At 45.5% G+C, this 135,159-nt stretch overlaps 3 protein-coding genes across 13 annotated transcripts in view; 2 read left to right on the top strand and 1 right to left on the bottom strand.

The window, feature by feature from the left end:
• Nucleotides 1–20,097: 20,097 nt before the first annotated feature.
• On the top strand, nucleotides 20,098–79,549 carry LOC123989582 (interleukin-11 receptor subunit alpha-like). 3 transcript variants are annotated; one of them, XR_006830575.1, is made up of 13 exons: nucleotides 20,098–20,235; nucleotides 43,430–43,535; nucleotides 46,373–46,439; nucleotides 48,377–48,546; nucleotides 50,689–50,803; nucleotides 63,642–63,808; nucleotides 64,652–64,818; nucleotides 65,492–65,636; nucleotides 65,868–65,957; nucleotides 68,966–69,065; nucleotides 69,168–69,246; nucleotides 77,583–78,114; nucleotides 78,176–79,549. XR_006830575.1 is itself a non-coding variant. In XM_046290705.1 (12 exons), the coding sequence occupies exons 2-12, from the start codon at nucleotides 43,430–43,432 to the stop codon at nucleotides 77,850–77,852; spliced, it is 1,476 nt and encodes a 491-aa protein (XP_046146661.1). In that variant the 5' UTR covers nucleotides 20,098–20,235; the 3' UTR covers nucleotides 77,853–79,549. The 3 variants fall into 3 exon arrangements, 1 of the variants encoding a protein (XP_046146661.1); XR_006830574.1 differs by having other exon boundaries at nucleotides 77,583–78,125; XM_046290705.1 differs by having other exon boundaries at nucleotides 77,583–79,549.
• A 22,865-nt stretch (nucleotides 79,550–102,414) lies between these two features.
• On the top strand, nucleotides 102,415–113,235 carry si:busm1-57f23.1 (uncharacterized protein LOC368621 homolog). Of its 2 annotated transcripts, XM_046290703.1 has the most exons (6): nucleotides 102,417–102,594; nucleotides 107,682–107,714; nucleotides 107,979–108,098; nucleotides 111,191–111,342; nucleotides 112,294–112,398; nucleotides 112,921–113,235. In XM_046290703.1, exons 3-6 carry the CDS (start codon nucleotides 107,993–107,995, stop codon nucleotides 113,005–113,007), a joined length of 450 nt encoding a protein of 149 aa, XP_046146659.1. In that variant the 5' UTR covers nucleotides 102,417–102,594; nucleotides 107,682–107,714; nucleotides 107,979–107,992; the 3' UTR covers nucleotides 113,008–113,235. The 2 variants fall into 2 exon arrangements, with proteins under 2 accessions (XP_046146660.1, XP_046146659.1); XM_046290704.1 differs by lacking the exon at nucleotides 107,682–107,714 and having other exon boundaries at nucleotides 102,415–102,594.
• A 6,568-nt stretch (nucleotides 113,236–119,803) lies between these two features.
• Nucleotides 119,804–135,159, bottom strand: part of rassf6 (Ras association domain family member 6) — a 50,601-nt gene continuing 35,245 nt past the window's right edge. For 2 of the 8 annotated variants that reach the window (XM_046290695.1, XM_046290694.1), the window contains 7 exons: nucleotides 127,075–127,176; nucleotides 126,904–126,955; nucleotides 126,605–126,723; nucleotides 126,398–126,495; nucleotides 123,977–124,980; nucleotides 123,457–123,897; nucleotides 119,804–123,301 (listed from right to left, as the gene is read on the bottom strand). In XM_046290695.1, coding sequence (XP_046146651.1) covers nucleotides 124,908–124,980; nucleotides 126,398–126,495; nucleotides 126,605–126,723; nucleotides 126,904–126,955; nucleotides 127,075–127,176 — 444 coding nt within the window. In that variant the 3' untranslated portion in view covers nucleotides 119,804–123,301; nucleotides 123,457–123,897; nucleotides 123,977–124,907. Of the gene's footprint in view, nucleotides 123,400–123,456; nucleotides 123,898–123,976; nucleotides 124,981–126,397; nucleotides 126,513–126,604; nucleotides 126,724–126,903; nucleotides 126,956–127,074; nucleotides 127,177–135,159 lie in introns of all 8 variants that reach the window. The other 6 variants (XM_046290696.1, XM_046290702.1, XM_046290701.1 and 3 more) reach the window with 6 other exon arrangements.

Raw genomic sequence — 135,159 nt, 5'->3', positions numbered from 1 at the left:
TGAGGGGGAAAAGGTGTTGTCGTGCCCTCTTCACGACTGTCTTGGTGTGTTTGGAACATGTTAGTGTGTTGGTGATGTGGACACCAAGGAACTTGAAACTCTCAACCCGCTCCATTACAGCCCCATTGATGAGAATGGGGGCCGGTTCAGTCCTCCTTTTCCTGTAATCCATGATCCGCTCATTTGTCTTGCTCACATTGAGGGAGAGGGTGTTGTCCTGGCACCACACTCTCAGGTCTCTGACCTCCTCCCTAAAGGCTCATCATCATTGTCGGTGATCAGGCCTACCGCTGTTATGTTGTCGGCAAACTTAATGATGGTGTTGGAGTCGTGCTTGACCATGCAGTCATGGGTGAACAGGAAGTACATGAGGGGACTAAGCACGCACCCCTGAGGGACCCCTGTGTTGAGGATCAGAGTGGCGAATGTGTTGTTACCTACCTTTACCACCTTGGGGCGGCCAGTCAGGAAGTCAAGGATACAGTTGCAGAGGGAGATGTTTAGTCCAAAGAGTCCTGAGGTGTTCCTTTTGTCCAGGTGGGAAAGGGAAGTGTGGAGTGCGATGTTGATGTGATTCATGACCAGCCTTTCAAAGCACTTCATGGCTACTGACGTACTACAGGGCGGTAATCATTTAGGCAGGTTACCTTAATGTTTAGGCAGGTTTCCTTCGCTTTCTTGGGCACAGGGAATATGGTATTCTGTTTGAAATGTAGGTATTACAGACTTGGTCAGGGAGAGGTTGAAAATGTCAGTGAAGAAACTTGCCAGTTGGTCCAAGTATACGTCCTGGTCCGCTCATGCTTTGAATACACGTCCTGGTAATCCATTTGGCCCCGCGGCTTTGTGAATGTTGACCCGCTTAAAGGTCTTACTCACATTGGCTACAGAGAGAGTGATCACATAGTCATTAGGAACAGCTGGTGCTCTCATGCATGCTTCAGTGTTGCTTGCCTGAGCATGAAAGGCATTTAGCTCATCTGGTAGGCTCGTGTCTCTGGGCAGCTTGCGGCTGGGTTTCCCTTTGTAGCCCGTAATAGTTTTCAAGCCCTGCCACATCCGATGAGCGTCAGATCCGGTGTAGTAGGATTCAAGACTTGGTACTTTTTAGTCCAGGAGTGAGGAAAGGAGTCTGTAAAAGATCAGTGGAATAGAACACTCAGTTATACTCTGGTCTCTTTCTCAATCAATCACATCAGAGTATTGGACACCCAGACTGACCCTGTCCAGTCACAGACAGGCAGAGATAAAAGACAGAGACGCAGGAAAGAGAGAGAGACGGAGAGGAAAGAGGGAGAGTAAAGAGATACAGGCTGGAAAGAGAGAGGGAGAAGGAGTGGAAAGAGAGAGAAGCCCAAACCACACCACTAACAACATTTCACACTTTATGGAACACAAAGCCTTCACTATCTCATCCTGGAATATCCAAGCCTTAGGGCATCTGCTTTTGGCCTAAAGAGCAGGAACCTGGACTTCAGCAAAGAAATCAGAAAAACAGAAATTGTCATCCTACAAGCAACATAGTATAGAGGTGATGGACCCACTGTTTGCCCTCTAGGTCGTATAGAGCTGGTAGTCCCATCCACCAAACTACCAGGTGTGAAACAGGGAAGGGACTCAGGGGTATGCTAATTTGATATGGATTAGACCTAACTCACTCAATTAACCTCTTGCTCCTAGGCGTCCCATCTAGACATCTGGAAATGCAAATGCGCTACGCTAAATGCTAATAGTACTAGTTAAAACTCAAACGTTCATTAAAATACACATGCAGGGTATTGAATTAAAGCTACACTCGTTGTGAATCCAGGCAACAAGTCAGATGTTTAAAATGCTTTTCGGCGAAAGCATGAGAAGCTATTATCTGATAGCATGTAACACCCCAAAAGACCCGCAGGGGACGTAAACAAAATAATTAGCATAGTCATCGCTACACAAACCGCACAAATAAAATATAAAACATTCATTACCTTTGACCATCTTCTTTTTTGGCACTCCTAGATGTCCCATAATCACTATTGGGTCTTTTTTTCGATTAAATCGGTCCATATATAGCCTAGATATCGATCTATGAAGACTGTGTGATAAACGGAAAAAAATAGCGTCTTATAACGTAACGTCATTTTTTTAAATTAAAAAAGTTGACGATAAACTTTCACAAAACACTTCGAAATACTTTTGTAATGCAACTTTAGGTATTAGTAAACGTTAATAAGCGATCAAATTGATCACGAGGCGAAGTATATTCTTTAGCTGTCCGTCCGGGTAAATCTCAACCAAAATATTCGGTTGGAGGCTTGAACAAATGGCTTGTCTCTTCTTCGTTTGACCAAGAAACAAAGCCTAGGCAAATGACAAGACTGTTGACATCGTGTGGAAGCTGGTATTGCAACCTCAGCCCCATTTATTGTGGTTCACCTTTATCATTGGTTGAAGTGGCGGATGGATATTAATTTCCATTTTCAGTGATCAGATTTTCCTGCGCTTTTCGATGAAACACACGTTCTGTTATAGTCACAGCCGTGATTTAACCAGTTTTATAAATGTCTGAGTGTTTTCTATCCACACATACTAATCATATGCATATACTATATTCCTGGCATGAGCAGCAGGGCGCTGAAATGTTGCGCGATTTTTAACAGAATGTTCGAAAAAGTAGGGGGGTAGGAGTAACAGGTTAATAACTTCTTGATGCTACCCATCCCTGTCGCGGGATCATTTTCGTCAGCAACCACTGAATAGCATAGCACAACAGTCAAATAATATTACAAAAAATATTCATATTCATGAAATCACAAGTGCAATATTGCAAAACACAGTTTAGCCTTTTGTTAATCCACCTGTCGTCTCAGATTTTGAAATTATGCTTTACAGCGAAAGCAATCCAAACGTTTGTGTAAGTTTATCGATAGCCTAGCATAGCATTAGGTACACTTAGCATCAGGAAGCTTGGTCACGAAAATCAGAAAAGCAATCAAATTAATCGTTTACCTTTGATGATCTTCAGATGTTTTCACTCAGGAGACTCCGAGTTACACAACAAATGTTCCATTTGTTCTATAAAGATTATTTTTTTACCCAAAATACCTCCGTTTGTTTGACGCATTATGTTCAGAAATCCACAGGAAAGAGCGGTCACAACAACGCAGACGGAAATTCTAAATAGTCTCCATAATGTCCACAGAAACATGTCAAACATGTTATATAATCATTCCTCAGGTAGTTTAAAAAATATATATATTCGATAATATATCAACCGAGTGTGTAGGTTTTTCAATAACAGCAGGAGGAACAATGGCCACTTTACTCTGTAGCGCAAAAACTCACACTGAGAGCCCCCACCTATCCACTTACGCAATGTGATCTTTCACGCTTATTTTTCAAAATAAAAGCCTGAAACTATGTCTAAAGACTTGACACCTTAGGGAAGCCATAGAATAAGGAATCTGGTTGAAATCCCTTTAAATGGAGGATAGGCATGCTTAGGAACAGAAGGGTTTCAAAATAAGAGGCACTTCCTGATTGGATTCTCCTCAGGGTTTCGACAGCAATATCAGTTCTGTTATACTCACAGACAATATATTGACCGTTTTTGAAACTTTCAAGTGTTTTATATCCTAATCTGTCAATTATATGCATATTCTAGCATCTGGTCCTGAGAAATAGGCTGTTTACTTTGGGAACGTTATTTTTCCAAACATAAAAATAGTGCCTCCTAGCTTCATGAGGTTTTAAACGAATCTAAACAGGAACATTTCACATTTGGCTTGAAATTCAAAAGTAAATTAGTGAAACATGTCCTACCCAGCTTCTCCATCCTTGGGGGGAATCAATCATTTCCAGACCCAGGGACATGTACTAATCTGTGGTGACTGTTGTGTATTTCATTTTTAATTTAAACTTTATTTAACTAGGCAAGTCAGTTAAGAAAATATTCTTATTTACAACGACAGCCTAACCCGGCCATACCCGGACAACGCTGGGCCAATTGTGGGACTCCCAATCAAGGCTGGTTGGGATACCGCCTGGATTTGAACCAGGGACTGCAGTGACACCTCTTGCACTGAAAGGCAGTTGCTTAGACCACTGCGCCACTCAGGAGTATTATTGACACCAAGTAGTTCAATTCCAGCAAGGCACTAGGAGTCACATGAGGAACAGAGGGAGGCTTTGCTTGGGGAACCAATAATAAAGTACAAGTAAATGATTCACCTGAGTCTGAGTGAAGTCGATACAATACAACTGCCGACGAGGATGGGACACCATCAGACCGAACTGAAACCTGAGTCTCGTTTCCCGACCACATCATACACCAAGTCCTGAGATGACTGCAGGAGAGGGGGCTCATCCTCAACAGTGACAAATGGAATTTCTGACTGACGGAGATGGAGTTCATGGGCCATGTTCTCTTGAAGAGCAGGAGCAGCACAGTTAAAGGTGGAAGCGGGGGAGAACACACACAGTCCTTAAAATGCTCAATACTCACGATGCTCAATACTCAAGATAACCAATACTCAATACTCACGATGCTCAATACTCAAGATAACCAATACTCAATACTCACGATGCTCAATACTCAAGATAACCAATACTCAATACTCACGATGCTCAATACTCAAGATACTCAATACTCAAGATACTCAATACTCAAGATAACCAATACTCAATACTCAAGATAACCAATGCTCAATACTCACGATGCTCAATACTCAAGATACTCAATACTCAAGATACTCATACTCAATATACTCAATACTCGGGACACTCAAGATGCTCAATACTCAAGATACTCAAACCTCGAGATACTCAAGATACTCAATATTCAAGATACTATATTTTCAAGATACTCAATTCTCAATATACTCATACTCAAGGTACTCATATGTAAAGAGATATGTTGAAAATAACTGCAATTATCAGTACTCAATTACAGTACTCACTATATGCATATGATATACATGTGAAATCTGGTAAATACTATATATTATATATTGTACCTAATGCAGTTAAATCAGACAGGTGAAGGTACTGCGTCATAGAGGGGAGATGAATGTACTGGGTCATAGAGGGGAGATGAATGTACTGGGTCATAGAGGGGATATGAATGTACTGGGTCATAGAGGGATGGGAATGTACTGGGTCATAGAGGGGATATGAATGTACTGGGTCATAGAGGGATATGAATGTACTGGGTCTTAGAGGGGATATGAATGTACTGGGTCATAGAGGGGATATGAATGTACTGGGTCATAGAGGGATGGGAATGTAATGGGTCATAGAGTGGTTGTAAATGTAGTGGGTCATAGAGGGATGGGAATGTACTGGGTCATAGAGGGATGGGAATGTACTGGGCCATAGAGTGGTTGTAAATGTACTGGGTCATAGAGGGATATGAATGTACTGGGTCATAGAGGGATATGAATGTACTGGGGCATAAAGGGGATATGAATGTACTGGGTCATAGAGGGGATATGAATGTACTGGGTCATAGAGGGGATATTAATGTACTGGGTCATAGAGGGATGGGAATGTACTGGGTCATAGAGTGGTTGTAAATGTACTGGGTCATAGAAGGATATGAATTTACTGGGTCATAGAGGGGATATTAATGTACTGGGTCATAGAGGGATGGAAATGTACTGGGTCATAGAGTGGTTGTAAATGTACTGGGTCATAGAGGGATATGAATGTACTGGGTCATAGAGGGATATGCATGTACTGGGGCATAAAGGGGATATGAATGTACTGGGTCATAGAGGGGATATGAATGTACTGGGTCATAGAGGGATATGAATGTACTGGGTCATAGAGGGGATATGAATGTACTGGGTCATAGAGGGGATATGAATGTACTGGGTCATAGAGGGGATATTAATGTACTGGGTCATAGAGGGATGGGAATGTACTGGGTCATAGAGTGGTTGTAAATGTACTGGGTCATAGAGGGATATGAATGTACTGGGTCATAGAGGGATATGAATGTACTGGGGCATAAAGGGGATATGAATGTACTGGGTCATAGAGGGGATGTGAATGTACTGGGTCATAGAGGGATATGAATGTACTGGGTCATAGGGAGATATGAATGTACTGGGTCATAGAGGGGATATGAATGTACTGGGTCATAGAGGGATTGGAATATACTGGGTCATAGAAGGTATATGAATGTACTGGGTCATCGAGGGGATATGAATGTACTGGGTCATAGAGGGGATGTTAATGTACTGGGTCATAGAGGGATTTGAATGTACTGGGTCATAGAGAAATGGGAATGTAATGGGTCATAGAGTGATGGGAATGTACTGGGTCATAGAGTGATGGGAATGTACTGGGTCATAGAGGGGATGTTAATGTACTGGGTCATAGAGGGGATATGAATGTACTGGGTCATAGAGTGATTTGAATGTACTGGGTCATAGAGAAATGGGAATGTACTGGGTCATAGAGTGATGGGAATGTACTGGGTCAAAGAGAAATGGGAATGTACTGGGTCATAGAGTGATGGGAATGTCCTGGGTCATATAGGGATGGGGATGTACTGGGTCATAGAGAGGTTGTAAATGTACTGTGTCATAGAGGGATGGAGATGTACTGGGTCATAGAGGGATGGGAATGTACTGGGCCATGTAGGGGATATGAATGTATTGGGTCTTAGAAGGATATGAATGTACTGGGTCATAGAGGGGGTATGAATGTACTGGATCATAGAGGGGATATGAATGTACTGGGTCATAGAGGGGATATTAATGTACTGGGTCATAGAGGGATGGGAATGTACTGGGTCATAGAGGGGGTATGAATGTACTGGGTCATAGAGGGGATATGAATGTACTGGGTCATAGAGGGATATGAATGTACTGGGTCATAGAGGGATATGAATGTACTGGGTCATAGAGGGACATTAATGTACTGGGTCATAGAGGGATTGGAATGTACTGGGTCATAGAGGGCATATGAATGTACTGGGTCATAGAGGGGATATGAATGTACTGGGTCATAGAGGGGATGTTAATGTACTGGGTCATAGAGGGGATATGAATGCACTGGGTCACAGAGGGATTTGAATGTACTGGGTCATAGAGAAATGGGAATGTACTGGGTCATAGAGTGATGGGAATGTACTGGGTCATAGAATGATGGGAATGTACTGGGTCATAGAGAGGTTGTAAATGTACTGGGTCATAGAGGGATGGGGATGTGCTGGGTCATAGAGAGGTTGTAAATGTACTGTGTCATAGAGGGATGGAGATGTACTGGGTCATAGAGGGATGGGAATGTACTGGGCCATGTAGGGGATATGAATGTATTGGGTCTTAGAAGGATATGAATGTACTGGGTCATAGAGGGGGTATGAATGTACTGGGTCATAGAGGGGATATGAATGTACTGGGTCATAGAGGGGATATTAATGTACTGGGTCATAGAGGGATGGGAATGTACTGGGTCATAGAGGGGGTATGAATGTACTGGGTCATAGAGGGGATATGAATGTACTGGGTCATAGAGGGATATGAATGTACTGGGTCATAGAGGGATATGAATGTACTGGGTCATAGAGGGACATTAATGTACTGGGTCATAGAGGGATTGGAATGTACTGGGTCATAGAGGGCATATGAATGTACTGGGTCATAGAGGGGATATGAATGTACTGGGTCATAGAGGGGATGTTAATGTACTGGGTCATAGAGGGGATATGAATGTACTGGGTCACAGAGGGATTTGAATGTACTGGGTCATAGAGAAATGGGAATGTACTGGGTCATAGAGTGATGGGAATGTACTTGGTCATAGAGTGATGGGAATGTACTGGGTCATAGAGAGGTTGTAAATGTACTGGGTCATAGAGGGATGGGGATGTGCTGGGTCATAGAGGGGATATGAATGTACTGGGTCATAGAGGGGATATGAATGTACTGGGTCAGAGAGGGATGGGAATGTATTAACTAATAGTGTAGATTCCTGTAATACCCTCTGTCTCTGTAACATTCATCCACACTGCAGAGTAATGTGATTTGGGAGCTCTGAGTTGCAAACAAAATAATCTGCTGTCATTTTGACTTTATATTTGCAGAGTGAGGGAGGTTCAAGTGGAGACAGTGGACTCACAATAATCAATACTGCATTGCTATGGGTGTCTGACCCAGACATCTTCCACATAGTTTCAGCGTTTGCTCTAGTCTGCCTGGAGTCTCAGATCGGTGGAGCTTCTAGTCATAGTGACTATTGTATAGGTACTATTATGCTAAACAAGCTTAATCAAACCCAGGTAAAGTATTTTAAATTATTTAAAATAGTATTTAAACGCTGGTCTGATTGCTAATGCTGTCTCCCTCATGCCCTCAGCCCTGTCTAATAACATCCTTAACCTTTCTGAACAGCTAACTGTGTAGCTGACAGCTCATCAATACGGGGAGTCTCTCTCTCTCTCTCTCTCTCTCTCTCTCTCTCTCTCTCTCTCTCTCTCTCTCTCTCTCTCTCTCTCTCTCTCTCTCTCTCTCTCTCTCTCTCTCTCTCTCTCTCTCTCTCTCTCTCTCTCTCTCTCTCTCTCTCTCTCTCTCTCTCTCTCTCTCTCTCTCTCTCTCTCTCTCTCTCTCTCTCTCTCTCTCTCTCTCTCTCTCTCTCTCTCTCTCTCTCTCTCTCTCTCTCTCTCTCTCTCTCTCTCTCTCTCTCTCTCTCTCTCTCTCAATTCAATTCAATTCAATTCAAGGGCTTTATTGGCATGGGAAACATGTATTAACATTGCCAAAGCAAGTGAGGTAGACAACATTCAAAGTGAATATATAAAGTGAAAAACAACAAAAATTAACAGTAAACATTACACATACAGAAGTTTAAAAACAGTAAAGACATTACAAATGTCATATTATATATATATATACAGTGTTTTAACAATGTACAAATAGTTAAAGGACACAAGTTAAATAAATAAGCATAAATATGGGTTGTATTTACAATGGTGTTTGTTCTTCACTGGTTGCCCTTTTCTCGTGGCAACAGGTCACAAATCTTGCTGCTGTGATGGCACACTGTGGAATTTCACCCAAAAGATATGGGAGTTTTTCAAAATTGGATTTGTTTTCAAATTCTTTGTGGATCTGTGTAATCTGGGGGAAATATGTCTCTCTAATATGGTCATACATTGGGCAGGAGGTTAGGAAGTGCAGCTCAGTTTCCACCTCATTTTGTGGGCAGTGAGCACATAGCCTGTCTTCTCTTGAGAGCCAGGTCTGCCTACGGCGGCCTTTCTCAATATCAAGGCTATGCTCACTGAGTCTGTACATAGTCAAAGCTTTCCTTAATTTTGGGTCAGTCACAGTGGTCAGGTATTCTGCCGCTGTGTACTCTCTGTGTAGGGCCAAATAGCATTCTAGTTTGCTCTGTTGTTTTGTTAATTCTTTCCAATGTGTTAAGTAATTATCTTTTTGTTTTCTCATGATTTGGTTGGGTCTAATTGTGCTGTTGTCCTGGGGCTCTGTAGGGTGTATTTGTGTTTGTGAACAGAGCCCCAGGACCAGCTTGCTTAGGGGACTCTTCTCCAGGTTCATCTCTCTGTAGGTGATGGCTTTGTTATGGAAGGTTTGTGAATTGCTTCCTTTTAGGTGGTTGTAGAATTTAACGGCTCTTTTCTGGATTTTGATAATTAGTGGGTATCGGCCTAATTCTGCTCTGCATGCATTATTTGGTGTTTTACGTCGTACACGGAGGATATTTTTGCAGAATTCTGCGTGCAGAGTCTCAATTTGGTGTATGTCCCATTTTGTGAAGTCTTGGTTGGTGAGCGGACCCCAGACCTCACAACCATAAAGGGCAATGGGCTCTATGACTGATTCAAGTATTTTTAGCCAAATCCTAATTGGTATGTTGAAATTTATGTTTCTTTTGATGGCATAGAATGCCCTTCTTGCCTTGTCTCTCAGATCGTTCACAGCTTTGTGGAAGTTACCTGTGGCGCTGATGTTTAGGCCAAGGTATGTATAGTTTTTTGTGTGCTCTAGGGCAACAGTGTCTAGATGGAATTTGTATTTGTGGTCCTGGTGACTGGACCTTTTTTGGAACACCATTATTTTGGTCTTACTGAGATTTACTGTCAGGGCCCAGGTCTGACAGAATCTGTGCATAAGATCTAGGTGCTGCTGTAGGCCCTCCTTGGTTGGTGACAGAAGCACCAAATCATCAGCAAACAGCAGACATTTGACTTCGGATTCTAGCAGGGGGAGGCCGGGTGCTGCAGACTTTTCTAGTGCCTGCGCCAATTCGTTGATATATATGTTGAAGAGGGTGGGGCTTAAGCTGCATCCCTGTCTAACCCCACAACCCTGTGTGAAGAAATGTGTGTGTTTTTTGCCAATTTTAACCGCACACTTGTTGTTTGTGTACATGGATTTTATAATGTCGTATGTTTTACCCCCAACACCACTTTCCATCAGTTTGTATAGCAGACCCTCATGCCAGATTGAGTCGAAGGCTTTTTTGAAATCAACAAAGCATGAGAAGACTTTGCCTTTGTTTTAGTTTGTTTGGTTGTCAATTAGGGTGTGCAGGGTGAATACATGGTCTGTTGTACGGTAATTTGGTAAAAAGCCAATTTGACATTTGCTCAGTACATTGTTTTCATTGAGGAAATGTACGAGTCTGCTGTTAATAATAATGCAGAGGATTTTCCCAAGGTTACTGTTGACACATATTCCACGGTAGTTATTGGGGTCAAATTTGTCTCCACTTTTGTGGATTGGGGTGATCAGTCCTTGGTTCCAAATATTGGGGAAGATGCCAGAGCTAAGTATGATGTTAAAGAGTTTTAGTATAGCCAATTGGAATTTGTTGTCTGTATATTTGATCATTTCATTGAGGATAACATCGACACCACAGGCCTTTTTGGGTTGAAGGGTTTTTTGTCCTGTAACTCATTCAATGTAATTGGAGAATCCAGTGGGTTCTGGTAGTCTTTAATAGTTGATTCTAAGATCTGTATTTGATCATGTGTATGTTTTTGCTCTTTGTTCTTTGTTATAGAACCAAAAGATTGGAGAAGTGGTTTACCCATACATCTCCATTTTGGATAGATAATTAGTCTTAGTTGATTTGATTGTTTGTTTATGTGCTCTTTGTTCTTTTTCCAAAAAGATTGGAGAAGTGGTTTTTCCCAGAAGTGGTTTGTTTAGTGTTTTCTTTTGGATGGTCTTCTATGGATTCTTCAATTGCATTGAGCTGATTTCTGACATGCCCAAATAGAACCATATTCTCTGTCTGGAGCAGTCAGAGTGGTACATCCCAAATAGAACCATATTCTCTGTCTGGAGCAGTCAGAGTGGTACATCCCAAATAGAACCATATTCTCTGTCTGGAGCAGTCAGAGTGGTACATCCCAAATAGAACCATATTCTCTGTCTGGAGCAGTCAGAGTGGTACATCCCAAATAGAACCATATTCTCTGTCTGGAGCAGTCAGAGTGGTACATCCCAAATATAACCATATTCTCTGTCTGGAGCAGTCAGAGTGGTACATCCCAAATAGAACCATGCTCCCTGGTCAAAAGTAGTGCACTACATAGGGAGTGTGGTGCCATTAAGAACACAGCCAATGTCTCTACAACCCAGAGACCCAGAGGAGAGGAATATCATCCTGAATGTTATTCCAGTCAGTTCTCACAGGAAGCAGAATAAATTAGACAGCGAGACTTCTCTCCCCTAAACAAAGCTGTTACCCAGGAAGCATAATACATTAGACAGCGAGACTTCTCTCTCCTAAAAAACAGAACTCCACAAGAGAGTCCACCGGGATCAACAAGAGTTCTCAGAGTACTAGGGCTGGGTGCTAACATACAAACACAGAGCAAAGAACTGAGGAAAACAAAGGGTTTAAATACAATCAGGGGAAACGAGGCACAGGTGCAAATAATAATGGGGATCAAGGGAAAACAAAAGGTCAAAAGGCACAATGGGGCCATCTAGTGACAAAAACCGGAACAACCCTGGCCAAATCCTGACAATTCTCTCCCCTAAACAAAGCTGTTACCCAGGAAGCAGAGTACATTAGACAGCGAGACTTCTCTCCCCTAAACAAAGCTGTTACCCAGGAAGCAGAGTACATTAGACAGCGAGACTTCTCTCCCCTAAACAAAGCTGTTACCCAGGAAGCAGAGTACATTAGACAGCGAGACTTCTCTCCCCTAAACAAAGCTGTTACCCAGGAAGCAGAGTACATTAGACAGCGAGACTTCTCTCCCCTAAACAAAGCTGTCACCCAGGAAGTATACATAAGTCAGTGTAATTGCTAAAATATAATTACAGTGCATTCGGAAAGTACTCAGACCACATCCTCTTTTCCACATTATGTTACATCACAGACTTATTAGAAAATGTATTAAATAAATGTTTTCCTCTCATCAATCTACAAACAATACCCTATAATTTCAAAGCAAAACAGGTGTTAAGAAATGTTTGCAAATTTACTAAACATAAAAACTGAAAGATCACATTTACATAAGTATTCAGACCCTTTGCTATGAGACTTGAAATTGAGCTCAGGTGCATCCTGTTTCCATTGATAATTCTTGATGTTTCTGCAACTTGATTGGAGTCCACCTGTGGTCAATTCAATTGATTGGACATGATTTGGAAAGGAACACACCTGTCTATATAAGGTCCCACAGTTGACAGTGCATGTCAGAGAAAAAACCAAGCCATGAGATCAAAGGAATTGTCCATAGAGCTCTGAGACAGGATTGTGTTGAGGCACAGATCTGGGGAAGGGTCCCAACACATTTCTGCAGCATTGAAGGTCCCCAAGAACACAGTGGCCTCCATCATTCTGCAGCATTGAAGGTCCCCAAGAACACAGTGGCCTCCATCATTCTGCAGCATTGAAGGTCCCCAAGAACACAGTGGCCTCCATCATTCTGCAGCATTGAAGGTCTCCAAGAACACAGAGGACTGCATCATTCTGCAGCATTGAAGGTCCCCAAGAACACAGTGGCCTCCATCATTCTGCAGCATTGAAGGTCCCCAAGAACACATTGGCCTCCATCATTCATTCTTAAATGGAAGAAGTTTGGAACCACCAAAACTCTTCCTAGAGCTGACCGCCTGGTGAAACTGAACAATCCGGGGAGAAGGGCCTTGGTCAGGGTGGTGACCAAGATTCCGATGGCCACTCTGACAGAGCTCCAAAGTTCCTCTGTGGAGATGGGAGAAACCTCCAGAAGGACAACCATCTCTGCAGCACTGCACCAACCAGGCCTTTATGGTAGAGTGGCCAGCAGAAGCACATGACAGCCTTCTTGGAGTCTGGAGCCAAAAGGCACTTAAAGGACCACCAGGAACAATTATCTGGTCTGGTGAAATCAAGATTGAACTCTTTGCCCTGAATGCCAAGCATCACGTCTGGAGGTGTTTTCAGTGGAAAAAGACCCAAACCACACAGCCAAGACAACGCATGAGTGGCTTTGGGGAAAGTCTCTGAATGTCCATGAGTGGCCCAGCCAGAGCACTGACTTAAACCCAATCTAACATCTCTGGAGAGAACTGAAGAGAGCTGTACGCTCCCCATCCAATCTGACAGAACTTGAGAGGATCTGCAGTTAAGAATGGGAGAAACTCCCCAAATACAGGTGTGCTAAATTTGTAGCGTCATACCCAAGAAGACTCGAGGTTGTAATTGCTACCAAAGGTGCTTCAGCAAAGTACAGAGTAAAGGGTCTGAATACTGATGTAAATGTAAATTCAGTTTTTATTTTTATTTTTAATACATTTGCAAAAAGGGTCTGAATAATTCCCAAATGCACAGTAAATATCAAAACTAAAAGTATGAATAATAAAAAAATCCTTATATTAACCCAGACATTAGCATTTTCTTGATTTTTAGGTATTTATGGATAGCCAGGGGCCAGGGGCCAGGGGCACACTCCAACACTCCGACATCATTTACAAACAAAACATGTGTGTTTAATGATTCTGCCAGATCAGAGGCATTAGGGATGACCACGTGTTCTCTTGATAAGTGGGTGAATTGGACTATTTTCCTGTCCTGCTAAGCATTCAAATGTAACGAGTACTTTTGGGTGTCATGAAAAATGTATGGAGTAAAAAGTACATTATTTTCTTTAGGAATGTAGTGAAGTAAATGTAAAAGTTGTGGACAATATAAATTGTAAAGTAAAATACAGATGCTTATATAGTACATACGTATGTGTGTGATGGTGAGAATATCTGCCGCAGGTCACCCTCAATGTCATCAGTCTTCAGTCTACTGTCACCCTCAATGTCTTCAGTCTGCTGTCAACATCAATGTCTTCACTCTTCAGTCTACTGTCACCCTCAATGTCTTCAGTCTACTGTCACCCTCAATGTCTTCAGTCTGCTGTCACCCTCAATGTCTTCAGTCTGCTGTCACCCTCAATGTCTTCAGTCTACTGTCAACCTCAATGTCTTCAGTCTACTGTCAACCTCAATGTCTTCAGTCTACTGTCAACCTCAATGTCTTCAGTCTACTGTCACCCTCAATGTCATCAGTCTACTGTCACCCTCAATGTCTTCAGTCTGCTGTCACCCTCAATGTCTTCAGTCTACTGTCACCCTTAATGTCTTCAGTCTACTGTCAACCTCAATGTCTTCAGTCTACTGTCACCCTCAATGTCTTCAGTCTACTGTCACCCTCAATGTCTTCAGTCTACTGTCACCCTCAATGTCTTCAGACTGCTGTCACCCTCAATGTCTTCAGTCTGCTGTCACCCTCAATTTGAGTCAGCTTCCACCCTCTATGGATGTGAGAGGGAAGGGAGAGGGGAGAGGGAGAGGAGAAAGAGTGACTTTGGCGTTGGGTGATCTTGGTGGCAATAGCAAATATTCAAACGAGAACTTTGAAGGTGAAATTGGAGAAGGGTTCGATGTGAACAGCAGTCGAACATTGGTCAGTCGGTCCTAAGAGATGGGCGAACGCTGTTCGGAAGGGAGCCCCGGGGAGAGTTCTCTTTTCTATGTGTAGGTAAGGGAAGTCGGCAAGTCAGATCCGTAACTTCAGGATAAGTATTGTCTCCACCTATCAGCCCAAGATGATAGTAAAACAGGCAATAAGATACACGACAAGAAAGGTTATTGCCCAGTTCCCCACTTTTTCATGTCGCCTGGGTTGTGCCCAACTGTTAGGCACGGCCGTATGGCGCACCTGTGGGCAGGTGCTTCGGCCACGTCCGAAGGGAATCGGGGGTTGACAGTGAACCGGATCTTCCCACCTCGGTCTCCAACATCAAGCGCTTGGGTCTTGCCAAAGACTCTTACGCGGCTCCAGGTACAGTGGTTCCTCATTTAAAAGTTGTGAGCTTACTCCGAGGGACTTAGAGGTACCCAGCGTCACGGCTTCATTGCTCCAGACCACCACAAGGGGTAGTTAGAGCACTCATTATGCATTTGGGTCCCAAGGTTTTTATATGACCAATCATATCGAGTGGTTCCAATGACGAATTTGAAATGAGCCACCTCTCCCTGACTTTCTTCAGCAAAGATGTCTGACAAAACATTACGGTGGAATCAAATGTAAGTAATTATAACGTCATAACGAGTCAAGCAAAACAATTACAATTGAGAGCAATATGTTAGTTACGGTAGAGACAAACGATTGTGCATATTTTTTGTCATGGAGTTAATTTATGAAATTCGCTATTTAGCAAGTTAGCTGACTAGCTAACAGAAAATCTCACAAGAAACAGACTTCATTATACTCAAATTAGACAGCACTGAATATGATGTTCTCTGTCCTCATTCCTAAGGACTGGAACTACACAAAGTACCTGCTCTATCCAGAATCACTTTGACAGCTGGGGCTGCTATTCTTTCATCCTCCTCCATGGCTGTTAGCTAGCTACATACACATCATATTTTACAGTGTTAAATATATCAAGATAGCTAGCTAAAATGAAGTTAGGTAGCTGGAAAAAATATAATTAACTTAGCTAGCTATCTGAAATAGATAGCAACATTAGCAGCTCATTTGAGTTAAAATGCTCTGTAGCTAGTTATTGTAGCTAATAATACATTGTTTTGTTTTACATTTTCGAAATGTATTTACCTACTTAAATAGGTTCTCCCAGCCATGTGGATGATTGAAAACAGGGCAGCAAAGTTTGTTTGCCACCAGAGCGGTTTAGAGCATATTACTATTTGAATAACCAGACCTTCATACAATCTTGCTATACTGAATACTTGATCCACTACTGAAAGTGCTGCCATATCCTTCCAGCACCCCCACAAGCGAGCCACTCAGGCGGAGAATGCGCGTGGAAGAGGGTGAGGAACAATATGGGAGTAACAATCCAGGATATTTAAGTGGAAGGGAAAAAGTATTATTGTTATTACTATTAACCCCGCATTATAATTATATAAAAGCCCCTTAGATATTCTGCGTCAACAGCTGGAGGAATTTTGTTTTTCACAAGCATACTGTAGCAGGCTGTGAATTCTGCAACGTGTCTAGGATGGGCTATCAGCTGAACAACTATTCAACCTTTACTAAAGAATTGTCTAATAGCAGAGCTAGGTGTGAAGAAAAAAAACTCCACAACTCTGTTTTGACCTTTCTAAGGCACTGCATCTCAGTGCAAGAGGCATTACTACAGTCCCTGGTTCGAATGCAGGCTGTATCACATCCGACCGTGATTGGGAGAGCCATATGGTGGCGTACAATTGGCCCAGCGTGGTAGGTCTTCATTGTAAATAAGAATTTGTTCTTACCTGACTTGCCTAGTTACATAAAGGTTCAATTTAAAAACAACTGTCTAATGAAAAGTTGTCTAATGAAGGCAAACAAATGGTTGCTTACTGGAAAATACTCTTACAAACACACATGGTCACGTTGTACAGCGTCATCATGGCTATTAGCCGGGCTATATTTTAGCCATTATACATATTATTTTGGCCTTTATTCAGATTATATTCGCTCACTGTCATTAAACAAATAAATAATAATAATCTCCAAAACATCGTTATATTTACAGCCTTCCTGCTGTGGACGTCTATTTCAGCACCGTTTCGCGCTGCTCTGAGACAAGCATGGAGAACACTCAACGTCAACAAAACTAAGGAGATGATTGTGGACTTCAGGAAACAGCAGAGGGAACACCCCCCTATCCACATCGATGGAACAGTAGTGGAGAGGGTAGCTAGTTTTAAGTTCCTCGGCATACACATCACAGACAAACTGAATTGGTCCACTCACACTGACAGCGTCGTGAAGAAGGCGCAGCAGCGCCTATTCAACCTCAGGAGGCTGAAGAAATTCGGCTTGTCACCAAAAGCACTCACAAACTTCTACAGCTGCACAATCGAGAGCATCCTGGCGGGCTGTATCACCGCCTGGTACGGCAACTGCTCCGCCCTCAACCGTAAGGCTCTCCAGAGGGTAGTGAGGACTGCACAACGCATCACCGGGGGCAAACTACCTGCCCTCCAGGACACCTACACCACCCGTTGTTACAGGAAGGCCATAAAGATCACCAAGGACATCAACCACCCGAACCACTGCCTGTTCACCCCGCTATCATCCAGAAGGCGAGGTATGTACAGGTGCATCAAAGCTGGGACCGAGAGACTGAAAAACAGCTTCTATCTCAAGGCCATCAGACTGTTAAACAGCCACCACTAACACTGAGTGGCTGCTGCCAACACACTGTCATTGACACTGACCCAACTCCAGCCATTTTAATAATGGGAATTGATGGGAAATGATGTAAATATATCACTAGCCACTTTAAACAATGCTACCTTATATAATGTTACTTACCCTACATTATTCATCTCATATGCATATGTATATACTGTACTCTACATCATCGACTGCATCCTTATGTAACACATGTATCACTAGCCACTTTAACTATGCCACTTTGTTTACTTTGTCTACACACTCATCTCATATGTATATACTGTACTCGATACCATCTACTGTATGCTGCTCTGTACCATCACTCATTCATATATCCTTATGTACATGTTCCTTATCCCCTTACACTGTGTATAAGACAGTAGTTTTGGAATTGTTAGTTAGATTACTTGTTGGTTATCACTGCATTGTCGGAACTAGAAGCACAAGCATTTCGCTACACTCGCATTAACATCTGCTAACCATGTGTATGTGACAAATAAAATTTGATTTGATTTGATTTGAGAAACAAAGATGTTCTATTATGTTCCATGATTATATATGTTATATATATATATCTTATATGTGTTGACTGAACATGAACATGTGATGTCGGCTAAATAATCAGGTTTCTCCGGAAATAAATAATTCTAAATAACAAACTGGCTTTATTTACAAATTAGTGAGAATGTCTCACCACATGTTCAAATATTGCCTTTTTCTCGCTCACTAATTTGAAAACAAAATCTCCAAAATATTGTTACTTTTTAAACAAAGTGGTTATTATTATTATTTATTAATTTCGAGCACTGCGGACTGTGTAGCCTATGCAGTAACTTAGACTGCCACGCCATTTTGGAGGCCTTATTATAATGTATTCTGTTATACTATATTCTATTATACTCTATTTTACGCTATTCTATTGTACTCTATTTTTTAATACTCTATTCTATTGTACTCTATTCTATTATACTCTATTATATTATAATCTATTATATTATACTCTATTATATTATACTCTATTCTATTATACTCTATTATATTCTATTATACTCTATTATATTATACTATATTATATTATACTCTATTATATTCTATTATACTATTCTACTCTTCTATTATACTCTATTCTATTGTACTATATTCTGTTATACTATATTCTATTCTATTCTACTATATTATATTATACTCTATTCTATTATACTCTATTCTATTATACTATATTCTATGATACTCTATTCTATTATACTATATTATATTATACTATATTCTATTCTAAACTATTCTATTATACTATACTCTGTTTTACTCCATTCTATTCAACTATATTCTATTCTACTATATTATATTATACTCTATTCTATTATACTCTATTCTATTATACTATATTCTATGATACCCTATTCTATTATACTATATTATATTATACTATATTATATTATACTCTATTCTATTATACTCTATTCTATTATACTATATTCTATGATACTCTATTCTATTATACTATATTATATTATACTATATTCTATTCTAAACTATTCTATTATACTATATTCTGTTTTACTCCATTCTATTAAACTATATTCTATTCTACTATATCATATAATACTCTATTCTATTATACTCTATTATATTATACTATAATATATTATACTCTATTCTATTATACTATATTATATTATACTCTATTCTATTATACTATATTCTATGATACTCTATTCTATTATACTATATTATATTATACTATATTCTATTCTAAACTATTCTATTATACTATACTCTGTTTTACTCCATTCTATTAAACTATATTCTATTCTACTATATTATATTATACTCTATTCTATTATACTCTATTCTATTATACTATAATATATTATACTCTATTCTATTATACTATATTATATTATACTATATTCTATTCTAAACTATTCTATTATACTATATTCTGTTTTACTCCATTCTATTAAACTATATTCTATTCTACTATATCATATAATACTCTATTCTATTATACTCTATTATATTATACTATAATATATTATACTCTACTCTACACTATTATATTATAATCTCTTGTAATATATTATTTTTAATTATACACTATTATAATATATTGTAATATACTCTATTCTATTATACTATATTCTCTTATTCTCTATTCTAATATAATGTATTATATTTTACTATATTGCATTGTAATCTATTGTAAACTACTCTAGAGGTCTACCTCTTTACAGCTGATAGACTGGGCCTATTACTACCCATGGCTGCTGAGCTAATTATAAAACAGGTGACCCGTGTCTTTCTCAACCACATTAAAGAGTTAAATCTGTTCCAGGTTCTGCCCACCCTGATCTCTTTATAAACACACACACACCGGGGTCCTGCCCCCCTTTACACAGGAAGTACCGTCTCGGCCTCTTCCTTATTGACGCCCCGTTCCTCCAATGGGATCCGCTCTGGAGCGCAGATGGCACGGTGTCACAGCTCCGTTTATCCTGGAGAAGACTATCTACGGTTGGGAAGGTAAAACTCGACAAAGTTGAAGCCATGGATCACGACCACTCAAAAATGCCCTTTTAACTTTAGAATATATTGAAGGTAAGGTTTATCCTATTCGAATGCATGTCTACGTATGGTGCGAAAGTTAGAAGTATAGACACAGATGATGAATTTGGACGGCTGAGTTTGAGTGTAGTGATTAAAAACTTTTCGGACTGTGTAGCCTATGTAGAACGCAAGACATCTCGATATTTACACTGGGCTGTATCCATTTCCACAGAAGGAAATTCATTTCACAACCTTGTCTGTTTGGATACGTGTTGTGGATTTTAATGTATTAATTGTTAAATAATGAATGTTCCAAATCTCCAGGCGATCTGCTTATCATGATGTTTTAATCATGACACTATGTATTCAATAAATATCCAGCCACAGTATTGCTCCCTACAATGTTGTGTTTTTGTATGGTTTAAACCCAACTAAAATTGTAAAGAAAATGAAAACATTTTATTTTTCAAATGCATCGTTGTTGTTATTGTTTATAGAACACGGTATAATAACGTTTAGCAAGTCGAAATGTTATAAATCACATTGTATATAATGAATCATCAGATATACAGCGTGGTCTGAAATTATTAACATCATTGATATCGATTAGCAGAAATGGCTGTATAAAATAAATCATTGAAATATTGAGCTATATTGTACGCTCCAAAAACATTTGGAAATATTATTATTTTATACAATTGCTCAGAGAAAGAGATTTAATTATCTCAAACGGGTAGGGTGAAAACATTATTGACACCCTTGTTTTTAATACCTCACTTTTTGAGGTTAATTGCCTTTTTTGTCAAATGTTTTATGAATGTGGAGAACGCATTGGGAGGGATTTTTTATTTTTGAAAAAAAAAGACCATGGTGGCAAAATAAATACAATATAGCAAGTAAAACACTGGAATGGTAGCAAGTAAAACACTGGAATGGTACATTTGCAGTTGAAGAATGTGCAAAGTAGAAATTAAAATAATGGGGTACAAAGGAGCAAAATAAATAAATAAATAAACACAGTAGGGAAAGAGGTAGTTGTTTGGGCTAAATTATAGGTGGGCTATGTACAGGTGCAGTAATCTGTGAGCTGCTCTGACAGTTGGTACTTAAAGCTAGTGAGGGAGATAAGTGATTCCAGTTTCAGAGATTTTTGTAGTTCGTTCCAGTCATTGGCAGCAGAGAACTGGAAGGAGAGGCAGCCAAAGAAATAATTGGGTTTGGGGGTGACCAGACAGGTATACCTGCTGGAGCGCGTGCTACAGGTGGGTGATGCTATGGTGACCAGCGAGCTGAGATAAGGGGGGACCTTACCTAGCAGGGTCTTGTAGATGACATGGAGCCAGTGGGTTTGGCGATGAGTATGAAGCGAGGGCCAGCCAACGAGAGCGTACAGGTCGCAATGGTGGGTAGTATATGGGGCTTTGGTGACAAAACGGATTGCACTGTGATAGACTGCATCCAATTTGTTGAGTAGGGTAGGGTAGGATCGTAAACCATTCCTCCATTTGATAACAGAATCTTTCCAGATCCTTGACATCCTTCACCTGTGCTTATGGACTTCCTTCTTCAATTCAAAACACAGGTTTTCAATAGGGGTTCAAGTCTTGGAGACAACTGGTTTTATGGCTAAAAAAAATATCCTGGTACTGGGAAAAGTTAATGATGCCGTTGACCTTAACAAGGACCCCTGGAAGTAGAATAGCCCCATAACATCAAAGGTCCACCAGCATATTTTACAGGAGGGATGGGGCTATTTTCTGCTCATGCAAACCCACCACTGCTGTGCGTTGACAAGGAGCTCTATTTTCATCCAACTCATGTAAATGCCTGGAGTTTGATAAACTCACTGGCACTTCGATTGGAACTGAGTGCTTTGATCAGATGACATGATTCCAAATGAGAACGCATGAGGAGAAAATAACCCCACGGATTCTGTATGGAGGAATGGTGAACGGATTCTGTATGGAGGAATGGTGAATGGATTCTGAATGGAGGAATGGTGAATGGATTCTGTATGGAGGAATGGTGAATGGATTCTGTTTGGAGGAATGGTGAATGGATTCTGAATGGAGGAATGGTGAATGGATTCTGTATGGAGGAATGGTGAATGGATTCTGTATGGAGGAATGGTGAATGGTGTCATGCAGGTGAAAGAGGACCCAAAAGCGACTTGGCGAAAACAGAGTCTTTAATGGAGGACAAATGACTCGATCTTGAACAGCAGGTGAACAGCAGGTTCTCGGGAAGGCACTTGAACCAGACAGACTCAGACACCTGCTCACCACGCAGCATCTGAGGAAAACACGACACGAATACACAAACACAGCACGGTGAATTCTAGACAAGGAACCGACAGGACAGGAATGGAACACAAAGGAAGAAATGGATTCTAATCAGGGGAAAGGATCGGGAACAGGTGTGGGAAGACTAAATGATTGATTAGGGGAATCTGGGAGCAGGAGGAACGATGAGAGAGTGAAGAGGGAGGGGGAGAGAGAGGGATAGGAAGAGGGAAAGAACCTAATAAGACCAGCAGAGGGAAACGAATAGAATGGGAAGCACAGGGACAAGACAAGATAATAAATGACAAAACATGACAAATGGATTCTGAATGGAGGAATGGTGAATGGATTCTGTATGGAGGAATGGTGAATGGATTCTGAATGGAGGAATGGTGAATGGATTCTGTATGGAGGAATGGTGAATGGATTCTGTATGGAGGAATGGTGAATGGATTCTGAATGGAGGAATGGTGAATGGATTCTGTATGGAGGAATGGTGAATGGAGGAATGGTGAATGGATTCTGTATGGAGGAATGGTGAATGGATTCTGTATGGAGGAATGGTGAATGGATTCTGTATGGAGGAATGGTGAATGGATTCTGTATGGAGGAATGGTGAATGGAGGAATGGTGAATGGATTCTGTATGGAGGAATGGTGAATGGATTCTGTATGGAGGAATGGTGAATGGATTCTGAATGGAGGAATGGTGAATGGATTCTGTATGGAGGAATGGTGAATGGATTCTGAATGGAGGAATGGTGAATGGATTCTGTATGGAGGAATGGTGAATGGATTCTGAATGGAGGAATGGTGAATGGATTCTGTATGGAGGAATGGTGAATGGTGAATGGATTCTGAATGGAGGAATGGTGAATGGATTCTGTATGGAGGAATGGTGAATGGATTCTGTATGGAGGAATGGTGAATGGAGGAATGGTGAATGGATTCTGTATGGAGGAATGGTGAATGGATTCTGTATGGAGGAATGGTGAATGGATTCTGTATGGAGGAATGGTGAATGGATTCTGAATAGAGGAATGGTGAATGGATTCTGTATGGAGGAATGGTGAATGGATTCTGTATGGAGGAATAGTGAATGGATTCTGTATGGAGGAATGGTGAATGGATTCTGTATGGAGGAATGGTGAATGGATTCTGTTTGGAGGAATGGTGAATGGATTCTGTATGGAGGAATGGTGAATGGATTCTGTTTGGAGGAATGGTGAATGGATTCTGTATGGAGGAATGGTGAATGGATTCTGAATGGAGGAATGGTGAATGGATTCTGTATGGAGGAATGGTGAATGGATTCTGAATGGAGGAATGGTGAACAGATTCTGTATGGAGGAATAGTGAATGGATTCTGTATGGAGGAATGGTGAATGGATTCTGTATGGAGGAATGGTGAATGGTGAATGGATTCTGAATGGAGGAATGGTGAATGGATTCTGTATGGAGGAATGGTGAATGGATTCTGTATGGAGGAATGGTGAATGGAGGAATGGTGAATGGATTCTGCATGGAGGAATGGTGAATGGATTCTGTATGGAGGAATGGTGAATGGATTCTGTATGGAGGAATGGTGAATGGATTCTGAATAGAGGAATGGTGAATGGATTCTGTATGGAGGAATGGTGAATGGATTCTGTATGGAGGAATAGTGAATGGATTCTGTATGGAGGAATGGTGAATGGATTCAATGGAGGAATTGAATGGATTCATTTTGGAGGAATTGAATGGATTCTTATGGAGGAATGGTGAATGGATTCTGTTTGGAGGAATGGTGAATGGATTCTGTATGGAGGAATGGTGAATGGATTCTGAATGGAGGAATGGTGAATGGATTCTGTATGGAGGAATGGTGAATGGATTCTGAATGGAGGAATGGTGAACAGATTCTGTATGGAGGAATGGTGAATGGATTCTGAATGGAGGAATGGTGAACAGATTCTGTATTGGGTAATGGTGTAAGAACGCACCCAAAGTTTCCCAACTCATTATTTCATTTTTTTTAAAGGCTCAGTGCCAGCTTCTCTTCCTGGTGTACAACCAGGGTTAGAACAGTTATAACTCAACAAGGCAGCAGCTACTCTTCCTGGGGTCGAAACAGTTAGAACAGTTATACCTCAACAAGGCAGCAGCTACTCTTCCTGGTGTACAACCAGGGTTAGAACAGTTATAACTCAACAAGGCAGCAGCTACTCTTCCTGGTGTACAACCAGGGTTAGAACAGTTATAACTCAACAAGGCAGCAGCTACTCTTCCTGGTGTACAACCAGGGTTAGAACAGTTATAACTCAACAAGGCAGCAGCTACTCTTCCTGGTGTACAACCAGGGTTAGAACAGTTATAACTCAACAAGGCAGCAGCTACTCTTCCTGGTGTACAACCAGGGTTAGAACAGTTATAACTCAACAAGGCAACAGCTACTCTTCCTGGGGTCAAAACAGGGTTAGAAATTCATCAATAAAACAATACAATACATTAATACATTATTACCATTAATACATTAATACAGTATCACATTACTACATTAATACATTATTACATTATTACCATTATTACATTAATACATTACACATTATTACATTATTACATTATTACATTAATACATTATTACATTATTACATTAATACATTATTACATTAATACATTACTACATTAATACATTATTACATTATTACATTAATACATTATTACATTAATACATTACTACATTAATACATTATTACATTATTACATTAATACATTATTACATTAATACATTATTACATTATTACATTATTACATTATTACATTAATACCACATTAGAATAAAATTCACAGTACCATGACATTGTGCGTGTCTGTGTGTGGACTACTGACCAGTTATATAGTCTGGTGTTAGTTTGATCACCTGGACTACTGACCAGTTATATAGTCTGGTGTTAGTTTGATCACCTGGACTACTGACCAGTTATATAGTCTGGTGTTAGTTTGATCACCTGGACTACTGACCAGTTATATAGTCTGGTGTTAGTTTGATCACCTGGACTACTGACCAGTTATATAGTCTGGTGTTAGTTTGATCACCTGGACTACTGACCAGTTATATAGTCTGGTGTTAGTTTGATCACCTGTACTACTGACCAGTTATATAGTCTGGTGTTAGTTTGATCACCTGTACTACTGACCAGTTATATAGTCTGGTGTTAGTTTGATCACCTGGACTACTGACCAGTTATATAGTCTGGTATTAGTTTGATCACCTGTACTACTGACCAGTTATATAGTCTGGTGTTAGTTTGATCACCTGTACTACTGACCAGTTATATAGTCTGGTGTTAGTTTGATCACCTGGACTACTGACCAGTTATATAGTCTGGTGTTAGTTTGATCACCTGTACTACTGACCAGTTATATAGTCTGGTGTTAGTTTGATCACCTGGACTACTGACCAGTTATATAGTCTGGTGTTAGTTTGATCACCTGTACTACTGACCAGTTATATAGTCTGGTATTAGTTTGATCACCTGTACTACTGACCAGTTATATAGTCTGGTGTTAGTTTGATCACCTGTACTACTGATCAGTTATATAGTCTGGTGTTAGTTTGATCACCTGGACTACTGACCAGTTATATAGTCTGGTGTTAGTTTGATCACCTGTACTACTGACCAGTTATATAGTCTGGTATTAGTTTGATCACCTGTACTACTGACCAGTTATATAGTCTGGTGTTAGTTTGATCACCTGTACTACTGACCAGTTATATAGTCTGGTGTTAGTTTGATCACCTGTACTACTGACCAGTTATATAGTCTGGTGTTAGTTTGATCACCTGTACTACTGACCAGTTATATAGTCTGGTGTTAGTTTGATCACCTGGACTACTGACCAGTTATATAGTCTGGTGTTAGTTTGATCACCTGTACTACTGACCAGTTATATAGTCTGGTGTTAGTTTGATCACCTGTACTACTGACCAGTTATATAGTCTGGTGTTAGTTTGATCACCTGTACTACTGACCAGTTATATAGTCTGGTGTTAGTTTGATCACCTGTACTACTGACCAGTTATATAGTCTGGTGTTAGTTTGATCACCTGTACTACTGACCAGTTATATAGTCTGGTGTTAGTTTGATCACCTGGACTACTTGTGTAATATTGGGATGCAAGGCTCTATAGTAGCCTGGCTCTAGTCTGTACTACTGATGGCTCTATAGTAGCCTGGTTCTAGTCTGTACTACTGATGGCTCTATAGTAGCCTGGTTCTAGTCTGTACTACTGATGGCTCTATAGTAGCCTGGCTCTAGTCTGTACTACTAAAGGCTCTATAGTAGCCTGGCTCTAGTCTGTGCTACTGATGGCTCTATAGTAGCCTGGCTCTAGTCTGTACTACTGATGGCTCTATAGTGCTGGTTCTAGTCTGTACTACTGATGGCTCTATAGTAGCCTGGCTCTAGTCTGTACTACTGATGGCTCTATAGTGCTGGTTCTAGTCTGTACTACTGATGGCTCTATAGTAGCCTGGTTCTAGTCTGTGCTCCTGATGGCTCTATAGTAGCCTGGCTCTAGTCTGTACTACTGATGGCTCTATAGTAGCCTGGCTCTAGTCTGTACTACTGATGGCTCTATAGTAGCCTGGCTCTAGTCTGTACTACTGATGGCTCTATAGTAGCCTGGCTCTAGTCTACTACTGATGGCTCTATATTAGCCTGGTTCTAGTATGTTTCTATAGTAGCCTGGTTCTAGTCTGTACTACTGATGGCTCTATAGTAGCCTGGCTCTAGTCTGTGCTCCTGATGGCTCTATAGTAGCCTGGTTCTAGTCTGTACTACTGATGGCTCTATAGTAGCCTGGTTCTAGTCTGTACTACTGATGGCTCTATAGTAGCCTGGTTCTAGTCTGTACTACTGATGGCTCTATAGTGCTGGTTCTAGTCTGTACTACTGATGGCTCTATAGTAGCCTGGCTCTAGTCTGTACTACTGATGGCTCTATAGTAGCCTGGCTCTAGTCTGTACTACTGATGGCTCTATAGTAGCCTGGCTCTAGTCTGTACTACTGATGGCTCTATAGTAGCCTGGCTCTAGTCTGTACTACTGATGGCTCTATAGTAGCCTGGCTCTAGTCTGTACTACTGATGGCTCTATAGTAGCCTGGCTCTAGTCTATGCTCCTGATGGCTCTATAGTAGCCTGGCTCTAGTCTGTGCTACTGATGGCTCTATAGTAGCCTGGTTCTAGTCTGTACTACTGATGGCCCTATAGTAGCCTGGCTCTAGTCTGTACTACTGATGGCTCTATAGTAGCCTGGCTCTAGTCTGTGCTACTGATGGCTCTATAGTAGCCTGGCTCTAGTCTGTACTACTGATGGCTCTATAGTGCTGGTTCTAGTCTGTACTACTGATGGCTCTATAGTAGCCTGGCTCTAGTCTGTACTACTGATGGCTCTATAGTGCTGGCTCTAGTCTGTACTACTGATGGCTCTATAGTAGCCTGGCTCTAGTCTGTACTACTGATGGCTCTATAGTAGCCTGGCTCTAGTCTGTACTACTGATGGCTCTATAGTAGCCTGGCTCTAGTCTGTACTACTGATGGCTCTATAGTAGCCTGGTTCTAGTCTGTACTACTGATGGCTCTATAGTAGCCTGGCTCTAGTCTATGCTCCTGATGGCTCTATAGTAGCCTGGCTCTAGTCTGTGCTACTGATGGCTCTATAGTAGCCTGGTTCTAGTCTGTGCTCCTGATGGCTCTATAGTAGCCTGGCTCTAGTCTGTACTACTGATGGCTCTATAGTAGCCTGGCTCTAGTCTGTACTACTGATGGCTCTATAGTAGCCTGGTTCTAGTCTGTGCTCCTGATGGCTCTATAGTAGCCTGGCTCTAGTCTATGCTCCTGATGGCTCTATAGTAGCCTGGTTCTAGTCTACTACTGATGGCTCTATAGTAGCCTGGCTCTAGTCTATGCTCCTGATGGCTCTATAGTAGCCCGGTTACAGTATAGTATCCACCTCACACACATGGTTATGGGCTTAACAGAAAGACAGCTGAACCATGACAGATATAGAGTAGAAATGTATTCAATTTGGAGTTTGCATCCCAATATTACACTTTATGTACTTCACAGGAGACTGAAATACAGTGGCAAGACAAAGCATCTGAAACCCTTCGGAAATACCCAGATTTCTGCGTAAATTGGTAATAAAATTTGCGGACAGATAGCCTTGCATTCTTCTGCAAAATGTCTTGATAAACTTGGGAATGTCACGCCCTGGTCGAAGTATTTTGTGTTTATCTTCATGTATTGGGTCAGGCCAGGGTGTGGCATGGAGTTTTTGTATTGTGGTGTGTTTTGTCTTGGGGTTTTGGTGTTGGTATTGGGATTGTAGCTAGTGGGGTTATCTAGCAAAGTCTATGGCTGTCTGGAGTGGTTCTCAATCAGAGGCAGGTGCTTATCGTTGTCTCTGATTGGGAACCATATTTAGGCAGCCATATTCTTTGAGTTTGTCGTGGGTGATTGTCCTTAGTGTCTTTGTATTTAGTTGACAAGGTTTTCATTACGTGTTTATTTGTATTTTATGTTTGTTTTCATTAAACATGGATCGCAATCTACACGCTGCAGTTTGGTCCAACTCTCCTTCACCACACCTAGAAAGCCGTTACAGGGAATTAATTTTTCCGTCGACGATAGCATGCTGTCCAGACCCTGAGGCAGCAAAGCAGCAAACTTCAGACATTGCATGTTGTTTTGGACAGCAGTGGCTTTTTCCGTGGTGTCCTCCCATGAACACCTTTCTTGTTTAGTGTATTACGTATCGTAAACTCGTCAACAGAGATGTTAGTATGTCCCAGAGATTGTTGTAAGTCTTCAGCTGACACTCTAGGATCCTTCTTAACCTCATTGAGCATTCTGCGCTGTGCTCTTGCAGCGGCCACTCCTATGGAGAGTAGCTACAGTGCTGAACTTTCTCCATTTATAGACAACTTGTCTTACTGTGGACTGATGAACATCAAGGCTTTTAGATATACTTTTCAACCCTTTCCAGCTTTATGCAAGTCAACAATTCTTAATCTTATGTCATCTGAGATCTCTTTTGTTCGAGGCAAGGTTCACATCAGACACTGCTTCTCGTGAATAGCAAACTCACATTTTGTGAGTTTTTTTTTAACGGGCAAGGCAGCTCTAACCAACATCTCCAATCTCATCTCATTGATTGGCCTCCAGGTTAGCTGACTCCTGACTCCAATTAGCTTTTGGAGAAGTCATTAGCCTAGGGGTTCACATGCTTTTTCCAACCTACACTGTGAATGTTTAAATGATGTATTCAATATAGAAGAGAAAAATACAATATTTTTGTGTTATTAGTTTAAGCAGACTGTGTTTGTCTATTGTTATGACTTAGATGAAGATCAGATAAATTATATGACCAATTTATGCAGAATTCCAGGTAATTCCAAAGGGTTCACATGCTCTTTCTTGCCACTTTACAACAAAACCATTTGACATAAACACTGTATTTTTTATGTGAAAATAATGTTTAATGAATTATGAAATGATGGAAAATATTAGTATCATTCCACCCGTGAGGCCCCTAGGTCATCTGACTGCAGGAAAGGGCTACTTAATGTAATCTGCTTCACGATCTGTTAGAGGAAACCAGCCTTCCCTCAGTGTTGGGTTTAGACTTCAGATCACCTTGATGTCCTGTTAGAGGAAACCAGCATTCCCTCAGTGTTGGTTTAGACTTCAGATCACCTTTATGTCCTGTTAGAGGAAACCAGCCTTCCCTCAGTGTTGGTTTAGACTTCAGATCACTTTGATGTCCTGTTAGAGGAAACCAGCCTTCCCTCAGTGTTGGGTTTAGACTTCAGATCACCTTTATGTCCTGTTTGCTCTGTGGGTGTAAAGCACAGGGACATTCTAACTTTAGGTCCAGGGATTGACTGCATGATGCTGCTTTGGGCTGCTTTGGGCTGCTTTGTCCTTGATGGTAGTAGTAGTTTTATTTTTTACTTTAGAACGTCCAAGTCCAATAATGTGTTATTCTAAAAACACCGAAGCTGTGGTCTGTTTGCCTGAGGTTGTAAAGAACAGATGGGTTTTATACTGTAGGTACAGGGATTGACTGCATCACATTGACTATCAGTCACACAGTTTATGGTACGTCATTGTGTTTCATTGATTTGTGCGGTTTTGTCCTTGATGGTAACGATGTATGTTGATCTTTTTCTTTAGGACTTTAGGACCAGTAACATATTTTAAATATCAAAGCTGTGGTAAAGTACAGTGTGTCTGTGTCAGGATTAAACACAGCAGAACCCAATACATACATATTACAACCTCTGTCCTGCCCTGTATTTAAAGTCTGTCCGTCTGTCTGTCTATTCTCTGCTAAAACAGGGAATGTGTAGCAGCTTGTCAGGTCCACACTCTCCTCCTGAGTCAGAACACCTTTCTGGGTCTGTAGTCAGAACACCTCTCCTGAGTCAGAACTCCTCTCTGGTTCTGGAGTCAGAACACCTCTCTGGTTCTGGAGTCAGAACTCCTCTCTGGTTCTGGAGTCAGAACGCCTCTCTGGTTCTGGAGTCAGAACTCCTCTCTGGTTCTGGAGTCAGAACACCTCTACTGAGTCAGAATGCCTCTCCTGAATCAGAACGCCTCTCTGGTTCTGGAGTCAGAACGCCTCTCTGGTTCTGGAGTCAGAACTCCTCTCTGGTTCTGGAGTCAGAACACCTCTCTGGTTCTGGAGTCAGAACGCCTCTCTGGTTCTGGAGTCAGAACGCCTCTCTGGTTCTGGAGTCAGAACTCCTCTCTGGTTCTGGAGTCAGAACTCCTCTCTGGTTCTGGAGTGAGAACACCTCTCTGGTTCTGGAGTCAGAACACCTCTCCTGAATCAGAACGCCTCTCCTAAATCAGAACGCCTCTCTGGTTCTGGAGTCAGAACGCCTCTCCTGAATCAGAACGCCTCTCCTGAATCAGAACTCCTCTCTGGTTCTGGAGTCAGAACTCCTCTCTGGTTCTGGAGTGAGAACACCTCTCTGGTTCTGGAGTCAGAACACCTCTCCTGAATCAGAACGCCTCTCCTGAATCAGAACGCCTCTCCTGAATCAGAACGCCTCTCTGGTTCTGGAGTCAGAACTCCTCTCTGGTTCTGGAGTCAGAACACCTCTCTGGTTCTGGAGTCAGAATGCCTCTCCTGAATCAGAACGCCTCTCTGGTTCTGGAGTCAGAACGCCTCTCTGGTTCTGGAGTCAGAACGCCTCTCTGGTTCTGGAGTCAGAACGCCTCTCTGGTTCTGGAGTCAGAACGCCTCTACTGAGTCAGAACGCCTCTTTGGTTCTGTAGTCAGAACACCTCTCTGGTTCTGTAGTCAGAACACCTCTCTGGTTCTGGAGTCAGAACACCTCTCTGGTTCTGGAGTCAGAACACCTCTCTGGTTCTGGAGTCAGAACGCCTCTCCTGAGTCAGAACACCTCTATGGTTCTGGAGTCAGAACACCTCTCCTGAGTCAGAACACCTCTCCTGAGTCAGAACACCTCTCTGGTTCTGGAGTCAGAACACCTCTCTGGTTCTGGAGTCAGAACACCTCTCTGGTTCTGGAGTCAGAACACCTCTCTGGTTCTGGAGTCAGAACACCTCTGGTTCTGGAGTCAGAATGCCTCTCCTGAATCAGAACGCCTCTCTGGTTCTGGAGTCAGAACGCCTCTCTGGTTCTGGAGTCAGAACGCCTCTGGTTCTGGAGTCAGAACGCCTCTCTGGTTCTGGAGTCAGAACACCTCTCTGGTTCTGGAGTCAGAACACCTCTCTGGTTCTGGAGTCAGAACTCCTCTCTGGTTCTGGAGTCAGAACTCCTCTCTGGTTCTGGAGTCAGAACTCCTCTCTGGTTCTGGAGTCAGAACTCCTCTCTGGTTCTGGAGTCAGAACGCCTCTCTGGTTCTGGAGTCAGAACTCCTCTCTGGTTCTGGAGTCAGAACGCCTCTCTGGTTCTGGAGTCAGAACGCCTCTCTGGTTCTGGAGTCAGAACACCTCTACTGAGTCAGAATGCCTCTCCTGAATCAGAACGCCTCTCCTGAATCAGAACGCCTCTCCTGAATCAGAACGCCTCTCTGGTTCTGGAGTCAGAACTCCTCTCTGGTTCTGGAGTCAGAACTCCTCTCTGGTTCTGGAGTCAGAACACCTCTCTGGTTCTGGAGTCAGAATGCCTCTCCTGAATCAGAACGCCTCTCTGGTTCTGGAGTCAGAACGCCTCTCTGGTTCTGGAGTCAGAACGCCTCTCTGGTTCTGGAGTCAGAACGCCTCTCTGGTTCTGGAGTCAGAACGCCTCTCTGGTTCTGGAGTCAGAACACCTCTCTGGTTCTGGAGTCAGAACACCTCTCTGGTTCTGGAGTCAGAACTCCTCTCTGGTTCTGGAGTCAGAACTCCTCTCTGGTTCTGGAGTCAGAACACCTCTCTGGTTCTGGAGTCAGAACACCTCTCTGGTTCTGGAGTCAGAACGCCTCTCCTGAGTCAGAACACCTCTATGGTTCTGGAGTCAGAACACCTCTCCTGAGTCAGAACACCTCTCCTGAGTCAGAACACCTCTCTGGTTCTGGAGTCAGAACACCTCTCTGGTTCTGGAGTCAGAACACCTCTCTGGTTCTGGAGTCAGAACACCTCTCTGGTTCTGGAGTCAGAACACCTCTGGTTCTGGAGTCAGAATGCCTCTCCTGAATCAGAACGCCTCTCTGGTTCTGGAGTCAGAACGCCTCTCTGGTTCTGGAGTCAGAACGCCTCTCTGGTTCTGGAGTCAGAACGCCTCTCTGGTTCTGGAGTCAGAACACCTCTCTGGTTCTGGAGTCAGAACACCTCTCTGGTTCTGGAGTCAGAACTCCTCTCTGGTTCTGGAGTCAGAACTCCTCTCTGGTTCTGGAGTCAGAACTCCTCTCTGGTTCTGGAGTCAGAACTCCTCTCTGGTTCTGGAGTCAGAACGCCTCTCTGGTTCTGGAGTCAGAACTCCTCTCTGGTTCTGGAGTCAGAACGCCTCTCTGGTTCTGGAGTCAGAACGCCTCTCTGGTTCTGGAGTCAGAACGCCTCTCTGGTTCTGGAGTCAGAACACCTCTACTGAGTCAGAATGCCTCTCCTGAATCAGAACGCCTCTCCTGAATCAGAACGCCTCTCCTGAATCAGAACGCCTCTCTGGTTCTGGAGTCAGAACTCCTCTCTGGTTCTGGAGTCAGAACTCCTCTCTGGTTCTGGAGTCAGAACACCTCTCTGGTTCTGGAGTCAGAATGCCTCTCCTGAATCAGAACGCCTCTCTGGTTCTGGAGTCAGAACGCCTCTCTGGTTCTGGAGTCAGAACGCCTCTCTGGTTCTGGAGTCAGAACGCCTCTCTGGTTCTGGAGTCAGAACGCCTCTCTGGTTCTGGAGTCAGAACACCTCTCTGGTTCTGGAGTCAGAACACCTCTCTGGTTCTGGAGTCAGAACTCCTCTCTGGTTCTGGAGTCAGAACTCCTCTCTGGTTCTGGAGTCAGAACTCCTCTCTGGTTCTGGAGTCAGAACGCCTCTCTGGTTCTGGAGTCAGAACGCCTCTCCTGAATCAGAACGCCTCTCCTGAATCAGAACGCCTCTCTGGTTCTGGAGTCAGAACTCCTCTCTGGTTCTGGAGTCAGAACGCCTCTCTGGTTCTGGAGTCAGAACACCTCTACTGAGTCAGAATGCCTCTCCTGAATCAGAACGCCTCTCTGGTTCTGGAGTCAGAACGCCTCTCTGGTTCTGGAGTCAGAACACCTATCTCTACTGAGTCAGAACGCCTCTCTGGTTCTGGAGTCAGAACACCTCTCTGGTTCTGGAGTCAGAACACCTCTCTGGTTCTGGAGTCAGAAAACCTCTCTGGTTCTGGAGTCAGAACGCCTCTCCTGAGTCAGAACACCTCTATGGTTCTGGAGTCAGAACGCCTCTCCTGAGTCAGAACACCTCTCTGGTTCTGGAGTCAGAACACCTCTCTGGTTCTGGAGTCAGAACACCTCTCTGGTTCTAGAGTCAGAACACCTCTCTGGTTCTAGAGTCAGAACACCTCTCTGGTTCTAGAGTCAGAACACCTCTCTGGTTCTAGAGTCAGAACACCTCTCTGGTTCTAGAGTCAGAACACCTCTCTGGTTCTAGAGTCAGAACACCTCTCTGGTTCTAGAGTCAGAACACCTCTCTGGTTCTAGAGTCAGAACACCTCTCTTGAGTCAGAACGCCTCTCCTGAGTCAGAACGCCTCTCCTGAGTCAGAACGCCTCTCATTGAATATATATTAATACTAGTTACCCAGTCTCTATCTGAACAGTGAGTATATATTAGTACTAGTTACCCAGTCTCTATCTGAACAGTGAGTATATATTAGTACTAGTTGCCCAGTCTCTATCTGAACAGTGAGTATATATATTAGTACTAGTTACCCAGTCTCTATCTGAACAGTGAGTATATATTAGTACTAGTTACCCAGTCTCTATCTGAACAGTGAGTATACTGTATATTAGTACTAGTTACCCAGTCTCTATCTGAACAGTGAGTATATATATTAGTACTAGATACCCAGTCTCTATCTGAACAATGAGTATATATTAGTACTAGTTACCCAGTCTCTATCTGAACAGTGAGTATATATTAGTACTAGTTACCCAGTCTCTATCTGAACAGTGAGTATATACTAGTACTAGTTACCCAGTCTCTATCTGAACAGTGAGTATATATTAGTACTAGTTACCCAGTCTCTATCTGAACAGTGAGTATATACTAGTACTAGTTACCCAGTCTCTATCTGAACAGTGAGTATATACTAGTACTAGTTACCCAGTCTCTATCTGAACAGTGAGTATATACTAGTACTAGTTACCAGTCTCTATCTGAAAAGTGAGTATATATTAGTACTAGTTACCCAGTCTCTATCTGAACAGTGAGTATATACTAGTACTAGTTGCCCAGTCTCTATCTGAACAGTGAGTATATATTAGTACTAGTTACACAGTCTCTATCTGAACAGTGAGTATATACTAGTACTAGTTACCAGTCTCTATCTGAACAGTGAGTATATATTAGTACTAGTTACCCAGTCTCTATCTGAACAGTGAGTATATACTAGTACTAGTTACCAGTCTCTATCTGAACAGTGAGTATATATTAGTACTAGTTACCCAGTCTCTATCTGAACAGTGAGTATATACTAGTACTAGTTGCCCAGTCTCTATCTGAACAGTGAGTATATACTAGTACTAGTTACCCAGTCTCTATCTGAACAGTGAGTATATATTAGTACTAGTTGCCCAGTCTCTATCTGAACAGTGAGTATATATTAGTACTAGTTGCCCAGTCTCTATCTGAACAGTGAGTATATATTAGTACTAGTTGCCCAGTCTCTATCTGAACAGTGAGTATATATTAGTACTAGTTACACAGTCTCTATCTGAACAGTGAGTATATATTAGTGTAACTCCATTGACTTGTAGTCTATTGACTGAAGCCAGATTACTGAATGTAAGTACATGATTTACCTTCAGAGTTGAATGTATGAAGCCAGATTACTGAATGTAAGTACATGATTTACCTTCAGAGGTGAATGTATGAAGCCAGATTACTGAATGTAAGTACATGATTTACCTTCAGAGGTGAATGCATGAAGCCAGATTACTGAATGTAAGTACATGATTTACCTTCAGAGGTGAATGTATGAAGCCAGATTACTGAAGTTTTGAAATTCTTTGTGGATCTGTGTAATTTGAGGGAAATATGTCTCTCTAATATGGTCATACATTTGCAGCAGGTTAGGAAGTGCAGCACAGTTTCCACCTCATTTTGTGGGCAGTGAGCACATAGCCTGTCTTCTCTTGAGAGCCAGGTCTGCCTACGGCGGCCTTTCTCAATAGCAAGGCTATGCTCACTGAGTCTGTACATAGTCAAAACATTCCTTAATTTTGAGTCAGTCACAGTGGTCAGGTATTCTGCCACTGTGTACTCTCTGTTTAGGGTCAGTCACAGTGGTCAGGTTTGGGAATTGCTTCCTTTTAGGTGGTTGTAGAATTTAACGTCTCTTTTCTGGATTTTGATAATTAGCGGTAATCGGCTTAATTCTGCTCTGCATGCATTATTGAGTGTTTTAAGTTGTACACAGAGGATGTTTTTGCAGAGTCTCAATTTGGTATTTGTCCCATTTTGTGAAATATTGGTTGGTGAGCGAACCCCAGACCTCACAAACATAAAGGGCAATTGGTTCTATAACTGATTCAAGTATTTTTAGCCAGATCCTGATAGGGATGTTGAATTCTATTTTCCTTTTGATGGCGTAAAAGGCCCTTCTTATCATGTCTCTCAGATCGTTCACAGTGTTGTGTGAAATGTCCTGCTGATGTTTAGGCCGAGGTAGGTGTAGTTTTTGTGTGCTCTAGGGCAACGGTGTATAGATGGAATTTGTATTTTTGGTCCTGGCAATTGGACCTTTTTTGGAACACCATTATTTTTTGTCTTACTGAGATTCACTGTCAGGGCCCAGGTCTGTGCATAAGATCTAGGTGCTTCTGTAGGCCCTCCTTGGTTGGGCAGAAGCACCAGGTCGTCAGCAAACAGTCGAGTTTTGACTTCAGATTCTAGTAGGGTGAGGCCGGGTGCTGCAGACCGTTCTAGTGCCCAAGACAATTTGTTGATACATGCATTTGGAAAGTATTTAGACCCCTTGACTTTTTCCACATTTTGTTACTTTACAGCCTTATTCTAAAATGGATTAAATAGTTTTTCCCCCTCATCTATCAGGTATAAAGGTAAGACCCAGATCCACGTTGAATTAACAATAGTCTAATATTCCGACAGGGGCAATAGACAGGTCAGAGGTCGGTCATCCAAGCCCTGATGTCCTTGCCATGTCTGAATCCTGGCTTAGGAAGGCCACCGACAATTCTGAGATTACCATAGCCAGCTACAACATTTTCCACTAAGATAGAACTGCCAAAGGGGGAGGAGTTGCAATCTACTGCAGAGAGAGCCTTGAGTTCTGTCATACTTTCCAGGTCTATACCCAAACAGTTTGAACTTCTAATTTTAAAAATGTACCTCTCCACAAATAAGTCTCTCACTGTTGCCGCCTGCTACCTACCGACCCCCCTCAGCTCCCAGCTGTGCCCTGGACACCATTTGTAAATTGATCGCCCCCATCTAGCTTCAGAGTTTGTTCTGTTAGGTGACCTAAACTGGGATATGCTTAACACCCCGGCAGTCCTACAATCTAAGCTAGATGCCCTCAATGTCACACAAATCATCAAGGAACCCACCAGGTACAACCCTAAATCCGTAAACATGGGCACCCTCATAGACATTATCCTGACGAACTTGCCCTCCAAATACACCTCTGCTGATTTCAATCAGGATCTCAGCACTCATCACTGCCTCGTTGCCTGTATCCGCTATGGGCCCGTAGTCAAACGACCACCCCTCATCACTGTCAAACGCTCCCTAAAAGACTTCTGCGAGCAGGCCTTTCTAATCGACCTGGCCCGGGTATCCTGGAAGGATATTGACCTCATCCCGTCAGTAGAGGATGCCTGGTCATTCTTTAAAAGTAATTTCCTCACCACCCTAGATAGTCCATGGAGAACAAGAGCACCTCCTCCCAGCTGCCCACTGCACTGAGGCTAGGTAACACTGTCACCACTGATAAATCCATGAAAATTTAACATTTCAATAAGCATTTCTCAACGGCTGCCCATGCCTTCCTCTTGGCTACGCTAACCCCGGCCAACAGCTTCGCCCAAACCTCCCCAGCTTCTCCTTCACCTATCCAGACTGCAGATGTTCTGAAAGAGCTGCGAAATCTGGACCCGTACAAATCAGCCGGGCTAGACTATCTGGACCCTCTCTTTCTAAAACTATCCGCCGCCATTGTTGCAACCCCTATTACCAGCCTGTTCAACCTCTCTTTCGTATCGTCCAAGATCCCTAAAGATTGGAAAGCTGACGCCGTCATCCCCCTCTTCAAAGGGGATGACACCCTAGACCCAAACTTTTACAGACCTATATCCATACTGCCCTGCCTTTCTAAAATCTTCGAAAGGCAAGTTAACAAACTGATCACCGACCATTTTGAATCCCACCATACCTTCTCCGCTATGCAATCTGGTTTCAGAGCTGGACATGGGTGCACCTCAGCCACGCTCAAGGTACTAAACGACATCATAACCGCCATCGATAAAAGACAGTACTGTGCAGATGCCTTCATCAACCTGGCCAAGGCTTTCGACTCTGTCAATCACCGTATTCTTATCGGCAGACTCAATAGCCTTGGTTTTTCTAATGACTGCCTCACCTGGTTCACCAACTACTTTGCAGACAGAGTTCAGTGTGTCAAATCGGAGGACCTGTTGTCCGGACCTCTGGGAGTCTCTATGGGGGTTCCACAGGGTTCAATTCTCGGGCCGACTCTTTTCTCTGTATATATCAATGATGTCGCTCTTGCTGCTGGTGATTCCCTGATCCACCTCTACGCAGACGACACTATTCTGTATACTTCTGGCCCTTTCTTGGACACTGTGTTAACTAACATCCAAACAAGCTTCAATGCCATACAACACTACTTCCGTGGCCTCCAACTGCTCTTAAACGCTAATAAAACCAAATGCATGCTTTTCAACCGTTCGCTGCCCCCACCCGTCCGCCCGACTAGCATCACCACCCTGGACGGTTCCGACCTAGAATATGTGGACAACTATAAATACCTAGGTGTCTGGCTAGCCTGTAAACTCTCCTTCCAGACTCATATTAAACATCTCCAATCCAAAATCAAATCTAGAATCGGCTTTCTATTTCGCAACAAAGCCTCCTTCACTCACGCCACCAAACATACCCTCTAAAAACGGACTATCCTACCGGCGATGTCATCTACAAAATAGCTTCCAATACTCTACTCAGCAAACTGGATGTAGTCTATCACAGTGCCATCCGTTTTGTTACCAAATCACCTCATACCACCCACCGCTGCGACCTGAATGCTCTAGTCGGCTGGCCCTCGCTACATATTCTTCGCCAGACCCACTGGCTCCAGGTCATCTATAAGTCTATGCTAGGTAAAGCTCCGCCTTATCTCAGTTCACTGGTCACGATAACAACACCCATCCGTAGCACACGTTCCAGCAGGTGTATCTCACTGATCATCCCCAAAGCCAACACCTCCTTTGGCCACATTTCCTTCCAGTTCTCTGCTGCCTGTGACTGGAACGAATTTCAAAAATCGCTGAAGTTGGAGACTTTTATCTCCCTCACCAACTTCAAACATCAGCTATCTGAGCAGCTAACCGATCGCTGCAACTGTACATAGTCCATCGATATATAGCCCACCCATTTTCACCTACCTCATCCCGATACTGCTTTTATTTGATTTACTTTTCTGCTCTTTTGCACACCAGTATCTCTACCTGTACATGACCATCTGATCATCTATCACTCCAGTGCTAATCTGCTAAATTGTAATTATTCGCTCCTATGGCCTATTTATTGCCTACCTCCTCATGCCTTTTGCACACACTGCATATAGACTTTCCTTTTTCTACTGTGTCATTGACCTGTTTGTGTTATTGGCTTGTGTATTGTTTACTCCATGTGTAACTCTGTGTTGTCTGTTCACACTGCTTTGCTTTATCTTGGCCAGGTCGCAGTTGCAAATGAGAACTTGTTCTCAACTGGCCTACCTGGTTAAATAAAGGTGAAGTAAATATAAAAGTAACCTAGCAGTAACAGTTGTAAATGAGAACTTGTTCTCAACTGGCCTACATGGTTAGATAAAGGTGAAATAAAATGAAAAAGAATGATCAATGGAAACAGGATGCACTTGAGCTAAATTTCGAGTCTCATGAAATAGGGTCTGAATACGTATGTAATGAGATATCAGCATACATTTGTAATGTATTTGCAAAACTTTCTAAAATCCTGTATTCACTTTGTCATTATGTGGTATTGTGATGTCATTATGGGGTATTGTGATGTCATTATGGGGTATTGTGTGTAAATAAATTAGGGAATAAAAAAAGTAGGTGGGTTCTCTCGGTGCAGGTCGTTCAGGAGGGGGGGGGGGGGTCTTGCAGGTCTGGGAGAGTGTTTCCCTGGTCTGGGCAGGGTGTCTCTTGCTCTGTTGCGTGAGGTGTTGGGGCTGCGGTTTTATTGTGATAAACTTCAGGGTCCTGGCAAAGGTGGTGATTCATGCCTCGTAGAGGGGATGTCACGCCTGCTCCCCCTCCCCCTCCCTGGCGTTTGAGGGCGCCAGGCTACCCGTCATCATACACACCTGTTACCATCATTACGTGCAGCTGCGCTCAGTGGACTCACCTGGACTCCCTCACTGCGCTGATTGTACCTGTGTATATGTCTGCTCCTCTGGGTAGTTCCCTGTCCTAGCATTGTTTTTAGTGTTTATGTCCAGACGCTGTTCCTGTTCCGTTGCATGTCCGTCTATATTAAATGGTTCACTCCCTGTACCTGCTTCTCATCTCCTGCGTTGGGCCTTGCAGGTGGACCTGGTCATAAAGGCTGTTCAGTCCAGGGTGGAGTAGTGGACCAGGTAGACATGTTGCATTCACCCGCTCGCTGTATGGTGGCAGGGTGGAGATAACCACTTGTGCATTGGGGGAAAGTGGAAGAAGCTCTCTTTCTCTCTGTCTCTCTCACTCTCTCTCTCTGTCTCTCTGTAACACTCAGACTCTAACCTGGGCTTCCTTCTCCTATTAAAGTGTCATTAGTGAAATGAGATAATGGTATATTCAACCTGGATTGTTGTAATGAGATAATGATAGGTTCCATCTGGACTGTTAATTCCCAACACTAATCATCATCTCCTCGTTTGGATTGTTGGAGCTGATTTGATTGACAGAGAGCCGCAGTGTTCTTGGTTCTGACAGTAGTGATGTCTCTCTCAGGTTGTCTCTCTGTCTCTCCCCAGATGCCCGGTCTCGTGTTCTGTCCTCAGGTTGTCTCTCTGTCTCTCCCCAGATGCCCGGTCTCGTGTTCTGTCCTCAGGTTGTCTCTCTGTCTCTCCCCAGATGCCCGGTCTCGTGTCCTGTCCTCGGGTTGTCTCTCTGTCTCTCCCCAGATGCCCGGTCTCGTGTTCTGTCCTCAGGTTGTCTCTCTGTCTCTCCCCAGATGCCCGGTCTCGTGTCCTGTCCTCAGGTTGTCTCTCTGTCTCTCCCCAGATGCCCGGTCTCGTGTCCTGTCCTCAGGTTGTGTCTCTGTCTCTCCCCAGATGCCCGGTCTCGTGTTCTGTCCTCAGGTTGTCTCTCTGTCTCTCCCCAGATGCCCGGTCTCGTGTCCTGTCCTCAGGTTGTCTCTCTGTCTCTCCCCAGATGCCCGGTCTCGTGTCCTGTCCTCGGGTTGTCTCTCTGTCTCTCCCCAGATGCCCGGTCTCGTGTTCTGTCCTCAGGTTGTCTCTCTGTCTCTCCCCAGATGCCCGGTCTCGTGTTCTGTCCTCAGGTTGTCTCTCTGTCTCTCCCCAGATGCCCGGTCTCGTGTCCTGTCCTCAGGTTGTCTCTCTGTCTCTCCCCAGATGCCGGTCTCGTGTCCTGTCCTCAGGTTGTCTCTCTGTCTCTCCCCAGATGCCCGGTCTCGTGTTCTGTCCTCAGGTTGTCTCTCTGTCTCTCCCCAGATGCCCGGTCTCGTGTTCTGTCCTCAGGTTGTCTCTCTGTCTCTCCCCAGATGCCCGGTCTCGTGTTCTGTCCTCAGGTTGTCTCTGTCTCTCCCCAGATGCCCGGTCTCGTGTTCTGTCCTCAGGTTGTCTCTCTGTCTCTCCCCAGATGCCCGGTCTCGTGTTCTGTCCTCAGGTTGTCTCTCTGTCTCTCCCCAGATGCCCGGTCTCGTGTCCTGTCCTCAGGTTGTGTCTCTGTCTCTCCCCAGATGCCCGGTCTCGTGTCCTGTCCTCAGGTTGTCTCTCTGTCTCTCCCCAGATGCCCGGTCTCGTGTCCTGTCCTCAGGTTGTCTCTCTGTCTCTCCCCAGATGCCCGGTCTCGTGTCCTGTCCTCAGGTTGTGTCTCTGTCTCTCCCCAGATGCCCGGTCTCGTGTCCTGTCCTCAGGTTGTCTCTCTGTCTCTCCCCAGATGCCCGGTCTCGTGTCCTGTCCTCAGGTTGTGTCTCTGTCTCTCCCCAGATGCCCGGTCTCGTGTCCTGTCCTCAGGTTGTCTCTGTCTCTCCCCAGATGCCCGGTCTCGTGTTCTGTCCTCAGGTTGTCTCTCTGTCTCTCCCCAGATGCCCGGTCTCGTGTTCTGTCCTCAGGTTGTCTCTCTGTCTCTCCCCAGATGCCCGGTCTCGTGTCCTGTCCTCAGGTTGTGTCTCTGTCTCTCCCCAGATGCCCGGTCTCGTGTCCTGTCCTCAGGTTGTCTCTCTGTCTCTCCCCAGATGCCCGGTCTCGTGTCCTGTCCTCAGGTTGTCTCTCTGTCTCTCCCCAGATGCCCGGTCTCGTGTCATGTCCTCGGGTTGTCTCTCTGTCTCTCCCCAGATGCCCGGTCTCGTGTCCTGTCCTCGGGTTGTCTCTCTGTCTCTCCCCAGATGCCCGGTCTCGTGTCCTGTCCTCGGGTTGTCTCTCTGTCTCTCCCCAGATGCCCGGGCTCGTGTCCTGTCCTCAGGTTGTCTCTCTGTCTCTCCCCAGATGCCCGGTCTCGTGTCCTGTCCTCGGGTTGTCTCTCTGTCTCTCCCCAGATGCCCGGTCTCGTGTCCTGTCCTCGGGTTGTCTCTCTGTCTCTCCCCAGATGCCCGGTCTCGTGTCCTGTCCTCGGGTTGTCTCTCTGTCTCTCCCCAGATGCCCGGTCTCGTGTCCTGTCCTCGGGTTGTCTCTCTGTCTCTCCCCAGATGCCCGGTCTCGTGTCCTGTCCTCGGGTTGTCTCTCTGTCTCTCCCCAGATGCCCGGTCTCGTGTCCTGTCCTCAGGTTGTCTCTCTGTCTCTCCCCAGATGCCCGGTCTCGTGTCCTGTCCTCAGGTTGTCTCTCTGTCTCTCCCCAGATGCCCGGTCTCGTGTCCTGTCCCGGTGGTCTGATAGTCATTGGTCTCCTCCTCCTCCTCTCATCCTCCTCTGTGAACACCCTATCAGAGATATGGACCAATGAAGGTAACCCTAAACTCTGACCTTTGACCCCTACCCCCTACCATAACCACTACCCATAGCTATTACCCATCCTGCCCTGTCTACCATCAACACCCAATCAAAGATATAGACCAATGAGGGTAACCTTAACTCCTGACCCCAACCTCTAACCCATAACCCCATAATCGAAAACTAACATGGATGTAAGCATGTGACTCTGTGAAAGGCTCATACTGTATAAAATTACACACTTGTTTTATTTAAAAAAATATGTTATGCAACTAAACCCATCAGCCCTACTGTATTCTGTTCTGAGTAACAGACTGGTCCAGTTGGAGCAACTAAACCCATCAGCCCTACTGTATTCTGTTCTGAGTAACAGACTGGTCCAGTTGGAGCAACTAAACCCATCAGCCCTACTGTATTCTGTTCTGAGTAACAGACTGGTCCAGTTGGAGCAACTAAACCCATCAGCCCTACTGTATTCTGTTCTGAGTAACAGACTGGTCCAGTTGGAGCAACTAAACCCATCAGCCCTACTGTATTCTGTTCTGAGTAACAGACTGGTCCAGTTGGAGCAACTAAACCCATCAGCCCTACTGTATTCTGTTCTGAGTAACAGACTGGTCCAGTTGGAGCAACTAAACCCATCAGCCCTACTGTATTCTGTTCTGAGTAACAGACTGGTCCAGTTGGAGCAACTAAACCCATCAGCCCTACTGTATTCTGTTCTGAGTAACAGACTGGTCCAGTTGGAGCAACTAAACCCATCAGCCCTACTGTATTCTGTTCTGAGTAACAGACTGGTCCAGTTGGAGCAACTAAACCCATCAGCCCTACTGTATTCTGTTCTGAGTAACAGACTGGTCCAGTTGGAGCAACTAAACCCATCAGCCCTACTGTATTCTGTTCTGAGTAACAGACTGGTCCAGTTGGAGCAACTAAACCCATCAGCCCTACTGTATTCTGTTCTGAGTAACAGACCCAGCTACCTACAGGGCCTTCATAAAACACTGTTTTATAACGTAACGTCATTTTTTTTAATTAAAAAAGTTGACGATAAACTTTCACAAAACACTTCGAAATACTTTTGTAATGCAACTTTAGGTATTAGTAAACATTAATAATCGATCAAATTGATCACGAGGCGATATTCTATAGCTGTACGTCTTGAAATAATGTCCGGGTGACATCGTGTTGAAGCTGTAGGTATTGCAACCTCGGCCCCATTTAATGTGGTTTCAAATCAAATCAAATCAACATTACGTTCAAGTGGCGCATGGATATATTTTCCCATTTTCAGTGATCAGATTTTCCTGCGCTTTTCGATGAAACGCACGTTCTGTTATAGTCACAGCTGTGATTTAAACGTCTGAGTTGAGTGTTTTCTATCCACACATACTAATCATATGCATATACTATATTCCTGGCATGAGTAGCAGGGCGCTGAAATGTTGCGCGATTTTTAACAGAATGTTTGAAAAAGTAGGGGGTAGGAGTAACAGGTTAACCTCAGAAATGATTCATACCCCTTAACTTCAGTAATGATTCCTTAACTTGTTCCACATTTTGTTGTGTTACAGCTTGAATTCAAAATGGATTAAAATGGATTTTTTTCTTCATATATTTCATTTATTATTAAGTTCTTATACAGTGTTCTATTTCATCCAGCCAGCAGATATCAGGATAACAACACACACACACACACAGAGACACACACACACAGAGACACACACACACACACACACACAGACACACACACACACGCGGACACACACTCGTTCCCTCCTGTATTGATATGGCAGAGATCCCGCTCTCTTGGAGTTGAGGCAGAAATGTGAAGAACGTTGTCGGTTTGCAAACAATGCTGTTCTGCAGACATTGAAGCAGACCCCTAGGTACCGCAGGCTCTGAGAGAGAGAGAGAGAGAGAGAGAGAGAGAGAGAGAGAGAGAGAGAGAGAGAGAGAGAGAGAGAGAGAGAGAGAGAGAGAGAGAGAGAGAGAGAGAGAGAGAGAGAGAGAGAGAGAGAGAGAGAGAGAGAGAGAGAGAGAGAGAGAGAGATCTCTCTAATGAATGTAAAGTGCCTATGTCTGGAGAAAACCAGGCACAGCTCATCACCCGTCTAACACCAACCCTACCGTGAAGCATGGTGCTGGCAGTTTCAGGGACTGGGAGACTGGTAAGGATGGAGGGAACAGTGAATGGAACCAAATACAGGCAAATCCTCGATGAGAACTTGCTTCAGAGTGCAAACGACTTTAGACTGGGGTGAAGATTTACATTCCAACAGAACAATGACCCCAAGCAAACAGACAAAGCAATGCTGGAAGTACGTGGAAAGACTTGAAGATTGCTGTTCACCACCGCTCCCCATCTAACTTAACAGAGCTTGAGAAAATCTACAAAGAAGAATGAGAAAAAAATCCCCAAATGAAGAACTGCAAAGCTGAAACAGACCCAAGATAACTAAAAAATGTAATTGGTGCCAAAGGTATTTCTACAAAGTATTGACTCAGGGGTGTGAATATTTGCTGTATGTAAATTAGATATATCTGTATTTCATTTTCAATGTTTTTAGACATTTGCTTTACTTTGTCATTATGTGGTATTGTGTGCAGATAAGTAAGAAAAAACCCATATTTAAACCATTTTAAATTCAGGCTGTAACACAACAAAATGTGGAATAAGTATGACTACTTCCTGAAGGCCCTGTATATACGGCTGCAAACAGTAGTTCTGTAGCTTGCAAATCCTGACTAGACTGAAGATTTATGATGGGTGAACTAACTGTTTAAACCACTGTTAACAGTAGCTACACACTGCAGACACAATATCTAACATGTCTCTCTCTCCTGTCTAGTTTCAGATGTTCAGTACGGGAGGATAGGGTCCAATGTTACGCTGCTGTGTAGAGACGCACTAGACAGGTATGATATACTAGGGGTCAGTCTGTATTACAGCTGGACAGGTATGATATACTAGGGGTCAGTCTGTATTACTGTTGGACAGGTATGATATACTAGGGGTCAGTCTGTATTAGAGCTGGACAGGTATGATATACTAGGGGTCAGTCTGTATTACAGCTGGACAGGTATGATACACTAGGGGTCAGTCTGTATTACAGCTGTACAGGTATGATACACTAGGGGTCAGTCTGTATTACAGCTGGACAGGTATGATACACTAGGGGTCAGTCTGTATTACTGTTGGACAGGTATGATATACTAGGGGTCAGTCTGTATTAGAGGGTCTGGACAGGTATGATATACTAGGGGTCAGTCTGTATTACAGCTGGACAGGTATGATACACTAGGGGTCAGTCTGTATTACTGCTGGACAGGTATGATACACTAGGGGTCAGTCTGTATTACAGCTGGACAGGTATGATACACTAGGGGTCAGTCTGTATTACTGCTGGACAGGTATGATACACTAGGGGTCAGTCTGTATTAGAGCTGGACAGGTATGATATACTAGGGGTCAGTCTGTATTACAGCTGGACAGGTATGATATACTAGGGGTCAGTCTGTATTACAGCTGGACAGGTATGATACACTAGGGGTCAGTCTGTATTACAGCTGGACAGGTATGATACACTAGGGGTCAGTCTGTATTACAGCTGGACAGGTATGATACACTAGGGGTCAGTCTGTATTAGAGCTGGACAGGTATGATATACTAGGGGTCAGTCTGTATTACTGTTGGACAGGTATGATACACTAGGGGTCAGTCTGTATTACAGCTGGACAGGTATGATATACTAGGGGTCAGTCTGTATTACAGCTGGACAGGTATGATATACTAGGGGTCAGTCTGTATTAGAGCTGGACAGGTATGATACACTAGGGGTCAGTCTGTATTACAGCTGGACAGGTATGATATACTAGGGGTCAGTCTGTATTACAGCTGGACAGGTATGATACACTAGGGGTCAGTCTGTATTACAGCTGGACAGGTATGATATACTAGGGGTCAGTCTGTATTAGAGGGTCTGGACAGGTATGATACACTAGGGGTCAGTCTGTATTAGAGGGTCTGGACAGGTATGGTACACTAGGGGTCAGTCTGTATTACAGCTGGACAGGTATGATATACTAGGGGTCAGTCTGTATTACAGCTGGACAGGTATGATATACTAGGGGTCAGTCTGTATTACAGCTGGACAGGTATGATATACTAGGGGTCAGTCTGTATTAGAGCTGGACAGGTATGATATACTAGGGGTCAGTCTGTATTAGAGCTGGACAGGTATGATATACTAGGGGTCAGTCTGTATTACAGCTGGACAGGTATGATATACTAGGGGTCAGTCTGTATTAGAGCTGGACAGGTATGATATATTAGGGGTCAGTCTGTATTAGAGCTGGACAGGTATGATATACTAGGGGTCAGTCTGTATTAGAGCTGGACAGGTATGATATACTAGGGGTCAGTCTGTATTACAGCTGGACAGGTATGATACACTAGGGGTCAGTCTGTATTACAGCTGGACAGGTATGATATACTAGGGGTCAGTCTGTATTACAGCTGGACAGGTATGATATACTAGGGGTCAGTCTGTATTAGAGCTGGACAGGTATGATACACTAGGGGTCAGTCTGTATTAGAGCTGGACAGGTATGATACTCTAGGGGTCAGTCTGTATCAGTATGTTCCCAGTGCGTGAATTTGATTTAGGACATATTGTCCTCTCCCTGGAGGAGGAGTACCCTTTGACTTAGAGTAAGGCCATGTCCCTGCCATTTAACTGGTCCTGTGCAGTTAGTGTGTGGCTGTTTATTTTCTCTGACTGTTAGTAACTGTGACTGTGTTTGTGTGTAGTTGTCTGACTACCAGTAAACATCATGATGTCATGTCTCTTTAGGACGTCAGTGGAGTGGCGACTGAACAAGAGGTCCGTGTTGCCATGGCAGCACCGAGTGACATCAGGCGGTCATCTGGTCCTCGTGCACGCAGAACACGCTGCCGAGGGTAACTACAGCTGCCATGACGAGCAGGGACTCCTCATCCAGACCACCAGACTCAGGCTAGGATGTAAGTCTCCACTCTATCCTACCCCTCTTCCCTCTCCCCTCTATCCTACCCCTCTTCCCTCTCACTCTCCCTCTATCCTCCCCCTCCTCCCTCCTCTCCCCTCTATCCTCCCCCTCCTCCCTCTCACTCTCCCCTCTATCCTCCCTGCTCCTCCCTCTCAATCTCCCCTCTATCCTCCCCTCCTCCCTCTCACTCTCCCCTCTATCCTCCCTCCTCCTCCCTCTCACTCTCCCCTCTATCCTCCCCCTTCTCTCACTCTCCCTCTATCCTCCCCCTCCTCCCTCTCACTCTCATCTCTATCCTCCCCCTCCTCCCTTTCACTCTCCCCTCTATCCTCCCTCCTCCTTCCTCTCACTCTCCCCTCTATCCTCACCCCTCCTCCCTCTCACTCTCCCCTCTATCCTCCCCCTCCTCTCACGCTCCCCTCTATCCTCCCCCTCCTCTCACTCTCCCTCTATCCTCCCCCCTCCTCCCTCTCACTCTCCCCTCTATCCTCCCCCTCCTCCCTCTCACTCTCCCTCTATCCTCCCCCTCCTCCCCCCACTCTCCCCTCTATCCTCCCCCTCCCCCTCACTCTCCCCTCTATCCTCCCCCTCCTCCCTCTCACTCTCCCTTCTATTCTCCCCCTCCTCCCTCTCACTCTCCCCTCTATCCTCCCCCCACTCTCCCCTCTCCTCCCCCTCACTCTCCCCTCTATCCTCCCCCTCCCCCTCTTACCTCTCACTGTCCCATCTATCCTCCCCCTCTCACTGTCCCATCTATCCTCCCCCTCCTCCCTCCTCCCTCTCACTCTCCCCTCTATCCCCCTCTTCCCTCTCACTCTCCCCTCTATCCTCCCCCTCCTCCCTCTCACTCTCCCCTCTATCCTCTCCCCTCTATCCTCCCCCTCCTCCCTCTCACTTTCCCCTCAATCCTCCTCCCTCCTCCCTCTCACTCTCCCTTCTATCGTCCTCCCTCTCACTGTCCCATCTATCCTCCCCCTCCTCCCTCCTCCCTCTCACTCTCCCCTCTATCCCCCCTGCCTCTCACTCTCCCCTCTATCCTCTCCCCTCTATCCTCCCCTCTCCTGCCCCTCACTCTCCCCTCTATCCTCCCCCTCTATCCTCCCCCTCTCCTCCCCCTCACTCTCCCCTCTATCCTCCCCCTCCTCCCTCTCACTTTCCCCTCAATCCTCCCCCTCCTCCCTCTCACTTTCCCCTCAATCCTCCCCCTCCTCCCTCTCACTCTCCCCTCTATCCTCCCCTCTCCTCCCTCTCACTTTCCCCTCAATCCTCCACCCTCCTCCCTCTCACTTTCCCCTCAATCCTCCCCCTCCTCCCTCTCACTCTCCCCTCAATCCTCCCCCTCCTCCCTCTCACTCTCCCCTCAATCCTCCCCCTCCTACCTCTCACTCTCCCCTCTATCCTCCCTCTCACTCTCCCCTCTATCCTCCCCTCTCCTCCCCCTCACTCTCCCCTCTATCCTCCCCTCTCCTCCCTCTCACTCTCCCCTCTATCCGCCCCCTCCTCCCTCTCACTTTCCCCTCTATCCTCCCCCTCCTCCCTCTCACTCTCCCCTCTATCCTCCCCCTCATTTCCCCCTCACTCTCCCCTCTATCCTCCCCTCTCCTCCCCCTCACTCCCCCTCTATCCTCCCCCTCCCCCTCCTCCCTCTCACTCTCCCCTCTATCCGCCCCCCTCCTCCCTCTCACTTCCCCCAGCATCGACATAGAGAGATACAGCATCGACATACAGAGATACAGCATCGACGTAGAGAGATACAGCATCGACATAGAGAGATACAGCATCGACATAGAGAGATACAGCATCGACATAGAGAGATACAGCATCGACATACAGAGATACAGCATCGACATACAGAGATACAGCATCGACATACAGAGATACAGCATCGACATACAGAGATACAGCATCGACATACAGAGATACAGCATCGACATACAGAGATACAGCATCGACATAGAGAGATACAGCATCGACATAGAGAGATACAGCATCGACATACAGAGATACAGCATCGACATACAGAGATACAGCATCGACATACAGAGATACAGCATCGACATACAGAGATACAGCTTTGAGATGTAGTTCTTCTGCTGTTGATCACGTGATCATCATTTCTCCTCTTTTTTTTCCTCAGATCCTCCCGGTCTGCTCAGCATTTCCTGTCTTGTGCCCAATCACAGCCTAGTATTGTGTTCATGGGTGGAGTCTGTGAAGACCCACCTACCAGCCCTGTACCACACCTCCTATAGGTAAGCTGCAGTAGCGTAGCCAGAAACCCTTTGGTGGGCAGAAATTGAAGCGCTAAAATCCTAATTGAAACGTAGGATTACACCATTAACACCTGATTTCACTGACCATTCATGGCTTGTGCATTTCACAAGCGACTCACAGCCTACACAACACACACACACACAATAAACTACAGCTACAGCTCTGAACTAGAACGTCATGCCGTGCCGTTGCACAGGTCACAACAGGCCTCTGTTTTACTGGATCACAGCCAGGATATCAGTGGAACTAACTGCGGTACACACATAGGCCTATATAAATGTCAACTTAAAAACAAGATTACAAGATTGAATTGAGAATAGTCTGATGTGAAAATATGATGAATAGGCAGCCCATATTCATTATCAAATGATGAATGAAGAGACTGATGAAAAGGGAGCCAAGCTTCTTTTTTTTAACCTGGGACTTTTTCCACATCTTAAAAAAAATATTATAATAATTAACTAGGCAAGTCAGTTGAGAACAAATTCTTATTTACAATGATGGCCTACACCGACCGAACCCAGACGATGCTGGGCCAATTGTGTGCCGCCCTATGGGACTCCCAATCATGTCCAGCCAGTTGAGATACAGCCTGGATTCGAACCAGGGTATCTGTAGTAACGCCGCTAGCACTGAGATGCAGTGTCTTAGACCGCTGAACCAGGGTCTGTAGTGACTCCTCTAGCACTGAGACGCAGTGCCTTAAACCGCTGAACCAGGGTCTGTAGTGACTCCTCTAGCACTGAGATGCAGTGTCTTAGACCACTGAACCAGGGTCTGTAGTGACTCCTCTAGCACTGAGATGCAGTGTCTTAGACCACTGAACCAGGGTCTGTAGTGACTCCTCTAGCACTGAGATGCAGTGCCTTAGACCACTGCACCACTCAGGAGCCCGAGTGCTGTGAACAGTATCTTTAAAACATTTTGGGTCAGAGAATTCTACAGGAAAATGTCAGGCCATCTGGGAACTGAAGCCCTGCTGGGTCACGCAGCAAGACAATGATCCAAAACACACAATCAAGTCCACATGGAAATGGCTAAAAGCAACACATGAGGTTTTGTAATGGCCTTGTCGAAGGCCAAACCTAATCCCAATTGAGATGTTGTGGCAGGACTTGAAACAAGCAGTTTATGCTTGAAACCCCACAAATGTAGCTGAGTTAAATTAGTTTTTTTCATGCCAGAGTGGGAAAAAATTCCTCCACGGCGATGTGAGAGACTGATCAACAACTACAGGAAGTGGTTGGTTGCAGTCATTGCAGCTAAAGGTGGCACGACCAATTATTGAGTGTAATGGGGACATAACTTTTTCAACAAGGGGAATTGGGTGATGCATTAAAAAAAATATATATAGATATATATATATATAAAAACTTTTAAAAAATGATTTGTAAACTCAGGTTCCCTTTATTTAATATTAAATATGAAAATCAAAAATATGTAGACACTCCGAGTTATCAGGTCTGTAAAACACACAGTTATCAGATTTATAAAACACACAGTTATCAGGTCTATAAAACACACAGTTATCAGATTTATAAAACACACAGTTATCAGGTCTATAAAACACACAGTTATCAGGTCTATAAAACACACAGTTATCAGATTTATAAAACACACAGTTATCAGGTCTATAAAACACACAGTTATCAGGTCTATAAAACACACAGTTATCAGGTCTATAAAACACACAGTTATCAGGTCTATAAAACACACAGTTATCAGGTCTATAAAACACACAGTTATCAGGTCTATAAAACACACAGTTATCAGGTCTATAAAACACACAGTTATCAGGTCTATAAAACACACAGTTATCAGGTCTATAAAACACACAGTTATCAGGTCTATAAAACACACAGTTATCAGGTCTATAAAACACACAGTTATCAGGTCTATAAAACACACAGTTATCAGGTCTATAAAACACACAGTTATCAGGTCTATAAAACACACAGTTATCAGGTCTATAAAACACACAGTTATCAGGTCTATAAAACACACAGTTATCACGTCTATAAAACACACAGTTATCAGGTCTATAAAACACACAGTTATCAGGTCTATAAAACACACAGTTATCAGGTCTATAAAACACACAGTTATCAGATTTATAAAACACAGTTATCAGGTCTATAAAACACACAGTTATCAGATTTATAAAACACACAGTTATCAGGTCTATAAAACACACAGTTATCAGATTTATAAAACACAGTTATCAGGTCTATAAAACAGTTGCCAAACAATTCTTAAAAATGACCACAACGGCATTGTTTCAAATAGACATTTGTTTAGAATCACAGGTCCACAGTTCCAATGAATTTGGGACAAATATATTTTCTATTTCAATAACCACGTTTCCAACCACAGTTTTTATGCAAGAAAAGTCATACCGTATAAAAAGAAAAACACTAGAGGAAGTTTCGGTACAATTTGGATCGTTTTTTTGTCGGTTTAAATAAATTAAGTTAAAACGGCATTAAGAGCAAATATTGATACAATAACCAACATGGTGCGTGGTCCTCCCAGTACAACTAAGGAAACCATGTGTAATGATCTTCGTCTGTTGTTTGTAGAGTCAGACCGAAATGCAGCGTGTAGGTTACTCATGACTTTTAATGAAGAATAATGCGGTACATGAAATAACTGAAAATACAAAAACAACAAACGAGTGAAACTAATACAGCCTAACACTAAGACGGGTACAATCGCCCACGAAATACAACGCGCACTCAAGCTACCTAAATACGGTTCCCAATCCGAGACAACTAGAATCAGCTGACTCATGTCACACCCTGGCCTACCCAAACATATAACAAAAACACAAGTTACAATGACCAAGGCGTGACAGAACCCCCCCCCCCCCCTAAGGTGCGGACTCCGGGACACACCTCAAGAGCATAGGGAGGGTCCGGGTGGGCGTCTGTCCATGGTGGCGGTTCTGGCTCGGGACGTGGACCCCACTCCATAAATGTCCTAGTTCCTCCCCTTCGCGTCCTAGGATAATCCACCTTCTCCGCCGACCATGGCCTAATAGTCCTCACCCTGATCCCCACATAACTGAGGGGCAGCTCGGGACAGAGGGGCAGCTCGAGACAGAGGGGCAGCTCGGGACAGAGGGGCAGCTCGGGACAGAGGGGCAGCTCGGGACAGAGGGGCAGCTCGGGACAGAGGGGCAGCTCGGGACAGAGGGGCAGCTCGGGACAGAGGGGCAGCTCGGGACAGAGGGGCAGCTCGGGACAGAGGGGCAGCTCGGGACAGAGGGGCAGCTCGGGACAGAGGGGCAGCTCGGGACAGAGGGGCAGCTCGGGACAGAGGGGCAGCTCGGGACAGAGGGGCAGCTCGGGACAGAGGGGCAGCTCGGGACAGAGGGGCAGCTCGGGACAGAGGGCAGCTCGGGACAGAGGGGCAGCTCGGGACAGAGGGGCAGCTCGGGACAGAGGGGCAGCTCGGGACAGAGGGGCAGCTCGGGACAGAGGGGCAGCTCGGGACAGAGGGGCAGCTCGGGACAGAGGGGCAGCTCGGGACAGCGGGGCAGCTCGGGACAGCGGGGCATCTCGGGACAGAGGGGCATCTCGGGACAGAGGGGCAGCCCGGGACCGAAGCAGCCCAGTACTGAGGGGAAGCCCGGTACTGAGAGGGAGCCCAGTACAGAGAGGAAGCCTAGTACTGAAAGGAAGCTCAGTACTGAAAGGAAGCTCAGTACTGAGAGGAAGCTCAGGCAGGTAGTAGGCTCCGGGAAAATCCTGGCTGGCTGGTGGACCTGGATGATTCAGGTTGTCTGGCCGATCTAGAAGATCTTGGCAGACTGGCACTTCTGGCGGATCCTCGCAGACTGGTGACGCTGGGCTGACTGACGGCGCTGGGCAGACTGGGAGCACTGGTGGCGCTGAACAGACAGGAAACTCCGGCAGCGCAGGAGAGGAGAAAGGCTCTGTCTGAGCTGAACAGGCAGGAGACTCCAACAGTGCAGGAGAGGAGAAAAGCTCTGGCTGCGCTGAACAGGCGAGGCGCACTGGACGCGCTGGGCCGACTGGTAGCACTGGTGGCGCTGGACAGACAGGAGACTCCGGCAGCGCAAGAGAGGAGAAAGGCTCTGGCTGCGCTAAACAGGCGGGAGACTCTGATAGCGCAGGAGAAGAGAACAGCTCTGGTTGCGCTAAACATGCGGGAGACTCTGATAGCGCAGGAGAAGAGAACAGCTCTGGTTGCGCTAAACATGCGGGAGACTCCGGCAGCGCAGGAGGGGAGAAAAGCACTGGCTGCGCTGAACAGGCGAGGCGCACTGGAGGCCTGGTGCGTGGTGCTGGAACTGGTGGTACTGGCGCAAGGACACGCACAGGAAGCCTGGTGCGGGGAGCTGCTACCGGAGGGCTGGTGTGTAGAGGTGGCTCTGGATAGACCGGACCGTGCAGGCGCACTGGAGCTCTTGAGCACCGAGCCTGCCCAAGCTTACCTGGCTCGATGCCCACTCTAGCCCGGCCAATAGGAAGGGCTGGTATGTGTCGCAGCTGGCTCTGCACCCGCACTGGAAACACCGTGCGCTCCATAGCATAACACGGTGCCTGCCCGGTCTCTCTAGCCCAACGGTGAGCACAGGGAGTATGCGCAGGTTTCCTACCTGGCATAACTATTCTCCCTTTTAGCTCCCCCCAATATTTTTTGGGGGGTGACTTTCCGGTTTCCAACCGCGTCGCCGTGCTGCCTCCTCATACATGCGCCTCTCCGCTTTAGCTTCCTCTATTTCCTCCTTGGGACGGTGATATTCTCCCGGCTGCTCCCAGGGTCCTTGACCGTCTAATTCCTCCTCCCATGTCCAAATCTCCAAATGATGCAGTCTCTCCCATTGCAACTGCTCTTCACGATTAACAGGGAGAGTAGGCTCAGGTCTATTCTCTGACTCAGCCACTCTCTCTCTGCTCTGTATAGCAATGCTTTCCTTCTCGATTCCATACGTGTATAGCCCTCTTCGCATTGCTGTAGGGAATCCCAGGCGGGCTCCTGCACTCGCTCTGGGTCGGCCGCCCACCTGTCGATTTCTTCCCACGTCGTATAATCCCTGCTTCTGCCGTCCATATCGTCCTCCTTTAGCTCCTGCCAGTTCACACGCTGCTCGGTCTGTGAATGGTGGTGGGCGATTCTGTAATGAACTTCGTCTGTTGTTTGTAGAGAGTCAGACCGAAATGCAGCGTGTAGGTTACTCATGACTTTTAATGAAGAATAATGCGGTACATGAAATAACTGAAAATACAAAAACAACAAACGAGTGAAACTAATACAGCCTATCTGGTGACTAACACTAAGACGGGTACAATCGCCCACGAAATACAACGCGCACTCAAGCTACCTAAATACGGTTCCCAATCCGAGACAACTAGAATCAGCTGACTCCAATTAGGAATCGCCTCAGGCAGCCAAGCCTAACTAGACACACTCCTAATTAATACAACCCCAATACGAAATACAACATATAAACCCATGTCACACCCTGGCCTACCCAAACATATAACAAAAACACAAGATACAATGACCAAGGCGTGACACCATGATATAATATTATATATATAATTGTATTATTCCTTAATATAAACCTAGCTACTCTGTTAAATTCTATAATATAAACCTAGCTACTCTGTTAAATTCTATAATATTAACCTAGCTCCTCTGTTATATTCTATAATATAAACCTAGCTACTCTTTTATATTCTATAATATTAACCTAGCTACTCTGTTATATTCTATAATATTAACCTAGCTACTCTGTTATATTCTATAATATTAACCTAGCTACTCTGTTATATTCTATAATATTAACCTAGCTACTCTTGTCACGCCTTGGTCATTGTATCTTGTGTTTTTGTTATATGTTTGGGTAGGCCAGGGTGTGACATGGGTTTATATGTTGTATTTCGTATTGGGGTTTGTATTAATTGGGAGTGTGTATTAATTAGGAGTGTGTCTAGTTAGGCTTGGCTGCCTGAGGCGATTCCTAATTGGAGTCAGCTGATTCTAGTTGTCTCGGATTGGGAACCGTATTTAGGTAGCCTGAGTGCGCGTTGTATTTCGTGGGTGATTGTACCTGTCTTAGTGTTAGTCACCAGATAGGCTGTAATTAGTTTCATTCGTTTTTGTTTTCTTCTTCCGTTATTTCATGTACCGTATTAGCTTCATTAAAAGTCATGAGTAACCTACACACTGCATTTCGGTCTGACTTTCTACAAACAACAGACGAAGATCATTACAACTCTGTTATATTCTATAATATATACCTAGCTACTCTGTTATATTCTATAATATAAACCTAGCTACTCTGTTATATTCTATAATATATACCTAACTACTCTCTCTAAAATCTTAGTGTGTTGACTGTGATTAAGGAACTGGATGAGGTGTGCTAACTGAACAAATTAAGTTATCAGGTTTTAGGTAAGACCCAAATGCAGACAGTAACGATGTTTATTACAGCAACAAGGTTAAGCAAACGACAGGTCAAGGCAGGCAGGGATCAAAAATCCAGAGTAGTGGGCAATGGTAACAGGTCGGCAGGCAGGCTCAGGGACAGGCAGGCAGAGAGGTCAGGGTCAGGGACAGGCAGGCAGAGAGGTCAGGCAGGCTCAGGGACAGGCAGGCAGAGAGGTCAGGCAGGCTCAGGGACAGGCAGGCAGAGAGGTCAGGCAGGCTCAGGGACAGGCAGGCAGAGAGGCCAGGCAGGCGGGCTCAGGGTCAGGGACAGGCAGGCAGAGAGATCAGGCAGGCGAGCTCAGGGTCAGGGACAGGCAGGCAGAGAGATCAGGCAGGCGAGCTCAGGGTCAGGGACAGGCAGGCAGAGAGATCAGGCAGGCGAGCTCAGGGTCAGGGACAGGCAGGCAGAGAGGTCAGGCAGGCGAGCTCAGGGTCAGGGACAGGCAGGCAGAGAGGTCAGGCAGGCGGGCTCAGAGTCAGGACAGGCAGGCAGAGAGGTCAGGCAGGCAGGCTCAGGGTCAGGGACAGGCATGCAGAGAGGTCAGGGGTCAAAACCAGGAGGGCAAAAACAGAGAAACTGGGGAAAAGCAGCTGAGAAGAAATGCTGGTTGACTTGAAAAACAAGACAAACTGGCAACAGACAGAGAACACAGGTGTAAGTACCCAGGGGATAATGGGGAAGAGGGGTGACACCTGGAGCGGGGTGGAGACAAGCACAAGGACAGGAGAAACAGATCAGGGCGTGACAGAAGTAGACAGTGGCATGGTGTATGTAGCCATAGAATCACAGTGACATAATTGCCTCATTGCATAATAAATTCATAATAAATCCCTTTAATTTATCATTACAAAATAATCAATCATTTTTCTTAGGTAGGTCTTAAAAAACATTATGGAGACGTTTTTATTTCAAATGAACAGAATTGGTCATTAAATGCTTTTAAAACCAATGAGCACCCTCTGTCTACCAAAACCTGTTATAGTGTATCTTAGCAACAATTTCCTTTCTTATATTTTTCAAACAGAATAGGGAACTGATTCTGAAGAAGGCCATTGAAGGCCGAAACATCAATCTTTAAACTTGTTTAATAAAATTACAAAGTTTTAATGGGAGCTTTGCTCCTTTTCCTGTCCATTGAACAGAATAGCACATTTTGAGTTTACTCTTCCAAAGACCACATTGAGGCTGAAACATTTGGAGGCCAATCAGATCAGATTGCTTTGCATTAGAGTATTGTACACGACTGCTTTACTGCACACTGTACTGCTTTACTGCACACTGTACTGCTTTACTGCACACTGTACTGCTTAACTGCACTGTTAGGCTTTACTGTACTAAACTTGGATTGACTAACACAACGTGCCATTGGAACACAGGAGTGATGGTTGCTGGTAATGGGCCTCTGTATGTCTATGTAGATATTCCATTAAAAAAAATCTGCCGTTTCCAGCTACAATCGTCATTTACAACATTAACAATGTCTACACTGTATTTCTGTTCAATTTCATGTTATTTTAATGGACAAAAATTTGCTTTTCTTTCAAAAACAAGTGACCCCAAAACTAAGTGACCCCCAAAACTAAGTGACCCCCAAACTAAGTGACCCCAAAACTAAGTGACCCCCAAACTAAGTGACCCCCAAACTAAGTGACCCCCAAACCTAAGTGACCCCCAAACCTAAGTGACCCCCAAACCTAAGTGACCCCCAAACCTAAGTGACCCCCAAACCTAAGTGACCCCCAAACTAAGTGACCCCCAAACTAAGTGACCCCCAAACTAAGTGACCCCCAAAACTAAGTGACCCCAAAACTAAGTGACCCCCAAAACTAAGTGACCCCCAAAACTAAGTGACCCCCAAACTAAGTGACCCCCAAACTAAGTGACACCAAACTTTTGAATGGTAGTGTATATCACTTTCTAACCCCTCTCTGCTACTGGCTACTGATATAACCCCTATGGTTTGCATCTGAATGCATGTTTAGGCCAGTGCTTGACATGAACTGAAATAGGTGTTGGTACTCTGTTCATAAAAACGTGTTGGTACTCTGTTTATAAAAAGGTGTAGGTACTCTGTTTATAACAAGGTGTAGGTACTTTGTTTATAACAAGGTGTTGGTACTCTGTTTATAACAAGGTGTAGGTACTCTGTTTATAACAAGGTGTAGATACTCTGTTTATAACAAGGTGTAGGTACTCTGTTTATAACAAGGTGTAGGTACTCTGTTTATAACAAGGTGTAGGTACTCTGTTTATCAAGGTTTGGTACTCTGTTTATAACAAGGTGTTTATAACAAGGGTACTCTGTTTATAACAAGGTGTAGGTACTCTGTTTATAACAAGGTGTAGGTACTTTGTTTATAACAAGGTGTAGGTACTCTGTTTATAACAAGGTGTAGGAACTCATCAATGGTTTTGAGATAATATTCTATGAGGTGCAGCAACTCAAGCAGAAGAACATTTGAGACTCATGAAGTATGTATGAAGCGTCTCAGGGTGTTTTCAGCCAATTATTGTGAACAAAAGAGCCCCCGAAGCGACCCGAACTGAGAGGTGGTCTGAGCCCCCGAGGCGACCCGAACTGAGAGGTGGTCTGAGACCCGAACTGGTCTGAGCCCCGAACTGAGAGGTGGTCTGAGCCCCCGACGCGACCCGAACTGAGAGGTGGTCTGAGCCCCCGACGCGACCCGAACTGAGAGGTGGTCTGAGCCCCCGACGCGACCCGAACTGAGAGGTGGTCTGAGCCCCCGACGCGACCCGAACTGAGAGGTGGTCTGAGCCCCGACCGACCCGAACTGAGAGGACAATGTGAACACAAAACCCCCCAGGTTCACTTCATTATTACATCATTATTCCTGCACCACACACTAGACTACTGATATAACCCCTCCACTAGACTACTGATATAACCCCTCACTAGACTACTGATATAACCCCTCCCACTAGACTACTGTTATAACCCCTCACACTAGACTACTGATATAACCCCTCACACTAGACTACTGATATAACCCATCACACTAGACTACTGATATAACCCCTCACACTAGACTACTGATATAACCCCTCACACTAGACTACTGATATAACCCCTCACACTAGACTACTGATATAACCCCTCACACTAGACTACTGATATAACCCCTCACACTAGACTACTGATATAACCCCTAGACTACTGATATAACCCCTAGACTACTGTTATAACCCCTCACACTAGACTACTGTTATAACCACTAGACTACTGATATAACCCCTCACACTAGACTACTGATATAACCCCTCACACTAGACTACTGATATAACCCCTCACACTAGACTACTGATATAACCCCTAGACTACTGATATAACCCCTAGACTACTGATACAACCCCTAGACTACTGATATAACCCCTAGACTACTGATATAACCCCTCACACTAGACTACTGATATAACACCTAGACTACTGATATAACCCCTAGACTACTGATATAACCCCTAGACTACTGATATAACCCCTAGACTACTGATATAACCCCTAGACTACTGATATAACCCCTCACACTAGACTACTGATATAACCCCTAGACTACTGATATAACCCCTCACACTAGACTACTGATATAACCCCTCCCACTAGACTACTGATATAACCCCTCACACTAGACTACTGTTATAACCCCTAGACTACTGACACAACCCCTCACACTAGACTACTGACATAACCCCTAGACTACTGATATAACCCCTCACACTAGACTACTGATATAACCCCTAGACTACTGATATAACCCCTCACACTAGACTACTGATATAACCCCTAGACTACTGATATAACCCCTAGACTACTGACACAACCCCTCACACTAGACTACTGATATAACCCCTCACACTATACTACTGTTATAACCCCTCACACTAGACTACTGACACAACCCCATCGAACACCTTTTGGATGAATTGGACCGCTGACTGCGAGCCAGACCTAATCACCCAACATCAGTGCCTGACCTCACTAATGCTCTCGTGGCTGAATGGAAACATGTCCCAGCAGCAATGTTCCAACATCTAGTGAAAAGCCTTCCCAGAAGAGTGGAGGCTGTTATGGCAGCAATGTTCCAACATCTAGTGGAAAGCCTTCCCAGAAGAGTGGAGGCTGTTATAGCAGCAATGTTCCAACATCTAGTGGAAAGCCTTCCCAGAAGAGTGGAGGCTGTTGTAGCAGCAATGTTCCAACATCTAGTGGAAAGCCTTCCCAGAAGAGTGGAGGCTGTTATAGTAGCAATGTTCCAACATCTAGTGGAAAACCTTCCCAGAAGAGTGGAGGCTGTTATAGCAGCAATGCTCCAACTTCTAGTGGAAAGCCTTCCCAGAAGAGTGGAGGCTGTAATAGCAGCAATGTTCCAACATCCAGTGAAAAGCCTTCCCAGAAGAGTGGAGGCTGTTATAGCAGCAATGTTCCAACATCTAGTGGAAAACCTTCCCAGAAGAGTGGAGACTGTTGTAGCAGCAATGTTCCAACATCTAGTGGAAAGCCTTCCCAGAAGAGTGGAGGCTGTTATAGCAGCAATGTTCCAACATCTAGTGGAAAGCCTTCCCAGAAGAGTGGAGGCTGTTATAGCAGCAATGCTCCAAGTTCTAGTGGAAAACCTTCCCAGAAGAGTGGAGGCTGTTATTGCAGCAATGTTCCAACATCTAGTGGAAAACCTTCCCAGAAGAGTGGAGGCTGTTATTGCAGCAATGTTCCAACATCTAGTGGAAAGTCTTCCCAGAAGAGTGGAGGCTGTTATTGCAGCAATGTTCCAACATCTAGTGGAAAGTCTTCCCAGAAAAAAGGCTATATATATAGCATATGCCATTTAGTGGAAAGTTTTATCCAGAAAGTGGAGGCTTATTGCAGTCATGTTGCATACATTCTACGCATGGAAAGTGGTCCCAGGGATGGACCCACTACCCTGGCAGCAATGTTCCATGCTCTACCAACTGAGCTACACAGAAGAGTGGAGGCTGTTATTGCAGCAATGTTCCAACATCTAGTGGAAAGTCTTCCCAGAAGAGTGCAGGCTGTTATTGCAGCAATGTTCCAACATCTAGTGGAAAACCTTCCCAGAAGAGTGGAGGCTGTTATTGCAGCAATGTTCCAACATCTAGTGGAAAGTCTTCCCAGAAGAGTGGAGGCTGTTATTGCAGCAATGTTCCAACATCTAGTGGAAAGTCTTCCCAGAAGAGTGGAGGCTGTTATTGCAGCAATGTTCCAACATCTAGTGGAAAGCCTTCCCAGAAGAGTGGAGGCTGTTATAGCAGCAAAAGGGGGGACCAACTCAAGATTAATGCCTATGATTTTAGAATGAGATGTTGAGATGAGCAGATTTCCACAAACTTTTGGTAATGTAGTGTATTCTGTTACCAATCAAATGTGTATAGTATCTTCTGATTACAATTACAATGTCTCAAATTTAAACTAAATGCAATTGAATAGCTTCCAAAGTAGCAGTAGGCATGTCTAGCTGTCCAATAATGCATTCTGATGGAATGGCTTGTCCTGCACTTTGTAAAATCCTAGAGTGCATTGTGGGAATTTTGGAAAAAGATCTTGGTTCCTTTCTAAACATAGCTATGTAAATGCAAAGATGACTTGGTTCACCAAAGAGAGATCACAGAGTTAACTTTAAAGAGAACTGAGATGGGTTATTTTAAAGAGGACAATATGTGAAAACACCCTCAGAGTAGGATCATGTCTTCCTTTCAGATCATAGTAACATTGACATGGGGGAGCTTATTCTAGATCAGCACTCATACATTGAGACGCAGACTCTGTTTGACAGGGAGCTTGATACTTACAGACTCAGTTTGACAGGGAGCTTGATACTTACAGACTCATATATGATGGGAGCAGAAATTATGTTGTTATTAATTGATCTCTCTCCTTCCCAGCAGCACCACAAGTGAATGACCACCTCTTTCCCTGTCCTTCCTCCTCTCCTGTCCTCTACCCCCCTCTAGGGGTGTCTCCTTCCTCCTGTCCTGTCATCTACCCCCCTCTAGGGGTGTCTCCTTCCCAGAAGCACCACAAGTGAATAACCACCTCTCTCCCTGTCCTTCCTCCTCCCCTGTCCTCTACCCCCCACTAGGGGTGTCTCCTTCCTCCTGTCCTCTACCCCCCTCTAGGGGTGTCTCCTTCCCAGCAGCACCACAAGTGAATAACTGCCTCTCTTTCCTCTCCTTCCTCCTGTCCTCTACCCCCCTCTAGGGGTGTCTCCTTCCTCCTGTCCTCTACCCCCCTCAAGGGGTGTCTCCTTCCCAGCAGCACCACAAGTGAATAACCACCTCTCTCCCTCCTCTCCTTCCTCCTGTCCTCTTCCCCCCTCCAGGGGTAATAAGAGCCAGGTGAGGATGTGTGTGGTGTCGTCCCCTCCCCAGAAGCAGTGCACCATCACAGACCCTACCATGTGGCAGCTCTACCACTACATCAACATCACCGAGACCAACCCTCTGGGGTCACAGACCACCATCATTCAGGTCAAGTTCCACAAGCTCTGTAGGTCACCTTCACATTTCCCACTGTGTGTCTGTAGGTCAACCTCTCTGTAGGTCAACCTCTCATCTGGACAGTGTGACTGTAGGTCAACCTCTGATCTCTTTCTGTGTTGGTCTTACTGTGTCTGTCTGTCTTACCCGAACCTTATTTAATAACCTTGTCATGTTGTGTCTTCAGTCATCACAAGTGTTAGTTATTGACTCTTAACTGCCTTCTGTCTGTGTGTATCTTTAATAGTGTGTTCCTCACCCCCTCCCTCTCTCTCTCTCACACCCCCCCTCTCTCTCGCTCTCTCGCTCTCTCGCTCTCTCGCTCTCTCTCTCTCGCTCTCTCGCTCTCTCGCTCGCTCTCTCTCGCTCTCTCCTCCCCCTCTCTCTCTCTCTCACCCCCTCTCTCTCTCTCTCTCGATCTCTCTCTCTCACCCCCTCTCTCTCTCGATCTCTCTCTCTCACCCCCCTCTCTCTCTCTCTCTCCCCCTCTCTCTCTCTCTCTCTCTCTCTCTCTCTCTCTCTCTCTCTCTCTCTCCTCCCCCTCTCTCTCTCTCTCTCTCTCCTCTCTCTCTCTCACCCCCCTCTCTCTCTCTCTATCACCCCCTCTCTCTCACCCCTCTCTCTCTCTCACCCCTCTCTCTCTCTCTCTCTCTCTCTCTCTCTCTCTCTCTCTCTCTCTCACCCCTCTCGCTCTCTCTCTCTCTCACCCATCTCTCCCCCTCTCTCTCTTCCCTCTCTCTCTCTCTCTCTCTCTCTCACCCATCTCTCTCTCTCTCTCTCCTCCCTCTCTCCTCTCTCTCTCTCTCCCTCTCCCTCTCTCTCTCACCCCCCCGCTCTCTCTGTGTGTCTACAGTGCAGCCAGACCCCCCAGAGGCAGTAACAGCAGTGGGGATGGTAGGATATCCCATGAGGCTCCAGGTGTACTGGACGAACCCTGCCTCCTGGCTCCACGACGCTGTGCCCTTCCCCCTCCACTTCCAGCTCCGCTACCGTCCTGTAGGATCCAGCATCTGGTCTACCGTTAGTTCCTCTAGTCATCATCTCTCCCCTCCCTGTAGGATCCAGCATCTGGTCTAACGTCAGTACTTCTATTTATCACCTCTCCCCTCCCTACCGTCCTGTAGGATCCAGCATCTGGTCTAACGTTAGTTCCTCCCTATCCTTAGGATCCAGCATCTGGTCTAACGTTAGTTCCTCTATTTATCACCTCTCCCCTCCCTACCGTCCTGTAGGATCCAGCATCATACTGAATATTATATTATGGCAGTCAGTTATCCTACCCACTAATTATATTATATTAGTCACATCCTATACTATCCTACCCACTAATTATATTATATTAGTCACATCCTATACTATCCTACCCACTAATTATATTATATGATTTTATACAAACCGAATTTGTCTACAGTCTGTCCTATCTGACTGTGTTTTGGTCTACAGTCTGTCCTCCTATCTGTGTTTTGGTCTACAGTCTGTCCTATCTGACTGTGTTTTGGTCTACAGTCTGTCCTATCTGACTGTGTTTTGGTCTACAGTCTGTCCTATCTGACTGTGTTTTGGTCTACAGTCTGTCCTCCAATCTGACTGTGTTTTGGTCTACAGTCAGTCCTATCTGACTGTGTTTTGGTCCTATCTGACTGTGTTTTCTACAGTCTGTCCTATCATCTATCTCCACCCCCCCCCCCCCCAGGTGGAGTCTAAGGCCAGTGCCCTGCTCATAACCGACGCCCTTGCTGGCCACGCCCACCAGCTACAGGTGAGAGCCCAGGACGAGATCAACCCAGACAGCCAGTGGAGTGACTGGAGCCCCCTGCTGCAGGCCTGGCCATGGAGTGGTGAGAATACTACTGCATACTACACACCAGCACATAGTACTAATGTATTCCAAATGGCCCTCTATTCCCTATATACTGCACTACTTCTAACCAGGACCTGTCTACAACTGGACCTTTATTAGGCCCAGAACAGTGTTTTAATAGACTTTAATTTCTCCGTAGTGTTACACAGTTACTTGGTCAGCGGTGTTATCTGTGAAAGACAGCATCATTATGTGGTGAATCCCACAGGTTGCACAGCAGATCCAACTGAACAAACCGTCCCTGTAGACTACAATGACGAAGATGCGGAGGCCTCTATAGCCAACACCAAGTCAGGGAGTAAGTCGCTTTTTCTAAGCCAGTCTCTATATACATCAGTCTCTATATACATCAGTCTCTATATACATCAGTCTCTATATACATCAGTCTCTATATACATCAGTCTCTATATACATCAGTCTCTATATACATCAGTCTCTATATACATCAGTCTCTATATACATCAGTCTCTATATACATCAGTCTCTATATACATCAGTCTCTATATACATCAGTCTCTATATACATCAGTCTCTATATACATCAGTCTCTATATACATCAGTCTCTATATACATCAGTCTCTGTATATACATCAGTCTCTGTATATACATCAGTCTCTGTATATACATCAGTCTCTATATACATCAGTCTCTATATACATCAGTCTCTGTATATACATCAGTCTCTGTATATACATCAGTCTCTGTATATACATCAGTCTCTGTATATACATCAGTCTCTATATACATCAGTCTCTATATACATCAGTCTCTGTATATACATCAGTCTCTGTATATACATCAGTCTCTACATCAGTCTCTATATACATCAGTCTCTATATACATCAGTCTCTATATACATCAGTCTCTATATACATCAGTCTCTATATACATCAGTCTCTGTATATACATCAGTCTCTGTATATACATCAGTCTCTATATACATCAGTCTCTATATACATCAGTCTCTATATACATCAGTCTCTATATACATCAGTCTCTATATACATCAGTCTCTATATACATCAGTCTCTGTATATACATCAGTCTCTGTATATACATCAGTCTCTATATACATCAGTCTCTATATACATCAGTCTCTGTATATACATCAGTCTCTGTATATACATCAGTCTCTATATACATCAGTCTCTATATACATCAGTCTCTATATACATCAGTCTCTGTATATACATCAGTCTCTATATACATCAGTCTCTGTATATACATCAGTCTCTGTATACATCAGTCTCTATATACACTACCGTTCTAAAGTTTGGGGTCACTTAGAAATGTCCTTGTTTTTGAAAGAAAAGATATTTTTTGTCTATTAAAATAACATCAAATAGACGTTATTAATGTTGTAAATGACTATTGTAGCTGGAAACAGCAGATTTTTCATGGAATATCTACACAGGCGTACAGAGGCCCATTATCAGCAACCATCACTACTGTGTTCTAATGGCACGTTATATTAGCTAATCCAAGTTTATCATTTTAAAAGGCTAATTGATCATTAGAAAACCCTTTTGAAATTATGTTAGCACAGCTGAAAACTGTTGTTCTGATTAAAGAAGCAATAAAACTGGCCTTCTTTAGACTAGTTGAGTATCTGGAGCATCAGCATTTGTGGGTTCAATTGCAGGCTCAATTGACCTTTCCTCTGAAACTCGTCAGTCTATTCTTGTTCTGAGAAATGAAGGTTATTCCATGTGAGAAATTGCCAAGAAACTGAAGATATATCGTACAATGCTGTGTACTACTCCCTTCACAGAACAGCGCAAACTGGCTCTAACCAGAATAGAAAGAGGAGTGGGAGGCCCCGGTGCACAACTGAGCAAATGGACAAGTACTTTAAAGTGTCTAGTTTGAGAAACAAACGCCTCACAAGTCCTCAACTGGCAGCTTCATTAAATAGTACCCACAAAACATCTCATTGTCAACAGTGAAGAGGTGACTCCGGGATGCTGGCCTTCTAGGCAGAGTTCCTCTGTCCAGTCTCAACAGTGAAGAGGTGACTCCGGGATGCTGGCCTTCTAGGCAGAGTTTCTCTGTCCAGTCTCAACGTCAACAGTGAAGAGGTGACTCTGGGATGCTGGCCTTCTAGGCAGAGTTCCTCTGTCCAGTCTCAACGTCAACAGTGAAGAGGTGACTCTGGGATGCTGGACTTCTAGGCAGAGTTCCTCTGTCCAGTCTCAACGTCAACAGTGAAGAGGTGACTCTGGGATGCTGGCCTTCTAGGCAGAGTTTCTCTGTCCAGTCTCAACGTCAACAGTGAAGAGGTGACTCCGGGATGCTGGCCTTCTAGGCAGAGTTCCTCTGTCCAGTCTCAACAGTGAAGAGGTGACTCTGGGATGCTGGCCTTCTAGGCAGAGTTCCTCTGTCCAGTCTCAACAGTGAAGAGGTGACTCTGGGATGCTGGCCTTCTAGGCAGAGTTCCTCTGTCCAGTCTCAACAGTGAAGAGGTGACTCTGGGATGCTGGCCTTCTAGGCAGAGATGCAAAGAAAAAGCCATATCTCAGACTGGCCAAAAGAAAAGATTAAGATGGGCAAAATAACGCAGACACTGGAGAGAGGAACTTTGCCTAGAAGGCCAGCATCCAGGAGTCACTGGATGCACAAGAAGCTGCCAGTTGAGGACTTGTCTGTTCTCTCTCTCCTGATCTCAGTCTTCTGTTCTCTCTCTCCTGATCTCTGTCTTCTGTTCTCTCTCTCCTGATCTCTGTCTTCTGTTCCCTCTCTCTCCTGATCTCTGTCTTCTGTTCCCTCTCTCTCCTGATCTCTGTCTTCTGTTAAGATCTCTCTCCTGATCTCTGTCTTCTGTTCCCTCTCTCTCCTGATCTCTGTCTTCTGTCCCCTCTCTCTCCTGATCTCTGTCTTCTGTCCTCTCTCTCCTGATCTCTGTCTTCTGTTCTCTCTCTCCTGATCTCTGTCTTCTGTTCCCTCTCTCTCCTGATCTCTGTCTTCTGTTCCTCTCTCTCCTGATCTCTGTCTTCTGTTCTCTCTCTCTCCTGATCTCTGTCTTCTGTCCTCTCTCTCCTGATCTCTGTCTTCTGTTCCCTCTCTCTCTCCTGATCTCTGTCTTCTGTTCTCTCTCTCCTGATCTCTGTCTTCTGTTCCCTCTCTCTCCTGATCTCTGTCTTCTGTTCTCTCTCTCTCCTGATCTCTGTCTTCTGTTCCCTCTCTCCTGCTCTCTCTCTCCTGATCTCCTGTCTTCTGTTCCCTCTCTCTCCAGCTCTCTGTCTTCTGTTCCCTCTCTCTCCTGATCTCTGTCTTCTGTTCTCTCTCTCCTGCTCTCTCTCCTCTAGATTCGGAGGATGATGGTGGTAGTCTGGGAGTGGTGATATTTCTGTCCCTGTTTGCTGTCATTATCATTGTCTTGTTGTCCTCTCTATTTGTCCTCATGTGGTGAGATATGTCCTCCTGCATGTCTACATCAGTTTACTATGTTCTCTAACAAGTGAATTGAACAATTCCTTCATCTTGAAATATCTTATGTTTGTTGTCTAGGGTGAGGCAATGGAGACGGGACAATGTAACACGACAGGAACTGACCTCAATGTTGAAGATGAAGTCCTGCATATCTGAAGTGAGTCAGACCCCTATCAATGTCACTACATGTTGTTACAGACCCTCTCTACTCTATGGTTTTTGTGACTCAGAGCCCTGCTGTAGTGTAATATGACTCTGTACTGAAGTGGTATTCTACTGTTCTACAACTGAGTTATCCTGCTGGCAGTACAGGTTTATTAGCCTGGATAATGTCTAGGTTGTTCTGTATCAGGACAGGTTTATTACCCTGGATAATGTCTAGGTTGTTCTGTATCAGGACAGGTTTATTAGCCTGGATAATGTCTAGGTTGTTCTAGAATAGGACAGGTTTATTAGCCTGGATAATGTCTAGGTTGTTCTGTATCAGGACAGGTTTATTAGCCTGGATAATGTCTAGGTTGTTCTGTATCAGGACAGGTTTATTAGCCTGGATAATGTCTAGGTCGTTCTGTATCAGGACAGGTTTATTAGGCTGGATAATGGCTAGGTTGTTCTAGAATAGGACAGGTTTATTAGCCTGGATAATGCTGAATAATGTCTAGGGTTGTTCTAGAGCAGGACAGGTTTATTAGCCTGGATAATGCTGAATAATGTCTAGGGTTGTTCTATATCAGGACAGGTTTATTAGGCTGGATAATGGCTAGGTTGTTCTAGAATAGGACAGGTTTATTAGCCTGCATAATGTCTAGGTTGTTCTAGAGCAGGACAGGTTTATTAGCCTGCATAATGTCTACGTTGTTCTAGAGCAGGACAGGTTTATTAGCCTGGATAATGTCCAGGTTGTTCTAGGGCAGGAAAGGTTTATTAGCCTGGATAATGTCTAGGTTGTTCTAGAACAGGACAGTGTTTATTAGCCTGGATAATGTCTAGGTTGTTTTTGAACAGGACAGGTTTATTAGCCTGGATAATGCTGAATAATGTCTAGGGTTGTTCTATATCAGGACAGGTTTATTAGGCTGGATAATGTCTAGGGTTGTTCTTTATCAGGACAGGTTTCTTAGCCTGCATAATGTCTAGGTTGTTCTAGAGCAGGACAGGTTTATTAGCCTGCATAATGTCTAGGTTGTTCTAGAATAGGACAGGTTTATTAGCCTGCATAATGGCTAGGTTGTTCTAGAATAGGACAGGTTTATTAGCCTGGATAATGTCTAGGGTTGTTCTTTATCAGGACAGGTTTCTTAGCCTGCATAATGTCTAGGTTGTTCTAGAGCAGGACAGGTTTATTAGCCTGCATAATGTCTAGGTTGTTCTAGAATAGGACAGGTTTATTAGCCTGCATAATGTCTAGGTTGTTCTAGAATAGGACAGGTTTATTAGCCTGCATAATGTCTAGATTGTTCTTTATCAGGACAGGTTTATTAGCCTGCATAATGTCTAGGTTGTTCTTTATCAGGACAGGTTTATTAGCCTGGATAATGTCTAGGTTGTTCTAGAGCATGACAGGTTTATTAGCCTGGATAATGTCTAGGTTGTTCTATATCAGGACAGGTGTATTAGCCTGGATAATGTCTAGGTTGTTCTAGGGCAGGAAAGGTTTATTAGCCTGGATAATGTCTAGGTTGTTCTAGAACAGGACAGTGTTTATTAGCCTGGATAATGTCTAGGTTGTTCTAGAGCAGGACAGGTTTATTAGCCTGCATAATGTCTAGGTTGTTCTAGAGCAGGACAGGTTTATTAGCCTGCATAATGTCTAGGTTGTTCAAGAACAGGACAGGTTATTAGCCTGGATAATGTGTAGGGTTGTTCTCTATCAGGACAGGTTTATTAGCCTGGATAATGCTAAATAATGTCTAGGTTGTTCTAGAACAGGACAGGTTTATTAGCCTGCATAATGGCTAGGTTGTTCTAGAATAGGACAGGTTTATTAGCCTGGATAATGTCTAGGGTTGTTCTTTATCAGGACAGGTTTCTTAGCCTGCATAATGTCTAGGTTGTTCTAGAGCAGGACAGGTTTATTAGCCTGCATAATGTCTAGGTTGTTCTAGAATAGGACAGGTTTATTAGCCTGCATAATGTCTAGATTGTTCTTTATCAGGACAGGTTTATTAGCCTGCATAATGTCTAGGTTGTTCTTTATCAGGACAGGTTTATTAGCCTGGATAATGTCTAGGTTGTTCTAGAGCATGACAGGTTTATTAGCCTGGATAATGTCTAGGTTGTTCTATATCAGGACAGGTGTATTAGCCTGGATAATGTCTAGGTTGTTCTAGGGCAGGAAAGGTTTATTAGCCTGGATAATGTCTAGGTTGTTCTAGAACAGGACAGTGTTTATTAGCCTGGATAATGTCTAGGGTTGTTCTAGAGCAGGACAGGTTTATTAGCCTGCATAATGTCTAGGTTGTTCTAGAGCAGGACAGGTTTATTAGCCTGCATAATGTCTAGGTTGTTCTAGAGCAGGACAGGTTTATTAGCCTGCATAATGTCTAGGTTGTTCTAGAGCAGGACAGGTTTATTAGCCTGCAATATGTCTAGGTTGTTCTAGAGCAGGACAGGTTTATTAGCCTGCATAATGTCTAGGTTGTTCTAGAGCAGGACAGGTTTATTAGCCTGCATAATGTCTAGGTTGTTCAAGAACAGGACAGGTTATTAGCCTGGATAATGTGTAGGGTTGTTCTCTATCAGGACAGGTTTATTAGCCTGGATAATGCTAAATAATGTCCAGGTTGTTCTAGAACAGGACAGGTTTATTAGCCTGGATAATGTCTTGGTTGTTCTATATCAGGACAGGATTATTAGCCTGGATAATGCTGCATAATGTCTAGGTTGTTCTATATTAGGACAGGTTTATGAGCCTGGATAATGTCTAGGTTGTTCTATATTAGGACAGGTTTATGAGCCTGGATAATGTCTAGGTTGTTCTAGGGCAGGACAGGTTTATTAGCCTGGATAATGTGTAGGTTGTTCTCTATTAGGACAGGTTTATTAGCCTGGATAATGGCTAGGTTGTTCTGTATCAGGACAGGTTTATTAGCCTGCATAATGTCTAGGTTGTTCTAGAGCAGGACAGGTTCATTAGCCTGGATAATGTCTAGGTTGTTCTAGAGCAGGACAGGTTTATTAGCCTGGATAATGTCTAGGTTGTTCTAGAGCAGGACAGGTTTATTAGCCTGGATAATGTCTAGGTTGTTCTAGAGCAGGACAGGTTTATTAGCCTGGATAATGTCTAGGTTGTTCTATATCAGGACAGGTTTATTAGCCTGGATAATGTGTAGGTTGTTCTCTATCAGGACAGGTTTATTAGCCTGGATAATGTCTAGGGTTGTTCTGTATTAGGACAGGTTTATTAGCCTGGATAATGTGTAGGTTGTTCTATATCACGACAGGTTTATTAGCCTGGATAATGTGTAGGTTGTTCTCTATCAGGACAGGATTATTAGCCTGGATAATGCTGCATAATGTCTAGGTTGTTCTATATTAGGACAGGTTTATGAGCCTGGATAATGTCTAGGTTGTTCTATATTAGGACAGGTTTATGAGCCTGGATAATGCCTAGGTTGTTCTAGGGCAGGACAGGTTTATTAGCCTGGATAATGTCTAGGTTGTTCTATATCAGGACAGGTTTATTAGCCTGGATAATGTGTAGGTTGTTCTCTATCAGGACAGGTTTATTAGCCTGGATAATGTCTAGGTTGTTCTGTATTAGGACAGGTTTATTAGCCTGGATAATGTGTAGGTTGTTCTATATCACGACAGGTTTATTAGCCTGGATAATGTCTAGGTTGTTCTATATCAGGACAGGTTTATTAGCCTGGATAATGTCTAGGTTGTTCTATATCAGGACAGGTTTATTAGCCTGGATAATGTGTAGGTTGTTCCAGATCTGGACAGGTTTATTAGCCTGGATAATGTGTAGGTTGTTCCAGATCTGGACAGTGTTTATGTTGTTTCGTTTGTTCATATCCTAGCATATCCTCTCAGCCTGGGTGTGGTGGTTGGGAAATATGAGGGTTAGGTGGAGGGGGGGGGGTGTTGTCTCTGGCTGAAATAGTGAAACAGTAGAAGTTTAGTTTTCCTGTGCAGTCAGGAAGGATGTCCTTCTCCAATATGCTGCATAGTCAAACAGAACCAGCAGTGAGTGAACTACAGCAGGGATCAACGACACTCAACAACAATATAAACACAACATGTAAAGTGTTGGTCCCATGTTTCATGAGCTGAAATTAAAGAACCCAGAAATCTTCCACACACAACAAAAAGTATTTCCCTCAAATTCTGTGAACAAATGTGTTTACACCTCTATTCGTGAGCCTTTCTCCTTTGCCAAGATAATACATCCAGCTGACAGTTGTGGTATATCAAGACATGTATTTTCCAAGATGGCGTAGCAGTAAGTCGTCCTGTCCCCTGTATATATCACCTCTTTTTCGTTTTTTTACATATTTTTCTTCGCATACCTCTTTAAATACATTTTGCTAAATCTAAGCTTCCAAATACTCTCCTGCAATCCGCCTCACCCAATGTAGCTATTTTTCCTAAAGTATTTATATTTACTTCGGAACCGAAACCCCTCAACTGAAGCTAGCCAGCTAATCCACCAGCTATGCTAGCGGTCTTCAGCTAACCGGTCATCAGCTAACCTTTAGCCCGGAAAGCTCTCGCCAGTTCGTACAACGCGACTCTACCCAGAGCATAACGGACCTATTTATTTTTCATCCCCGGATTCCCACCGCAAACGGAACATTTTTCAGCTGGATCTTCACAACTAGCTATCTAGCTAAACTGCAACCCCGGATGATTACCCCTGGCTAGCGTTTCCACCCACATAGCTTGAAGCTAGCCTGGCCAGAGCACCTGTAGCACACCCCTGCTACCCTGTCTAGCCCGGGCCTACGAACTGTTAGCTTGTTAGCACAGGCCTGCTAACCGTCTGAATCGCCGCGTCCCAAACACTCTCTGGACCCATATTTACTTTCTATCTCTTTTTGATTTTTAAATTGTTTATACCTTCCGGAAACCTGCCTCACCTATTGTGACACGGAATCGCTATTATTTTTAATTTTTTAGAACACACTCAAGAACCTCCAGACGCTAACCAGCTAACTAGCTACAAGCTATTTAGTCATTGTTAGTTTTTTTTAACCTGGATAACACTTGCCAGTCCAGCTTCCCTGCCCCATCCACCGCTGCCCCCTGGACACTGATCTCTTGGCTACATAGCTGATGCATGCTGGACTGTCCATTAATCACGGTACTCCATTCTGCTTGTTTGTTTTATCTGTCGGCCCCGTTGCCTAGTCAACGCCATTTTACCTGCTGTTTGTTGTGCTAGTTGAATAGCTGTTGCTGTCTCACCTACTGTTTTAGCTAGCTTTCCCAATTCAACACCTGTGATTACTGTATGCCTCGCTGTATGTCTCTCTCAAATGTCAATATGCCTTGTATACTGTTGTTCAGATTAGTGATCATTGTTTTAGTTCACAATGGAGCCCCTAGTTCCACTCTTCATACCCCTGTTACCTCCTTTGTCCCACCTCCCACACATGCGGTGACCTCACCCATTACAACCAGCATGTCCAGAGATACAACCTCTCTCATCATCACCCAGTGCCTGGGCTTACCTCCGCTGTACCCCCACCCCACCATACCCCTGTCTGCGCATTATGCCCTGAATATATTCTACCATGCCCAGAAACCTGCTCCTCTTATTCTCTGTCCCCAATGCTCTAGGCGACCAGTTTTGATAGCCTTCAGCCGCCACCTCATACTACTCCTTCTCTGCTCCGCGGGTGATGTGGAGGTAAACCCAGGCCCTGCATGTCCCCAGGCACCCTCATTTGTTGACTTCTGTGATCGAAAAAGCCTTGGTTTCATGCATATCAACATCAGAAGCCTCCTCCCTAAGTTTGTTTTACTCACTGCTTTAGCACACTCTGCTAAACCTGATGTCCTTGCCGTGTCTGAATCCTGGCTCAGGAAGGCCACCAAAAATTCTGAGATTTCCATACCCAACTATAACATCTTCCGTCAAGATAGAACTGCCAAAGGTGGAGGAGTTACAGTCTACTGCAGAGATAGCCTGCAAAGTAATGTCATACTTTCCAGGTCCATACCCAAACAGTTCGAACTACTAATTTTGAAAATTACCCTCTCCAGAAATAAGTCTCTCACTGTTGCCGCCTGCTACCGACCCCCCTCAGCTCCCAGCTGTGCCCTGGACACCATTTGTGAATTGATCGCCCCCTATCTAGCTTCAGAGTTTGTTCTGTTAGGTGACCTAAACTGGGATATGCTTAACACCCCGGCAGTCCTACAATTTAAGCTAGATGCCCTCAATCTCACACAAATCATCTAGGAACCCACCAGGTACAACCCTAACTCCGTAAACAAGGGTACCCTCATAGACGTCATCCTTCTGTAGCTCAGTTGGTAGAGCATGGCGCTTGTAACGCCAGGGTAGTGGGTTCGATTCCTGGGACCACCCATACGTAGAATGAATGCACACATGACTGTAAGTCGCTTTGGATAAAAGCGTCTGCTAAATGGCATATATTATTATATATTATCCTGACCAACTGGCCCTCCAAATACACCTCCGCTGTCTTCAACCAGGATCTCAGCGATCACTGCCTCATTGCCTGTATCCGCCACGGAGCCGCAGTCAAACGACCACCCCTCATCACTGTCAAACGCTCCCTAAAACACTTCTGTGAGCAGGCCTTTCTAATCGACCTGGCCCGGGTACCCTGGAAGGACATTGACCTCATCCCGTCAGTTGAGGATGCCTGGTCATTCTTTAAAAGTAACTTCTTCACCATTTTAGATAAGCATGCTCCGTTCAAAAAATGCAGAACCAAGAACAGATACAGCCCTTGGTTCACTCCAGACCTGACTGCCCTCGACCAGCACAAAAACATCCTGTGGCGGACTGCAATAGCATCGAACAGTCCCCGCGATATGCAACTGTTCAGGGAAGTCAGGAACCAATACACGCAGTCAGTCAGGAAAGCTAAGGCCAGCTTCTTCAGGCAGAAGTTTGCATCCTGTAGCTCCAACTCCAAAAAGTTCTGGGACACTGTGAAGTCCATGGAGAACAAGAGCATCTCCTCCCAGCTGCCCACTGCACTGAGGCTAGGTAACACGGTCACCACCGATAAATCCATGATTATCGAAAACTTCAATAAGCATTTCTCAACGGCTGGCCATGCCTTCCGCCTGGCTACTCCAACCTCGGCCAACAGCTCCGCCCCCCCCCCCACAGCTGGGGATAATAAAAGGCCACTAAAATGTGCAGTTTTGTCACACAACACAATGCCACAGATGTCTCAAGTTGAGGGAGCATACAATTGGCATTGTGTTGTGTGACTAAACTGCACATTTGAGTGGCCTTTTATTATTTTAAATAAGGATATAATGTTTCTAAACACTTCTACATACATGTGGATGCTGCTGTGACTACAGCTAGTCCTGAAGTCATCTTGAATAATAATGAGTCAGACTGAAGGAACGTCCACCAGAGCTGTTACTATCAACCAGTAACTCTGTAGTATCGCTTTTACTACAACTGTGAGCAGCCATTGTTTTGACTATAACCTTAACTATGAGGTGATTTCTGTGTTGTTCCTCTTTTCTTCCTCTCTTCTCTCCTCCTCTTTCATCTCCTCCTCTTTCATCTCCTCCGCTCTTCTCTCCTCTCCTCTCATCTTCTCCTCTCTTCTCTCCTCCTCTCTTTCCTCCTCTCTTCTCTCCTCTCCTCCTCTCTTCTCTTCTCTCCTCCTCTCTTCTCTCCTCCTCTCTTCTCTCCTCCTCTCTTCTCTTCTCTCCTCCTCTCTTCTCTCCTCCTCTCTTCTCTTCTCTCCTCTTCTCCTCTCTCCTATTCTCTCCTCTCTCCTCTTCTCCTCTCTCCTATTCTCTCCTCTCTCCTCTTCTCTCCTCCTCTCTTCTCTTCTCTTCTCCTCTCCTCTGTTCTCTCCTCCTCTTCTCTTCTCTCCTCTCTTCTCTCCTCCTGTCTTCTCCTCTCCTTTCCTCCTCCTCTCCTCCTCTCTTCTTTCCTCCTCCTCTTCTCTCCTCCTCTCCTCTCTCCTCTCTCTCTCCTCTCTCTCTTCTCCTCCCTCTCCTCTCCTCCTCTCTCTCCTCCTCTCTTCTCCTCCCCTCTTCTCTCCTCCTGTCTTCTCCTCTCCTTTCCTCCTCCTCTCCTCCTCTCTTCTCTCCTCCTCTCTTCTCTCCTCCTCTCTCCTCTCCTCCTCTCTCCTCTCCTCCTCTCTCCTCTCTCCTCCTCTCCTCCTCCCTCCTCCTCTCTTCTCTCCTCCTCTCTCTTCTCTCCTTCTCTTCTCTCCTTCTCTCTTCTCTCCTCCTCTCTATTCTCTCCTCCTTCTCCTCCTCCTTCCTCTCCTGTTCTCTGTAACTTAACTTCCCTCCTCCTCCTCCTCTCCTCAGCCTAGGTTGGCCCCTCCTCTCCACCAGGCCATACCTCTACCAGCTGTCTGCAATGTCCACAACACACTACCCACAACCTACCAGGAGACTCATCACGCTACCCACAACCTACCAGGAGACTCACCACGCTACCCACAAACTACCAGGAGACTCACCACGCTACCCACAACCTACCAGGAGACTCACCACGCTGCCAACAACCCATCTGGAGTGAGTGCTTGGCCTGGTCGCTGCCTGCCGATAGACAGACATGATGGACCGACTAACTGACTCCTCCCACTGGAGTTCAACCTCTTCTGATTGGCTGTGGGCCTCAGTGACAGTACGAAGGAAGGAGAGATTAGTATCTGTCTGTCTCCTCCCCTGACTGACTGACTAAGGTTCATATTGTATTCCTGATCATGGTCCTTTATTACTCGTGACTAATGGAAGGCTGAAAGAGGAGAAGAAGAAACAGAGTTTTCCAATTTGCTAAAGCAAAAGACATTACCGATATATAGACCGGTTGGCAATATAGACAGGTTATAAACAGGTTATAAACAGGTTATAAAGAGGTTATAGACAGGTTGGCAATATAGACAGGTTATAAGCAGGTTATAAACAGGTTATAAAGAGGTTATAGACAGGTTGGCAATATAGACAGGTTATAAGCAGGTTATAAAGAGGTTATAGACAGGTTATAGACAGGTTATAGACAGGTTATAAAGAGGTTATAGACAGGTTATAAAGAGGTTATAGACAGGTTATAGACAGGTTATAAACAGGTTATAGACAGGTCATAGGCAGGTTATAAACAGGTTATAGACAGGTTGGCATTCTCTTAACTTCAGCAGAAAAAGAGAAGGAACACTGCAAGGCTACTGCTATTGGTCAGTGGTTGAGAAAGAGGAGTCCTGTCATTTCCATGCTGACCAGTCACAGACAGTGTCAGGACGATGTCATATCTTAACGTGTGTATGTGGGTAGCTTGAGGTTACATTGGTCTGGGAACAGTTATCCTTCTCTCCCGACCCCCACCAGAAGTGGCCCCACCTGGGAAAGAGGACCTGATGTAGTATCTGTCACCATCACCCATTATGAGAGGTCTCTGCCACTTCAGATACAACCATCAGTTCTCCTCCGTCCCATTTCCCAACATCCCACAGCGTTATTCTGCTCTAAATGACAGTGGTAGTGATGTTATTTGTTGGTTCTTTACATCGCTGTGTAGTCATGGGAAACACAAGGTGTCTACTTAAAGAGTTAAAGCCTCGCTGGGTGTCTTTGAGGACTGCAAGGTTCTCTCCAGCTTGTACCTATGCATGGATCCTGTTGAAGCTTCTTCTGTGTTCTGTCTTAACCAACAGAGTTAAAGCCTCGCTGGGTGTCTTTGAGGACTGCAACGTTCTCTCCAGCTAGTACCTGTGCATGGATCCTGTTGAAGCTTATTCTGTCTTAACCAACAGAGTTAAATGTAGTTCATGTATATATTCTGTTGTTTTTAGAGGCTGTTCCACTGTGCACCATTCCCCAGTCAATGATATGAAGCTCTAATGCACTAGATGTCCCAGTGTGTTTGTTCCCATGCATCCCAATTGGCACCCTGTGCCCTAAAGACAGTGCACTAGATGTCCCAGTGTGTTTGTTCCGATGCATCCCAATTGGCACCCTGTGCCCTAAAGACAGTGCACTAGATGTCCCAGTGTGTTTGTTCCTATGCATCCCAATTGGCACCCTGTGCCCTAAAAACAGTGCACTAGATGTCCCAGTGTGTTTGTTCCTATGCATCCCAATTGGCACCCTGTGCCCTAAAGACAGTGCACTAGATGTCCCAGTGTGTTTGTTCCTATGCATCCCAATTGGCACCCTGTGCCCTAAAGACAGTGAACTCTAAAAGAAATGGGACATGTTTATTGGTGGATGCATTTGTTATTTGTTTTGGTTGTTTTTTAGATCTTTTACCCAATAATAATGAATGGTACATCATGCATTGTCATTTTGGAGTCCCTTTTATTTTAAATAAGGATATAATGCGCCGACTGAGATGGCCGCCTCGCTTCGCGTTCCTAAACACTTCTACATACATGTGGATGCTGCTGTGACTACAGCTAGTCCTGAAGTCATCCTGAATAATAATCAGTCAGATGGTTAAATATCATACTAATGTCTATCCAAGATGTTCTCACAATATCATACTAATGTCTATCCAAGATGTTCTCACAATATCATACTAATGTCTATCCAAGATGTTCTCACAATATCATACTAATGTCTATCCAAGATGTTCTCACAATATCATACTAATGTCTATCCAAGATGTTCTCTAATGTCTATCCAAGATATCATACTAATGTCTATCCAAGATGTTCTCACAATATCATACAATATCATAATGTCTATCCAAGATGTTCTCACAATATCATACTAATGTCTATCCAAGATGTTCTCACAATATCATACTAATGTCTATCCAAGATGTTCTCACAATATCATACTAATGTCTATCCAAGATGTTCTCACAATATCATACTAATGTCTATCCAAGATGTTCTCACAATATCATACTAATGTCTATCCAAGATGTTCTCACAATATCATACTAATGTCTATCCAAGATGTTCTCACAATATCATACTAATGTCTATCCAAGATGTTCTCACAATATCATACTAATGTCTATCCAAGATGTTCTCAGAGGAAGTCAACAATGTCCATAACATACTGAATCATACTGTCGTCATCATTCAGTTTCAATAACATACTGAATCCTACAGCTGTCACCATTCAGTTCCCATAACATACTGAATCCTACAGCTGTCACCATTCAGTTCCCATAACATACTGAATCCTACAGCTGTCACCATTCAGTTCCCTAACCCTAACCCCAACACCCTGCTAGAGCTCCAACACCCTGCCAGAGCTCCAACTCCCTGCTAGAGCTCCAACACCCTGCTACAGCTCCAACACCCTGCTAGAGCTCCAACACCCTGCTAGAGCTCCAACACCCTGCTAGAGCTCCAACACCCTGCTAGAGCTCCAACACCCTGCTACAGCTCCAACACCCTGCTACAGCTCCAACACCCTGCTAGAGCTCCAGCACCCTGCTAGAGCTCCAGCACCCTGCTACAGCTCCAACACCCTGCCACATCTCCAACACCCTGCCACATCTCCAACACCCTGCCACAGCTCCAACAACCTGCCACAGCTCCAACACCCTGCTACAGCTCCAACACCCTGCCACAGCTCCAACACCCTGCCACATCTCCAACACCCTGCCACATCTCCAACACCCTGCCACATCTCCAACACCCTGCTACATCTCCAACACCCTGCGACATCTCCAACACCCTGCGACAGCTCCAACACCCTGCCACATCTCCAACACCCTGCCACATCTCCAACACCCTGCCACATCTCCAACACCCTGCCACATCTCCAACACCCTGCCACATCTCCAACACCCTGCCACATCTCCAACACCCTGCCACAGCTCCAACACCCTGCCACATCTCCAACACCCTGCCACATCTCCAACACCCTGCCACATCTCCAACACCCTGCCACATCTCCAACACCCTGCCACATCTCCAACACCCTGCTACATCTCCAACACCCTGCTACAGCTCCAACACCCTGCTAGAGCTCCAACACCCTGCCACATCTCCAACACCCTGCCACATCTCCAACACCCTGCCACATCTCCAACACCCTGCTACAGCTCCAACACCCTGCTACAGCTCCAACACCCTGCTACATCTCCAACACCCTGCCACATCTCCAACACCCTGCCACATCTCCAACACCCTGCCACATCTCCAACACCCTGCCACATCTCCAACACCCTGCCACATCTCCAACACCCTGCCACATCTCCAACACCCTGCCACATCTCCAACACCCTGCCACAGCTCCAACACCCTGCCACAGCTCCAACACCCTGCTCGAGCGCCAACACCCTGCTCGAGCTCCAACACCCTGCTCGAAGTCCAACACATTTACATTTACATTTAAGTCATTTAGCAGACGCTCTTATCCAGAGCGACTTCTCGAGCTCCAACACCCTGCTCGAGCTCCAACACCCTGCTCGAGCTCCAACACCCTGCCACAGCTCCAACACCCTGCCACAGCTCCAACACCCTGCCACAGCTCCAACACCCTGCCACAGCTCCAACACCCTGCTACAGCTCCAACACCCTGCTAGAGCTCCAACACCCTGCTAGAGCTCCAACACCCTGCTAGAGCTCCAACACCCTGCTACAGCTCCAACACGCTGCTACAGATCCAACACCCTGCTACAGCTCCAACACCCTGCTAGAGCTCCAACACCCTGCTACATCTCCAACACCCTGCTATAGCTCCAACACCCTGCTCCATCTCCAACACCCTGCTCCATCTCCAACACCCTGCTCCATCTCCAACACCCTGCTCCATCTCCAACACCCTGCTCCATCTCCAACACCCTGCTCCATCTCCAACACCCTGCTACAGCTCCAACACCCCACAGAGACACATTACCCAACACACCCAGTATTTTGGGAAAATAATGGTTTAATCTAGTCTCTTTTTAACATAAGATAGCAATATGAAAATAAATTATTTAAAACATAAAATGGTTACAAATTCAATAAATAATATTTTAACAAATCAAATGCTAAAATTAATATTGCATTAGTACACATTGTAAAAACCAGCTGCGATCATTTCAGTTGATGCAGAAAGACAATGGACATGGTAGATATTTTACCATTATGCTGTTCTCTAAGACAATGTGTAGGCCTGCTTGTCCTTACACATGTTAAATATATTCATCCTGCTTGTCCTTACACATGTTAAATATATTCTTCCTGCTTGTCCTTACACATGGTAAATATATTCATCCTGCTTGTCCTTACACATGGTAAATATATTCATCCTGCTTGTCCTTACACATGTTAAATATATTCTTCCTGCTTGTCCTTACACATGTTAAATATATTCTTCCTGCTTGTCCTTACACATGCCGAATACATTCAACTTGACTCATTGATGCCCCCTGCAGGTCAGGGCTGCAGCACTTCCCCCATCACCAACAGATTATGAGAAAGACAGAAACTACTAGAAGTTAAGATAAAAAAATATGAACCTATTAAAGTAATGTTTAAAAAGTGTAACTCTAAAACAAATCATCCCTGGACTATATAGATAACAACAGATTTTAACACAACAACAGCCCGAACAGGCCCCATCATGCACCTGGACGTCTCCACACGTTCCTAAAAACATACCAAGCTATTAATACATCATGGACTAATGTACTACACCATCACTTAATATCAGGCACCAACAGACCTAACAGGCCCCATTCAGCTTCATAATGTACTACACCATCACTTAATATCAGGCACCAACAGACCTAACAGGCCCCATTCAGCTTCATAATGTACTACACCAACACTTAATATCAGGCACCAACAGACCTAACAGGCCCCATTCAGCTTCATAATGTACTACACCATCACTTAATATCAGGCACCAACAGACCTAACAGGCCCCATTCAGCTTCATAATGGTCTACACCATCACTTAATATCAGGCACCAACAGACCTAACAGGCCCCATTCAGCTTCATAATGTACTACACCATCACTTAATATCAGGCACCAACAGACCTAACAGGCCCCATTCAGCTTCATAATGCACGACACCATCACTTAATATCAGGCACCAACAGACCTAACAGGCCCCATTCAGCTTCATAATGCACGACACCATCACTTAATATCAGGCACCAACAGACCTAACAGGCCCCATTCAGCTTCATAATGTACGACACCATCACTTAATATCAGGCACCAACAGGAGGCTCCATCCAATAAGAAACACTTATAGTGTACTGCTCTGTTCCCTAGGACCTTCAGCTTCATAATGTACTGCTCTGTTCCCTAGAACCTTCAGCTTCATAATGTACTGCTCTGTTCCCTAGGACCTTCAGCTTCATAATGTACTGCTCTGTTCCCTAGAACCTTCAGCTTCATAATGTACTGCTCTGTTCCCTAGGACCTTCAGCTTCATAATGTACTGCTCTGTTCCCTAGGACCTTCAGCTTCATAATGTACTGCTCTGCTCCCTGGGAACTTCAGCTTCATAATGTACTGCTCTGTTCCCTGGGAACTTCAGCTTCATAATGTACTGCTCTGTTCCCTATAACCTTCAGCTTCATAATGTACTGCTCTGTTCCCTAGAATCCTCAGCTTCATAATGTACTGCTCTGTTCCCTAGAACCTTCGGCTTCATAATGTACTGCTCTGTTCCCTAGAACCTTCGGCTTCATAATGTACTGCTCTGTTCCCTAGAATCCTCAGCTTCATAATGTACTGCTTTGTTCCCTAGAACCTTCAGCTTCATAATGTACTGCTCTGTTCCCTAGAACCTTCAGCTTCATAATGTACTGCTCTGTTCCCTAGAACCTTCAGCTTCATAATGTACTGCTCTGTTGCCTAGGACCTTCAGCTTCATAATGTACTGCTCTGTTCCCTAGAACCTTCAGCTTCATAATGTACTGCTCTGTTCCCTAGGACCTTCAGCTTAATAATGTACTGCTCTGTTCCCTAGGACCTTCAGCTTCATAATGTACTGCTCTGTTCCCTAGAACCTCCAGCTTCATAAAGTACTGCTCTGTTCCCTAGAACATTCAGCTTCATAATGTACTGCTCTGTTCCCTAGGACCTTCAGCTTCATAATGTACTGCTCTGTTCCCTAGGACCTTCAGCTTCATAATGTACTGCTCTGCTCCCTGGGAACTTCAGCTTCATAATGTACTGCTCTGTTCCCTGGGAACTTCAGCTTCATAATGTACTGCTCTGTTCCCTGGGAACTTCAGCTTCATAATGTACTGCTCTGTTCCCTAGAACCTTCAGCTTCATAATGTACTGCTCTGTTCCCTAGAATCCTCAGCTTCATAATGTACTGCTCTGTTCCCTAGAACCTTCGGCTTCATAATGTACTGCTCTGTTCCCTAGAACCTTCGGCTTCATAATGTACTGCTCTGTTCCCTAGAATCCTCAGCTTCATAATGTACTGCTTTGTTCCCTAGAACCTTCAGCTTCATAATGTACTGCTCTGTTGCCTAGGACCTTCAGCTTCATAATGTACTGCATTGTTCCCTAGAACCCTCAGCTTCATAATGTACTGCTCTGTTCCCTAGGACCTTCAGCTTCATAATGTACTGCTCTGTTCCCTAGAACCTCCAGCTTCATAAAGTACTGCTCTGTTCCCTAGAACATTCAGCTTCATAATGTACTGCTCTGTTCCCTAGAACCTTCAGCTTCATAATGTACTGCTCTGTTCCCTAGGACCTTCAGCTTCATAATGTACTGCTCTGTTCCCTAGGACCTTCAGCTTCATAATGTACTGCTCTGCTCCCTGGGAACTTCAGCTTCATAATGTACTGCTCTGTTCCCTAGAACATTCAGCTTCATAATGTACTGCTCTGTTCCCTAGAACCTTCAGCTTCATAATGTACTGCTCTGTTCCCTAGGACCTTCAGCTTCATAATGTACTGCTCTGTTCCCTAGGACCTTCAGCTTCATAATGTACTGCTCTGCTCCCTGGGAACTTCAGCTTCATAATGTACTGCTCTGTTCCCTAGAACCTTCGGCTTCATAATGTACTGCTCTGTTCCCTAGAATCCTCAGCTTCATAATGTACTGCTTTGTTCCCTAGAACCTTCAGCTTCATAATGTACTGCTCTGTTCCCTAGAACCTTCAGCTTCATAATGTACTGCTCTGTTCCTTAGAACCTTCAGTTCATAATGTACTGCTCTGTTGCCTAGGACCTTCAGCTTCATAATGTACTGCTCTGTTCCCTAGAACCTTCAGCTTCATAATGTACTGCTCTGTTGCCTAGGACCTTCAGCTTCATAATGTACTGCATTGTTCCCTAGAACCCTCAGCTTCATAATGTACTGCTTTGTTCCCTAGGACCTTCAGCTTCATAATGTACTGCTTTGTTCCCTAGAACCTTCAGCTTCATAATGTATTGCTCTGTTCCCTAGGACCTTCAGCTTCATAATGTACTGCTCTGTTCCCTAGGACCTTCAGCTTCATAATGTACTGCTCTGTTCCCTAGAACCTAACATAGGAAACTATGACATATATTTTATATCACTATCATGCACATGCACCCTCACACATAAGGATGGCTCTGTTGCAGAAAGACTGATACATGTTTGATAGTGTCTTGATGCTGTATTGTTTGTCCTCCATGCTCTAATACTTTAATGTTAGCCCTTCCTTGTGTTTTTAGTAATACATCATTATAAAGGACTGAATATCAGCTATTGTCTTTGAATGAAAGTCAAATGTCAGCACAATGGAGCTCTCTGATGATGTTTTAAAGTTGATCCTTAGCATGGTGGTGATAGATGATGATGATGATGTTTTAAAGTTGATCCTTAGCATGGTGGTGATAGATGATGATGTTTTAAAGTTGATCCTTAGCATGGTGGTGATAGATGATGATGTTTTAAAGTTGATCCTTAGCATGGTGGTGATAGATGATGATGTTTTAAAGTTGATCCTTAGCATGGTGGTGATAGATGATGAATGATGTTTTAAAGTTGATCCTTAGCATGGTGGTGATAGATGATGATGATGATGTTTTAAAGTTGATCCTTAGCATGGTTTTCCATTGTTGCTAGGGATTTATAAATGGTTTTATGCTAGGGATTTATTTATCGTAGCTACAAATCTCCCTAATCCCCAGAAACACTTAGTTTTTGTAGAAAGACCAATGGCTACACATCACTCAAATGTAAACTTGCATACTTGCTACGTCTCGAACGCTACCCCCAGAGGTATAGCACCACAGTCGTTGTATAGATGGTAAGAGCAGAGCAAGTTTTTGAAAACAGCCTACAGACATTTTCCTAATATTTGAGACTTGTTATTGAGTTTTTACCTGAAATTGTAACATTCTGAAATTGTTGCAATAGCAGAATCCTCCCCACCAAAACATGTCAAATGTAGATCATACAAATGGGACATGTTTTTCATTTGTAACAGTGTGTGGTGATCTCAGAGGTAGCACCAAACAATGCCTTAAAGTACTACTTAAGTAGGTTTTCGGGGGTCTCTGTACTGTAATATACTATTTTATATTTTTGACAACTTACTATTACTCCACTATATTCCTAAAGAAAATAAGGTACTCCATACTTTTCCTCTGACAAAAGTACTCGTTAAATTTAGAACGCTTTGCAGGACAGGAAAATGGTCCAGTTCACGCACACATCAAGAGAACATCCCTGGTCATCCCTACTGCCTCTGATCTGGAGGACTGACTAAACAGAGAATATGCCCGTTCATCCCTACTGCCTCTGATCTGGAGGACTCACTAAACAGAGAACATCCCTGGTCATCCCTACTGCCTCTGATCTGGAGGACTGACTAAACAGAGAATATGCCCGTTCATCCCTACTGCCTCTGATCTGGAGGACTCACTAAACAGAGAACATCCCTGGTCATCCCTACTGCCTCTGATCTGGAGGACTCACTAAACAGAGAACATCCCTGGTCATCCCTACTGCCTCTGATCTGGAGGACTCACTAAACAGAGAACATCCCTGGTCATCCCTACTGCCTCTGATCTGGAGGACTCACTAAACAGAGAACATCCCTGGTCATCCCTACTGCCTCTGATCTGGAGGACTCACTAAACAGAGAACATCCCTGTTCATCCCTACTGTCTCTGATCTGGAGGACTCACTAAACAGAGAACATCCCTGGTCATCCCCTGCCTCTGATCTGGAGGACTCACTAAACAGAGAACATCCCTGATCATCCCCTGCCTCTGATCTGGAGGACTCACTAAACAGAGAACATCCCTGGTCATCCCTACTGCCTCTGATCTGGAGGACTCACTAAACAGAGAACATCCCTGGTCATCCCCTGCCTCTGATCTGGAGGACTCACTAAACAGAGAACATCCCTGATCATCCCCTGCCTCTGATCTGGAGGACTCACTAAACAGAGAACATCCCTGGTCATCCCTACTGCCTCTGATCTGGAGGACTCACTAAACAGAGAACATCCCTGGTCATCCCCTGCCTCTGATCTGGAGGACTCACTAAACAGAGAACATCCCTGGTCATCCCCTGCCTCTGATCTGGAGGACTCACTAAACACACATGCTTCATTTGTAAATTGTGTCTGTTTTGGAGTGTTCATCTGGCTATCAGTAAATAAAAAATAAATGAAATGTAAAAAGTGTCAATGTAGAAAACTGCCTGTTCAAATTCTGCACCAGATGGAACATGAGGGCTTTGATGGTCTGACAGAAAAAAGAAAGAAAATTTAATTTTACCTTTATTTAACCAGGCAAGTCAGTTAAGAACATATTCTTATTTTCAATGACGGCCTACGAACAGTGGGTTAACTGCCTGTTCAGGGGCAAAACAACAGATTTGTACCTTGTCAGCTCGGGGGTTTGAACTCGCAACCTTCCAGTTACTAGTCCAACGCTCTAACCACTAGGCTACGCTGCCACCCCACAATGAAGGATACATGGAAAACTACAATTTAGGTTTTCCTTATAAATACAGATTAATCACACATATAGTTTAACATATACTGTATGTGCAACACAGTCTTACCTCACTTTCCAGCTCCATATTTGGGCCAGTTCTGTTGAGATCCTGAAAAAAGATGTTATATGTGCCGATTCTAGACAACAGCATAAATACATATTTTCCTCCCCAAGACTCTGCAACTCCTGGAAAAATATACCTGTAAGTGTACTGAGATATATACATGGATCAACCTGATATATATATATACATGGATCAACCTGATATATACATGGATCAACCTGATATATATTTGTTTATATCAGTAGCTGCTGCGTGTGGTGTTTGTGGAGGCTGCCCCTGTTGGTGTGGTGGTTGTGGAGGCTGCCCCTGCTGGTGTGGTGGTTGTGGAGGCTGCCCCTGCTGGTGTGGTGGTTGTGGAGGCTGCCCCTGCTGGCGTGGAAGTTGTGGAGACTGCCCCTGCTGGTGTGGTGGTTGTGGAGGCTGCCCCTGCTGGTGTGGTGGTTGTGGAGGCTGCCCCTGCTGGTGTGGTGGTTGTGGAGGCTGCCCCTGTTGGTGTGGTGGTTGTGGAGGCTGCCCCTGCTGGTGTGGTGGTTGTGGAGGCTGCCCCTGCTGGTGTGGTGGTTGTGGAGGCTGCCCCTGCTGGTGTGGTGGTTGTGGAGACTGCCCCTGCTGGTGTGGTGGTTGTGGAGGCTGCCCCTGCTGGTGTGGTGGTTGTGGAGGCTGCCCCTGCTGGTGTGGTGGTTGTGGAGGCTGCCCCTGCTGGTGTGGTGGTTGTGGAGGCTGCCCCTGCTGGTGTGGTGGCTGGAGACTGTGGTGGTGGTGGTTGGAGACTGCCCCTGCTGGTGTGGTGGTTGTGGAGGCTGCCCCTGCTGGTGTGGTGGTTGTGGAGGCTGCCCCTGCTGGTGTGGTGGTTGTGGAGGCTGCCCCTGCTGGTGTGGAGGTGGAGGATGCAGATTTTATTTTATGAGGGATCCGAGGAGTTTCCTCTACATGAGGCATCAGGTGATCAGCGCTTATGTCATCACCCAGTTTGCCCCTTGTCCTCTGCACTCATGTTGACTTATACAGTTGAAGTCGTAAGTTTACATACACCTTAGCCAAATACATTTAAACTCAGTTTCACAGTTCCTGACATTTGATCCTAGTAAAAATGACCTGTCTTAGGTCAGTTTATATCACCACTTTATTTTAAGAATGTGAAATGTCAGAGTGATTTCAGCTTTAATTCCTTTCAACACATTCCAAGTGGGTCAGAAGTTTACATACACTCAATTAGTATTTGGTAGCATTGCCTTTAAATTGTTTAACTTGGGTCAAACATTCCGGTTAGCCTTCCACAAGCTTCCCACAATAAGTTGGGTGAATTTTGGCCCATTCCTCCTGACAGAGCTGGTGTAACTGAGTCAGGTTTGTAGGCCTCCTTGCTCGCACATGCTTTTTCAGTTCTGCCCACACATTTTCTATAGGATTGAGGTCAGGGCTTTGTGATTTGAAAATAAAAGAGAGCCGCACACTAAGAGCTCAGATGCAAAAATGTAATACCAACGTTTCGACAGCCAAGCTGTCTTCATCAGGGTATAATCACAAACACTGCGGGATGACTCGTTTATATAGTGTCAAAAGACACAGGTGTCTGTAATCATGGCCAAGAGTGGCCTAATATCATTGGTTAATAATCAAATATTAAAATGTCATACAAAGAACAGCATACAAACAACAAATGGATAGCATACGATCATAGATTAATTTGACTACACAAGTTTACAAACAATTACAATGGCAAAGTCACAATCACAAGAATGGCTTCAGATCAAAGTCTACGTTGATACAGAAGGGCGCAAGGGTCTTTAAGTTAAAGATCCAGGCAGCCTCTCGTTTTAACAATAAATTATCAGGTCGCCCCCTCTCCTAGGGAGGGTGACATGTTCGATGCCAATAGACTAAATCGAGTGGCCTGCCTCCAAGAAGTGGGCCGCAACTGGATAAGTAAAGTTTTTACACCTAATGGTGCTACGATGCTCTGAGATACGTACTTTTAATTTGGGCTTTGATTTACCTACATAATTTTTACCACAAGGACAAGTTATAAGATAAATAACTGCCTTAGTGGAGCATGTGTTAACACCTTTTATTGGGATCAAATTCCCTGTTTGTGGGTGTTTGAAGGATCTACATTTATAAGTGCATTGAGCACAGCCATTACATTTGTAATTTCCATCCAGTAGGGGCGCAATACACCTTGTTCTTGGGGTGGTAAATCAGTTTACCAATTGGTCTCTGAGATTTCTGCCCCGTGAGAATACGACCAAGGGAATGTCCGAAAACACATTACCGAGACTATCATCGGATTTTAGGATGTGCCAATGTTTGTGAACAATTCCCTTAATTTGTGTTCAGAGCACTTTGAAGAGTGGTTAGTTAGAACGCAAGAATGCATCTTTTTGCGAGACTGATGTCTCGTTTTGTTGTTAATTTTCTCAATGGCAATATTAATCTGATCATTCTTGTAGCCCTCTCTCCTTGAACTTTCTTTGCATCTCAGCCATATTTCTGTCGGATCGTTTTTTGCAAATTATTTTGAGTCGACAGAATTGGCTGTAGGGCAAACTATTTTTCAAGGGAAGTGGGTGACAACTATCAGCCCTCAACAAACTGTTACGATCAGTAGGTTTCCTGTAAAGATCAGTGTATAGAACATTATTTTCACACAAGATCAGAAGATCAAGAAACCTGATTTGACGTGTGTCAGACTGCAGAGTAAATCTCAGATGCTCAGAACAGGAGTGAAGAAAAGCATGGAACGCCTGGAGCTGTTTTGCATCACCCCTCCATAGAACACAAATATCATCAATATACCGTTTCCAAATACTGATGTTAGGCAAGAAAACATTTTTGAGAGGATTGAAAATAGACTGTTTCTCCATGTAACCCACATACAAATTAGCATAGTTAGGAGCAAAGGGGGATCCTATAGCAGTACCTAGCAGTACATAGCAGTTTTTTAAAACCAAAACAGAAGCTGACTTTAAACAGCAGTTCAAATCCAAGAGTAGGGGAAGCAGCTTTGCCACTGCAGTAGCTGTAGTGGCAGATTGTGTCTCGGAAAAACCTCTAAAAGAACAAACATTCCTACTTCCGACGCCGACAGAGATGAGATGGCCACCTCGCTTCGCGTTCCTAGGAAACTATGCAGTTTTTAGTTTTTTTACGTGTTATTTCTTACATTGGTACCCCAGGTCATCTTAGGTTTCATTACATACAGTCGAGAAGAACTACTGAACATAAGAGCAGCGTCAACTCACCATCAGTACGACCAAGAATATGACTTTCGCGAAGCGGATCCTGTGTTCTGCCTTTCACCCAAGACAATGGAATGGATCCCAGCCGGCGACCCCAAAAAACAACTTCGAAAAAGCGGAAAACGAAGCGGTCTTCTGGTCAGACTCCGGAGATGGGCACATCGTGCACCTCTCCCTAGCATTCTCCTCGCCAATGTCCAGTCTCTTGACAACAAGGTCGATGAAATCCGAGCAAGGGTAGCATTCCAGAGGGACATCAGAGACTGTAACGTTATTTGCTTCACGGAAACATGGCTCACTGGAGAGACGCTATCGGAGACAGTGCAGCCAGCTGGTTTCTCCACGGATCGCGCCGACAGAAACAAACATCTTTCTGGTAAGAAGAGGGGCGGGGGCGTTATGCTTTATGGTTAACGTGACGTGGTGTGGCCACAACAACATACAGGAACTCAAGTCCTTCTGTTCACCTGATTTAGAATTCCTCACAATCAAATGTAGACCACATTATCTACCAAGGGAATTCTCTTCGATTATAATCACAGCCGTATATATTCCCCCCCAAGCAGACACATCGATGGCTCTGAACTAACTTTATTTGACTCTTTGCAAACTGGAATCCATATATCCGGAGGCTGCATTCATTGTAGCTGGGGATTTTAACAAGGCTAATCTGAAAACAAGACTCCCTAAATTTTATCAGCATATCGATTGCGCAACCAGGGCTGGAAAAACCTTGGATCATTGCTATTCCAACTACTGCGATGCATATAAGGCCCTGCCCTGCCCTCCTTTTGGAAAAGCTGACCACGACTTGTTGATCCCTGCCTATAGACAGAAACTAAAACAAGAAGCTCCCGCGCTGAGGTCTGTCCAACGCTGGTCCGACCAATCTGATTCCACACTCCAAGACTGCTTCCATCACGTGGACTGGGATATGTTCCGTATTGCGTCAGATAACAATATTGACGAATACGCTGATTCGGTGAGTGAGTTCATTAGAACGTGTGTTGTAGATGTCGTTCCCATAGCAACGATTAAAACATTCCCAAACCAGAAACTGTGGATTGATGGCAGCATTCGCATGAAACTGAAAGCGCGAACCACTGCTTTTAATCAGGGCAAGGCGACTGGAAACATGACCGCATACAAACAGTGTAACTATTCCCTCCGCAAGGCAATCAAACAAGCTAAGCGTCAGTATAGAGACAAAGTAGAATCTCAATTCAACGGCTCAGACACAAGAGGTATGTGACAGGGTCTACAGTCAATCACGGATTACAAAAAGAAAACCAGCACCGTCACGGACCAGGATGTCTTGCTCCTAGGCAGACTAAATAACTGTTTTGCCCGCTTTGAGGACAATACAGTGCCACTGACACTGCCCGCAACTAAAACATGCAGACTCTCCTTCACTGCAGCCGACATGAGGAAAACATTTAAACGTGTCAACCCTCGCAAGGCTGCAGGCCCAGATGGCATCCCCAGCCGCGCCCTCAGAACATGCGCAGACCAGCTGGCTGGTGTGTTTACGGACATATTCAATCAATCCATATCCCAGTCTCTTGTTCCCACATGCTTCAAGAGGGCCACCATTGTTCCTGTTCCCAAGAAAGCTAAGGTAACTGAGCTAAACGACTACCGCCCCGTAGCACTCACTTCCGTCATCATGAAGTGCTTTGAGAGACTAGTCAAGGACCATATCACCTCCACCCTACCTGACACCCTAGACCCACTCCAATTTGCTTACCGCCCAAATAGGTCCACAGACGATGCAATCTCAACCACACTGCACACTGCCCTAACCCATCTGGACAAGAGGAATACCTACGTGAGAATGCTGTTCATTGACTACAGCTCGGCATTTAACACCATAGTGCCCTCCAAGCTCGTCATCAAGCTCGATACCCTGGGTCTCGACCCCGCCCTGTGCAACTGGGTACTGGACTTCCTGACGGGCCGCCCCCAGGTGGTGAGGGTAGGCAACAACATCTCCACCCCGCTGATCCTCAACACTGGGGCCCCACAAGGGTGCTTTCTGAGCCCTCTCCTGTACTCCCTGTTCACCCACGACTGCGTGGCCATGCACGCCTCCAACTCAATCATCAAGTTTGTGGACGACACAACAGTGGTAGGCTTGATTACCAACAACGACGAGACGGCCTACAGGGAGGAGGTGAGGGCCCTCGGAGTGTGGTGTCAGGAAAACAACCTCACACTCAACGTCAACAAAACTAAGGAGATGATTGTGGACTTCAGGAAACAGCAGAGGGAACACCCCCATATCCACAACGAGGGAACAGTAGTGCAGAGGGTAGTAAGTTTTAAGTTCCTCGGCGTACACATCACAGACAAACTGAATTGGTCCACCCACACAGACAGCATCGTGAAGAAGGCGCAACAGCGCCTCTTCAACCTCAGGAGGCTGAAGAAATTCGGCTTGTCACCAAAAGCACTCACAAACTTCTACAGATGCACAATCGAGAGCATCCTGTCGGGCTGTATCACCGCCTGGTACGGCAACTGCTCCGCCCACAACCGTAAGGCTCTCCAGAGGGTAGTGAGGTCTGCATAACGCATCACCGGGGCAAACTACCTGCCCTCCAGGACACCTACACCACCCGATGTCACAGGAAGGCCATAAAGATCATCAAAGACAACAACCACCCGAGCCACTGCCTGTTCACCCCGCTACCATCCAGAAGGCGAGGTCAGTACAGGTGCATCAAAGCTGGGACCGAGAGACTGAAAAACAGCTTCTATCTCAAGGCCATCAGACTGTTAAACAGCCACCACTAACATTGAGTGGCTGCTGCCAACACACTGACTCAACTCCAGCCACTTTAATAATGGGAATTGATGGGAAATGACTACGATGCTCTGAGATACGTACTTTTAATTTGGGCTTTGTTTTACCTACAGAATTTTTACCACAAGGACAAGTTATAAGATAAATAACTGCCTTAGTGAGCACGTAATAACACCTTTTATTGGTATCGAATTCCCTGTTTGTGGGTGTTTGAAGGATCTACATTTATAAGTGCATTGAGCACAGCCATTACATTTGTCATTTCCATCCAGTAGGGGCGCAATACACCTTGTTCTTGGGGTGGTAAATCAGAGTTTACCAATTGGTCTCTGAGTCGACAGAATTGGCTGTAGGGCAAACTATTTTTCAATGGAAGTGGGTGACAACTATCAGCCCTCAACAAACTGTTACGATCAGTAGGTTTCCTGTAAAGATCAGTGTATAGAACATTATCTTCACACAAGATCAGAAGATCAAGAAACCTGATTTGACGTGTGTCAGACTGCAGAGTAAATCTCAGATGCTCAGAACAGGAGTGAAGAAAAGCATGGAACGCCTGGAGCTGTTTTGCATCACCCCTCCATAGAACAAAAATATCATCAATATACCGTTTCCAAATACTGATGTTAGGCAAGAAAACATTTTTGAGAGGATTGAAAATAGACTGTTTCTCCATGTAACCCACATACAAATTAGCATAGTTAGGAGCAAAGGGGGATCCTATAGCAGTACCTAGCAGTACATAGCAGTTTTTTAAAACCAAAACAGAAGCTGACTTTAAACAGCAGTTCAAATCCAAGAGTAGGGGAAGCAGCTTTGCCACTGCAGTAGCTGTAGTGGCAGATTGTGACTCTGAAAAAACTCTAAAAGAACAAACATTCCTACTTCCGACGCCGACAGAGATGAGATGGCCGCCTCGCTTCGCGTTCCTAGGAAACTATGCAGTTTTTAGTTTTTTTACGTGTTATTTCTTACATTGGTACCCCAGGTCATCTTAGGTTTCATTACATACAGTCGAGAAGAACTACTGAACATAAGAGCAGCGTCAACTCACCATCAGTACGACCAAGAATATGACTTTCGCGAAGCGGATCCTGTGTTCTGCCTTTCACCCAAGACAATGGAATGGATCCCAGCCGCAGCGACCCCAAAAACAACTTCGAAAAAGCGGAAAACGAAGCGGTCTTCTGGTCAGACTCCGGAGATGGGCACATCGTGCACCTCTCCCTAGCATTCTCTCGCCAATGTCCAGTCTCTTGACAACAAGGTCGATGAAATCCGAGCAAGGGTAGCATTCCAGAGGGACATCAGAGACTGTAACGTTATTTGCTTCACGGAAACATGGCTCACTGGAGAGACGCTATCGGAGACAGTGCAGCCAGCTGGTTTCTCCACGGATCGCGCCGACAGAAACAAACATCTTTCTGGTAAGAAGAGGGGCGGGGGCGTTATGCTTTATGGTTAACGTGACGTGGTGTGGCCACAACAACATACAGGAACTCAAGTCCTTCTGTTCACCTGATTTAGAATTCCTCACAATCAAATGTAGACCACATTATCTACCAAGGGAATTCTCTTCGATTATAATCACAGCCGTATATATTCCCCCCAAGCAGACACATCGATGGCTCTGAACGAACTTTATTTGACTCTTTGCAAACTGGAATCCATATATCCGGAGGCTGCATTCATTGTAGCTGGGGATTTTAACAAGGCTAATCTGAAAACAAGACTCCCTAAATTTTATCAGCATATCGATTGCGCAACCAGGGCTGGAAAAACCTTGGATCATTGCTATTCCAACTACTGCGATGCATATAAGGCCCTGCCCTGCCCTCCTTTTGGAAAAGCTGACCACGACTCCATTTTGTTGATCCCTGCCTACAGACAGAAACTAAAACAAGAAGCTCCCACGCTGAGGTCTGTCCAACGCTGGTCCGACCAATCTGATTCCACACTCCAAGACTGCTTCCATCACGTGGACTGGGATATGTTCCGTATTGCGTCAGATAACAATATTGACGAATACGCTGATTCGGTGAGTGAGTTCATTAGAACGTGTGTTGTAGGTGTCGTTCCCATAGCAACGATTAAAACATTCCCAAACCAGAAACTGTGGATTGATGGCAGCATTCGCATGAAACTGAAAGCGCGAACCACTGCTTTTAATCAGGGCAAGGCGACTGGAAACATGACCGCATACAAACAGTGTAACTATTCCCTCCGCAAGGCAATCAAACAAGCTAAGCGTCAGTATAGAGACAAAGTAGAATCTCAATTCAACGGCTCAGACACAAGAGGTATGTGACAGGGTCTACAGTCAATCACGGATTACAAAAAGAAAACCAGCACCGTCACGGACCAGGATGTCTTGCTCCTAGGCAGACTAAATAACTGTTTTGCCCGCTTTGAGGACAATACAGTGCCACTGACACTGCCCGCAACTAAAACATGCAGACTCTCCTTCACTGCAGCCGACATGAGGAAAACATTTAAACGTGTCAACCCTCGCAAGGCTGCAGGCCCAGATGGCATCCCCAGCCGCGCCCTCAGAACATGCGCAGACCAGCTGGCTGGTGTGTTTACGGACATATTCAATCAATCCATATCCCAGTCTCTTGTTCCCACATGCTTCAAGAGGGCCACCATTGTTCCTGTTCCCAAGAAAGCTAAGGTAACTGAGCTAAACGACTACCGCCCGTAGCACTCACTTCCGTCATCATGAAGTGCTTTGAGAGACTAGTCAAGGACCATATCACCTCCACCCTACCTGACACCCTAGACCCACTCCAATTTGCTTACCGCCCAAATAGGTCCACAGACGATGCAATCTCAACCACACTGCACACTGCCCTAACCCATCTGGACAAGAGGAATACCTACGTGAGAATGCTGTTCATTGACTACAGCTCGGCATTTAACACCATAGTGCCCTCCAAGCTCGTCATCAAGCTCGATACCCTGGGTCTCGACCCCGCCCTGTGCAACTGGGTACTGGACTTCCTGACGGGCCGCCCCCAGGTGGTGAGGGTAGGCAACAACATCTCCACCCCGCTGATCCTCAACACTGGGGCCCCACAAGGGTGCTTTCTGAGCCCTCTCCTGTACTCCCTGTTCACCCACGACTGCGTGGCCATGCACGCCTCCAACTCAATCATCAAGTTTGTGGACGACACAACAGTGGTAGGCTTGATTACCAACAACGACGAGACGGCCTACAGGGAGGAGGTGAGGGCCCTCGGAGTGTGGTGTCAGGAAAACAACCTCACACTCAACGTCAACAAAACTAAGGAGATGATTGTGGACTTCAGGAAACAGCAGAGGGAACACCCCCATATCCACAACGAGGGAACAGTAGTGCAGAGGGTAGTAAGTTTTAAGTTCCTCGGCGTACACATCACAGACAAACTGAATTGGTCCACCCACACAGACAGCATCGTGAAGAAGGCGCAACAGCGCCTCTTCAACCTCAGGAGGCTGAAGAAATTCGGCTTGTCACCAAAAGCACTCACAAACTTCTACAGATGCACAATCGAGAGCATCCTGTCGGGCTGTATCACCGCCTGGTACGGCAACTGCTCCGCCCACAACCGTAAGGCTCTCCAGAGGGTAGTGAGGTCTGCATAACGCATCACCGGGGGCAAACTACCTGCCCTCCAGGACACCTACACCACCCGATGTCACAGGAAGGCCATAAAGATCATCAAAGACAACAACCACCCGAGCCACTGCCTGTTCACCCCGCTACCATCCAGAAGGCGAGGTCAGTACAGGTGCATCAAAGCTGGGACCGAGAGACTGAAAAACAGCTTCTATCTCAAGGCCATCAGACTGTTAAACAGCCACCACTAACATTGAGTGGCTGCTGCCAACACACTGACTCAACTCCAGCCACTTTAATAATGGGAATTGATGGGAAATGATGTAAAATATATCACTAGCCTCTTTAAACAACGCTACCTAATATAATGTTCCCTACATTATTCATCTCATATGTATACGTATATACTGTACTCCATATCATCTACTGCATCCTTATGTAATACATGTATCACTAGCCACTTTAACTATGCCACTTTGTTTACATACTCATCTCATATGTATATACTGTACTCGATACCATCTACTGTATCTTGCCTATGCTGCTCTGTACCATCACTCATTCATATATCTTTATGTACATATTCTTTATCCCCTTACACTGTGTATAAGACAGTAGTTTTGGAATTGTTAGTTAGATTACTTGTTGGTTATCACTGCATTGTCGGAACTAGAAGCACAAGCATTTCGCTACACTCGCACTAACATCTGCTAACCATGTGTATGTGACAAATAACATTTGATTTGATTTGATTTGACATTCAAAGTCAAGAAACCAGGCACCAACCCTTCTGATGCTCCCAGTATCTCATGTGTATTTTGCGCTGGTGAGCATTTCCTGGTCGACTGCCAACAGGTGAAGGCACAGCCACACGAAGCCAAGGTTGAGTTCCTGAGATCAAAAGGCCTTTGTTTTGGTTGTTTGATGAGAGGACACTTCAGCAAAGAATGTAAAAGAAGGATGACCTGTCAGAAATGTCAAAGAAAGCCAATGTACGGGAGCACTGGTTGGTTGGGCCAATTGAGGTTTTATGTACATGAATGTATTTCTTCCGGCGCCGACTGAGATGGCCGCCTCGCTTCGCGTTCCTAGGAAACTATGCAGTTTTTTGTTTTTTTTACGTGTTATTTCTTACATTAGTACCCCAGGTCATCTTAGGTTTCATTACATACAGTCGAGAAGAACTACTGAATATAAGATCAGCGTCAACTCACCATCAGTACGACCAAGAATATGTTTTCCGCGACGCGGATCCTGTGTTCTGCCTTACAAACAGGACAACGGAATGGATCGCATGCAGCGACCCAAGGAAACGACTCCGAAAAAGAGGGAAACGCGGCGGTGTTCTGGTCAGACTCCGAAAAAGGGCACATCGCGCACCACTTCCCAGTATTCTTCTTGCCAATGTCCAGTCTCTCGACAACAAGGTTGATGAAATCCGAGCAAGGGTGGCATTCCAGAGGGACATCAGAGACTGCAATGTTCTCTGCTTTACGGAGACATGGCTTACTGGGAAAACGCTATCCAGGGCGGTACAGCCAACGGGTTTCTCCACGCATCGCGCCGACAGAAACAAACATCTATCTGGTAAGAAGAGTGGAGGGGCGTATGCCTCATGACTAACGGGACATGGTGTGATGAAGGAAACATACAGGAACTCAAATCCTTCTGTTCACCTGATTTAGAATTCCTCACAATCAAATGTAGACCGCATTATCTTCCAAGAGAATTCTCTTCGATTATAATCACAGCCGTATATATCCCCCCCAAGCAGACACATCGATGGCTCTGAACGAACTTTATTTAACTCTTTGCAAACTGGAAAACATTTATCCGGAGGCTGCATTCATTGTAGCTGGGGATTTTAACAAAGCCAATCTGAAAACAAGACTCCCTAAATTTTATCAGCATATCGATTGCGCAACCAGGGGTGGTAAAACCTTGGATCATTGTTACTCTAACTTCCGCGACGCATATAAGGCCCTGCCCCGCCCCCCTTTCGGGAAAGCTGACCACGACTCCATTTTGCTGATTCCTGCCTACAGACAGAAATTAAAACAAGAGGCTCCCACGCTGAGGTCTGTCCAACGCTGGTCAGACCAAGCTGACTCTACACTCCAAGACTGCTTCCATCACGTGGACTGGGACATGTTTCGTATTGCGTCAGATGGGAATATTGACGAATACGCTGATTCGGTGTGCGAGTTCATTAGAACGTGCGTCGAAGATGTCGTTCCCATAGCAACGATAAAAACATTCCCTAACCAGAAACCGTGGATTGATGGCAGCATTCGCGTGAAACTGAAAGCGCGAACCACTGCTTTTAATCAGGGCAAGGTGTCTGGCAACATGACTGAATACAAACAGTGCAGCTATTCCCTCCGTAAGGCTATCAAACAAGCTAAGCGTCAGTACAGAGACAAAGTGGAATCTCAATTCAATGGCTCAGACACAAGAGGCATGTGGCAGGGTCTACAGTCAATCACGGACTACAAGATGAAATCCAGCCCAGTCACGGACCAGGATGTCTTGCTCCCAGGCAGACTAAATAACTTTTTGCCCGCTTTGAGGACAATACAGTGCCACTGACACGGCCTGCAACGGAAACATGCGGTCTCTCCTTCACTGCAGCCGAGGTGAGTAAGACATTTAAACGTGTTAACCCTCGCAAGGCTGCAGGCCCAGACGGCATCCCCAGCCGCGCCCTCAGAGCATGCGCAGACCAGCTGGCCGGTGTGTTTACGGACATATTCAATCAATCCCTATACCAGTCTGCTGTTCCCACATGCTTCAAGAGGGCCACCATTGTTCCTGTTCCCAAGAAAGCTAAGGTAACTGAGCTAAACGACTACCGCCCCGTAGCACTCACTTCCGTCATCATGAAGTGCTTTGAGAGACTAGTCAAGGACCATATCACCTCCACCCTAACTGACACCCTAGACCCACTCCAATTTGCTTACCGCCCAAATAGGTCCACAGACGATGCAATCTCAACCACACTGCACACTGCCCTAACCCACCTGGACAAGAGGAATACCTATGTGAGAATGCTGTTCATCGACTACAGCTCGGCATTCAACACCATAGTACCCTCCAAGCTCGTCATCAAGCTCGAGACCCTGGGTCTCGACCCCGCCCTGTGCAACTGGGTACTGGACTTCCTGACGGGCCGCCCCCAGGTGGTGAGGGTAGGCAACAACATCTCCTCCCCGCTGATCCTCAACACGGGGGCCCCACAAGGGTGCGTTCTGAGCCCTCTCCTGTACTCCCTGTTCACCCACGACTGCGTGGCCACGCACGCCTCCAACTCAATCATCAAGTTTGCGGACGACACAACAGTGGTAGGCTTGATTACCAACAACGACGAGGCGGCCTACAGGGAGGAGGTGAGGGCCCTTGGAGTGTGGTGTCAGGAAAATAACCTCACACTCAACGTCAACAAAACTAAGGAGATGATTGTGGACTTCAGGAAACAGCAGAGGGAACACCCCCCTATCCACATCGATGGAACAGTAGTGGAGAGGGTAGCTAGTTTTAAGTTCCTCGGCATACACATCACAGACAAACTGAATTGGTCCACTCACACTGACAGCGTCGTGAAGAAGGCGCAGCAGCGCCTATTCAACCTCAGGAGGCTGAAGAAATTCGGCTTGTCACCAAAAGCACTCACAAACTTCTACAGATGCACAATCGAGAGCATCCTGGCGGGCTGTATCACCGCCTGGTACGGCAACTGCTCCGCCCTCAACCGTAAGGCTCTCCAGAGGGTAGTGAGGACTGCACAACGCATCACCGGGGCAAACTACCTGCCCTCCAGGACACCTACACCACCCGTTGTTACAGGAAGGCCATAAAGATCATCAAGGACATCAACCACCCGAACCACTGCCTGTTCACCCCGCTATCATCCAGAAGGCGAGGTCAGTACAGGTGCATCAAAGCTGGGACCGAGAGACTGAAAAACAGCTTCTATCTCAAGGCCATCAGACTGTTAAATAGCCACCACTAACATTGAGTGGCTGCTGCCAACACACTGTCATTGACACTGACCCAACTCCAGCCATTTTAATAATGGGAATTGATGGGAAATGATGTAAATATATCACTAGCCACTTTAAACAATGCTACCTTATATAATGTTACTTACCCTACATTATTCATCTCATATGCATATGTATATACTGTACTCTACATCATCGACTGCATCCTTATGTAACACATGTATCACTAGCCACTTTAACTATGCCACTTTGTTTATTTTGTCTACACACTCATCTCATATGTATATACTGTACTCGATACCATCTACTGTATGCTGCTCTGTACCATCACTCATTCATATATCCTTATGTACATGTTCCTTATCCCCTTACACTGTGTATAAGACAGTAGTTTTGGAATTGTTAGTTAGATTACTTGTTGGAACTAGAAGCACAAGCATTTCGCTACACTCGCATTAACATCTGCTAACCATGTGTATGTGACAAATAAAATTTGATTTGATTTGATTTGAAGCACCCCACTATCCTGCACATTGAAGGAAGAGAGAGATTTAGATCTCTGAAGGCAGATACGAGGGGTGTAGCAGTAAAGACGAAAGGAAGCCACTACATTCAAGTCAAAAAAACTCAGTGAAGGATTTCTATCGGAAGGAAATCTCCGGTTCGGACACACGCTGGATATTGTTCTATTTGTAATTGCATTCGGATCGTAAGGACAGCTCGCTTGGAAGGATTTGAACTCCTAGAATTCGCCAGCCGTGAGTAACCACTGGGAATGAATGAGCTGCCCTGTTCAATGCGATCATTTGATCATGCATATTATGGAAGCGCAAATGTGCTTTTAATTGGAATGTTTGATAAACTTGGGAATGGAATTCAAAAGACCGCGCTGTGAAAACAATGAAGAAGTTTAAGTTTGGGAAACACTGAGATCCTACGCACAATGTAGCCTAATCTTATGTCTAATATTTGGCCTAACGTGGAAATGCAATGCATCAACGCAACGAATGCAATCTAAGGATCTAAAGATATTGCGTGTTTAAACTTCATTAAAGGGACAACTTATAATGGGATGAAATGTTTAAAACGCATCTAAAATGCCGAACTTGCACATGTTCCATTCAAAATGGGTCAATATGCTGAAATGGAGGACTGTGTTTTAAAGCATTAAAGGAGGTCTAAAGGGGCATTACGTTTAACAATCAAAAACCAACAACTGTATCATTTTAAATTGAGTGAACTAAAAGTGAATGATGGAGGATGAAATCCCAAATAAGACTCCACTGGAGAGGGCAGAGGAGCATCTAAATTCACTCTATGCAGCCCGGAGAGGCAAACTTGGAGTGTGTACACACAAAATGAATGAAATAAAAGCCCTTCTTGTTGATGGAGGAAACATTGAAACTGTGGATGAGAGTCTTGAAGCATTTCATGCTGTTCTCAATGACTTTTAAGAATGCTCATGATTATGCTGGTCACAGAGGAGGAACACGAACAGGAGAGCATTAACTATTATCAACCAAGAATGAGAACTTATGAACATTTCCTGAGAGAGGTGGAAATATGGAAAAAAGCTGAAATCGAGCCACAAACGCTAATTGAACCACACGACAGCATTTCCAACGTGTCAAAAACATCAAGTAAAACAAAGTCTTCTAAAACTGCTTCCTCAGTGTCCTCTGCATGCCTAAAAGCTGAGGCAGAACGAGCAGCTCTACTAGCTCGCCAAGCATCATTACAGGACAAGCATGCATTGGAACTGGAGAAAGCTCAACTAGAACAACAGAAAGCTCAACCGGAACAACAGAAAGCTCAACTGAATGTTAGGATGGAAAAAATGACACTGGAAACGGACATAGCAGCATATAATGCCAAACTGAAGGTCCTGGAGAGTGTTGAGTCAACTTCTCAATCCCATTCTGTGGCAGCCCATTTTCTAAGCCAAGAAGATGGAATGAACTCTTATTTTGAGAACCAGGAACCCGAGGTTTATAAGGAACCTGAACCATCACCTGTTGCATTTTCTGCATTAGGTGCAGTTCCAAAGACCCCACTACAAAGTTTTACAACAACCGACCACAAAGCCATCAAAACCTATTCAGAAAACTGTCATAAACCACACCCTTCAGCAGCCAACATCAAGGTCTAGCAATCAACACAGAATCAACACTGCGGGTATCAGCCATAATACCAGCCATGATAACCTCTCTACTGTTATGCAAAGGCAGAATGAAATTGCTGACCTCCTTGTACTACAGCACAAACAGGCCACACTCCCTGTTAGGGAGATACCTATGTTTGACGGTGATCCTCTAAACTTTAGGCCATTTATGCATGCATTTGAGCATGGAATAGAAGATAAGACAAGCAGTCACCAGGATAGGCTCTATTACCTGGAACAGTACACCTCTGGTCAGCCCAAGGATCTGGTCCGTAGTTGTCTGCATATGGAAGCCAGAAGAGGCTAGTCCTTTACATACACTCAATTTGGTAGCATTGCCTTTAAATTGTTTAACTTGGGTCAAACATTTTGGTTAGCCTTCCACAAGCTTCCCACAATAAGTTGGGTGAATTTTGGCCCATTCCTCCTGACAGAGCTGGTGTAGCTGAGTCAGGTTTGTAGGCCTCCTTGCTCGCACACACTTTTTCAGTTTGTCCCACATATTTTCTATAAGATTGAGGTCAGGGCTTTGCGATGGCCACTCCAATACCTTGACTTTGTTGTCCTTCAATTTTGTCACAACTTTGGAAGTATGCTTGGGGTCATTGTCCATTTGGAAGACCCATTTGCGACCAAGCTTTAACTTCCTGACTGATGTCGTGAGATGTTGCTTCAATATGTCCACATCATTTTCCTCCCTCATGATGCCATCTATTTTGTGAAGTGCACCAGACCCTCCTGCAGAAAAACACCCCCACAACATGATGCTGCCACCCCTTGCTTCACAGTTGGGATGGTGTTCTTCGGCTTGCAAGCCTCTCCCTTTTTCCTCCAAACATAATGATGGTCATTATGGTCAAACAGTTCTATTTTTGTATCATCAGACCAGCGGATATTTATCTAAAAAGTATAATCTTTCTCCCCATGTGCAGTTGCAAACCGTAGTCTGGCTTTTTTATGGCGGTTTTCGAGCGGTGGCTTCTCCCTTGCTGAGCGGCCTTTCAGGTTATGACGATATAGGACTCGTTTTACTGTGGATATAGATACTTTTGTGCCTGTTTCCTCCAGCATCTTCACCAGGTCCTTTGCTGTTGTTCTGGGATTAATTTGCACTTTTCGCACCAAAGTACGTTGATCTCTCGGAGACAGAACGCATCTCCTTCCTAAGAGGTATGACGGCTGCATGGTCCCATGGTGTTCATACTTGCGTACTATTGTTTGTACAGATGAACGTGGTACCTTCAGGCATTTGGAAATTGCTCCCATGGATGAACCAGACGTGTGGAGGTCTACAATTTTTCTTGGCTGATTTCTTTTGATTTTCCCATGATGTCAAGCCAAGAGGCACTGAGTTTGAAAGTAGGCCTTGAAATACATCCACAGGTACACCTCCAATTGACTCAAATTATATCAATTAGCCTATAAGAAGCTTCTAAAGCCATGACACAATTTTCTGGAATTTTACAAGCTGTTTAAAGGCACAGTCAACTTAGTGTATGTAAACTTGTGACCCCTGGAATTGTGATACATTGAATATTAAGTGAATTATTGTAACAGCTGTTGGAAGGAGGTGTGGACCAAAGCACAGCGTGGTACTTGTTCATGATTTTTATTTGACTGAACACTAAAACTCAAAGCAACAACTTGAATAAACGAAACCGAAACAGTCCTGTAAGGTGCATAAACACTAAACAGTCCTGTAAGGTGCATAAACACTAAACAGTCCTGTCAGGTGCATAAACACTAAACAGTCCTGTCAGGTGCATAAACACTAAACAGTCCTGTCAGGTGCATAAACACTAAACAGTCCTGTCAGGTGCATAAACACTAAACAGTCCTGTCAGGTGCATAAACACTAAACAGTCCTGTCAGGTGCATAAACAGTCCTGTAAGGTGCATAAACAGTCCTGTAAGGTGCATAAACAGTCCTGTAAGGTGCATAAACAGTCCTGTAAGGTGCATAAACAGTCCTGTAAGGTGCATAAACACTAAACAGTCCTGTCGGGTGCATAAACACTAAACAGTCCTGTCGGGTGCATAAACACTAAACAGTCCTGTCGGGTGCATAAACACTAAACAGTCCTGTCGGGTGCATAAACACTAAACAGTCCTGTAAGGTGCATAAACAGTCCTGTAAGGTGCATAAACAGTCCTGTCAGGTGCATAAACACTAAACAGTCCTGTAAGGTGCATAAACAGTCCTGTAAGGTGCATAAACAGTCCTGTAAGGTGCATAAACAGTCCTGTAAGGTGCATAAACAGTCCTGTCAGGTGCATAAACACTAAACAGTCCTGTCAGGTGCATAAACACTAAACAGTCCTGTAAGGTGCATAAACAGTCCTGTCAGGTGCATAAACACTAAACAGTCCTGTCAGGTGCATAAACACTAAACAGTCCTCTAAGGTGCATAAACACTAAACAGAAAATAACTACCCACAAGACACAGGTGGGAAAAGGTTACCTAAGTATGATTCTCAATCAGAGACAACGATAGACAGCTGCCTCTGATTGAGAACCACACCCGGCCAAACACACAGAAATAGAAAACATAGATCACAAAAAAACATGCCCACCACAAGTCACGCCCTGACAGAACCAAAATGGAGACATAAAAAGCATCTCTAAGGTCAGGGCGCGACAATTATAATTGAAATAATCTGTCTGTAAACAATTGTTGGAAAAATGACTTGTGTCATGCACAAAGTAGATGTCCTAACTGACTTGCCAAAACTATAGTTAATAACAAAACATTTGTTGAAAAAAACTAGTTTTAATGACTCCAACCTAAGTTTATGTAAACTTCCGACTTCAACTGTATATTTGAATTTTATTTATTTATGATTATTATTTATTATTATCATTATTTATTATTATTTATAGTTAACTTTAATTCAGAAATTACTTCATATTTCTGAGTTAGTCAGATATTAGTTTAGAAAGATTTGGGATCTAACTAGCTAGCATGCTACCAGCTAGATATTACTAGCTAGCTGCTTATGAAAGGTAGATAACTGGTTAATTTGACGTCCAATTTGTAAGTCGCTCTGGATAAGAGCGTCTGCTAAATGACTTAAATGTAATGTAAATGTTCAAACTATTTCTCAATGTTTCTCAATTACTGTCGCTGGCTAATGAATTTGATCATGCTTTGTGATACTACAGCCAGTTTTCTGTTGTTTTAGTCCACACATGTTGCCCTGTCACCTACAGTAGAACATGAAGAACAGCATTGGTGAATGTAGGGTGTGTCAATATTTACTTATATATATTTAGACTCTGCATCGTTGGGAAGGGCTCGTCAGTCAGTCCGTGATGGTAAAGTCTGTTGTATTCGGTGCATGTGACAAATACAATGTGATTTAGGTTCACATAGAAACATCCACACCTTTGAAAACCCCTACACACACAAAATACACCCACCCACAAAATACACACACCCACACAATACACACACCCACACAATACCCATCCACCCAATGCCCAGTCATCTATATTAAAGCCCTGCTGACTGGCATAATACCCACCCACCCAATGCCCAGTACTCAGTCATCTATATTAAAGCCCTGCTGACTGAGTACTCAGCTCTTACTGCTGTTACTGCCAGGAAGAGGGTGTGGACTTAACTGGCTGGTTAAACATTCCACTGCCTAAATACAGAACCCTTCCTTTCTCTCGTTCAACAGCAAACTGACTCAGACCACAGAGGATAGCTACTGGTAATACAGCTGTCTCTGCGTCTCTCTCTGTCTCCGTGTCTCTCTCTCTGTCTCTGTCTCTGTCTCTGTCTCTGTCTCTGTCTCTGTCTCTGTCTCTGTCTCTGTCTCTGTCTCTGTCTCTGTCTCTGTCTCTGTCTCTGTCTCTGTCTCTGTCTCTGTCTCTCTCTCTCTCTCTCTCTCTCTCTCTCTCTCTCTCTCTCTCTCTGTCTCTGTGTCTCTCTCTCTGTCTCTGTTTCGAGCTAACAGCTTCATCTAACTCCCCAGGATACCATAACACCATGGCTCCCCAGTTGTTGCCGTTGTTGTCTCTGGTCTCAACTCTCTACCTGGTGGCCCAGGGACAGGAGCAGCCTCAACCCATAGAGGAGGAACCTATCACAGCGAGTAAGTACTGTGGACTAGCTTATCTTACCTTACTGTTATTTACCTCAGTTAATCCCTGTTCACTAACTGGTCCTACTGTGGACTAGATTCCATTTTAAGATAATTCTGCATCCAATCCAAAGTTGTTGCTTTTTGTGTATGATAAACTCAACTGCGTAATGTCTTTTAGTGTGTTGTGATCGTGTCTGTTTGAAGTTGTAACAATGTGTTATTTATTTTTTATTTTTTTATTTCACCTTTATTTAACCAGGTAGGCAAGTTGAGAACAAGTTCTCATTTACAATTGCGACCTGGCCAAGATAAAGCAAAGCAGTTCGACCATGGTGGCAAAGTAAATACAATATAGCAAGTAAAACACTGGAATGGTAGTTTTGCAATGGAAGAATGTGCAAAGTAGAAATAAAAATAATGGGGTGCAAAGGAGCAAAATAAATGAATAAATTAAATACAGTAGGGAAAGAGGTAGTTCTGTGGGCTAAACTATAGATGGGCTATGTACAGGTGCAGTAATCTGTGAGCTGCTCTGACAGTTGGTGCTTAAAGCTAGTGAGGGAGATAAGTGTTTCCAGTTTCAGAGATTTTTGTAGTTATGAATGATGCTATAGGAAATGTAACTACAAACTTGACATTGGAATGATTGTGTACTTTACTAATGAACCCCAAACAGGGAAAGCATGGAATGGTTCAATTCCTGCATCCAAACCCAGTTCATTTGATGATTCATTAAAAATGTTGATGTCAACAGAACTAACAAGACATAGTGTGTTAAAAGTCTGCTTGCTCTGGTGGACGTGAAACATGTAATGGGGCAATCCGGAATTGGTGCCAATTTGGACTAAGAAAAATACATGCAATCCAAACTATTGGTACATACATTTTTGGCCTCCACTTTTTTCAAATCCCCAAATGCCATTCTAAGGTGTCTGTTGTCTGTTGTCCAGACATGAATGCCATTCTAAGGTGTCTGTTGTCTGTTGTCCAGACATGAATGCCATTCTAAGGTGTCTGTTGTCTGTTGTCCAGACATGAATGCCATTCTAAGGTGTCTGTTGTCTGTTGTCCAGACATGAATGCCATTCTAAGGTGTCTGTTGTCTGTTGTCCAGACATGAATGCCATTCTAAGGTGTCTGTTGTCTGTTGTCCAGACATGAATGCCATTCTAAGGTGTCTGTTGTCTGTTGTCCAGACATGAATGCCATTCTAAGGTGTCTGTTGTCTGTTGTCCAGACATGAATGCCATTCTAAGGTGTCTGTTGTCTGTTGTCCAGACATGAATGAGTCTCAGAAATATCAGAGCAGTTGATGTCATATGTTGAGTTGGGCAGAAGGCAGAAGTGACTCAATTTGCGGCTGGTTATTTTCTCTTTTTACCGCAATATTGACGCCATCCTGCCCACTCGGCTCTCTGGTTCCTATGAGTCAGAGTTGCTGTTCTGTTTTTTACTGACTGCTCCTACTTTAGTACAGGAGTTGGCTTCCTAACCTCACTGCTTGAAATGTCTCCAATCATGTTTTCCAAGCGTTACGTTTTCTTTAGTGTAATTGACTATGATGTCAAACGGGCAGTCACATGTGTTTGTGAGACAGAAGATCCTTGGTTCGAGCCCAGTAAGGGACAGGGAAAAAGAGGGAAACAATACCACAGCCTTGGGAAGTAGGGGTGCTGAGGGTGCTGGATTCCCCCAAAAATATATCAACATTTAAAAAACAACTAATGCTCTGGGGCCGTTACTAGTCCTGTATTAGAGTAGTACTAACCCTTAACTAGTCCTGTATTAGAGTAGAACTAACCCTTAACTAGTCCTGTATTAGAGTAGTACTAACCCTTTACTAGTCCTGTATTATAGTAGTTCTAAGTCCTGTATTAGAGTAGTACTAACCCTTAACTAGTCCTGTATTAGAGTAGTACTAACCCTTTACTAGTCCTGTATTATAGTAGTACTAACCCTTAACTAGTCCTGTATTAGAGTAGTACTAACCCTTAACTAGTCCTGTATTAGAGTAGTACTAACCCTTTACTAGTCCTGTATTATAGTAGTTCTAGCCCTTAACTAGTCCTGTATTAGAGTAGAACTAACCCTTTACTAGTCCTGTATTATAGTAGTACTAACCCTTAACTAGTCCTGTATTAGAGTAGTACTAACCCTTAACTAGTCCTGTATTAGAGTAGTACTAACCCTTTACTAGTCCTGTATTAGAGTAGTACTAACCCTTTACTAGTCCTGTATAATAGTAGTACTAACCCTTAACTAGTCCTGTATTAGAGTAGAACTAACCATTTACTAGTCCTGTATTAGAGTAGTACTAACCCTTTACTAGTCCTGTATTAGAGTAGTACTAACCCTTTACTAGTCCTGTATTAGAGTAGTACTAACCATTTACTAGTCCTGTATTAGAGTAGTACTAACCCTTTACTAGTCCTGTATTAGAGTAGTACTAACCCTTTACTAGTCCTGTATAATAGTAGTACTAACCCTTAACTAGTCCTGTATTAGAGTAGTACTAACCCTAACCCTTTACTAGTCCTGTATTAGAGTAGTACTAACCCTTTACTAGTCCTGTATTAGAGTAGTACTAACCCTTTACTAGTCCTGTACTAGAGTAGTTCTAACCCTTTACTAGTCCTGTACTAGAGTAGTACTAACCCTTTACTAGTCCTGTATTATAGTAGTACTAACCCTAACCCTTTACTAGTCCTGTATTAGAGTAGTACTAACCCTTTACTAGTCCTGTACTAGAGTAGTTCTAACCCTTTACTAGTCCTGTACTAGAGTAGTACTAACCATTTACTAGTCCTGTATTATAGTAGTACTAACCCTAACCCTTTACTAGTCCTGTACTAGAGTAGTACTAACCATTTACTAGTCCTGTATTAGAGTAGTACTAACCCTTTACTAGTCCTGTATTAGAGTAGTACTAACCCTTAACTAGTCCTGTAGTGATTATAGCCTCTGTATAACGGTCTGCTATCGGTCCACCCCACCAACAAACATCTTCCGGAATGAGCAATACTGCTAAGTGAGCGCAGTGACGGTGTTCCACTTGCTGCTAGACATGTTCAGCTCCATGTAACTGAGTGTTGTGGTTGTAGAGAACATCCAGCTTCTGGGTGGCTGGTTCAGCAGAGACCCAGAGAGCCTGGAGGTGCAGACCACTGCTAAAGCTGCTGTGGACCACTTTAACACCCAGTCTAATGCCAGGAAATTCTTCAGACTGATCAATGTCATCTCCGCTGAGACTCAGGTGACAGTATTATCCAGGCTACATCCTAAATGGTCCCCTATTTCCTCTAGGCTACATCCTAAATGGTCCCCTCTTTCCTCTAGGCTACATCCTAAATGGTCCCCTATTTCCTCTAGGCTACATCCTAAATGGTCCCCTATTTCCTCTAGGCTACATCCTAAATGGTCCCCTATTTCCTCTAGGCTACATCCTAAATGGTCCCCTATTTCCTCTAGGCTACATCCTAAATGGTCCCCTATTTCCTCTAGGCTACATCCTAAATGGTCCCCTATTTCCTCTAGGCTACATCCTAAATGGTCCCCTATTTCCTCTAGGCTACATCCTAAATGGTCCCCTATTTCCTCTAGGCTACATCCTAAATGGTCCCCTATTTCCTCTAGGCTACATCCTAAATGGTCCCCTGTTTCCTCCAGGCTACATCCTAAATGGTCCCCTATTTCCTCTAGGCTACATCCTAAATGGTCCCCTATTTCCTCTAGGCTACATCCTAAATGGTCCCCTATTTCCTCTAGGCTACATCCTAAATGGTCCCCTATTTCCTCTAGGCTACATCCTAAATGGTCCCCTATTTCCTCTAGGCTACATCCTAAATGGTCCCCTATTTCCTCTAGGCTACATCCTAAATGGTCCCCTATTTCCTCTAGGCTACATCCTAAATGGTCCCCTATTTCCTCTAGGCTACATCCTAAATGGTCCCCTATTTCCTCTAGGCTACATCCTAAATGGTCCCCTATTAACCCTAGAGTGCACTACCTTTTTCATTTGGGACACTGTCCTATACTTCTAACTACCTCCCTTTAAGTCATTTACACAACTTCTGCAATTCATATATAACATTAATTGTATATAATTGTACAAACATCTCTTATTATTAGTTAATTTATTAAACTAAAAAGCTGATGTCAACAGGTGGTATGGTTGTTTCTTACTAAGGCTCTATGACCCAAACAGGTGACTAACATGATCAACTATAGGATCGAGGTGATCATCGGGAAGACCAAGTGCCTCAAGACAGAGCACAACTCAGATGTGGAGTCCTGTGTCCTGGGGAAAAAGGTTACTTTTTCTGATGCTCATGGATATACAGAGCAAAGATTATACGGATATACTGTATGGGATTTAGAAAATGGACGTATGTCCCACATGGCACCCTATTCCCTATACAGTGCACTACTATTGACCAGAGTGGTGCACTACTTAGGGAATAGGGTGCCATTTGGTGTTACGTAAGTGTAATTCTGAAATAAGTGCTTCTGCATTGGAAAGCTCCAGATTTAGCAGTTCTTTCCTTTAATGGAGAGATTTAAGCACTTAATGCAGATACTGAGCTGGGCATTAGAGCCTTATAATTACGTAAGTAAAACAAAATGACCATTTTATAGTATGCAGTACATATAGTGACCTGGTGGTACCAGAACGGTTTGCGTTATCATTCCACTCCCAGACACGTTTGTAACAATAGCACAGACAGGTCTGGTACTCAGGCTATACATACAGTACACCATGTAATATTGACCTCATAGATCAGTGTCTATACAGTTTATTGACATTAATGTGACATAATTGTTTGTTTTACAGCGCCTGACATGTATGTTTGAGGTGTGGTTTAACCCTCGCAATGAAAAGTACGAGATCTCCAACTCCTCTTGCCAGAAGCAAATCTGACTCCAGATCAGTTTCAACCAACAACTACATGATCTGTCCTCTTCCTCCTGTAATAAGTAACACTGACTCTAGACCAGTCATCACTGACTACCTGAACATGACAATGACTATCTAGAGTTACGCTACAACGAAATGCTTCATCGTTGAATGACTTGACTTTTCAAAACTGCTTAGATTTCTTTTAGGATTTGATGTGATTTTGTTTCTAATAAAATTGTTTTCAACTGACATGATTTCAGGACCTATTTTTTGTGGTTTTTAATTATATGATTTTGGGGGAAATTTGGGATTCATTTGACTCTTGGACAGAGATGACAGAGTTCCCTACTGGGACAGAGATGACAGAGTTCCCTACTGGGACAGAGATGACAGAGTTCCCTACTGGGACAGAGATTTACATTTACATTTTACATTTAAGTCATTTAGCAGACGCTCTTATCCAGAGCGACTTACAAATTGGTGCATTCACCTTATGACATCCAGTGGAACAGCCACTTTACAATAGTGCATCTAAATATTTTAAGGGGGGAGGGGGTGAGAAGGATTACTTTATCCTATCCTAAGTATTCCTTAAAGAGGTGGGGTTTCAGGTGTCTCCGGAAGGTGGTGATTGACTCCGCTGTCCTGGCGTCGTGAGGGAGTTTGTTCCACCATTGGGGAGCCAGAGCAGCGAACAGTTTTGACTGGGCTGAGCGGGAACTGTACTTCCTCAGTGGTAGGGAGACGAGCAGGCCAGAGGTGGATGAACGCAGTGCCCTTATTTGGGTGTAGGGCCTGATCAGAGCCTGGAGGTACTGAGGTGCCGTTCCCCTCACAGCTCCGTAGGCAAGCACCATGGTCTTGTAGCGGATGCGAGCTTCAACTGGAAGCCAGTGGAGAGAGCGGAGGAGCGGGGTGACGTGAGAGAACTTGGGAAGGTTGAACACTAGACGGGCTGCGGCGTTCTGGATGAGTTGTAGGGGTTTAATGGCACAGGCAGGGAGCCCAGCCAACAGCGAGTTGCAGTAATCCAGACGGGAGATGACAAGTGCCTGGATTAGGACCTGCGCCGCTTCCTGTGTGAGGCAGGGTCGTAATCTGCGGATGTTGTAGAGCATGAACCTACAGGAACGGGCCACCGCCTTGATGTTAGTTGAGAACGACAGGGTGTTGTCCAGGATCACGCCAAGGTTCTTAGCGCTCTGGGAGGAGGACACAATGGAGTTGTCAACCGTGATGGCGAGATCATGGAACGGGCAGTCCTTCCCCGGGAGGAAGAGCAGCTCTGTCTTGCCGAAGTTCAGCTTGAGGTGGTGATCAGTCATCCACACTGATATGTCTGCCAGACATGCAGAGATGCGATTCGCCACCTGGTCATCAGAAGGGGGAAAGGAGAATGAGATGACAGAGTTCCCTACTGGGACAGAGATGACATAGTTCCCTACTGGGACAGAGATGACATAGTTCCCTACTTGGACAGAGATGACATAGTTCCCTACTTGGACAGAGATGACATAGTTCCCTACTGGGACAGAGATGACATAGTTCCCTACTGGGACAGAGATGACATAGTTCCCTACTGGGACATAGTTCCCTACTGGGACAGAGACGACATAGTTCCCTACTGGGACAGAGACGACAGAGTTCCCTACTGGGACAGAGACGACAGAGTTCCCTACTGGGACAGAGACGACAGAGTTCCCTACTGGGACAGAGACGACAGAGTTCCCTACTGGGACAGAGACGACAGAGTTCCCTACTGGGACAGAGACGACAGAGTTCCCTACTGGGACAGAGACGACAGAGTTCCCTACTGGGACAGAGACGACAGAGTTCCCTACTGGGACAGAGACGACAGAGTTCCCTACTGGGACAGGGACAGAGTTCCCTACTGGGACAGAGACGACAGAGTTCCCTACTGGGACAGAGACGACAGAGTTCCCTACTGGGACAGGGACAGAGTTCCCTACTGGGACAGAGACGACAGAGTTCCCTACTGGGACAGAGTTCCCTACTGGGACAGAGTTCCCTACTGGGACAGAGACGACAGAGTTCCCTACTGGGACAGAGACGACAGAGTTCCCTACTGGGACAGAGACGACATAGTTCCCTACTGGGACAGAGACGACATAGTTCCCTACTGGGACAGAGATGACATAGTTCCCTACTGGGACAGTTCCCTACTGGGACAGAGATGACATAGTTCCCTACTGGGACAGAGATGACATAGTTCCCTACTGGGACAGAGAGACATAGTTCCCTACTGGGACGACATAGTTCCCTACTGGGACAGAGACGACATAGTTCCCTACTGGGACAGAGACGACATAGTTCCCTACTGGGACAGAGACGACATAGTTCCCTACTGGGACAGAGACGACATAGTTCCCTACTGGGACAGAGATGACATAGTTCCCTACTGGGACAGAGAGTTCCCTACTGACATAGTTCCCTACTGGGACAGAGATGACATAGTTCCCTACTGGGACAGAGACGACAGAGTTCCCTACTGGGACAGAGACGACAGAGTTCCCTACTGGGACAGAGACGACAGAGTTCCCTACTGGGACAGAGACGACAGAGTTCCCTACTGGGACAGAGACGACAGAGTTCCCTACTGGGACAGAGACGACAGAGTTCCCTACTGGGACAGAGACGACAGAGTTCCCTACTGGGACAGAGACGACAGAGTTCCCTACTGGGACAGAGACGACAGAGTTCCCTACTGGGACAGACAGAGTTCCCTACTGGGACAGGACGACAGAGTTCCCTACTGGGACAGAGACGACAGAGTTCCCTACTGGGACAGAGTTCCCTACTGGGACAGAGAGTTCCCTACTGGGACAGAGACGACAGAGTTCCCTACTGGACAGAGTTCCCTACTGGGACAGAGACGACAGAGTTCCCTACTGGGACAGAGACGACAGAGTTCCCTACTGGGACAGAGACGACAGAGTTCCCTACTGGGACAGAGACGACAGAGTTCCCTACTGGGACAGAGATGACAGAGTTCCCTACTGGGACAGAGATGACAGAGTTCCCTACTGGGACAGAGATGACAGAGTTCCCTACTGGGACAGAGATGACAGAGTTCCCTACTGGGACAGAGATGACAGAGTTCCCTACTGGGACAGAGATGACAGAGTTCCCTACTGGGACAGAGATGACAGAGTTCCCTACTGGGACAGAGATGACAGAGTTCCCTACTGGGACAGAGATGACATAGTTCCCTACTGGGACAGAGATGACATAGTTCCCTACTGGGACAGAGATGACATAGTTCCCTACTGGGACAGAGATGACATAGTTCCCTACTGGGACAGAGATGACATAGTTCCCTACTGGGACATAGTTCCCTACTGGGACAGAGACGACATAGTTCCCTACTGGGACAGAGACGACAGAGTTCCCTACTGGGACAGAGACGACAGAGTTCCCTACTGGGACAGAGACGACAGAGTTCCCTACTGGGACAGACGACAGAGTTCCCTACTGGGACAGACAGAGTTCCCTACTGGGACAGAGACGACAGAGTTCCCTACTGGGACAGAGACGACAGAGTTCCCTACTGGGACAGAGACGACAGAGTTCCCTACTGGGACAGAGACGACAGAGTTCCCTACTGGGACAGAGACGACAGAGTTCCCTACTGGGACAGAGACGACAGAGTTCCCTACTGGGACAGAGACGACAGAGTTCCCTACTGGGACAGAGACGACAGAGTTCCCTACTGGGACAGAGACGACAGAGTTCCCTACTGGGACAGAGACGACAGAGTTCCCTACTGGGACAGAGACGACAGAGTTCCCTACTGGGACAGAGACGACAGAGTTCCCTACTGGGACAGAGGACAGAGTTCCCTACTGGGACAGAGTTCCCTACTGGGACAGAGACGACAGAGTTCCCTACTGGGACAGAGTTCCCTACTGGGACAGAGACGACAGAGTTCCCTACTGGGACAGACAGAGTTCCCTACTGGGACAGAGACGACAGAGTTCCCTACTTGGACAGAGTTCCCTACTGGGACAGAGATGACAGAGTTCCCTACTGGGACAGAGATGACAGAGTTCCCTACTGGGACAGAGATGACAGTTCCCTACTGGGACAGAGATGACAGAGTTCCCTACTGGGACAGAGATGACAGAGTTCCCTACTGGGACAGAGATGACATAGTTCCCTACTGGGACAGAGATGACAGAGTTCCCTACTGGGACAGAGATGACATAGTTCCCTACTGGGACAGAGATGACATAGTTCCCTACTGGGACAGAGAGAGACCAGTTCCCTACTGGGACAGAGATGACAAGTTCCCTACTGGGACAGAGAGACAGAGTTCCCTACTGGGACAGAGACGACAGAGTTCCCTACTGGGACAGGGACAGTTCCCTACTGGGACAGAGACGACAGAGTTCCCTACTGGGACAGAGACGACAGAGTTCCCTACTGGGACAGAGACGACAGACTGGGACAGAGACGACAGAGTTCCCTAGATAAACAGACCTCAGAGTTCCCTACTGGGACAGAGCGACAGAACTGGGACAGAGAGACAGAGTTCCCTACTGGGACAGAGGACAGAGTTCCCTACTGGGACAGAACCAGAGTTCCCTACTGGGACTCAGACCAGAGTTCATCCTCAGTTCCCTACTGGGACAGAGGACAGAGTTCCCTACTGGGACAGAGACTTCAGAGTTCCCTACTGGGACAGAGTACACAGAGTTCTACTGGGACAGAGACGACAGAAATGGGACAGAACCACAGAGACACTGGGACAGAAGACAGAGTTCCCTACTGGGACAGAGACGACAGAGTTCCCTACTGGGACAGAGACGACAGAGTTCCCTTGGGACAGAGACGACAGAGTTCCCTACTGGGACATTGACGACAGAGTTCCCTACTGGGACAGAGACGACAGAGTTCCCTACTGGGACAGAGACGACAGAGTTCCCTACTGGGACAGAGGTCAGAGACTGGGACAGAGACGACAGAGTTCCCTACTGGGACAGAGACGACAGAGTTCCCTACTGGGACAGAGACGAAGAGTTCCCTACTGGGACCCAGGACAGAGACAGAGACAGACTAGTTCCCCTTGGACAGAGACGACATAGTTCCCTACTGGGACAGAGACGACATAGTTCCCTACTGGGACAGAGACGACATAGTTCCCTACTGGGACAGAGATGCCCACTCTGTAGGACTGCGAGGCCTCAGAGAGTTTCATCACCAAGTTCGCTGACAACACAACAGTCGTAGGTCTGATTATCAACAGCGACGAGAAGGCCTACAATGAGGAGGTAGCCACTCTGATGGGGTCGTGCCAGATAAACAACCTCTCCCTCAACGTTAGCAAAACAAAGGAGCTTATTGTGGACTTCAGGAGGAACCAGGCTTGGACTCAACCTCATCCTCATCACCGTGGAGACCGTCAATAACTTCAAATTCTTCGGTGTACACATCTTAGAGGAGCTGAAATGGTCAAACCACATGGACACTGTGGTGAAGAAGGCACAGCAGCGACTCTTCAACCTTTGTCCCGAGGGCCTCACATTGATCTTTACATGGACCAGCAACACCACCACTCTGGTCAAGATGGCGCAACAGTGTCTCTACTTCCGAAAGCAGCTGAAGAAATTCACCCCAGGTTCATTTCCAAGTACTATCCCTGCACCATCGAGAGAGTCCTGACCAGTTGCATCACGGCCTGGTACAGGAAATGCTCTGTCCATGACCGCAAGGCCTTCCAGAGGGTGGTGAAGACGGCCCAGTACATCACTGGGACCGTGGCCCTCCAGCGGGTGGTGTAGACGGCCCAGTACATCACTGGGACCGTGGCCCTCCAGCGGGTAGTGAAGACGGCCCAGTACATCACTGGGACCGTGACCCTCCAGCGGGTAGTGAAGACGGCCCAGTACATCACTGGGACCGTGGCCCTCCAGCGGGTGGTGTAGACGGCCCAGTACATCACCGGGACCGTGACCCTCCAGCGGGTGGTGTAGACGGCCCAGTACATCACCGGGACCGTGACCCTCCAGCGGGTGGTGTAGACGGCCCAGTACATCACTGGGACCGTGGCCCTCCAGCGGGTGGTGTAGACGGCCCAGTACATCACCGGGACCGTGGCCCTCCAGCGGGTGGTGTAGACGGCCCAGTACATCACCGGGACCGTGACCCTCCAGCGGGTGGTGAAGACGGCCCAGTACATCACTGGGGCCGTGGCCCTCTAGCGGGTGGTGAAGACGGCCCAGTACATCACTGGGGCCGTGGCCCTCCAGCGGGTAGTGAAGACGGCCCAGTACATCACCGGGACCGTGACCCTCCAGCGGGTGGTGTAGACTGCCCAGTACATCACTGGGACCGTGCTCCCATCCATCCAGGCCTAACCCGGACAGGAAGAGCACGTCAGACTCAACCCACTCAAGTGACGCCTCCTCAAGTGACGCCTCCTCAAGTGACGCCTCCTCAAGTGACGCCTCCTCAAGTGACGCCTCCTCAAGTGACGCCTCCTCAAGTGACGCCACACCTCCTGAGTCTGAATAGGACTCTTTTTATCCGGGATGAATGGAACTAGCTTTATGTTCCTATTCTCATCTTTTATTATTTCTGAAGGAACATTTTGTTGGAATATGTATACCATGTGTGTCACTAATTAAACTTCAAACTTCTGTTTTATTATTTTATTTATTTATTTCCTCAAACTATCCTCTATATTCCCACGACTTTTCTCTCATCAATACATTGCATTCAAGGCAACAAAATAACGTCGATAAAGCTGAAATTGGTGAAAGTCTCAGTCAGACAGACGGACACAGAGACAGACCGGTCAAATCTAAATCAAACTTTATTTATACAGCACATTTCAGACGTGGAATGCAACACAATGTGCTATTTAAAACAACTAAAGAATAACAATATAACCTGAACGACTCAAAAAATCACCCTAAGGAAAATCAAAGCTAAAATTGTGTGTTTTGATCTCTTTTAAAAATTTCCACAGTGGCAGACTATTCCAGAGACTGAGGGCATAATAACTAAAGGCTGCCTCTCCTTGTCTCTTGGTCCGGGGCTTTGGGATAGTTAAAAGGCCAGTACCAGAGGACCTGAGGGACCTACTGGGTACATAACTTAAGTGCATGTGTGTATTGGGGTTAGAATAATCTTTAAATTAATTCTAAAACTCACAGGCAGCCAGTGCAGAGACCTTAGAACTGGTGTAATGTATTCTCCCCGTCTAGTCTTGGTCAGTACCCGCGCTGCAGCATTCTGTATGTTTTTCAGTTGACCAATGGCTTTCTTGAGTAGACCAGACAGGAGAGCATTACAGTAGTCAAGCCTGCTTGTAATAAAAGCATGGATGAGTCTCTCTGTATCAGCCTGAGAGAAATGACTGCACCTTGGCAATGTTCCTCAGGTGGTAAAAAGCTATTTTGGTCACATTCCTAATGTGTGATTCAAAATGTAGTTCAGAATCTAAAATAACAACTAGGTTTTTTAACTGGTGTTTTGTCTTTATTGCCTGTGAATTAAAATGTGCGTTGAGATTCTCTCTGTGCTTTGTCTACAACCTGTCTTGATTTAGCTGTAGGAAGTTGAGCCATCCAAGTATTTAAATCACTAACACAGTTTGTATATTCTCTGAGTTATGTTCACCAAGGTTGACGAAAAATTCTTGACCGGTACACAAGGTGCTAAACCCACCTCTGTACTGGAGAGTCCAACTCACCTCTCCGGTCAGTCCAGAAGGACATCATTGGTCAACAGTGAGGAATGCACCATTTAAATACAAGAGCAAAAGGACATAGAGCTGTTTGGCATCTGTTTTGGCTCTAGGATCATTTGCTTCTAACTAAGGCTGTCTCTCTGTTGGCTCTAGGATCATTTACAACTTGAACTAACGCTGTCTCTGTGCTGTGGTGGGCTGCAAAACCAGATTGGTATTTGTCAAAAATACAGTTGGCACTTTAAAAATCATTCAGCTGTTTGAAAACCAATTTCTCCAGGATTTTGGTTAAGAATGGAAACTATTTTGAAGAAGGTGGTGGGGACATACAGTATAGACGCCTCTGGTACTGTAAGACAATTAGGACCAATGGAGGTCAACAATCCTTTTGGGCAGATTGAATTCAGACTGCATATGCCGGGTCAAAACTGTCCCCTGGTCACAAATATTTTAAACTCTTCAAAACCACCCCTATGACCCCCAGTTAAGTCACGTCCTGTAATCACAGGAAGCTGAAAATATATGTACGGCCTCCAGAAAAACATGAAGCATCTGGAGGAACCTCCCAATGTCAATGACGCCGCTGGCCAATCTTGGGTAATTGTGATCTTTGCTATGATCAGACAATCACTTTATAGGGCTTATTAAACAGTTAGTCAGGGACAAGTAATCTGATTGGTCAAAAGTACATTCCAGCAATGATGTTAGTGATCATAACACCTCTAGCCAGTTAGTTAGCTAGCCGCGTGTTATTGAAAAATGAATCACTTCATGATTCAACAGTAACAAACCAGTGTACAAACTGGCAGCTAGCTAGCACTTATTTGTTGTGTTGTCAAGCCTCTATTACAGAAACAGGAGTTAGCTGTCTAGGTGGAGGGATGACAACTCATTCAGGAGCTAGCTGTTAGCTGTGTAGGTGGAGGGATGACTACTAGTTCAGCTGTGTAGGTGGAGGGATGACTACTAGTTCAGCTGTGTAGGTGGAGGGATGACTACTAGTTCAGCTGTGTAGGTGGAGGGATGACTACTAGTTCAGCTGTCTTAGTGGAGGGATGACTACTAGTTCAGCTGTCTTAGTGGAGGGATGACTACTAGTTCAGCTGTCTTAGTGGAGGGATGACTACTAGTTCAGCTGTGTAGGTGGAGGGATGACTACTAGTTCAGCTGTGTAGGTGGAGGGATGACTACTAGTTCAGCTGTGTAGGTGGAGGGATGACTACTAGTTCAGCTGTCTTAGTGGAGGGATGACTACTAGTTCAGCTGTCTTAGTGGAGGGATGACTACTAGTTCAGCTGTGTAGGTGGAGGGATGACTACTAGTTCAGCTGTCTTAGTGGAGGGATGACTACTAGTTCAGCTGTGTAGGTGGAGGGATGACTACTAGTTCAGCTGTCTTAGTGGAGGGATGACTACTAGTTCAGCTGTCTTAGTGGAGGGATGACTACTAGTTCAGCTGTGTAGGTGGAGGGATGACTACTAGTTCAGATGTCTTAGTGGAGGGATGACTATTTGTTCAGCTGTCTTAGTGGAGGGATGACTACTAGTTCAGCTGTCTTAGTGGAGGGATGATTATTAGTTCAGCTGTCTTAGTGGAGGGATGACTACTAGTTCAGCTGTCTTAGTGGAGGGATGACTACTAGTTCAGCTGTCTTAGTGGAGGGATGACTATTAGTTCAGCTGTCTTAGTGGAGGGATGACTATTAGTTCAGCTGTCTTAGTGGAGGGATGACTAGTAGTTCAGCTGTCTTAGTGGAGGGATGACTACTAGTTCAGCTGTCTTAGTGGAGGGATGACTACTAGTTCAGCTGTCTTAGTGGAGGGATGACTACTAGTTCAGCTGTCTTAGTGGAGGGATGACTATTAGTTCAGCTGTGTAGGTGGAGGGATGACTAGTAGTTCAGCTGTGTAGGTAGAGGGATGACTACTAGTTCAGCTGTGTAGGTGGAGGGATGACTAGTAGTTCAGCTGTCTTAGTGGAGGGATGACTATTAGTTCAGCTGTGTAGGTGGAGGGATGACTAGTAGTTCAGCTGTGTAGGTAGAGGGATGACTACTAGTTCAGCTGTGTAGGTGGAGGGATGACTACTAGTTCAGCTGTCTAGGTGGAGGGATGACTACTAGTTCAGCTGTGTAGGTGGAGGGATGACTACTAGTTCAGCTGTCTAGGTGGAGGGATGACAACTCATTCAGGAGCTAGCTGTTAGCTGTGTAGGTGGAGGGACGACTACTAGTTCAGCTGTCTTAGTGGAGGGATGACTACTAGTTCAGCTGTCTTAGTGGAGGGATGACTACTAGTTCAGCTGTGTAGGTGGAGGGATGACTACTAGTTCAGCTGTGTAGGTGGAGGGATGACTACGAGTTCAGCTGTGTAGGTGGAGGGATGACTACTAGTTCAGCTGTGTAGGTGGAGGGATGACTACGAGTTCAGCTGTGTAGGTGGAGGGATGACTAGTCGTTCTGGCTAGTCGTTCTGGAACCAAAAGGGCTTTCTATTAGATGCATCATGTTCATTGAAAAATATTTCCATATTTAACTTTTTTCTACTTGTTGCTTTCAGTTCATCACTGATCATCATCTTTCAGGTTGACATTGAACAATACCTTCCCTAGACATCCTCCTGTAGTCTTTCAGGTTGACATTGAACAATACCTTCCCTAGACATCCTCCTGTAGTCTTTCAGGTTGACATTGAACAATACCTTCCCTCCCTGACATCCTCCTGTCTTTCAGTCTTTCAGGTTGACATTGAACAATACCTTCCCTAGACATCCTCCTGTAGTCTTTCAGGTTGACATTGAACAATACCTTCCCTAGACATCCTCCTGTAGTCTTTCAGGTTGACATTGAACAATACCTTCCCTAGACATCCTCCTGTAGTCTTTCAGGTTGACATTGAACAATACCTTCCCTAGACATCCTCCTGTAGTCTTTCAGGTTGACATTGAACAATACCTTCCCTAGACATCCTCCTGTAGTCTTTCAGGTTGACATTGAACAATACCTTCCCTAGACATCCTCCTGCAGTCTTTCAGGTTGACATTGAACAATACCTTCCCTAGACATCCTCCTGTAGTCTTTCAGGTTGACATTGAACAATACCTTCCCTAGACATCCTCCTGCAGTCTTTCAGGTTGACATTGAACAATTCCTTCCCTAGACATCCTCCTGTAGTCTTTCAGGTTGACATTGAACAATACCTTCCCTGGACATCTGTGTCAGGTTGACATTGAACCTCCTAGACATCCTCCAGTCTTTCAGGTTGACATTGAACAATACCTTCCCTGGACATCTGTGTCCTCCTGCAGTCTTTCAGGTTGACATTGAACAATACCTTCCCTAGACATCCTCCTGCAGTCTTTCAGGTTGACATTGAACAATACCTTCCCTAGACATCCTCCTGTAGTCTTTCAGGTTGACATTGAACAATACCTTCCCTAGACATCCTCCTGCAGTCTTTCAGGTTGACATTGAACAATACCTTCCCTAGACATCCTCCTGTAGTCTTTCAGGTTGACATTGAACAATACCTTCCCTAGACATCCTCCTGCAGTCTTTCAGGTTGACATTGAACAATACCTTCCCTAGACATCCTCCTGTAGTCTTTCAGGTTGACATTGAACAATACCTTCCCTAGACATCCTCCTGCAGTCTTTCAGGTTGACATTGAACAATACCTTCCCTAGACATCCTCCTGCAGTCTTTCAGGTTGACATTGAACAATTCCTTCCCTAGACATCCTCCTGTAGTCTTTCAGGTTGACATTGAACAATACCTTCCCTGGACATCTGTGTCCTCCTGCAGTCTTTCAGGTTGACATTGAACAATACCTTCCCTGGACATCTGTGTCCTCCTGCAGTCTTTCAGGTTTAGTTATGGTGTAGTATGCCTGAGTCCCAAATGGCACCCTATTCCCTATACAGCGCAACGTCCTGGTCTAAGGTAGTGCACTATGTAGGGAATAGGGCTCTGGTCTATAGGTAGTGCACTATGTAGGGAATAGGGCTCTGGTCTAAAGTAGTGCACTATATAGGGAATAGGGCTCTGATCTAAAGTAGTGCACTATATAGGGAATAGGGTGCCCTTTGGGACACAGATTTAGTTTAATCTTGAACATCCTCTTCCCTGGACAGTATGTCCCTTCATGTATTCTGTGTACTGTTGTTCTGGTATGTGTTGTGTGAATTCCAGTCTGTGTGAAGTCCACTCCTCACACCTCTGTCTCGGTCTTGGTGATCTTGGAGCTGAGAAGCTGAGACAAGACTATTTGCTGCTGGTTGTACCTATAGGACACAAAAACAGCCCATCACCGTTATGCTACAGGTAACTACAGGTGACACATCATTGTTATGCTACAGGTGACACATCACTGTTTAACTACAGGTGACACATCACTGTTTAGCTACAGGTGACACATCACTGTTATGCTACAGGTGACACATCACTGTTTAACTACAGGTGACACATCAGCTACAGGTGACACATACTGTTACAGGTGACACATCACTGTTTAGCTACAGGTGACACATCACCGTTTAACTACAGGTGACACATCACTGTTTAACTACAGGTGACACATCACTGTTTAACTACAGGTGACACATCACTGTTATGCTACAGGTGACACATCACTGTTTAACTACAGGTGACACATCACCGTTATGCTACAGGTGACACATCACTGTTTAGCTACAGGTGACACATCACTGTTTAACTACAGGTGACACATCACTGTTTAACTACAGGTGACACATCACTGTTTAACTACAGGTGACACATCTCACCTGTCTCCTCACCACGCTCTCACCACTGGTGTCCCCAGGGCTCTGTTCTTGGCCCTCTCCTATTCTCGCTATACACCAAGTCACTTGGCTCTGTCATATGCTATTGCTATGCAGATGACCCACAATTAATCTTCTCCTTTCCCCCTTCTGATGACCAGGTGACACCACATCACCAAGTTGATCCTGGACAACAGGTGACACATCACTGTTTAACTACAGGTGACACATCACTGTTTAACTCGCTGTTGGCTGGGCTCCCCAGCCTGTGACACATCACTGTTTAACTTACAGGTGTTCTCTCCACACATCACTGTTTAACTACAGGGTGCCCTACACCCAAACAACACATCACCTCTGGCCTGTTTAACTACAGGTGACAAAACATCACCGCCCCCAATTGGAACAAACTCCCTACACGCCAGGGTGACACATCACCTGAAACCCCACCTCTTTAAGGAATACCTAGGACAGGTGACACATCACTGTTTGACTGTCCCACTGGATGTCAGTGAATGACACATCACTTAAATGTAAATGTAAATGTAAATTAACTACAGGTGACACATCACTGTTTAACTACAGGTGACACATCACTGTTTAACTACAGGTGACACATCACTGTTTAACTACAGGTGACACATCACTGTTTAACTACAGGTGACACATCACCGTTTAACTACAGGTGACACATCACTGTTTAACTACAGGTGACACATCACCGTTTAGCTACAGGTGACACATCACTGTTTAACTACAGGTGACACAGAGTAAACACAGTATGGTTTAGATTCCAGATTGACCCAGTTGACCTGACAGGGTTGATTCAGTATACATTAACCCAGAACCTAGTCTGAATGTTTCGGTCCCCCTCTACTTTAGGTAACAGTTAGGATAGTTTAACTCCTTCATAACTCACTTGGTGATGATTCTCTGCACAGCTCTGTTCTCCTCTTCCTCCAGCTTCACTAGAACCCCCTCCAGGATGGGCAGCTCCAGGTTAAGGTACATGGCCACCTGGGGAGAGAGCAGAGCTAGTCATAGGCAGGGGGGTTAGTGCACTGTGTGTGGCTAGTGTCCAAAACTCATTCTGGCCTCAAAACCCTGCTGAATGGCAGACACTCACATCGTTGCTGACTTCCTCTTCATCTCTGTCCATGAGGAACATCTTCATGATGTTCTCTGCTGGGCCCTGAACAAGCCTCTCCCACAGTGGCAGATCTGAGTCAGACAGCTTCTTCTTCTCTATAGGAGGAAACAGACACTATTAATTCTAACCCTGGAGAACCCTAACCCTGGAGAACCATAACCTTGGAGAACCCTGGAGAGCCCCAGTTTACACCAATTATACCCCGTCCAACGTGTTAATGATGTCAGAAGGATACCAGCATCAGTTGTGTTCTGGAAGAGAATGGCTCAACGTACCTCCACTTTGATGGACACAGTAGAGGGCAAACTCATTAGGATCATTTTCTATCTGCAACACAACGTGGAAGCACAGCGGTGAACCAGACTCACGTACTATTAGAACCAAACCAGAAGACTTCCCCCAAGTGATCTAACAACAATACAACCTGGTAATTTGACATAATTCACCTTGAATTTCTGAAGGAGCTGTGATATGACCTGATGTGTTGTCATTTTGCTGTTGATACGGACGTTAGTGGATGTTCCATAGGTTGGAGTGAATATAGCCGTCTAGAGAGAGAGAGGGAAACAGAGACAGACACAAGAGACACAAAGAGAGAGAAACAAAGACAGAGAAAGAGAGAGAAACAGAGACAGACACAAGAGACACAAAGAGAGAGAAACAAAGAAAGAGAGAGACGAGAGAGACAGAGACAGAGACAGAGACAGAGACAGAGACAGAGACAGAGACAGAGACAGAGACAGAGAGAGAGAGAGAGAGAGAGAGAGAGAGAGAGAGAGAGAGAGAGAGAGAGAGAGAGAGAGAGAGAGAGAGAGAGAGAGAGAGAGAGAGAGAGAGAGAGAGAGAGAGAGAGAGAGAGAGAGAGAGACAGAGGAGAGAAACAGAGGAGAGAAACAGAGGAGAGAAACAGAGGAGAGAAACAGAGGAGAGAAACAGAGGAGAGAGACAGAGACAGTTTCAAAAAAACTTTATTGGGTCTGGGAACCCACAACACAATAAACACTCAAACAACCAAGCAGATCCTCTCAGTGAGGGGCCAACCAAGCTGATCCTCTCAGTGAGGGGCCAACCAAGCAGATCCTCTCAGTGAGGGGCCAACCAAGCAGATCCCCTCAGTGAGGGGCCAACCAAGCAGATCCCCTCAGTGAGGGGCCAACCAAGCAGATCCCCTCAGTGAGGGGCCAACCAAGCAGATCCCCTCAGTGAGGTGCCAACCAAGCAGATCCCCTCAGTGAGGGGTCAACCAAGCAGATCCTCTCAGTGAGGGGCCAACCAAGCAGATCCTCTCAGTGAGGGGCCAACCAAGCAGATCCTCTCAGTGAGGGGCCAACCAAGCAGATCCTCTCAGTGAGGGGCCAACCAAGCAGATCCCCTCAGTGAGGGGCCAACCAAGCAGATCCCCTCAGTGAGGGGCCAACCAAGCAGATCCCCTCAGTGAGGAGCCAACCAAGCAGATCCTCTCAGTGAGGGGCCAACCAAGCAGATCCCCTCAGTGAGGGGCCAACCAAGCAGATCCTCTCAGTGAGGGGCCAACCAAGCTGCTTAGCATTGCTGACAGCCTGGCTAGACTGCAGAGTCAAACCCAGGAAGTCATTGCCCAGGCGATATTCTCCCACTCCATAATTGTACATCAGTTCATCCACAAAGTCATCATCATTCTCTGGCCCAAAGCCTTGCTCTATTCTCCATCATAAGGGCCCTTACAAGCTGCCTTACATCCTTCTTCAAACTCTTTGTGACCCAAAATCTTCATGCCGAGCACATCTAGGTAAAAGATAGCCGTTTTGCTTCGGTCACCCAGTTTGAAAACGAAAAGCAAGGCTCGTCTCAAAGCCACTATACTCCAAGTGAGTTTGCTATGTACTATACGATTATTATATATCACACTTGGTTTGTCCACGTTGATTAAGGATCCTAGCAATTGATTGTCAACCAGAAGCCAGAAGAAAAAACCCACCCTAAAAGGATCATCATCATTGTTCTCATTTCTCTGAACCTGGCCACATTTCCCACTACCTTTTATTGCCATAACAGCAGTAACACATGTCCTCAAGAGGAAACTATTCCCTTCACACTCAACTGGTCTAACCCCACCGTCTTCTGTAACACCACAGCTGACCTCACAAACTTATCAACATCCCCCCAAAAAATCAGCCAATTTGACAGATTTCCCCAAAGTCTGATCCAGGAATCCATTTACCTCATCTACATTGTAAATTGAGTCGTCACCAGCTGCTATCTTAACAATAGAGATGTCCATATCCTTCTCCTGATCCTCCTCAACTGAGGCCACAGTCTGACTCCCATCTGACACATCCCTCTCAACACTCCCCACTTGCAGCCCATCACTCATACTGGGCATCTCCTCCACTACCTGGGAGACTAGCTCCACCTGAACCCTCTTCTGTACCCCATCACTCGTACTGGGCATCTCCTCCACTACCTGGGAGACAAGCTTCACCTGAACCCTCTTCTGTACCCCATCACTCGTACTGGGCATCTCCTCCACTACCTGGGAGACTAGCTCCACCTGAACCCTCTTCTGTACCCCATCACTCATACTGGGCATCTCCTCCACTACCTGGGAGACTAGCTCCACCTGAACCCTCTTCTGTACCCCATCACTCATACTGGGCATCTCCTCCACTACCTGGGAGACAAGCTCCACCTGAACCCTCTTCTGTACCCCATCACTCGTACTGGGCATCTCCTCCACTACCTGGGAGACTAGCTCCACCTGAACCCTCTTCTGTACCCCATCACTTGTACTGGGCATCTCCTCACCAGTCTGGGGAAATGGCTCCCAAGATCCTTCTTTACCTCCTCCAACAACATTTTTCTGCTGAACATCAGACACTATGTTCCCCTCTGGTACAAGCAGCAATTCAGTACCCTCAATATGGACAACTTGTTCCTCAGCAACAGCTCTTCCACTGTTGGCCCCACCTCTCCCTACATCAGTGGGCCCAGGTGTTATGAGGACCACCTCTCCCTACATCAGTGGGCCCAGGTGTTATGAGGACCACCTCTCCCTACATCAGTGGGCCCAGGTGTTACGAGGACCACCTCTCCCTACATCAGTGGGCCCAGGTGTTACGAGGCCCACCTCTCCCTACATCAGTGGGCCCAGGTGTTACGAGGACCACCTCTCCCTACATCAGTGGGCCCAGGTGTTACGAGGACCACCTCTCCCTACATCAGTGGGCCCAGGCGTTATGAGGACCACCTCTCCCTACATCAGTGGGCCCAGGTGTTATGAGGACCACCTCTCCCTACATCAGTGGGCCCAGGCGTTATGAGGACCACCTCTCCCTACATCAGCGGGCCCAGGTGTTATGAGGACCACCTCTCCCTACATCAGTGGGCCCAGGTGTTATGAGGACCACCTCTCCCTACATCAGTGGGCCCAGGCGTTATGAGGACCACCTCTCCCTACATCAGTGGGCCCAGGTGTTATGAGGACCACCTCTCCCTACATCAGTGGGCCCAGGTGTTATGAGACCCACCTCTCTCTACATCAGTGGGCCCAGGTGTTATGAGACCCACCTCTCTCTACATCAGTGGGCCCAGGTGTTATGAGACCCACCTCTCTCTACATCAGTGGGCCCAGGTGTTATGAGACCCACCTCTCTCTACATCAGTGGGCCCAGGTGTTATGAGACCCACCTCTCTCTACATCAGTGGGCCCAGGTGTTATGAGACCCATCTCTCCCTACATCAGTGGGCCCAGGCTTTACGAGGACCACCTCTCCCTAGGCTTTACGAGGCCCACCTCTCCCTACATCAGTGGGCCCAGGTATTATGAGGACCACCTCTCCCTACATCAGTGGGCCCAGGCATTATGAGGACCACCTCTCCCTACATCAGTGGGCCCAGGCATTATGAGGACCACCTCTCCCTACATCAGTGGGCCCAGGCATTATGAGGACCACCTCTCCCTACATCAGTGGGCCCAGGCTTTACGAGGACCACCTCTCCCTACATCAGTGGGCCCAGGCTTTATGAGGACCACCTCTCCCTACATCAGTGGGCCCAGGCTTTATGAGGACCACCTCTCCCTACATCAGTGGGCCCAGGCTTTACGAGGACCACCTCTCCCTACATCAGTGGGCCCAGGCTTTACGAGGACCACCTCTCCCTACATCAGTGGGCCCAGGTGTTATGAGGCCCACCTCTCTCTACATCAGTGGGCCCAGGCATTATGAGGACCACCTCTCCCTACATCAGTGGGCCCAGGCATTATGAGGACCACCTCTCCCTACATCAGTGGGCCCAGGCATTATGAGGACCACCTCTCCCTACATCAGTGGGCCCAGGCTTTACGAGGCCCACCTCTCCCTACATCAGTGGGCCCAGGCATTATGAGGACCACCTCTCCCTACATCAGTGGGCCCAGGCATTATGAGGACCACCTCTCCCTACATCAGTGGGCCCAGGCATTATGAGGACCACCTCTCCCTACATCAGTGGGCCCAGGCATTATGAGGACCACCTCTCCCTACATCAGTGGGCCCAGGCTTTACGAGGACCACCTCTCCCTACATCAGTGGGCCCAGGCTTTATGAGGACCACCTCTCCCTACATCAGTGGGCCCAGGCTTTATGAGGACCACCTCTCCCTACATCAGTGGGCCCAGGCTTTACGAGGACCACCTCTCCCTACATCAGTGGGCCCAGGCTTTACGAGGACCACCTCTCCCTACATCAGTGGGCCCAGGCATTATGAGGACCACCTCTCCCTACATCAGTGGGCCCAGGCATTATGAGGACCACCTCTCCCTACATCAGTGAGCCCAGGCATTATGAGGACCACCTCTCCCTACATCAGTGGGCCCAGGCTTTACGAGGACCACCTCTCCCTACATCAGTGGGCCCAGGCTTTATGAGGACCACCTCTCCCTACATCAGTGGGCCCAGGTGTTATGAGGACCACCTCTCCCTACATCAGTGGGCCCAGGTGTTACGAGGACCACCTCTCCCTACATCAGTGGGCCCAGGTGTTATGAGGACCACCTCTCCCTACATCAGTGGGCCCAGGTGTTATGAGGACCACCTCTCCCTACATCAGTGGGCCCAGGTGTTACGAGGACCACCTCTCCCTACATCAGTGGGCCCAGGTGTTACGAGGCCCACCTCTCCCTACATCAGTGGGCCCAGGTGTTACGAGGACCACCTCTCCCTACATCAGTGGGCCCAGGTGTTATGAGGACCACCTCTCCCTACATCAGTGGGCCCAGGCGTTATGAGGACCACCTCTCCCTACATCAGTGGGCCCAGGTGTTATGAGGACCACCTCTCCCTACATCAGTGGGCCCAGGCGTTATGAGGACCACCTCTCCCTACATCAGCGGGCCCAGGTGTTATGAGGACCACCTCTCCCTACATCAGTGGGCCCAGGTGTTATGAGGACCACCTCTCCCTACATCAGTGGGCCCAGGCGTTATGAGGACCACCTCTCCCTACATCAGTGGGCCCAGGTGTTATGAGGACCACCTCTCCCTACATCAGTGGGCCCAGGTGTTATGAGACCCACCTCTCTCTACATCAGTGGGCCCAGGTGTTATGAGACCCACCTCTCTCTACATCAGTGGGCCCAGGTGTTATGAGACCCACCTCTCTCTACATCAGTGGGCCCAGGTGTTATGAGACCCACCTCTCTCTACATCAGTGGGCCCAGGTGTTATGAGACCCACCTCTCTCTACATCAGTGGGCCCAGGTGTTATGAGACCCACCTCTCTCTACATCAGTGGGCCCAGGTGTTATGAGACCCACCTCTCCCTACATCAGTGGGCCCAGGCTTTACGAGGACCACCTCTCCCTAGGCTTTACGAGGCCCACCTCTCCCTACATCAGTGGGCCCAGGTATTATGAGGACCACCTCTCCCTACATCAGTGGGCCCAGGCATTATGAGGACCACCTCTCCCTACATCAGTGGGCCCAGGCATTATGAGGACCACCTCTCCCTACATCAGTGGGCCCAGGCATTATGAGGACCACCTCTCCCTACATCAGTGGGCCCAGGCTTTACGAGGACCACCTCTCCCTACATCAGTGGGCCCAGGCTTTATGAGGACCACCTCTCCCTACATCAGTGGGCCCAGGCTTTATGAGGACCACCTCTCCCTACATCAGTGGGCCCAGGCTTTACGAGGACCACCTCTCCCTACATCAGTGGGCCCAGGCTTTACGAGGACCACCTCTCCCTACATCAGTGGGCCCAGGTGTTATGAGGCCCACCTCTCTCTACATCAGTGGGCCCAGGCATTATGAGGACCACCTCTCCCTACATCAGTGGGCCCAGGCATTATGAGGACCACCTCTCCCTACATCAGTGGGCCCAGGCATTATGAGGACCACCTCTCCCTACATCAGTGGGCCCAGGCTTTACGAGGCCCACCTCTCCCTACATCAGTGGGCCCAGGCATTATGAGGACCACCTCTCCCTACATCAGTGGGCCCAGGCATTATGAGGACCACCTCTCCCTACATCAGTGGGCCCAGGCATTATGAGGACCACCTCTCCCTACATCAGTGGGCCCAGGCATTATGAGGACCACCTCTCCCTACATCAGTGGGCCCAGGCTTTACGAGGACCACCTCTCCCTACATCAGTGGGCCCAGGCTTTATGAGGACCACCTCTCCCTACATCAGTGGGCCCAGGCTTTATGAGGACCACCTCTCCCTACATCAGTGGGCCCAGGCTTTACGAGGACCACCTCTCCCTACATCAGTGGGCCCAGGCTTTACGAGGACCACCTCTCCCTACATCAGTGGGCCCAGGCATTATGAGGACCACCTCTCCCTACATCAGTGGGCCCAGGCATTATGAGGACCACCTCTCCCTACATCAGTGAGCCCAGGCATTATGAGGACCACCTCTCCCTACATCAGTGGGCCCAGGCTTTACGAGGACCACCTCTCCCTACATCAGTGGGCCCAGGCTTTATGAGGACCACCTCTCCCTACATCAGTGGGCCCAGGCTTTATGAGGACCACCTCTCCCTACATCAGTGGGCCCAGGCTTTATGAGGACCACCTCTCCCTACATCAGTGGGCCCAGGCTTTATGAGGACCACCTCTCCCTACATCAGTGGGGCCAGGCTTTATGAGGACCACCTCTCCCTACATCAGTGGGCCCAGGCGTTATGAGGCCCACCTCTCCCTACATCAGTGGGCCCAGGCTTTACGAGGACCACCTCTCCCTACATCAGTGGGCCCAGGTGTTATGAGACCCACCTCTCTCTACATCAGTGGGCCCAGGTGTTATGAGACCCACCTCTCTCTACATCAGTGGGCCCAGGTGTTATGAGACCCACCTCTCTCTACATCAGTGGGCCCAGGTGTTATGAGACCCACCTCTCCCTACATCAGTGGGCCCAGGCTTTACGAGGACCACCTCTCCCTAGGCTTTACGAGGCCCACCTCTCCCTACATCAGTGGGCCCAGGTATTATGAGGACCACCTCTCCCTACATCAGTGGGCCCAGGCATTATGAGGACCACCTCTCCCTACATCAGTGGGCCCAGGCATTATGAGGACCACCTCTCCCTACATCAGTGGGCCCAGGCATTATGAGGACCACCTCTCCCTACATCAGTGGGCCCAGGCTTTACGAGGACCACCTCTCCCTACATCAGTGGGCCCAGGCTTTATGAGGACCACCTCTCCCTACATCAGTGGGCCCAGGCTTTATGAGGACCACCTCTCCCTACATCAGTGGGCCCAGGCTTTACGAGGACCACCTCTCCCTACATCAGTGGGCCCAGGCTTTACGAGGACCACCTCTCCCTACATCAGTGGGCCCAGGTGTTATGAGGCCCACCTCTCTCTACATCAGTGGGCCCAGGCATTATGAGGACCACCTCTCCCTACATCAGTGGGCCCAAGCATTATGAGGACCACCTCTCCCTACATCAGTGGGCCCAGGCATTATGAGGACCACCTCTCCCTACATCAGTGGGCCCAGGCTTTACGAGGCCCACCTCTCCCTACATCAGTGGGCCCAGGCATTATGAGGACCACCTCTCCCTACATCAGTGGGCCCAGGCATTATGAGGACCACCTCTCCCTACATCAGTGGGCCCAGGCATTATGAGGACCACCTCTCCCTACATCAGTGGGCCCAGGCATTATGAGGACCACCTCTCCCTACATCAGTGGGCCCAGGCTTTACGAGGACCACCTCTCCCTACATCAGTGGGCCCAGGCTTTATGAGGACCACCTCTCCCTACATCAGTGGGCCCAGGCTTTATGAGGACCACCTCTCCCTACATCAGTGGGCCCAGGCTTTACGAGGACCACCTCTCCCTACATCAGTGGGCCCAGGCTTTACGAGGACCACCTCTCCCTACATCAGTGGGCCCAGGCATTATGAGGACCACCTCTCCCTACATCAGTGGGCCCAGGCATTATGAGGACCACCTCTCCCTACATCAGTGAGCCCAGGCATTATGAGGACCACCTCTCCCTACATCAGTGGGCCCAGGCTTTACGAGGACCACCTCTCCCTACATCAGTGGGCCCAGGCT

Source organism: Oncorhynchus gorbuscha, linkage group LG11, assembly GCF_021184085.1.
Source record: "Oncorhynchus gorbuscha isolate QuinsamMale2020 ecotype Even-year linkage group LG11, OgorEven_v1.0, whole genome shotgun sequence".
Lineage (NCBI taxonomy): Eukaryota > Metazoa > Chordata > Actinopteri > Salmoniformes > Salmonidae > Oncorhynchus > Oncorhynchus gorbuscha.
Note: the sequence above shows the minus strand (reverse complement) of the source record. Positions and strands in the feature narration are given on the sequence as shown.

Excerpts from the sequence above, each read along its gene's own strand:
- si:busm1-57f23.1 (XM_046290704.1), top strand. The coding sequence starts at position 107,993 with ATGGCTCCCCAGTTGTTGCCGTTGTTGTCTCTGGTCTCAACTCTCTAC. Across the intron at positions 111,343-112,293 it reads TCATCTCCGCTGAGACTCAG|GTGACTAACATGATCAACTA; the intron begins GTGACAGTATTA and ends TGACCCAAACAG. Across the intron at positions 112,399-112,920 it reads CCTGTGTCCTGGGGAAAAAG|CGCCTGACATGTATGTTTGA; the intron begins GTTACTTTTTCT and ends TTTGTTTTACAG.
- LOC123989582 (XM_046290705.1), top strand. The coding sequence starts at position 43,430 with ATGCCCGGTCTCGTGTCCTGTCCCGGTGGTCTGATAGTCATTGGTCTC. Across the intron at positions 43,536-46,372 it reads AGAGATATGGACCAATGAAG|TTTCAGATGTTCAGTACGGG; the intron begins GTAACCCTAAAC and ends TCTCCTGTCTAG. Across the intron at positions 65,958-68,965 it reads AGCCAACACCAAGTCAGGGA|ATTCGGAGGATGATGGTGGT; the intron begins GTAAGTCGCTTT and ends TCTCTCCTCTAG.